At 43.4% G+C, this 144,179-nt stretch overlaps 4 protein-coding genes across 10 annotated transcripts; all 4 read right to left on the bottom strand.

The window, feature by feature from the left end:
- Positions 1 to 40,688: 40,688 nt before the first annotated feature.
- On the bottom strand, positions 40,689 to 41,456 carry LOC147635954 (uncharacterized). The gene is made up of 4 exons (XM_086801054.1): positions 41,358 to 41,456; positions 41,225 to 41,257; positions 41,054 to 41,092; positions 40,689 to 40,830 (listed from the first exon to the last, which is right to left on the bottom strand). The coding sequence occupies exons 1-4, from the start codon at positions 41,441 to 41,443 to the stop codon at positions 40,710 to 40,712; spliced, it is 279 nt and encodes a 92-aa protein (XP_086657180.1). The 5' UTR covers positions 41,444 to 41,456; the 3' UTR covers positions 40,689 to 40,709.
- Positions 41,457 to 52,925: 11,469 nt separating this feature from the next.
- On the bottom strand, positions 52,926 to 130,896 carry LOC147635951 (outer envelope protein 80, chloroplastic-like). Of its 7 annotated transcripts, none has more exons than XR_015266470.1 (17): positions 129,920 to 130,896; positions 70,615 to 70,708; positions 69,982 to 70,064; positions 69,796 to 69,893; positions 69,616 to 69,685; positions 56,329 to 56,425; positions 56,127 to 56,214; positions 56,001 to 56,036; positions 55,731 to 55,884; positions 55,490 to 55,645; positions 54,672 to 54,742; positions 54,478 to 54,556; positions 54,270 to 54,398; positions 54,027 to 54,174; positions 53,722 to 53,791; positions 53,483 to 53,637; positions 52,926 to 53,359 (listed from the first exon to the last, which is right to left on the bottom strand). XR_015266470.1 is itself a non-coding variant. In XM_086801366.1 (17 exons), exons 1-16 carry the CDS (start codon positions 130,595 to 130,597, stop codon positions 53,483 to 53,485), a joined length of 2,193 nt encoding a protein of 730 aa, XP_086657492.1. In that variant the 5' UTR covers positions 130,598 to 130,896; the 3' UTR covers positions 52,926 to 53,359. The 7 variants fall into 7 exon arrangements, 3 of the variants coding, with proteins under 3 accessions (XP_086657492.1, XP_086657493.1, XP_086657494.1); XM_086801366.1 differs by having other exon boundaries at positions 54,270 to 54,385; XM_086801367.1 differs by having other exon boundaries at positions 54,270 to 54,385; positions 56,127 to 56,211.
- On the bottom strand, positions 109,976 to 112,047 carry LOC147635953 (uncharacterized). The gene is made up of 2 exons (XM_086801364.1): positions 110,833 to 112,047; positions 109,976 to 110,711 (listed from the first exon to the last, which is right to left on the bottom strand). The coding sequence occupies exons 1-2, from the start codon at positions 111,865 to 111,867 to the stop codon at positions 110,283 to 110,285; spliced, it is 1,464 nt and encodes a 487-aa protein (XP_086657490.1). The 5' UTR covers positions 111,868 to 112,047; the 3' UTR covers positions 109,976 to 110,282.
- Positions 112,025 to 112,558, bottom strand: LOC147635952 (uncharacterized). The gene has a single exon (XM_086802021.1). The coding sequence runs from the start codon at positions 112,556 to 112,558 to the stop codon at positions 112,025 to 112,027; it is 534 nt and encodes a 177-aa protein (XP_086658147.1).
- Positions 130,897 to 144,179: the final 13,283 nt, after the last annotated feature.

Below are 144,179 nucleotides of genomic sequence, written 5' to 3'. Positions count from 1 at the left end.
CCTTGTTGGTTGTCATGATTTTAAGCATTTTTTGGCATTACTTTTGTAAGAGACATTGGCAACATTATGAGCCATGTCCTCTCCTTCTTGAGCCAAAGATGATAATCCTAATTTGTTTGAGTATTTACCTCAACCAATTACTCATTAAGCTTGTAACTTCAAACCCTAAAGGGTATCATTTAACTAACATGCATAAAAGCTATTGTAATTGTGGAGTAGACACTGCCCTTGACCAATGCATAAGGCAAGTGGTAAGACCCTCCCTTTCCCTTCCCCATTTAAATCTACCTCACTACCCATGGAGGAGATATGGTATTCAAGGAAGCATAAAGCATGTTGGAGGACCATCTAAAAGCAAACCATTTAAGCAAGGGTGGCAGCCTTGTCATGATCATTGTGTGAGAATGGTCAAGGTGGAAAGCATATGGTGGAAGCAATGGCATGTATCTCTTAAGCATGTCATCTACAAGAAGCCAAGCAAACACAAAGAGTGGGGTGCACCATCATTGAGGTGTACATCTTCATCGACAACAAATAAAGACTTAGATGGCATCAATGTAATAGCCTCTAAGGCTCTAGGAACACATTTGTAAATCCTAGATTACCACACCTATATTCCAAGCCTTGTACGCCTAATGTTATAAAGGCACCTTATGTCCAATACCACCTATTCCATCCTTCCATAGTTGGTATTGAGGGGGGGTATTAAGAGACTAAGGTTATGTAGAAGGGTGAGAGAAGGGTGTGAGTGTGAATGGACTTGAGGTCCACTTGTTTACCTATTTAAAGGTGAGGCCATGAGGCATTTTGCAAGAGAGCAAGGCCTAGTTGTATGTATAAGCAACTTAATAAGCAAGATATTATTCTTGTATTTTGTGAGTCCCTCTCCTCCACACACTTGATCTATCATGAGCACCACGTTTTCTTATCACACCATCCATGATGTTCTTTAGAATGGCCTTAGGTTCATTCTTTCAAGCACATTGTGCATGGTAGAGTGGCCTTATGGGTATTCTAAAGCACATTGTGCTTCCAAGAATGGCCCTAGGGCCATTCTCTAGTCTCTTGTGTCAACTGTGTTGGTGAATTTTAGAATGGTCTTACGTCCAATCTCTACATGTGTATGCATGAAACACCAACATTGTGAATGGTAGAATGGCATTAAGGCCATTCTTGTAAGCTGAATGTGCTATACAATGGCCCTAGGTCCATTCTACCTGCACGATGTGCTTGAAAGAATGGCCCTAGGATGATTCTACCATCCATGATGTGTTTAGAATGGCCCTAGAGCCATTCTTACCACATTGTGCTTGTAAGAATGGCCCTATGTTCATTCATTCTTGATATTTTATACATGCACATGTATAAAATGAACCTAAATCCATTCTAATATACACTAGCAGTTGGTCCAAGAATGGTCCTAGGGCTATTCTTGGAAGCACAATATGTTTTATAATGGCCCTAGGTCCATTCTACTATGTACAATGTGCTTGAAAGAATGGCCCTATGGCCATTCTACCATCCATGATGTGCTTTAGAATGACCCTGTGGGCCATTCCAAATCACATTGTGGATTGTGTAATGGTCTTAGGGATATTCTCTACCCTCTTGTGCTAAACAGCTGGTGAATTTTAGAATGGTCCTAGGGCCATTCTTACAAGAACAATGTGCTTTAGAATTACCCTAGGGCCATTCTACCATACACAATGTGCTTAAGAGAACGGCCCTAAGGCCATTCTACCATCCATGATGTTCATTAAAATGGCCCTAGGTTCATTCTTTCAAGGAAATTCTGCATGGTAGAGTGGTGTTAGGGCCAATCTAAAGCACATTGTTCTTCCAAGAATAGCTCTAGAGCCATTCTAAAGCACATTGTACTTTCAAGCTTAGCCCTAGGGCCATTCTATAGTCTCTTGTGCTTCCAAGAATAGCCATAGGGCCATTCTAAAGCACATTGTGCTTCCCAGAATGTCCCTAGGGCCATTCTAAAGCACATTGTGGTTTCAAGAATAGTCCTAGGACCATTCCCTAGTCTCTTGTGTCAACTATAGAATGGTCATAGGGCCAATCTCTACATGTGCATGCATAAAACATCAATATTATGAATTATAAAATGGTGTTAGGGCCATTCTTGTAAGCATAATGTGCTATATAATGGCCCTCCACCTACATAATGTGCTTGAAAGAATGAACCTAGGGCAATTCTACCATCCATTATAAGGTTAGAAAGTCCCTAGGACCATTCTTACCACATTGTGCTTGTAAGAGTGGCCCTAAAGCCATTCTAATATACATCAAAAGTTGGCATAAGAGGGTAGAGAATGGCCCTAGGGTGATTTTTGCAAGCACAAGTTATTTTAGAATGGCCCTAAGGCCATTCTACCATGCACGATGTGCTTGAAAGAATGGCCCTAGGGCCATTCTACCATCCATGATATGCTTTAGAATGGCCCTATGGGCCATTCAAAATCATATTGTGGATTGTAGAATGGCCTTAGGGAAATTCTCTACCCACTTGTGCCAATAGCTTGTGAATTTTAGAATGGTCCTAGGGCAATTCTTGCAACAAGAACAATGTTATTTAGAATGTGCTTAATTAAGAGATTGGCCCTAAGGCCATTCTACCATCCATGATGTTCTTTAGAATGGCCCTAAGTCCATTCTTTTAAGCACATTGTGCTATATAATGGCCCTAGGGCCATTCTACCATCCATGATGTGGTTAGAATGGCCCTAGGGCCATTCTTATCACATTGTGCTTGTAAGAATGGCCCTATGTCCATTTAATCTTGATATTTCATACATGCACATGTAGAGAATGGCCCTAAAATATACACTAATAGTTGGCATGAGAGGGTAGGTGAAATCCATTCTACCATGCATAATGTGCTTAAAAGAATGACCTTGGTCATTTTAAAGAACATCATGTGGCCCTAGGTTCATTCTTTTAAACACATTGTGCATTGTAGAATGAACCTAAGGCCATTTAAAATTACATTGTGCATTGCAGAATGATGATAGGGCCATTTTAACATGCATATTATTGATAAATTATGCATGCATGAGATTTAGAATGGCCATTGACCATTCTGCCATGCACATTCCACTTTAGAATGGCCCTAGGGCCATTCTACCATCCATAATGTGCTTTAGATTGGCCCTAAGGCCATTATTTCAATCACATTGTGCATGGTAGAATGATTGTGTGGCCATTCGAAAACACATTGTTTGCAAGGTTGACCATAAGGCCATTCTACCGTGCATAATCTTGATATATTATGCATGGACATGTAGAGGATGTCTTATGATTATGTTTTATGACAACCTTACATTAAAATGACAGGGATGGATGTTTAACCTAGAGTCAAGGTCAATATAATGCTAGCAAACAAATGTGTTGGTATTGGTTACTTGTCTAGATTAGATCCAACTTATTTTGGTAGCAGTAGAGAGATTGGGCAAGGGAATGTGTTTGTGTTTGTGGAGGAGTGCGTGAAGGATGCACCTCTTCCCTTCCTTACAATGGATACAAGTGAGCTAAGGGGTGCAATCTAGAGTATCGTCTAGTGGCCTAAGATGATGTTAAGGCCTTTTGGTGACTTTGTGAGTTTTGGAGGGCCTATTGTGAAAGTGAAGATGAACAAATGAATCTTATGGAACCTCCAATTGTAGATGCAATACCAGTAATATCTTTACTAAAAATTCAAGAATCTTGGAAGAACAAAAAGGTCCTTTTATAGGATGAGAGCAAGACTCAGATGATGTACAAGGGGTTGATCTTGTATGTGTTTCCAAACAATGTGTCAACTTTGAGAAACTTGGTGAGGATTATATGGGTGTGGCTATTGAAAGGGCACATGAAGGTACATCAAGCAGAACTATACCCGATGTGGATAGCATCAACTTAGTTAAGTGGCCCATTAAATAGACTACAATGCTAGATAATAGCCCATTACAATGCTATGTACTGAGGTCATGCCAGGTTGATGGAGAACATACCACTAGTGGTTAATGATGCCCCAACATTAACCACTAATGGTTGATGGAGAACATACCACTAATGAGATTCCAATAGTGGTTAATGATGCCCCAACATTAAAAAAAGGATATCAATTTTCATAAATATAATTCCAAAGGAGAGAGCACCACCAACTTGTAGTTTTTAGAATTAATGCAAAGGGTTTCCACTATTGATTGTTGTCAGATTAAATGTTGTTAGCTTGTGGACTGTGACATGGCAATGAGCATACGCCAAGAGTTTTGGGGGAGTCTCAACAAGAAACTTGTACAAACTATGTATATGATGTGCTCTCCGTATCTTGGATTCAAGACTCTAAAACTCAAAAGATTAAATATGAATTTAAGGTAAATGGGATGACTGTCCGTTGTCGAGCATGGTATGAAGTGCATGGATTCCCAAAGACATCCTTCTACCACTACAAAGAAAAGTTTGAGGTTGGTGTGCATTAATATGTGCATGGAAACACAGGAATAATGAGAAGAAACCTAGAGTATACTGGTATGGCTAGAGCACTAGTCCAAGACTTTGTGGACATGAACTCAGAGTGGATGCCTAATAAGAGGTGTTGGATGGTTCAAGGGAGACCTAGTTGAAGATACTGAAACATATAAGCAAGTGGACATATTAGATAATATCAACACAACACTTGATCAATTGGGATATAACAAAAAGGTATCCAAGTCTTCTTTTGGGAGAATTTAGAATAAAGGGTTCCCACATGTGGCCTTGACAAAGACAAGTGAGTTCTCCAAGTGCAGCTTGTGTAGTTCACTTACGGCTAGAATGGGAGCCAGCCAAGTCTACAAGAAAGAGCAAGGATTAGGGAGGAAAGGAACATTAACTTGAAGCAAAAATAAAGTTGTAGAAGCTTATACTACAAATGGTGTGATTTTTTAGAAATATAACCAAACAAATACTTGTGCATCATCCACGACAAGATGGACCAAAAGAAGACAACCATTCCTAGACTTCAACCAAAGGATATGGATTCGACATGGCAACTATAGGTGGCATTGATTGGTATGATCATGCATGGGCATGGGGAGGGTCATTATGGGAACTTTGCACTACATGTTTTATGGCCATCTGACCCCAATCTCACAGTTAGCTTCATTGCATTCTGTATACATAGCTTAGAGAGGATGGATAAGTACCCTCTTGGTGATCTAGTAACAAATGGGCTTCCGAGAAGTAATGTTTCACTTCTTGGTGCTTTGAACTCAAGGGAAACTTTAGATTACCACAATATCAAACGATGGTAAAGTGCCTATTATTTGTCAAGTGATAATGTGCATGCCACTTCCACAACTAGGAATCCCACACCACCTTTTGAAGCAACTACTACTTTGCCAGTAGCTCAAGCAAATTGTTATACTTCCAATGCAGGGCCCATAGCATCAAGAAAACCAACCACACCGTTGCATGTTCTAGCTGACCATCATTTGCAAATGAGGGTGCTAATGGGGATTCATCATTTCGTAAGTTGCCAGAGAACTTGCTCCTATAGCTAGATAACCGTGTAGGTGAAAACAAAAATTGATACTTGTTTTCATATTTGTCTCTTCTTATTTGCAAGGGGTGTTTTCAAGGTTGTCACACACATGAGGATATAGATGCAATGTTTAATAGGTTTTCTAAGAAATCAAGAGTTGGCCAGACCTTTACTTTACCACATTTTATGGATATCTTAAGGACTAGCTCAACTTTCTCTCCAATGCACTTCTTACTTACAAAAGTCCCCAACTTCAAGAGATATTGTGATGGCTACCTTTATGAGGAGAAAGAAGCACTTATAGGTCACTCAAACCCACTTCAATTTCGGTTCCTCTTGAAGGGGGACCCCCCCGTTATGCAATATAAAGTGCATCTAGCAACAGTTGATTGGAGACCTAGTGTTGGAGGTATTCCACTATGGAAGAAAGATAGTGAAGGTAAACTGATGCTACCACCGGGGAATCCAGCTCTATTGCCAATGGCATAGTATGTAAAGGGGCATGAAGATGTGATATCAGGAATAAAATCTTGCATAAAATTTTGGCAGAATCTTAGAAATGGTTCATGTGTGCCAAGATATTATAGGCTTGTGATAGATTATTGGAATAATGTAATCCAAGATCTTGAGAAACCAATAACATCAGAGGCTAGATTGTACACAAATTTTTGGCCAAAATCTATCCAACAACTGGATGATGTGGATGCTCAAATGGATGCTAAAATATTCTTAGGTTACAAAGAGCACAATGATCATTATTATGGGCATCAATGACAAAAACCAAGAGAAGAATTCAAGCCAATGTATGATGTTAAGCAAGGGGACTTTATATTGTTGCACCCAGATAATAGAGACATCTATCCCATTTGGCTTGCTATGGCTGAATTAGAGATTGAAATGGACAATACATTGACAATACATTGCCAAACTACAAGAAGCTTTTGATATAGTATTGGGGACCTAGTGCAAGGAAGAATGGTATGACAGATGTAGAGGCCTACACTGATTGTTTGGAAGGGGTTTTGGATGGAGAACAAGGCAGATCCATGAGTGTGGTAAATGGCTGATGTAATTGTTTGGCCATGGAGACTCAAAAAACCAGGGCCATCCATATACAAGAATCAAGATACCAATTAGGGAAGCCAAAAAAGCACAAGAAGGCTTCCGTCTCACTAACATGTACGAACCAGATAGGGATGAACTTGATGGTGCCCCATTGAGCAGTAGTAGAATCTTGACTCAATTTTGCGGTGCTATCGTTATGCTTTTTGTATCTTGACTCAATTTTGTGGTGCTATAGTTATGCTTTTTGTATCTTTCTCTGCACTTAATATGAACCATCTTTTGTGCCTATGATGTTCTTTTGTCTTGACAGTGTTGATATTTGTAAGTTTTACTTTTTTTCAATGTTGAATCTAATTGATGCAAGTATATGCAAGAGACAAACACCACCTCCTTGTTACGGTGTTTTTCAACACCACCTTCCTACATGCTTTATCAATCACCTTGCAAATATGGATCTCTATACCTATGTATGTTTTCCCACATTAATTGATATTCCCAAATTATACAAAACCTCTCAATTTAGAAATTCCCAAAATGTGAAATTTTCCCATATCATCTAATATGGTGTTCTAGCACTCCCCGAGGATGTTTGTAGAAACATTACAAAATGTGAACGAGCCTCGAAACATGCTCGAATCACCCCAAAATGTGCAAAGATGTTTGTTAACCTTGTTAACATTAAAGGGTATACCTTCTTGACTAATATGCTCGAGATGGTACATTGTTGTGAACATGGGTGTTATTTGGGAAAGTCATGATATAGTTACTTACAATGTAGAGGCCTCTCGCTACTATCAGGTAAGAGGTTTCATTGATGCTCATACAAATTTTATTTCAAGGTGGATAGTAGGAAGATTTGGGGTAGAAATGGAAGCTTTGTATTGTAAAATTCTTCATGACATATAATTTAAAAGATTGCCTTTAATTGGAAATATTATTACTTTTTGATAAAACTGTGTTAATAATGAAGTTTAAAGGTTAGGGTTTTTCAAATATAAATTGCTATAACTAATTATAACTTATTTTTTCATTTGCTTCATTTTTTCCCTATCTCTTGTGCTTTAGTCTTTTGCTTGTATGCATACATATATCTTACACATTACCATGGATGCTCATGATGTGAGTGGATTAGCAACACTCGTTGTGCTACAAGGATGACCACATATATCCTAGGTCTATGGCCTTTGTTGTGTACCCTAGAGGCTGACAAATGAGTTATAACTGCATTTTTCTCTATATGTGATAGCATCACATGCTATGTAGTTGACTTTACACTTATGTGGGTTCCCTTATATATTTTGTTTTCTATGTAGCCTATGAATAGCCATAAAAAGTTCATTGTTGCAAGTGAAGATTTCATTGAGTTTAAGGCCAAAGACATGGATATGAAAGAAGAGGAGCTTTACTGATACTTATCAGAGATGCAAGAAGACGCTCCAACATCTCTCAATGAAATCACTCGCTACCATTGTCAAAGTTGCTTTGGAGTATGATATTTCAGATGTAGATTTTGAGAAGCCCTTTGGTCCACCGATGGTTTGTAGACCCCCTGGGCTTGCACATATAAATTTCAGTAATATTCTAGAAAAAAAATATTTTTTTACTATGTGTGATTTTATGTTAGATGTAGATGTGATGTGGATGTCCTTGTACTAACCTTTTCTACCTACTTTGGCTATAGGGCATTATATACATTAATGAATTTTCCTCCATGCAAAATCATCATTGTGTACATTGATTATTTTGCATCCAAGGGTGGTGGTGATTGGGAAGAACACATGATGTTGCAGTGTGGTAGAGTATGTTGGGTTCATATGATGACATACAATGTGACCATATTCCCCCAATGGCTCTAAGAGCTTCATAAAGTTGAAGACACTCACAAAACTTGCCTCACTCAAGACATTTCTACCAAGTCCAAGCTTGAAGAAAGTTATTCATGTGAAGCGTGCATCAAGATGATTTACTTTGTTCTTAGATGAGCATGATAGCACATTGTAGGCTTTGGTGGTGGCCATTGGTAATAATGTAGGTGGGATTGCAGATACCCTATTCATCGAGAAAGAACTAAAGGGAGAACACATTTTGGTGTGTGATCTATTAAAGCCTCTACTATATCCTCTACTGGCAAGTCAAGAATGGCAAGTCAAGTAGCAAGAGGCCTAGGATTGTTGGAGTGGAGATCAAAGTAGCAACATACAAGTATATGTAGCAAGCAAGGAGAGTTAAATGAAAGCATAATACTTAAAATAGATTGATGAGAATGAGTGAAGTATAAGTGAAGTAAAATAATAAGGTCACTTACACACACACACACACACACACAAGAGTGTGTACATATGCTCAGGGGGAAAAGAATATCCTAAAGAGAGAAAACATGCCTCGACCCATTATTAGCCTAAAGAGTGCATACATATGCTTGAGGAAAAAAATCTCCTAAAGAGAGAAAAAGTGCCTCGACCCATTATTAGCATACATCCACACATCACTATCATATAAATGGCTACAAACCCCCTTATAGTGATGATTTGAACACATATAGGGATCCTCTGTTGGTTGATCAATCCCCAAGTTGCAATAAGCCTAAAGCTTTGTAAAATCTTCAAACTTCTTTGGTGTGAGAGAGCCTTTGTGAACATATCTGCCACATTATCGTGTGTAGATATATAAGCTAGGCTCTCTCCCTGACATAATAATAATGCACCTCAATGTGCTTTGTGCAAGCATGAACATTAGGTTCCTTGCAATAGCTAATGCATTCTAGCTATCAGTGAAGATGGAGGTGAGGGACTAAGATCTACCCAAAGGCATCTGAGCTATACATAGTCGCTAAAAGCGACCACTATTGGCACAACTGCTTCTTGCCATGCCATGATATACATGAATCACCAAGGTGAAAGCAAAATCTAATATTGGGCATTCTTATGCCATAACATCCAGCCCAATCAGAATCATTGAACACATACAATAGTTGAACATCACCCCTTTAGCACCAAGGGACTGATGAGTGCCTTGTAAATATCTAAATACTCACTTAGTAGCCTACCCAATGCTTAATTCTAGGATCATGCATAAACTTGCTTAATTCAGAGACCCTAGACTGAATATAAGTCCTTGTATATAATATAGATAGACATTAGGGAAACGTTGAGATACTCTAGGGGACCTTTAAGAGCACACATGATAAAAAAGAGGATTAGTAAGGATCTAATGGGAGAATGCCAACTTGGAAAAAATGTTGGGTGGTCCCTTACCTTAAAAAGGTGTGGTCAAAGATTTGGGTCCTATAAAATGTCACTTTTGAAAGCTACTAGTGTCACTTCTTAATACTAGGATGTCACTTTTGAAAGCAACTAAATATCACTATTACACATGTACTTTCCAAATTTGAAAATTCTCCTTTCTTGTACATCTCACTTTCCCTCTTGCATACGCGTAACTCACTTTTTCTTATTTTTAAGCACCTCATCCCTCCCTCCCTCCTCTTTCCTTCCTCCCTTTCAGCACCTCCCTCTCTACTCCCTCCCTCCCTCCCTCCTCTCTCCCTCTCTACTCCCTTTCTCTCTCCCTCCCCTCCCCTCCCCTCCCCTCCCCTCTCCCTCCTCCCTCCCTTTCTCCTCCGTCCCTTTCAGCACCTCCCTCTCTCCTCCCTCCCTCCCTCCCTCCTCTCTCCCTCCCTCCCTCCCTTTCAACACATCCCTCCCTCTTCCCTCATACCTCCTCCCATAGCTTCCCTCCCTACCTCTCCTTCTCTCCTTTACCCTTAGTCTCCTAAGCTCCACTCCACCTCTCCCAAGCTCCACTATCCACCTCTCCCAAGCTCCACTATCCAACTCCTCCCCTACTCACATGTGTTTTTCTCACAACAAGACCTCTGTTCTCTCAAGCTCCTCCCTTTCTCAAATGATCATCTCACAACATAACACCTCTATTCTCCCCATCTCCTCCCTTTCTCACACAGGTTCCTTTCTTGATAGACCACCTCCACTCTCTCCTTTGCTCCATTTCTCACCTCTCTAAGCTCTCTGTTACTTGTCATCTTCCACCTCTCTTTATCATCTTCCACCACCCACAGCTAAATTTTGGTTCAACCTTTTATATCACATCCTCGGCTCTCACCCTTCATCTACCCCTTCTAGAGCTGCACTACCCATATATTGTCATAGAAGCTTGTACAATGGCTCCTCCTATTATAGAAGAAGACCAAAAGCCATCATTGAGCCCATGAGCTCAAGCAATGTGCAGGACAATGGATTTGTACTCTATATATAATAGTAGGCTAATATGGGTCCTTGGGATTGGAGAAAGCTCGAGCATCAAATATTGTAAAAGCTATAAGTTTGCAATAAATCTCGAGCATCAAATATTGCAAAAGCTATAAGTTTACAATAAAAACAAAGTAATAAAGATAAATGGTAATAAGGATTAGGAACCATAGGGCATGCTATGTGGTGTGGTGGCATGACTCAATGTGGGAAATGGTGGGTAAAGATTTGAAGTTTTTTACATGAACTTATGTACTTTAGTTTAAGGTGTAATACAAGAAATTCATGAGTTTGTGCTCCTTCGTCATTCTCTTCAATCTAGAAGTCCACCTTTTCAACCTAATTTTTTTTCAATGGTATTGTAAGATTCCTCCCCAACCCCTCGAGATGTCCAGTTTCTTCCCCTATAATCAATCCCCTTTTTAGAATAATAAAAGATCTTGTTTCTACCTGTTTTAGCCTAGAGAGAGAAAATATTCTAGAGAGAGATAATTCAATTTTTAGATATCTTTGGATGGAAAAATATCCCTTCTCATTAAAATAAATATCCCTTCCCCCGAAACAGAAGTTTAAAAAGAAATTCCTAAGGTGCTTTAGAAATAAAATATAATGTGCACAAAAGACCTTAGCTTAAGCGTCCAGATTTTCTGAAAATTTTAGATTAAGGTTCTTATGGACCAATAAGATTAATTCAAATGTAGGGAGGAGATAAATTGAAGAATAAAAGAACCCCCCCCCCCCCCCAAAAATGAGTAAATTCTCACATAAGATGAAGAGTGGACTAAGGACCAAAGAAAAGAGTAAAAAAACTGAATTTTGATACCTCAGAGTGGGGATCTACCCTCATGAAGTAGGCACCTTTTTTCTCATCATTACTCCCAATTTTTAATCAATAAAATGAGATATTTCATCTCTCCTCTCTCCTATTTCAAAACTAGATCCAAAAAATAAGCTGAACTGACCCAAAAATGGTAAAAAATTGACCAAACTGATCTGGAAAATTCTAGAATTAGTTTGCTTGGTTAGAGGCTCACTTTTTCCTATAAATAGAAGCCTCCCCCTTTGTAAAAGCTTAATGGTGTTTATGCACTGTTACTCTACTCCTGTCTTAAGCCATGTACATTGAATTTCTTAATAATTCAATTGTTTCAAACAAGAGTAAAACCCTCAATCCCTCAAGCCAAAGGAGAGCTTACAAGCTTCATGTAAGCTAATTTTCTTACTTATTTACAAATTTTAACTCTATGGTTTTCTTGATTTTTATGTTTTAAAGTTGATTGAATTAAATTCAAATGCTATGCCTTTGAGGAAAAGGCCACCCCCTGGAATTTTTGAGTTATGACATCTGTAACCAATAACTGTTTGTCAATGGATTATTTTCTATGTTAAAGTTTTAAAGAGGAGTGTGTGCATATCTGTATTCGAAAGCAAAAGTTAAGAAAGGCATTCAATTATGGGTGGGTAAGTAATTCTCTGGTTCTACTGATTCCAGTGGGTGGTGGCTAACCCATGGGCCGCATGGGGTTAGGCTGGGATCAGTGGAGTTTTAATAATTAAATTGAAATAATAGGAATACGCTTAGAATTCGAGTAGTTAAATAAAAACCTGAAGAATTTCTCAAATGAGTAGATCAACGGTTGTGCCTGATTTTGGTTAGGAAAAAAGCGTTAATTCCTCAAATGATTAGATCAACGGCTGTGCCTGATTTCGGTTAGGAAAAAGCGTTGATTTCTTCAAATTAAGTGAGTGATAGTTTTCCTTCTATCTGGTTTAATCAGGTGAAGGATAGTTTAGTCTCTTGACCCCGTTAGAAAATTCGTTAAGAAAATAAAAAAGGTAGAATCGTCCCCATTTTTCAGGCAAGGAAAATTTTCCCGATTTCGGTTTCGGAATGACCACCAGATTAGTCTCGTGTCCGGACATTCGAGGGCGAAGCCCCGAGTGGGAAACCCTGCCCCATGCAAGAGGAAGCTACTTCCGTTGCTAGCTACTAGGAATCCGGTGCACGGAGGGGGCAGAGGGTTCTCACAGGTATACACACTTTGACTTTGCAAATATATAGGAAGGGATTAAAAAGCTACACCGTAGGTCACCACGCATGAAATCCAACCCTTTAACAAACACGTCCCAATGTGAATGCCCTAGTGTGAAAGTATCTTAATTTGGGCAGCCATCTATAAATACCCTATAGGTAGTCCATTAGCTTATAAGCTTGGCATGCAACAAATAGTTTGCAAGTGATCCATGGGATAACCACCCCCATTAAGTAAGTAAGTAAGCTCAGGAACCTATGTAGCTCAACATGATTTAACTCTAGTAAAATCATGCCCATGCCCACAAGGGGGAACACCACCGATGAGTTTACATAACATTCTAGGCAGGAGGGGTATCAATGGGCTTCAAAAATGAGGAGACTCAACCCAAAGCATTAGAGCACACTAACCAACATGGCGCCTTGGGAGGGACATCGCTTTCTAGAACATGTCAATGTGGCAGGAAAAAACTTACACCGGCCATGGGCGCTCTTCCAACTGCAGATGAACTTGCAAGTGGGGGTGGCACAAATCATTAGGAAGGTAGTGATGAAAAGCACGATTTCAATCACGTGGTGGAATAGATTTTGTACAGTTACTCCATGTAAATCTGCATGCAAGGGCTAGTTGGAACTTCTAGACCTTCAAGAAGAAGCATTCCTTATAAGGGATATTCAAGGACACAAATCTCTGTGCAATCCATGTTAAGAGGGTAACCATAAAAACTAAAGACATTCAAATTGCATGTAGGCTTCAACGTGATGACCACAATGATTTTGTAACACTTTTCATTTGGTTGTGAGTTGCTTCTGGTGGTGATGTATTGCTTTTAAATATAGACTATTGTTATATATCTGTAACGCCACTACTACGGGTGTTACCACGAGAGGGGACGGCCTTTGGCTCACCACCCAGCCATCGAGGAAGAATGAGGATTGCCCCTCATCCCCCAGGCTATATAGTGTGTGGCCTGCTGTCCACACTAGCCTGGCCGCCCATGACTCCGCATGGGCGTCCTCTCCCACTGAACCTCAGACATGGCCATCCGGTCTATCGTCGGTCACAAGCATTACAGCCTACGTGACATTACCCCCCCTTAAGAAGAGTTTTCGTCCTCGAAAACAAACTGGGGAAACCTTTTGGAAATTGCACTACGGCGTTCCCAGGTTGACACCTCCTCATCCCTATTTGTCCATTTAACAAGTACCTCCTGGTACACTTTATGTCGGGTTTGTCTATCACAATACTCTAGAATCTTTTCAGGTTCATGTGGTATCTTTGGTGGCTCTATCAAGTCCACCAAAATCTCTGGAGAAACTCTCTAACCCGTGAACTGATTTCTTCAGTTTACTGACATGGAAGACAGGATGGACTTGAGAACTCTCCGGTAACTCAAGTTTATATGCTACGTCCACAATCTTCTTAAGTTTATCACACTTTCCCGTTTTCATGGTTTTTGACTGCGCAGGAACCTTGAGGAATACAAAGTCACCTTCTGCAAAGGTCACCTTTCTTCGTCCTTTATCCGCAAAAGTTTTAGCGCTATCCTGAGTGCTACGAATGCTCTCACGTGCGGCTCTGAGCATATGATTCATATCTTCAAGGAAATCCTTGACAGATTGAATCTTCTCCTTTTCTAGGCCTACAGCCATCGGAGATCTCGGCTGGAATCCATACATTAACATGAATGGTGTAAATCTAGTCGCTGAGTGTTTGGAGCTGTTATAGACAAACTCCAATAAGGGCAAGTACTCTTCCCAATTAGATTGCTTCTTAACTAACATAAGAACGCAACATATCCTCTAGAATTTGGTTAACTCTTTCAGTTTGACCATCAGACTCCAGATGATCTGCCGTACTCATACTCAGAGTAGTATCCAACTTTTTGAAGATTTCCCTCCAAAAATGACTGTTGAAATTTCTATCTCTATCCGACACTATATCTGCGGGCAGGCCATATAGCTTGTAGAGATGTTCAATAAAGAGTTTTGCCAACTCTGGCATTTTTACAATTTTCTTCGTGGCGATAAACTTTGCCATTTTAGTTAACCTGTCCACTACCACCCACACCGAGTCATTCCCTCGACTCGTCTTAGGTAAACTGGTAATGAAATCCATGGAAATGCTTTCCCATTTCCCTTGAGGAATCTCCAATGGATGGAGTAGTCCTCCAACCTTAAGACGTTCATGTTTATTGACCTGGCACTTACTGCATTTCAGCACATAAGCCTGGACGTCCTTAAACAAACTAGGCCAATAAAACTGTCTTTTTACTAGTGCATAGGTCTTCTAAATCCCAGGATGACCCGCACTTGGACTATCATGACTTTCTTTAAGAATTTGGGCCTGAAAGTCACCAATAGTTGGTACACATATTCTACCCTTGTAGAGTAAGTACCCGTCGTCACAATGGAGTCATTAGCATATTTCTCCCCCTGACGAAGTTTATCACTCCCCTTTGAAGCCGTGGCAGTCAAAGGTGATGAAGGGCCTATGTCAGAACTCTCCGGCTCCAAACTATACCTAGAAGACACGGCTAGTCTCTCCGGACTAACTCTCGCTTCCCTTCCCGTTGCACCTTCGGCCAGTCTCTCCGGACTAGCAATACGTGCCAATGAGGGAAGTGGTCACGTCTGTGAAGAAGTGCGTACGCGTACAGCGCGCTAGACCTCTGTAAAAGATGGATCGTGCTCACATAAACCACGTAAGGACTCCAAGAAATCATTCTTGAAGACTGTGAAGCTAAGTTCATTAATCTGTGGCATACGACTAAGTGCATCTGCCACCACGTTATACTTACCTTTCTGGTAACGTATCTGAAGGTCAAACTCCTGTAGAATCTCCGCTTAGCTTTTCTACCCTTCAGTTCATTTTGACTTGAAAGCCATTTCAGACTTTCATGGTCCGTCCGGACCTCAAAAGTAGCACCATATAAATAGTGTCTCCACTTTTTTAGTACATGAACTATCGCTAGTAACTCTCGCTCGTAAGCCGAGTAGTTACGCTACGCACGATCCAACTTTTTACTCTCAAATGCAAGTGGGCGTCCCCTTTGCATTAGTACGGCCCCAATGGCCTCATTACTAGCGTCTGTTTCCAAAACAAACGGCTCATTTGGATCCACAATAGTCAAAACAGGTGCAGCTGCTACGGTCACCTTGAGCTTATCAAAGCTCTTCTGTTGGGTGTCCCCCCAACTAATGTTTTTAGTTTTTGACCGTAATTGGTCAGTCAACGGGACTGTGATCTTCACGTAGTCCTTCACATACTGTCGGTAGAACCCTGACATGCCAAGAAAAATCTGTAGTTCCTCGAGATTCTTTGGCGCTGGCCATTTAAGAATAGCCTCTACTTTTTCTGGCTCCATCCGCGTACCATCGGCGGATATAATATGGCCAAGGTAGTGAATTTCTGTTTGAAAAAATTCACATTTGCTCTTCTTCGCAAATAGTTTGTGCTCTCGCAACAACTCGAACACTAGACGCAAATGCTCTATGTGTTCTTTCTGTGTCTTACTCTACACAAGAATATCATCTAGGAAAACTACTACGAATTTTCCTAGATATGGACGTAAAATACTATCCATCAGCGTCATAAACGTCGCTGGAGCATTGGCTAGCCCAAATGGCATAACCAAAAACTCAAAATGCCCGAAACGAGTCCTAAATGCTATCTTCGCAACATCTTCTTGTTTAATTCTAACCTGATGATATCCTGATCTCAGGTCTATTTTTGTAAAGTATCTCGATCCATAGAGTTGATCAAACAACTCATCCATGCATGGCATCGGATACTTGTTCTTAATCGTTATCTGATTAAGAGCCCTATAGTCTATGCACATCCGCATAGATCCGTCTTTCTTCTTTACCAGAAGAATAGGCGATGCCCACGGACTTGAACTAGGCCGAATAAAGCCTTTGTTCAAATATTCCGTTAATTGTTTTTCCACCTCTTGTGCCTCGGAGTGGCTTAATCTATAAGCAGGTTTGCTTATAGGTTTTGATCCTGGCATAACTTCGATGCCATGGTCTACTTCTCTAGATGGTGGTAAACCATCTGGTAAATCATCAGGAAAAACATCTTGAAATTCCTCTAATAAATTCATTAAAGTATCTACGTACTTTTTCTTTAATGTCTCATCAAACAGGGTTTTCAAACAGTGGGTCTCGTCCAAGGTTATTTTGTTTTTCTTGTTTGTCTACACAAACATCATTTATCATTTCATCTACGGAAACAGAATTCAAAAGAGGGTAACAACCATAGTCGCCTTGCAGGGTGATGACTCTACCTTCGTGCTCAAAACATAGCATATTATGTAAGTAATTCCGGGCTAGACTAGGGCCCAAGCCATACAGCCACTCCCTGCCTAGATATACGTCTGCTCTGGCTAAGCGCATGACCTGAAAGTCAAGCGGAGCCTCATAGTCCTGCATAGATAATGGGACCCCCAATACTACGGTATTCCATACCGTTTTGTCATATCCATTGGCTAGGCCAACAGTATACTCATGATCACTCCGGGTCTCAGTCAACCCCAACTTCTTGACTAACGAGTAGTTCAAGAAGTTGTGGCTAGCTCCATCATCAATAAAAACTGTGACTCTACGGCCACCTATGGTGCCATACATGTGCACCATGTCATGCGGACCTACAGTAGGCTGCCACATCGCTGGTGTCACTGAACAAGCGTGATGCTCATCACAGTGACACACTGTCACCTCTTTGAACTCTGCGGAACTGAGAGGTAGTCTCTGCACTGTATGCAACTGCCTAGAAGATTTACCATCTTTTTTGGGCTCGTTGGCCACTCGTGCTGGCTTTAGGCTTTGGACACTCAGCCTTCGTGTGCCCTACTTCATTGCAATTAAAGTAGCGATTTTCCTTTCGCGCTTTAATATACTGCTCTTTCTTTTGGATTTCGGTGTCTCTTTTCTTCCTGGGATGGTCGCAGTTTTTTAGACCAATGACCACCCTGTCCTTCCTGGTCCGTCCTATCCCCTTGTTTCTCACTGCGGAACCCTTTACTTTTAAGACCTGACCTCCTTTTTTCACTACCCTCAGCCCTACTAGAACCACCACGTGCACTACGGCGCTTGATGTCATCAAATATCTGTGCATATTAAATTGCCTTTGCTAAGTCTTTAGGCTGTAAGGGCTCTACATACTCAAGGTAATCATCTTTGAGGCCTCTCTTAAAGCCTCGCAATGTCTGGAATGCATCGATTCCCTTTAGCTTGAGTACTATCTCCCTGTAGTTTGAGATGTACTGAGTTAAGGATTTGTTCTCCATCGAGCACTTGTCCCATAACTCCCAGCTTCTCTCCGCCTCATTAACGGGCAAAAATTCTTTTCGAAACATCGTTTCAAATTCCGTCCAAGTGGCAGGGCGAGTTGTCAAACTCATCCACCACTTGTACGCTTTGTTGGTTAATAAGAGGCTAGCCTCTACGGGCTGTATACGGCTAGGCTGTTGTCGCAGCGCGTGCAAATCTGACCACTTCGCTAGAAACATATTGATTGAGTCCTTGTTTCTCTCCTTTTCCTCGCCACCAAAACTAGGCGGCTTTAAGTCTTTTAATAACGACGAAGCTGTCGCTATGGACGGCCCCGCAGGCGCCTGTACTCCTGCAACCACTGGCGAGGCTACGCTCACCCGTGTTGTAGGAGCTTGGCTACCTCGAGGAGTCGGAGTACTAGCTGAGGCGGCTGTCAGTGCATCTAACCATGTGGAGATGCTCTGTAGCATCGTGACTAAATCAGCCTGGACTTTACCCATAGTATTCAATTTGGCATTAAGATATTTAAACAGTCCACTAGAGAGCTCCGTCTCTGTCAGGACATCAGCAGGGTCCAATAGGTCATAGTCGTCGTTGTCATAATTCAAGAGGTCCTCCTCGGTCCCCTCGACGACATCAGTGAACATGTCCTCTGGCTCATCGGCCAAAAAGGGGTCATCAGCCAATGCGGCCGCTGCTGCGGGCTCGCTGGGTCCTAAGGCGGGGTCAATAGACGAGGAGGGCGCTGGCGGATCACGCGTGATCGACGAGCGCACTCCGGACCGAACAACGGTCGGGCGTGTACGGCCTGACAATTCGGTCGGGGTCAAACCCGCGACCGAGGACAAGAGACTGGAAAAACCTAGAGAAGTAGAAGGCGGTGGGGACACACTACGCCTAGCAGACATCTTTAATTCTTGCAAAAAACAATGTGAGAACTCCGAGGAAGAATGAGGATTGCCCCTCATCCCCCAGGCTATATAGTGTGTGGCCTGCCGTCCACACTAGCCTGGCCGCCCATGACTCCGCATGGGCGTCCTCTCCCACTGAACCCCAGACATGGCCATCCGGTCTGCCGCCGTCGGTCACTCACAGGCATTACAGCCTACGTGACAACTATGCTTGTATTTTTTATATAGACGATGTCCTATTTATTGGTTGCCACACTAGCATTGCCCTTTAATGATCTTGATAGTGTCTCTTCATTAGCGTTGTCTTATGTAAGGAATAATCATAATCATAATCTTGTTACCCTATAATGCACTTGACATTGTCTTTTTATCTGGAGGTACCGTGTGTATATTGTATGATTTGGTGTTGTCTTGTGTTGTGCAAGGCATAATGTCGTAAAACATCTAGAATGGCAATATTTACTCTCATCTTGTGATGTGCAAGGCATAATGTTATAAAACATCTAGAACGATAAGGTTTACTCGAAGAAGCTTGGTTCCATAGCTCAATCTTGGTTATTTTTTGTGGATTTGATGTTAGGGGGCCAATTTCTTTTATGTTTCTACAAGATCCTTGATGCTCCCACCTATGCATCATGGTTAGTGGAGCTTGCAATTGGCAATCATTGTTGGCAGTCATGACCTATGGAGCCAACACAATGGCATATTTTTACCATAATTATGACATAATTCCATGCTTTTGCCTTGATCCTAATAATGATGCCATGCCATAGGCTAGAAGGGAATTCTTTATGAGGGCCGCAACAAGGGCACAAAAAAATGCAAAACACTTTATTTTACAAATTTTTGGGCCCTTTGCGGCCGTGCTATTCCAGGCATAAACAAAAGCCCCTTCTAGCCTATGGCATGGTATCATTATAGAAATCAAGGCCATAATTTGTTGATTGCAAGGCACATTTTACATCAATATATTTACACTCTTAAATAGAATTGTTCTGAGTGTTAAGACTTCATGTTTATTTTTAGGCTCCCATAGGCTTATACATTTTGCATGTTGTCATTTAGGGTTCATGAGAGACACGTAAGAGAGAGAGAGAGCAGTGATTATTCAACATCATTTTCCCAATGAAACCCAAAACAGAGTATTAACTATTCACTTAATGAAACCAAAAAGAGACAACAATAGCTAAATCAAACCTCACTTATATTATTAGGTCAAAAAAGATTAGAATACTTTGGAACCTCACACTATCATGTGAAAAAAGAAGGTTTTTATAGTTCGTGATTTCATCAAGCACACATAGCTAGCTATGTTGAGGGCTTCAATCTCTATATTTTTTCCTTCATGCACTTGCACCTCTTCTTTGTGCCAAGAAGGGTGTCAGCAACCATAAGAAATCGCCTTTGGATTCTTCTCACTCTGTTATATTGGCAATAGTTGTGAAAGCTAATAGGTTCACCCATATGCACTACCAAATATAGTGAAAACTAAGGCTTCCTGATAACGATCACTCGATCTACTATTTGGGGGAGGATGGACAAGCACAAAACCTTAGATAGAGCATTGAGAGCAAGCACCTAGAAGTTTCCTTTAGTGTACATCTTGTGTACAATCACAAGGTTATTAACATTTATATGCCCGATAAAATGAGAAATCGCCCACGTATTTGCCAAATGAATCTTTGTGTCTACCACTCCGACTTCCCTAATCTAAGACATGTTTAAAGCACAATGAGAATCAATTATTAGAGAATTAAATTACATGTATTTTATATTATTTGCATGATGAAAGAGTCAAGTATTATCCCTTTCTTATCATCAATAGTTTTTTGTAATTCATTATCCAAATTCATCGCATCGATGATTTATCCTCATCAAGGGTAGGTTGGTGACTTGTAGACACACCAACACCTGGGGTAACTGTAGAAGCATATGAGTGTAAACTCATCCTCTGAGAGAGACTGCGGCCTGCTCACTCTCTTCAATAAAATTGTGCATAATCCTTACTGAATCCTCCAATAGGAACAAGCTGCATCCGTAGTAGGTAATCATAATTGGAATTATCAAGGGGGAACTTAGAGGTAGTGCTTAAATGGGAAAGGGCTTCATCTTCCCTTAGATGGAAGAGCTTCTCCACATCATGGAGAAAGAGAAACTCATCTCCCTCAACAACTATTGCACTTAAGTTCATTAATTATAGCTCAGGCATAATTTGCTATAAGGCCACTATATCATTTGCTTGTTCCTCTGGTTCCTTTTAGGACGTTGATGTCTTACTTGGTCCCTTGTAGGTAGTAGGTCGTGCACTCACTCTGCAAGTGCAAGCACCATCTTTGCTCTTGTGTCTTTGGTCTCATGGAGGATCTACATCACTCTCTTAGATAAGTCCTCCAAGGAACACACCTCCACTTCATCATCCTCTTTGGATTCATTGAGAAAAAAGATGAAAGTGGATATCTCGGATAAAAGTTATATTCCTACATTTCCCTTGTTTCGACCCGCAAGATTCCGTCATGTGATTTTCATGAAATGATTGTCACTAACTCCAGGAATCTCCATAAGCTTTATCTTTTCATGAATGCTTTATCTTTGCCCGTGATATAGCAAAAAAGGAGAGAGCAAGACACCCAATCCACATCACTTGGTGGCAGCTTCACAACAATGAGCGACCAAATGAACTCCTCCATGTACTGAGTCATCACCTAAAAATCTATTTGTTGTAATAATATGGTGGTGGAAATATCTACATTGCAATTAAAGGCAATGAAAAGCACATTTCTTCCTTTAAACTTAGTTTTTGCTAAAAAGCCACCAACAAAAACAATCAAAGAGTGTGTGTTCCATTGTCTAGAAGCTTGAGCATCGCTACAAATAGAGTGTAGGGAGAAAAGGGCACTAGAAGTATTTTTAGATAAAATTGGGGTGTTTATAACATGCCCTAGGTTTTACAAAAAACCCTAGATCTATTAACATAGTTTAGCACTTAGGGCATTCAAACTCTTTTGACACAAGAAAAAAGCTCTACTAATTGTTCAAATTACTTTCTGTTATTGGTGAAATGAATATATCTCAAAAAGTATCATTACATAGATGGACCCAAAGGATTACAAAAACACCAAAGCATTTGGTAAATAGTAAGCTCTTTGCCTTACTTCTACAAAACACCAAGGCTATTAGTGTGTAAGGAGGTTGTTGATTTCTCCTACAAACCTTCTCCTTTAAGTAATTCAACATGATCTTCTATCCATGTTAAATTAAGCATAATAGAATTCTCCATATGTCTTCCAATCTACAAGGAAAATTATATAAAATTAAGATAGAAATATGAGGCAACAACTCAAGGTAATTTAGTTAATGTGTAGACAAGAAGCAACTAACCTTTTGTCCTAAAATCTTAAAACTTATGTCTCTTGCATCTTCTATACCCATGATGATCAAGTGATCTCAAACATCAGCTAAGCTCCAACACATGTTTACAAGTAAAATTTCAATAGAACTATCTACTAACAATTTTACCTTTAACTCTAAAGGAGTATCAACCACTTCACTTGATTGAAGTGGGATCCACTCTCCTTTCTTCTTCATCCACAAGGCTTGTACTGAAAGAAAATATATAAACATGAGCGTGATTTAAAAAAATCAAATGTAACACTAACAACCTTGTAAGAATATTGACCCCCCTTCTGCACTCCCTCCTTTATGCCCCAACCATCTCCCCCAATAGATGCTGCATTTGCTCATATTTAAAAAAAAATTAGGAGCTTGTTGGAGTAAAAAACCACAGAACAAGTGCACAAAGATGAGTAGGTAAAAACCAATTGAGCCCCATAGACCTAGATGACTTAAAAAACTAATTGAGCCCCATCATATACCTAGATGGCTTTGAAAACTTTAAGGATGCTTGAATGCCATTGGTCATCTTTAACTTCAAAGCATCCACACACCATAGACCTAGATGGCTTTGAAAACTTTAAGGATGCTTGAATGTCATTGGTCATCTTTAACTTAAAGCAACCACCCACCATCTATCCTGGTGCTAGCCATTATACACTTCCTAGTGGAGGTATAGGGAGTTGCTTAATCCTACCATATTTGTTGTCTCTAGATGGCACTATATAGATGTGTGTGAAGAAAAAATAGGTTTAAGTGTGAAAGTGGACTCTGAAATGAACAATGCATCACCTATAGTGGCATGAAAGACTTCAAATGTGCCAGCTAAGCTCTTAATTGGCTTCTCCTCACTAAGTTTAATGGAAAAATAACTGCACATAAAATTTACAATCTTTCAAATATTAGAAGTACAAAATTAAAAGTTAGTGCATTAGTTATCAAAATCAAGGGTGTGAAACCTTATAATTCATAGGAAACCTGTTTCTTTGAGTTTGTGGATGAAGGCACATGTCATGGTACATGTAAACATGCTCAACTCTTGCCACTACCACATCATGATCTTTGGTATTCTTAGAACCAAGCACCTTACCCTTCCAATGAAGGTCTACATTACCGCTTTCATGAACTTTGTGAGGACCTCTATAGCTTAGTTTCATAAACATCCAAGCATTCTTCTTCAAAATCTATCTAATCCACTCAACATTATTATCATTGGTGTTATACAAGCTAAGCTCTATAATGGAGTCTTTTTCTTTCTTCCTTGAGGCTATGCTAATATGAAAACTATCTTTTATAAGAGAGTAGAGATGCATGTTAATGTAAAGAAAATGGGAGAGAATTTTAAAGATATACGGAGGATATGAAAGTTGAAAAATACCTATGAGAGCTTTATAAATGTAGAGAATGATAGTGTAGCTACTTTTCAAGCTGGGGAGGAGAGAAGAAAGTGGAAGAAATGATTTTTTGATAATAGGTTAGCATAGGAGAGGCTTTGGAAAGAAAAAAACACCTATTTGGGAGGGATTGTTAAAAAAATAGGGTTAGTTTTTGGTCATAAAATATTGTGGTAAGTGCTAAAAAATGGACGTTGGAGGTAGATAGAGGATAGAAAGAGAAGGGAAACAACTATGAAGAACTAGGGAGAAAAGGTCATTTAAAAAGTATTGGAGAACGGACTAGTTTATGGATGGCTGCCTTGACATAGGGAGACAAACCTATAAATAACTATCATGACTCCTATAAAATATAAGTAAGAGGATCACACCAAGTGGATAAAATGTGCACTCCACACCCTTCCCATTTGTCCACCTCAAATATCCCTCAAATCTCCTTTTCTTAGAAAGGAAATTAAAAGTTAATTAAAATGGTCCTTTTTGAGTCCAAATTTTCCCTAATGAACCAAAAAACATGAGGCAAATCTTGGCCTTTAACCATGAAACATGCCATCTTCATGAGATATTTGTTCTTCCTCTCAGAGCCACACCATTTTGTTGAGGTGTATAAGGCACTGTACATTGATGTTTTATGCCTCTTTCAGCCATATATGCATGAAACTCCTTTGACATATAATTCCCTCCTCAATCTGTAAGAAGAGTGTAAATTTCACATCATGTAGACACATTTTTATCCATAGAAACAAAGTGTTTGAAGCATGTAAAAACCTTTTGACTTTGCTTTTAACAAATATACCCAAGTGTGCCTGGAGTAGACATCAATAAAAGTCACAAAGTAGAGATATCTCTTGATTGATGGTCCTCATAGGATTGCATACATCACTATGTATGAGCTATAATTTTGGACATCCGTGACTAATCCACCTTTCGAGAATGATGCCCCATTACATCTTGCGCAAAATATACCCCCTCACATACATGTTTGACAAGGGCCTTAATCTTTGGAAATTCTAACACCGTCTCTTGCCTTTTAAGATGTAACAAACTACAAAAATTCAAGTGACCAAAGTGGGCATGACATAGATCTATTTCACTCATAGCACCTGTGGTAATTAAGTGAACAAACATTATGTGACAATCTCTCATATATGTTTAACCTGTAAAGCCCATGGATTAGAGTATCATATAGCATAGTGATGTCAGACTTCCACAATGAGTTCCTTTTTTGTGCTTGACACAAACAAGAATTTTGAGAAAGTGATTGTCTAATCATTTGTAGTAGTGAGAACAATGGCAAAGACTACCACAATAAATTCTTTTTTATGCCTGGCATAAACAAGACTTTTGAGAAAGTGATTTTCCAACCATTTGTAGTAGTGAGAAAAATCTTACCAACTCCTTTTACTGCATATGAGGAGTTGTTTGCATATGTGATTTTTTCTCCTTGAGGAGTAGACTTAAGGGAAGAAAAACAATCACGTTGAGAAGTAATGTGCTTGCTATAGCAGCACTATCAAAGTACCAAACATGCTGATCTATCACTTATACACATATATCATGGATAAAAGAGTCACAAAATGCAATACACAATGAATTACTAATTATCATGTGCATAGTTACCCAATAACTCCTTTTTTAATAGCACTTGGTGTGCTGATACATCAGCCACCACCACCAACATGCATGACTTTTTCTTCTTCTTCTTCTCTAACCTTTTTAATATTCATTGATATAATAGCCTAGCTTCCAGAAATAGTTGTATTTTTCTTTCTTTGTAGGCTTATCACCCCCTTTCTTGGCATCCTTTCCAAAATACTAGGCTGATTCTACCTTTGTCTTATAGTAGCCACCTTAAGAAAAGGATTTACCTTTACCTTTTTGAATGGCAATATGACCAATCTCCCACACACACATACTAGTTTGGTTTTGGTGTGATTTCTCTTCTTGTAAGAGATCTGCAACTAACTCATCAAAAGTAAGGGCATTAGGGTTACCCTTCATCATCACATGAGCTGTAGTGTAGATGCAAAACCCTAGTATGAATCCGATAGAGCTGTGTGAGAACATAGTAGACACAAAAGAGCTATCTAGATATGCCTCATCCGACACATGCAAGTTTCTCCCTAAGATCTTTAATCCTTGTGAAGAACTCATCCATTAAATCTCCCTCATTCATATGCTCGGATTCGAACTATTTGCCACTCGTGCCTCATTATGCGCTTGGTAAAGTGTAGCAGGTGTATCCCAAGCATGCTTCACAATCTTAATAAATGAACGAATATAAAGGATAATGCTCCTTTTGATTGAAAGTTCCACTAATGCATGTGCATGTGCATGTGCATCCCTGCCATCTCACCTAGCTTATTCCAGAGGCAAATATCACAATTATATCAAAACTCCTTTCACCATCCAAAGTACTTGCTACTCTACTGGTGGCAAGAGAGAGTATGCCTCAATTACAATAACAACATCCCACAATAGGTAGTTGGTTCGGAAAGCATCCAAAATATATCCCTGTCTGCCATTTTAGCCTGTAGTAATAACTAACCTTTGACACATAATACAAATATACCCAACTACCTGCATAGGCACTATCAATGCCCACACTTAATGCAACTGATTTGGCTACCAGTAGGTCATTGATGTAACAAAGGAAACATGCAAAGCATATAATATTTGCACATAAAAAATTTAAGGTAAAATCTCAAATCTCACAAAACATTTAATATACAAATCACTTTACCATATCTTAGATACTTTTTTTTCAAGGAGATAAAGACAAACTCGTTGGGTGTGATCCCCCCCTCTGTCATTGTGTGTGGCTTGACACCCCACACTCGGTATCATATTCATAAAGGCATGATTGAGAATCATGGGCATGATTCTACAGACTACAAAATCATGGCAATGTGATAGGCATTCTTTACAAAAATAACCTTTGTCTAATGTTCTAATGTATCAACAAAAATAATAACCTTTGCCCAATCATTATGTATACATGGGCCTAGCCATAGTAATAATAATAATATTAATAAACTTAGTTCAAAAATAATAACCTTTGTCTAACAATTATGTACACATGGGCCTAGCCATCATAAATCAACTTGTGCATACGTGCACATTACATAATGTCGGGCTATGCAAAAAGCATATCAACTAAATAATCCAATTTGCATGGTCACAAAATTTTGTGTTTGATATCTAGATATTAGTCTTTACAACACTGCTCAGTCCATCATCCATGCAACAACTCAATCGACACCATCCCCACTTCATAACCTAAAACTAAAAAATGTAACCCATGTCTGTTATAAAACAATCAAGAAACTCACATCAATCAATCCCAATGAGATCATGGGAAATAGACACATCGTAATAAAAATACGATACCAAACAACCAAAATATTAGCATAGACACATGAAAGTCCATCCACCCCATTGACATCTGACATTTAGCTGGTATCAAAATAATATACGTGCCCATTGGCATAGTTCACAAGTTCTTTCCCATCAAGAACTAAAAATGTGATTTCCCCAAATAAATACACGGAGAGACAATTCGTAACATTCCTTCTCTTGCTTGGGTTGCAACTGTCCCCCAATAAATACATGGATGGAGAATTCGTAACATTCCCTCTTGCTTGGGTCGCAACTATTCCCCAATAAATACATGGATGGACAATTTATAACATTCCCTCTTGCTTAGATTGCAACTGTCCTTAGTTGCATATTTGTATGAGCGAATAAATTCATGTTGAATGTGGAAGAAGCAATCTTGAATTTCAAAAGATAGGTATTCTCAAAACCCAATCAAGTAATTGCATGTGAAAAATGTCTAAGTGTTCTATTCTATAAAGGCATATTCCACATATAAACACTTATTGGTACAAGGGACATAAATATGTCTAGTGTATTCACATGAATCAATCTAAGTGTCCCATACTGGTGCGATTAACTCCATATAAAAGACTCATTATAAGAACATAAGTTTGAGGCAGAAGGGCCAGTTCCCCCTAAAATTACGTCCTAACACAATTTTTCCTTATCTTTAACTAATGACAATTAAAAAATTTATGTTTGTTACTAAGAAATTTTTCAACCAAACTCAACGATAGTGGAAATAAATGTAATCAAAATTTACTAATATTGAGGAATCTTGTCAAAAACATGGATTAATACATATTTTCTAAAACTTCCTTTTTTTTGTCAATGATTGTAAATGTTCTTGTAAAAGTTGAGATGGTTTCTAACTCAAATTAAATTGTTCTTTGGATGTCTTGAGATAAATGTCAGTACTTGAATTCCAAAAGTATAATTTCTCTTTGAGTATTTATAACTCTTTAATTTCTAAAATTTAACTATTTTTGTAAAATTAAGAGTCTGTGGGCTTTGCGAGATGACTCCATCAGTTAGTTTCATGATTAATCTAGTGTCATCCATAGAATGTTTTTCCCATTTTTCCCAGCATTGTTTGGTAACAATGCTTACTCTTGCCTTACCATCTAGGATGGCGGTGACTTGAAGGTCATCAAAAGTTAATGGCAAAGTTGTGTTAAGTTCATCTCCTTCAAAATATTGCCCCAACTTGTTCACTTAGATCGTAGGAACACTGGTAATTCCGTCTGGTTCTATGAGTCCTTCACATCCTTCCCATGGGCTCGAGCTACCTTGGAGTAATGTGCCGATGGGAATCTGGATTTGTGGAGATAGAAAGGAGGAAAGACATGCAATATCTCTCGGAATGGGTGTGGGTTCATGAATCTAGTTATCCTTATTCATGCTTAGTCTTTTTAGGGTGTAGGGTATAAGGATATGAACTTCTGTGTCAGTTCTTCTTGGGTGGTTGTCCCTCACATTCTTGAGATATGCACCACAATAGGGTCTACTTGGTGCGGGAATGGCGTGGCTTTTGGGTCTATATCCTAAGGGAGATTCTTAAGGAGTGCTTCGTGGTAGGGATCTCCATTCAACTCTTGGGTTTCCTCAGTAGGTTTTAAGTTAGGCACAAAGGAACTTCCCATGGCTTGAACTACTTGAGGTCTATCCTCCAATTGAGCTTGACGGTCCTTGACCAACTCCTGAGAGCGGGGCCTTTAGCCTTCTCTTCTCCTTAATTGGGTTTGGATATTCAACTAACTTCCTAGGCAGCAAATTGGGGACTATTTTCTCTCTTGCTTGAAGGGCAGATGGTATTATCTTTTCTTCATCAGATGAGGAAGATGATACGTTGGTAGTTGTCCCCTCATTGGACCCACTTTTTATAACCATACGACTATCTCTCTTGCCAATCTTTGTGGCCCTTTTCTTTCGAGAGCGCATAGTTTCACGTTCTTGTTTAGGAACCTCCTTAAAAGATAAGATCATTGCCTATCCTAGGGTTTCTTGCTCCTGCGAAGTAGTCACTTCTTCAGCCGAAACATGAGCTGCGGCTCTCCTTCTACCTTGCATTTGAGTGATTGCATTCGGAGAGGCACTATGTGAATGAAGCCATCTCATATACTCAGTAAGTTAATGCTGGTACTAGGTTTAGTTTTATTTCCCTTCCCCATTGTACCCATTCTTAATGGACAATCCTTATACATATGGTCTATCCCACAGGCTGTGCATAAAGGAGTTAAGGTGGGAGTACTCACAGGAGTACTAGCCATCCCTTTCTTGACTGGGCATTAGCTATTTGATGAGGTTCAACACAGTGATAGCACTACATAGGCGGTCGTTTAGACATGTTCAAGTCTCATCCTCGTGGTGTTGTGCGGCTAGGTACATGACGTACATGTGCTCACCCTCCATCACGTGGTGACTTAGGCTTTGTGGGGTTGGTTGCTTGGCTCTATGGGCTAAAATATGGTGTTGTTCATAGCTTCCCCCTCCTCACCTTCTTCAAAGATTTTGGTCAAGGTCAACTGTGAATAGGAATTGGAGGTGGTAAGGATACTTCGGGTACCCTAAAGATTCCTCGCGTGGCCCCTTCATGGCGAGGTTGAGGTGTATTGTGTTGTGCTGGGGGGCTGGCAAGGCTAGCAATTATCTTGGGCTAGGTGGCAAGGCATGTGGTAGAGCCCTTGCTTAAGAAACTCTTTGGTGGTAGCAGTTAGAGGTTTCGTGACTGCCCCACCTTTGGCAGTAAGTAGAGAGTGGGTTGGGGTCTCAAATGCTTTGTACTAGTGTGGTTTGCTTGATAAATTGGACACCATACTAGTTCTCTCTTGGAGTAAAGATGGGGTTGCCCAACTTGGTCACAACCTTCGCCTACTCTCCATTGTTGGGTCATTTGCTACATTGCTAGCTACTCCACTTATTATCCTGAAGAGGACGCTTTTCCCTTTCCTTCAAATTTTGTCCTTGTGGTTTTGAAGGAAGCTTTAGAAGTTCCCTCGTGCAATTCTTAGGAATGAGTTCCCTTGAAATTGTCCTTGAAATCCATGGCACTTCTGCAACATTACTCAAAGGAAGTATGGGCTAGAGCATACATGGAGTTATGCAAGGCTACATCTTTGAGGCCCTCTAGGAATCGCCTAATCATTCTTTCGTTAGAGAACTTGTCTCTATCATTACAGCGAGAGTGAAGATATCTCACCTAGTTGATATAGTCTTAGATGGATTCTCCATCTATTTGTTTTAACATTGTACAACTACTCGATTGGACTCCATTGAGTTCCTTATCTTGAATACCCTACTTTGAACGCCTCTTTCAAGGCATCAAAGGTATCCTTATCTTCTACTTTCAGTGGATCGAAACCACTGCCCAGCTTTTCCATCAAGGGTGAGGCTGAAGGCACTCACCTTAACTTGATCGTCAAACACCTCACAAATCTGATTAAACATCTCCAAATGAGGTATGGGGTTTCAGACCCTTCAAACTTAGTGATAAGTTTGGAGATGTGGGTTGGTTTTTATTCCTCTCCAGTCTTGGCCATTGCATCAGCTGTGCAGGTGCCGGTGGTGCAATTCCTGAAGCTACCCCTCCCTATTTCCATGGCTATCTTCAACATTTTTGGTGTCAGTCGCACCTTGGTTAGGGTTGTGCACCACCGGATGTGCAAGTGCAGGTGGTGCAATTCCTGAAGCTACCCCTTCCCTACTTCCATGGCTATCCTCAACATTTTCGGTGTCAATCCTACCATGATTAGGGCTGATGTAGGTTGGGGCATGATAGGTAGGGGAGCTAAGCCTGGAGGATAGTATCCCATTTGTGGACCATGCCTCAGTGGTGGGCCGATGTGGGCTTTATAATGATCCATATGGTATCCGGGATACACTCCGCAAGGTGGGTAGTGGTTGTACATTTGTGTCGTGTGTTGCTAAAATGCTCTAGGTGGGCTCTTTCTCTTTAGTAAGAGGTCTTTGGACCTTGGTGAGCTGGCTCTTGACCTAGGCTTAGTGCTGGCCTACGATCCTAGTATGAATCTACCATTGCCACAGTTGACATGGCTCCCTAGACTATCGGATCAGTCTGGATTGGGTTACTTAGGCCCTGCCCCCCACTTGCGGTCTAGGATTTAGCGGAGGTGTGACAGTTTTCTCTGGATGATGGTCCATGCATGTGTCCCTGGAATGAGGCTCTTCCAATTGCATGTTTCCCAAAATAAAGTTTCTTAGTCTCGAGGCAAGACTCCTTTGTGAAGGGTCTTGCTCGTAAGTCCATGGTTTGCATGCACTGGGTGACAAATCCTCTTGTCTCTAGGTCAAGGACTAGCACCACGTTGTTTTGCCCAAGGGGTTTGATCTCAGAAGTGATTGTGCATAGGATGGTTAAGAGTTGTAAAAAAAGAGAGGATTTTTTCGCACCAATTTCCCTGAGCATAGGCGCATGAATGTGTGAAGTGACAGTGTGAAATCACACATTGGACAGGGAAGTTTTTTCCCTCTGAGAAGTGAATGGACATTCATTCATAGAGGAACAGCTGTTCTCTCGTGAAGGTATGGGCGTGGCTTAGTGAAAGTTACGGTCGTACATTGATGTAGGTACTGTCAAGGAAAATAGGAATGGGTGTTCGCTTGTGCAGGAACAAGCGTTTGTGAGTCAGAAGGGTATGATCATGGAAAGACAGAGGAACATGCGTTGCTTGATGGAGGAATGGTCATTCTCTTGGGAGGAAAAGTGTGGCTGTGACTTGTGTCAAAAAAAGATTTTCTAGCGGGGGCGGGAATAGGCGTTCACTTGGGAAAGTACGGGCGTTCACTTGTTGTTGGGAAAGTATGGGCAGCATTCACTTGTCAGGGAATGTATATATGTCTGTGAAGGTATAGATGTATGCTTGCAGACTGGCAGGTATCTTTAACTACGCCAAAATGACATATCTTCTGATAGCTACCTTTAAATATTTCCCTGACAGTTCAACTGTACTTCGCTTACAAACTGGAAGGTATCTTTCACTACGCCAAAACGGCATATCTTCTGATAGTTACATTCAAATATTCCCCTGGCAGCTCAACTATACTTCTTTTATACCCTTTTTAATGCACTTTATGCTCTCTTTAATGCACATTACTCACATATTGATGAGGTAGATATGGCAAGATTCTGCACAGGGAGTGAATGGGCGTGTCTTAAGAGCATACGGTTGTGTCTCTGTAAAGTGAACAACCGTTCACTTCTCAAAGAAAAGCAAGTCGAGACTAACTGCGTGCCCAATCTTTTCTTTGGTTTTTCACTAATTTAAGCCCCTCAATGATGAATTTTATGTTTTCTTTTTGTGGATGGCTTGGGCTAGTCCCAAGCTATCCAATGATGCATAGAATGCTGAATTAATCCTAATATCTTAAGATTAATTGAGAGATTAGTCTAATATGTAGTTTTTAACTAATTGAAGGGAAAAACCAAAATGAATGGAATTAAGAGCAAGATTAGGGCACTTATTTGTAGCTCTCGCTTTCAAGCACTCCATTGTATGAAGAAAAATAAAATCAAACAAATTAAACATGCATCTCATAACCTACTCCTACCTGTGGATTTGCATTCCATCCGGCAAATCAAGGCTCTAGCTAAGGAATAGAAGGTGGAGGATCCTAAGCTAAGTGCAATCCCCGGCAGTGCCCAAGATGTTCACCTAAATGAGCATATACTTCCTTGCATGAGAGAAGAAGAGACAATGCAAGGGTTGGTTCGGGAATATGCACTTATGAGGGTTAACTCCTTGATGTGAAGCCGCCAAGAGAGAAGAAGAGACAATGCAAGGGTTGGTTCGGGAAAATGCACTTAGACAACCTTAATGAGGGTTAACTCCTTGATGTGAAGCCGCCAAGGGATCACTCTATCACCACTTCTATCACCCAATTGGAGTTTTCCTCAAGCTAGGTGGGGAGCAATGAGAGAAGGAGCTATGGAGAGCTCCACTCGTACTCAATGCCTTTGTGTGTGAAAGAGTGGAAGAGAGTGAGAGAGCAAGAAGGAGAAGAAGAGGCAAGCAAAGGAAGCATCGCCTACATGCACACACATATGACCAAGCAAGCAAGCATGCATACACACAAGCTCACCACCATAGCCACAAGAGAGAGAGAGAGAGAGAGAGAGAGAGAGAGAGAGCAAAATTCAATTGTAATAATGGGATTATGTTCTTTTTCATATTTCATAAGTCACTTATATACATGAGCTCTCTTTTTACAATGGCCGGCCGCCCATTTAATAATTGGGGGCCCAAAATTGGTGTTTCTAGCTGTATGTACACCTAGGCTTATGCTCATGGCTGGCATTACACATGTCATTAGCTCAATTATCCTTTTTTTTTTACATGAAGCACTTAGCGCAGTTTACATAAAAATGAGTTACATTAAGTGTAATCACGCTTTAAAATAATGTTGACCATTGTGGTTAATACTTTCACACTTCCTTTTTTGGTATTCTATGGCATATGTATGTACATTGATTCTCCAATGAGCCACATTGTATCATCGCCCCCATATTAAATTACATTTGCATAGCTAGTTTCATTGCTCTTCTAAAACTTAATTTTAATAGTGATACCATTTAATTCCATATATAAATGGATTTCCTCGACTAACGTACATATGAGGCTTTGATTTATCAAAGATATTTCATAAATAGTGCTAGTGGAATTCCCATGATCGAGAGCTGCTCTCTTGATGTGTCCTTTTCTCATTGTTTTCTTCCCATGTTCAGTTCTTTCCACATCATTCGCATGTGTATTCTACCCTTTTTTGTCAAACTTGCAAGCATATTTAGGCATCAAAATGGCATCCAAAAGAGATGGGTCATCCAAACCATTGAAACCTACACCTTTGGTTATTCATTTGCTCCATTGTGCTACATGGTCACTTGTTTTTACGAATTCCCTTTGGTTCTCCCTTGTCTTCTTGACAATCGGAGTCTCTTTTTGCCACTCTCTAAAACTAAATTTGCATGTATTCATTGTTGGTCACCTTGACGTTTGGATACAAGATATAGGGTTGAAACTTCAAGTGCTTGCTTCTGACATCTAACGTGCCATCTCCGTGGGATTTTAATCTCTTTTCTTACACATTGATATTGATACATAGATTGAGTTTGGCTTCTTTATGCACCAAGATCATGCCAAAATTTTACCAAAATATGATCAAAATTCCATGATTGGATGCTAATTGGGATACCACATGATGCTTTGGGTATGCCAAAATGCATTTGTGCAAGGGTATGCAATGGGGATACTTGTAGTTGACATTTGGGCATAATCTGCAGATTTTGCAAAAGTGCAATTCAGTTCGAGGGATTTTGGGCTTACCCAAATTGGACACCTACACTTCATTCCCCATTCCAACACCTTCCAAACAAGCCAAACGACATACCATTTGGAGCTATTGGTGAACGGTTACACCCGTTTTCATGGGGCATCCCTGTTTTGGCAGTTTGTATACCAAAAGTGATCTTAGAGACTAAACTTGATGGGTGTGTGGTACTCCTAAAAAGGCTCCTAACAAGCTAAAGATTGCCCAAATTGTACTCTTGAGTAGGGAGTTATGGCCCATTTTTGGTGAAGGCCTATTTCATAAAAACCCAAAACAGAGAGTATTAGGGCCCGAGTTGAACTTAAACTAATCACATAGACTTATTCCTCGTCTCATTACCTTTCATTACCTTTACATAGAGCTTGAGTTTGTTCAAATCAAATAACCCTAGCTCCGCTTTTTGAAAGTTCTCTCAAAACGGTCCATTATGGCCGGCAAGCTAAAAGGTCGGCCCCGGAAGGTATCACTGGTCACATAAGACATGAAAGGGGAGGAGTTAATAGAGCATGGCATGCAATCAAGAAATGGCATAACTATCTTTATGGTGCACATTTCAAGGTGAGAAGTGATCATAGGGTGCTGAAATTTTTCCTCTCCTATCCCAATCTTTCTTCCCAAACAAAAGATATGGTTAGCTACTCTTCAAGGATATGATTTTGAGATATCCTACACACCTGGGAAGGAAAATGTAGTTACGGATGCATTGTCAAGAATGTGCGGGGCTTGCACTATGACATCAATTATGGAAGTATATAGTGAACGGATCAAAGGGATTCAAGAGGAATATCTTATTAATGAAGGTGCTACACATATTTATAGGAAATTATAGCAAGGAGATGATAGAGAATTCCCTCATTATTACAAGCTTCGTAATGGTCTCCTATGGCACAAGGATAAGGTGCACTTGGTTCCTACCTCATCTTACATTCCCAAGGTGATTTATGAGATGCATTATTCACCACTTTTGGGCCATCTTGGTGTGCTTAAAACTTTTGACAAAGTGAGCAAGAGCTTTTATTGGAAAGGCATGTGGAGAGGTGTCAAGAAGTTTGTGTTGAAATGTGTGTCTTGCCCAAAAGAATAAGGATAGCCATCAACTTCCAAGTGGATTGCTTCATCCTTTGCCTATTACGGATGGAAAATGGACTCACATTTCTATGGACTTCATTACGGGTCTACCAAGGACAAAGCATGGATGGGATCAAAAATTTACGGTGGTGGATAGACTCACCAAATCAGCCCATTTCATTGCTTCAAAGATCACTTATGGGACCTCTCACATTACCAAGCAATTCATGGAACATGTATTCAAGATACATGGTTTGCCACTTAACATAGTTTGTGATAGGGACACCAACTTCATGGGTACTTTTTGGAAGACATTATATGAGAACATGGGAACCCAAATCACTCCATCTATAGCCTATCATCCTCAAACGAGGGGCAAACGGAGTGCACAAACAAATGGCTTGAAGTGTATTTGAGACACTATTGTCATGATATACAAACGTCTTGGAATGAGTGGCTCTATCTTGTTGAATTTTGTCACAATTTAAGCAAGCACTTGAGTATCAGAATGTCATAAGGCTCTTTATGGGTATCAAGTGCAACCTATCATCCTCAAACGAATGGGCAAACGGAGTGCACAAACAAATGGCTTGAAGTGTATTTGAGACACTATTGTCATGATATACAAACGTCTTGGAATGAGTGGCTCTATCTTGTTGAATTTTGTCACAATTTAAGCAAGCACTTGAGTATCGGGATGTCACAAGGCTCTTTATCAAGTGCATGTGCCCATCTATTGCTTTTCATGAGGACAAAATGGTTAATCCTTTGGCCAAGGAAGAGTTGGAAAGGATGAGACAGCTTCTTCAACTTTGCAAGGACAACATGAAGAAGTCTCAAGAGGTCATGAAGGCAAATGTGGATGAGCATAGGTGTAAGATGGAGTTTGAAGAAGGTGACTATGGGATATTAAAGCTTCCTAAGAGCTGTCATAACATCCTCAAAGAATATTCCAATCCAAAATTGGCTTAGAGATATTATGGTCCATACATGATAGTCAAGAAGGTGGGTGACTTGGCTTACAAGCTTGATTTGCCTCCTTCTACAAGAATTCATGATGTGTTTCATGTGTCCAACCTAAAGAGGTTTGTGGACAATCTTCCATAAGAGATTGAAGAGCTACCACCCATGGATGAAGAGGGGAGATCATATGAGCCGGAAAGGATTGTGGACAAGAAGACAAGGGAGTTGAGAAATAGGAACATTGAAGAATTCGTTGTTAGGTGGAAGAGCAATTGCCCATGGATGAGGCTTCTTGAAAATCTTTGAAGTATGTGAAACAACATGGCCTACTTAGGAAGATGTTTCTTGACTAAGTGGCATGATTTGTATGGAGAAAATGGTCAATACTTGGGATTATATGCATGCTGTAATTTCTAGACAGTTTTGGTAAGGTCCATTGTTGGAGTCGATGCTTTACTCCAAAAAGCTTTTCATTGGTCATCACAATGGAAGAATATCATTTTCAACCTATTCCATGGAGTCATGAAGAATCTTTCAAAAGATTTCATCTACAACAAGGGCTTTCATAACAATCCCACACATATGCATTGGAGATAGAGAGCATATTTGGGCCTTCACCACTTCCCATTGATTTCATTTGAGGCTATGATGAATTGTAGATATCTTGTATGATTTTGAGGACAAAATATTTGGAAAGGGATGGTTTGTAATGAAGCAAAACTAAGGTCCAAAATATGTAAATAATGGGTCATGGGCAAGGCTACTATAAACAGGGCCTTGCGTTTATTGTAGGGATCTTCAGTCATTCATATCTTAGACACTTACATGTACTCATGGCAAGCTTGATACCCATCCTCATAGTGAGAGGTTAAATCACTTAGGCCTTATGCACATACCTTCTACATGTGCATGTGGACTTCTCTTTTCATCATAATCACATGGATTTCTTATATGTGTTTGATGCTCTGGATGCTAGATTTGGAAATGTGTTGATTTCTTGATCTTTGGTCTAGATCCATTTCAAAAGCCAATTAGGGAATAAAAAATTTAGTTTGATCATATCTCTTCCTCACTTTAATCATGTTTGGGCCATTTCAAATAGCCCATAGCCCATGGTTTGTGTACTAGTACAATTACTTCACTAGCATGAAACACTTGTTTACATGAGTTCCCATTCCATTAAAATTTTCTAGTTTCACTCAACTTAGCATCTCCCACCTAATTGAGTTTTAATAAAGAGTAATGAAATTAACCGTGATCTACTTCTAAGATGTAGTTTCTATGCTAACCTTTCCATGGCTCTCTAGTTTAGGATTGTTTCATCTTTGGTTTCTTATTCAGCATCAAAATATCACCACTACTAGATTGTTCCAATCTTTGGTTTCTTATTGAGCATCAAAATATCACCACTACTAGTTTAATGAACCAAGTATACGGGGTAATCCTTATGGCTTGACTTTGAATCATAGAACAATTATTGAGCTCGACTCTTTGAATCATAGAACAATTATTGAGCTCCATATTAGCATGGAAAACAAACTAGAACTTAAGTTTAAAATGTGAAAAATAATTATTGAGCTCCATACTAGCATGGAAACAAAAGTTTAGCCTTTTGAAATGAACATTGAGTTGCATAAATAGCATGGAAAACATCCTAAATGAACAAACTCACCGTTCAATTTGAGATTAATTATTGAGCTCCATACATGGAAACAAAAGTTTAGCCTTTTGAAATGAACATTGAGCTGCATAAATAGCATGGAAAACAAAATAAAACTTAGAGAAGTTACCAGCCTAAATTAACAAACTCACCATTCAATTTGAGATTAGCAAGTGTTACACTTAAGATTCTAGCATCTGAAATGAACTCACTCAAACTCACTATTGAGGTTAGCATTTGAAATGATCAAAACTCTAGTCACATTCAAAGAATAATCTTAATGATTTCCCATATTGAAAGGAGAACATTTCTATACAACAAAAAACATTATTGAATCCAAACTTAAGTTTAGCATGTGAAAAGATTTAAAAAAAACATATATATATACGTATACATATACATATACATATACATATACATATACACACATACACACACATACACACATACACACACATACACATACATACACATACATACATACACAGGTAAGCATCTAAACTCACTATTAAGGTTAGCATTTACGCTTGAGGTTATATTATATCTAACTCTTTCATTATATCCAACTCACTATTTCATTTCAGATGCTAAGATCCTAACCTAAATAGTAAATGCTTTTCAAACTCACTCACTATTTATGTTAGCATTTGATATGAACAAAACTAAAAAACAAAACTCTAACTCTCTATAGTCAATATTCAAAGAATATTCTTAATGATTGCCCATATTGAAATCAAAGGAGAAAGTATGTCTTTACAATGAGAAACTTTGTAAAATCTCTTTAAAATAAGAGAAGAAATCTTTACAACAATGAGAAACATGGGTGGGCTTGGGTTTTGAGGTTATATTATATCTAACTTTCATTTCAGATGCTAAGATGAAAACCTAAATAGTAAATGCTTCTCAAACTCACTATTCATGTTAGCATTTGATATGAACAAAACTAAAAAACAAAACTCTTAACTCTCTAGTCAATATTCAAAGAATATTCTTAATGATTGCCCATATTGAAATCAAAGGAGAAGGTATGTCTTTACAATGAGAAACTTTGTAAAATCTCTTTAAAATAAGAGGACAATCTTTACAATGAGAAACATGGGTGGGCTTGGGTTTTGTTATACATAAATTGTATATTTACAAGAACAACTTTTGGTTGCATGGGCTTTGTTATATATATATTAACAATAAACATGCCTAAGAATTGTTGGGTGATAGGGCTTTTTGAGATGTACAAAGGCATAGTACATTTTTGTATGCATGCGCATATATCATCCAAGAATTATGCAATGCTCTTAAATCTTATTATTGCCAAGACATGCATATATCATCCAAGAACTATGCACTGCTCTTAAATCTTGTTGCCAAGAGATGCTCCTCTCTTTAATTTTGTTGTCCTAAGACATGCTCAACCTTTTAAGGCCACATCAAGGGCTCAACAAAAATGACATTTCAACGTATTTTTACCAGGTTGAAATTTGGAAGACCGGCTAGAAATATCGAGCCCTATTATTTTTACCGATTAAAATTTGGAAATTTTGGTTGAGTTTTTTCATTTTTAGTTAATATATTAATTTTTAGTTAAAATACTAATATGCAAATTTAGCCTAGAAAACCCGTTGGTTTATAAGCATGTCCTTATTTTGATCAATTAAAAAAAAACTTTTTATGGAGCCCTAGAGGCCATTCCACCCTAAGCCCTTTGAAAATTCAAATAAAGATCCCACTTTGTAGGTAACGCGACCCACCAACCCTAAAACAAAAACCACCTTGTAAATGGCTTATTCTTAATTTATATAGCTTGGTTCACATTTAATTCTAACATCCTTGTAGGATTTAGGATTTTGTCTTTACCCATTCTTTACTCATTTAAATTTAACTTGCTCCATTTAATTTGAAACATGACCAAAATGTGTCCCCAAAAGGTTTCGCGACGTGTCCCAAAATTGTGCGCCAAAAATGTGTCCCTTGGGAGAGACTTGCCCAATCTCGTGTTCATTTAATTTGACATGAGCAAAAACCGAACAACGCAACGACATTGACCAACATCTTTAAACAAGAATCGAGGTAATATCTCTATAAATTTGTCCAAAAACCTTTGATACCAATATTAAAACGATCATTGAAAAATGAGAGCTCATATAGACTAGTTGAAAATGAGAGCTCATATAGACTAGTTGAAAATGAGGGATAAAATGGTGAGCATATATCTTCAAAAGCCTTAACAATGAAGGGAGGAAGATAAATGGATAGAGCCACTTGTTTATTAGCAAGTTATTGAACGATAGCTAGATAGAGCTATAAAACAGATGTGTATACATGAAAGTCAAAGCAACATGCAAAAACTATGGAGAGGCTTATGTTATCAAACATATGACACTCACCGAGGCCACACAAGGCCATCGTTATTCTTCTCTCTATATATATATTATATTATATATTATAATGGAGACTCACATCGTGGTAGTGGCAGTGCCCGATCTTTTCGTGCCGCACGTGCTGCACGTTGTGCACGTGCTCCCACTGCACGTGCATGCAAAGTCGCCGCTGATTGGCTGACGGACACAATCGCATCAGTGTTCGAAAAAAACCCGGGTATAGTGTAATTTGCACTTGCAAATTTTTAAAATTACTTTCAAATTTGAAACTTAAGGGTACAAAAACCTGCAGATTTTGAGGGGTTGTAGAACAAAAACCTTCAAAATTTGAAAATTTTCTTTATAAATAATTTCACAATTTTTAGATGAAGGTTTTGTACTTTTTGGGAAAATAGTTTTTTTCGAACACTGAATCGCATACCGCCCCGCAGGGGCAATTGTTACCACGTGCGCCACCCCTGCCATCCGTTTTTTTTTTTAAAGTTATTTCTTCTTAATTGTAAAGGGCAGAAATTAGGCGAACCTTAAGTACTTACTAATCTCAACTGCATTAAGCTAAATACGCTCACAAATGCAGGCTTAGTATTTACCCGGCAGCCGTTGCGGCGGAGGTCGCTCCACATCTGCGATTAATATAATTATACGCCAGATGAGCCATCAAGAAAAAAATAAATAAATAAAAAACTCACACGTTTCATGTAATTAAGTGCAGAGAATTGTTGCCTGCAACCAGCTCCGCACGCGCAACCGCCAGAGCAGCAACCGCAAGGGCTGCCTATGCCGCACGTGTTATCGCAGGTACACACCATATTTTGCCTTGCAGGGGTGATAACGAGAAAGAGAGGAGAGCAAACGAACCAACCGTGTAAGAACGCAAGCTTGTTAAATAGCGTGCTGGTTTCTGCTGCTGCTTCAAAAAGAAAAGGCATGGGCTTCTTTTTTAAGAAAGTTTCCGCCATGACCAACACGTTGCATAGATTAGCCCAAAAAGTGGCACACATCCTCCTCGATTCCAATTAATTAATTTTAGAGGACCTTTTGACTAAAGCCACCACCCGGTTACCGCTTATGATTCTTAAAAGTTCGTCGTGGGTGCTTATGATTCTATTTTCACTCTACTATTCACTCTACTATTCTGATAAAATCATAACTCTACTTTTAAAAAGAGGACGACAAAAAGAAAACCATAGATATTTTTTATTTTTAATGACAAAAATTCTTATGGATTCACATTTGAAAAAACCATAATAAAAATGTCATTTATTGATATTTCAAGCGATTACAATACCCCGCAAAGATCGCATCGAGCCCAACCGCCGAGCCCACCGCCAATCCAGCTAACTCTCCAATCTAGCGCAAAGAAACATAATTAATTAATCGTGTACATCACCGTAATCTCATTCATTAGCATGATTAATCTCCATCCGGTATTGTGTGACGCAATGGCATTGCAAAGTCCATCTAATTTCAAATAGCATACTTCATCATGTTTATCAGCATAATTATCTCTATCAAAGAAGCAATGCGATCCACACCCTAACCATCCCTTCATAAACACAACGCAGCTTTATCAAAATTGAACCAATACCAGATGTGTATTTCAAGAAAAGCCTAAAACAAGTACTCTGCATATGGAAAAAAACTGCAAATGGTATAGCCAAAATATGAATTAAATCCCAACATTTCTTTCTATATTCTTCCAGTCGCAAAACCAGAATCACCAAATTTTCGCTGAAACAGAGAAACATTAATCCTAATTTTTTAAACTTTGTGAACATAAAAAGAGAAATCCCAAACCTAAGAGGAAAGTATGTCACGGAAACCCTAACAGGAAATTATGGTCAGAAAAACCCTAACAGAGAGGTCTTAAACTGTGATTAAGAGCTAGCGATATGTTGCAACGGAACATTGAACCTACCTTGCCCTGCCATCCGTTGCTTTCCCATTCTTGAGGCGATGGTTCACCATAGTCCCCGTAGCTTGCCATCGTTTCTCAGGCCAGCCTCGCGTTGTGACTTTCTGAAACGGTTGGCTCAGAGGGGAGCAAGGGCGCAACGATCCTCAACGACTTCCATGATTGTAGCGTTTAATTTTAAAAAAAAAACTCTTAACAAAGGTTATCAGAACTTTCTCGTATTAATTAATAGATTTTGAATTTTCACTCATTGTAGGCCCCTATTCCGGTGCATTAAATAATTAATGCTCCAACGGTACCCACACCTTAGGTGAGCCTAAGGTTACGAACCTTAGGAAAACTCCCCAATGCCACGTCTTCTCCTCCAAAACAAGGCAGATCCCAACGGAGGGGGGCATGCGTCCTCGGGTGGCCTATTCACACTTTTTCCTGTGGCCTAATTCTTTCTGCATCTTTCCCTAGGTAGACCTCACCTCGCCCACCTCCTTCGTGCATATCTGCTACGCTCACCCCCCTCTGCCATTCTATGCACACCTCACTTCGGCCACCTCATTCTATGCGCACCTCACTTCGGCCACCTCCCTATAATGCATGTCTTTTCGTGTCCAGTTCCTTCCTCCCTCGCGGAAAAAGCCCCTCCTACCACCCTCAGTCTTCCCTCCCTCCTGGGCAAGACACACAACTACAACTACAGTGTGCAGGCGGGTTGAGAGAGAGAGAAAAGACAATTTGATCGTAATCAAAATCGAGAGAGAGAGAGAGAGAGAGAGAGAGAGAGAGAGAGAAGCTTCTGCGCATGACACCCAAAAAAAAAAAAACACCAGAAAAGAAATATGTGCAAAAGACCACATAGCATCAATGAGCGCATGCAGGATTCCATACTAAATATGGCGCCAAAAAGTACATGCTATCAAAACGTTGAAAAAACTTTAAACTATGGTTTTGCCAATCAAAAGAATAGGGGCCTGCAATGAGCAAAATCGATTAATTAATACGGGAAAGTTCTGATAACCTTTGTCAAGAGTTTTTTTTTAATTAAACGCTGCAATCATGGAAGCCCTTGAGGATGTTGGAAACTTGTTTTTCGTCTTCTTGATTCCTTGCCGTTTCTTCTAGTAGTTGCCCGGCTTCCATGTTATCCTCCTCTAACCAGAGCGGCCTTCTTTCCCACTCAACAATATGAGCAGTGAGCACTATGCAAGAGCCTCATAGTGATGTCCAAGGCGCCATCACCCATTGTAAGCAATACATCTGTGCGAACTGCAACATTGCAAGGACCTGGCTGTACCAAAGCTTTTATTGATGGGTTCTTATTCTATTATAAGAGAAATGGTCCCTGCCTTCCTCGAAAATGTTCGCCATCCGTTAGACAAAGAGGGAGAGGAAGATCAAGATAGATAAGATGGACAGAGTCAGATAAGTGCAAATGCAGGGTGTACGTAGGTTGTATAAGAAATTTCTTTTCCATAGGAAATTTTGTCTTGTTTAAAAAAATATGTATATGGAATTAAATCTTTGAACATTGCAGTCGTTTGAGAAATTTGAATTTTTGAAGAAAGCTAAGGCATTAGATTATGGTTTTGTGGCCCAACTATTTATTTAATATATAAAAAGTATTTTGGTGCCTTATTTCTTAAAAGTTTTGGCTGGAATTTGACACAACAACACACACTCCTCCCTACATGCCACCACTCTCAAGAACCACCTTAACCACTGAATACTTTTTACGTGTATACCATAGTTAATTCTTTTCTTAAAGGTTAATGTGGCTTCTTCTTCTTTTTTTTTAAAGCAACAAAATCGTCTACCATAGGGTGGTTCTGTCTCTCTCTCACTTCTTCTTCTCTTTCTCTCTCTCTCTCTCTCTCCCTCCCTCCAAGAAAAAAACCATATGCACACACACACACACACACACACACACAGAGATTTGGCTACCACAACTACCAACGTGAAACATCCCTACCCCCAAGCTCATTGCACTACAACATTTCCAATGGAGGGCGGAGCTAGCCCCAGTTGTTGTTGCTACCACTAGCTCTCTGCAAGATAAGAGAAAAGCAAACATCCACGAGGAAGCCAAGGACATGCCACCCCTACCCACTGTCTCCACCAGTGACATCCCCTCAACCTCGGCTTCCCCACTTGCCCTTATCATATGACTCCCCCAATTCACAATGGAGAGGCAAGAGGTTGAGTAGGGGTGTATTGGCCATGACTCCTTAAGCCATGGCCGTTCCTTTGTATGGGCCTGGGGTAGATAGAGCTCTACGAATTTCCCACCCTACAGCCATGGGGACCCGACCTTCTTAATTGTCTCTACTTTATTGAGACATCCAATGCCAACTAGGCTACAAGGCAGGACTTTGGACAACGAAGGTGCTTCCCATCAGTCTCAACCTTGTCCACCACAATGTGCTCCATCTCCCCCAAGTCAAGCAGTCATACATACGTTACAGCAATGTCATGCACCATGTGTGTGATATCCATATCAAAGACGATGTGGAATGGCAAAACATTACATGACAGGAGCTAATCATGCCCGCCCACGCTCTTTCCTTTCTCCTCATGACACGTTGCACAGACCATTGCAACATGTCGACTCTCACCCACATCATCCAAGGCATCACCATCAACTAAGCAGAGTCTCTGCAGAAGGAGCTACACGCAATCTGCTCCAACCCCCAAGGCAAGTGGCGTCCTCCTCCTTACTCACCAAAGTGCTCTACCACACAGCCTATTTGCCTCCAAGACAGCACCTCCATCACTCCCCCTATTCTTGAACCCCGACCTTCACCAACCACGCCCCCCTCCAAGCGCCACCATCCCGATCCCTAGGCAGGGACCGCAAAGTAGCAGAAGAAGAGGAACTTCGACGCATAGCCCAATTCCTCGAAGAGAACCTCCTTCAAACACCCAGCACCGGCAGCCAATCCCTTCCTTCCCCATCCCTAACTCATCCCCGACGAAGGGCCGCTGGCATCACCCTCTACCTCACAATGCCATAGCATGGACATCCTCTGCTGGGGGTGTTTCTAATCCCAATAGGTGTACTCCAAAGGCATCAAGTCCTTCCACGACACCCTCCCTTACTTCCCTCAAGGATTCTCTAACCTCACCAGGGAGCTCCTCACGTCCATGATGGATCCGCTATACGTAGAGGCAGCATGAGCAGGTAACCGCCACCTAACAGGCCATGCTCCTAGCCAATCTAACCAACTCTAAACCCAACAAGGCCTCCAAGCAGCCCTCCTCGCCAACACCCAACTGACAAACATACCTGGAGGACCGCAAGTGCACCCTCGCCGATGCCCTGGCCGCCGTCACCCAACTCCAGCAGTTCCAGGCGGCCCAGGAGAACGGTCAAACTACAAACCACGCCTGCTCCCTCGCCCAAAAGGAAGCTTAGGACATGTGCCGCCAAGCCCAGACCGCTAAGGACCCTTGCCTCCTTCGACTCCTATAAACAAGTCGCAGACATTGCAGCCAAAAGATGCCCAGTTACGTGTAGAGCAGAGAAGCGTGCCCTCCAATCCCAGCCAACGTCCAGCACCATGGAGCGCAAAGTCAATGCCTTAATGGACACTGCCACCGAGTTGCCCAGCCTCTCCACCCTACCCCCCCAAAACCCTTCCCAACTTCTTAAACTCCATTACCATGCTTTTCAGCTCAACCTTCTTCAACACAACCTTTTCCTTTTGACGACCCCCTCACTGCCTCCACCCTCTCCTACCTCATCACCAAAATCCCTCACCCCTCCATTAACTTCCTCGTCACCCTCTTCTTCTAAAACCAAATTTCCTTCGCCAACCCCACTATCCTCTTCAAACTTTCCTTTAACGCTCTAGCTACCAACCTCATCAACTGAGGTATGCTCCTCAAGTACGGACAAGCCACAGACACCAATGCCTCCATCGAGCTTTTTATCCCCCATGGCCTGTATCCGTACTCGTACCCCGCTTTGAACGCCATTGCCACCCTCACCTTTCTTGAATGAAGCGATTGGATCACCCTCTACTACGCCTCGGCGGAGGGCCTACAAGGCCCTCTGCGCGTCGGGACCTGCCCCCCCCTTGCTCCACTTTTGGCCTCCTCGTCCTCTACCACCGTATCTATTGCCAAGTGGAGGTTGTCTCTGCCACCGCCATTATCCGATTCGACGACTCTCATATCACCTTCCCCTTTGACATCACCCCCCCCCCCCCCGAAAAGGCCCACAAGGTGAAGTCTTTCTTCTTCTCCAAATGCTTGGCGTGCAACCCTGAGGCCAACAACAATGATGATGGTGACAAAGGCCATGATCCCCCCGCCACCACTCCTACGAACCCCCCACCATCCACGCCAAGCACCAACTTCCCTCCTTCCATCTCTTCACCCGCCACCCTAACCCTCTTTCCCTCAACTCATACAACCCCTCCTCAAGTTCCCTCGTCACACCACCATCACCCCCTTGCTCCCTCCATCTTGGATCGCACCTGCCCATGATCCCAACAGATGTTCCCTCTACATCGGCATGCCCACTGCCTCTCCTTATAACACCTTACTCGGCACCGCCCCCTCTTCCTCCAAAACCCCTCCACCTTAACAACCTCAACCCACTAACCTCCCTTCACCCACCCCCCTGGAGGAGGAAAAAAAACCCCCCAAACAACACAAGAGCACAAGGAGGTGGATCCCTCCATCAATCCCCTAAACTGGCGCGATCCCCTGGACCGTGCTGACTTCAAGAAGCAATAAGAATCTTGCTAAGCCGGCAACTCCAACAAGTACCACTCACCAGGATAATGGACCACATTGACATTCATGTCCTCCGTCTCGACGCCAAGCATGATGCATGGAACCGCCCGCATCCGCACAAACAATGTAGCGGCTACTCGGCCCCACTCTGATGCTCAACCCCTCACATTCGATCTTAAGGGTGAGCAGTCGGTTTGGCGGCGACCTTTCCTACTCAAGCCACATATTTGGGCTGAATACTGAAAAGCCCTCTCTGCAACGCCTGCATCAACGTGGCTTACCTCCCCATTCGCAGTTTATTGGGCCTGGGACCTGTTCCACACCAAACAAAAAGAGAACCCGAAGCTCCAATTCAACTTCCATGGTCCCCCCCTCCTACATCTCGGAACCCATGCACGGAGGACAGCATGCTCGCTCAAATACATGTTTTCATAATCAAATATGATCAAGTGCCGGATCCCTCCATCGTTGCCACAATCCACTTCTTTGACCTCATCATTACCCTATTGGCAGAGTTCCCCCAGTGGCACCATTACCATGAAGGAGCCCCCAAGGCCTCTACTTCAACCTCAATAAAGCCCCAACCCTCAACAAGATTTTTGGCTATTCCAAGTGTATCTAGTGGATGCATAGCGTCTCCAAACCTTCGAAGACATGATGGAGACCGCATTCTGGACTAACTACAAGGCCTTTCATCAATCCCACCAGTACCCCAAGTCGCAGTACGATTTTGTCCGCACATACTCCCCCGAGGATGGGCTTGAATTAAGAGGGGTCATGTTAACCACAATGATTAACATTATTTTAAAGCATGGTTATGCTTCATGTAACTCATTTTTATGTAAACCGTGCTAAGCGCTTCATGTAAAAGATATATGGGATGACCGAGCTTACGACGTATGTAATGCCGGCCATCGAAAGGGATACAATACCATTATAGGTTGCATACTGAGCCTCTAGCAATAGTGCTCCATCCATCACACCCCCCCACTAGCTCAGTAGTTTCATAGTTTATTTCATGTTCATTTTGTCCTTTTTTTTTCTGGACATCCAAAATACATTGACAGTTGTACAGCCTCTAGTAGACATTAATACAACTCTCTCTCTCTCTCTCTCTCTCTCTCTCTCTCTCTCGTGGCTATGGTGGTGAGCTTGTGTGTATGCATGCTTGCTTGCTTGGTTGTATGTGTGCATGTAGGTGATGCTTCCTTTGCTTGCCTCTCCTTCTCCTTCTTTCTCTAACACTCTCTTCCACTCTTGTACACATGAAGACATTAAGTAGGAGTGGAGCTCTCCATAGCTCCTTCTCTCATTGCTCCCCACCAAGCTTGAGAAAGCTCTACTTGGTGATGGAGTGACCCCCTAGCAGCTTCACATCGAGGAGTTAACCCTCATTAGGGTTGGCTAAGCAAACTGACCCTTGCATTATCTCTTCTCTCTTCTCTTCTTCTCTCGTGCAAGGAAGTATGCTCATTTAGGTGAATAGAAAGCTTGTAAAAGAACCTATAAAGGAGATGTGATGAATCCAAAGGTGCTCACCCTCCCTCCCCCCCTCCCCATCCAAAAGGCGCCTTTAATGAGTGAAATATAAATTTGAATTAATTACTTAGTTGATAGACATCAATACCAAAACCTTAGAGGGCTAAAGATGATGTTAGGTTTTTTCAACCTTATTAATCAAGAATTTTCCAATTGATTTTCCCAATTGTCATCTCACGAGCCTAAAAACAGAGACAAATAGTTATGCATTGGAGATCTGCACACATGGAGAGGGTTGATCTATGGATAGATATAGATCAGGATATATGTGTACACGAGATATAGATCAGGATATATGTGTACATGGAGAGGGTTGATCTATGGATAGATATAGATCAGGATATATGTGTACACGAGATAGACGGATGGAAATCCTTCCTCCTCTTCATTGCCCCCTGTGTGTGTGTGTGTGTGTGTGTGTGTGTGTGTGTGTGTGTGTGTGTTTGAGAGAGAGAGAGAGGGAGGGAGGGAGGGAGGGAGAGAGAGAGAGAGATGGGCCAAGAGAGGGGGGCTATGTACTTCAATTCCCTAACCCACATAGTCATGTACACAAGAAAGAGATATAAACTTTGAGAGAGAGAGAGAGAGAGTTAAAGTACCTGCATACATGCCACGCGAAGGACATGCGTAACATGGAGGAAGGTCAACACGCAACAAGGCATGGTGCAACTAAAAAATACCAATGGAGAGAGATTCCTAAGCATTGTAGTCTAGTAGAAACTATGACTTTTCTACACACAGTAGAGGCATCATGATGCTCTTACATGAAGAGGTAATAGGCATAGTAATGGGGAGAAATATGCTAGAATGCATGATGCCAATGGAGCCACAAGGCCAAAGAAATTTTCTAAGGCTAATCATGTCTAATGCAAGCCCAAAGATGGTAAACAAACAGGGGATGCATGTGGCAATAGTGAAGTCCCATACTGCAAAAGAAGCATGTGGCAATAGTGAAGTCCCATACTGCAAAAGAAGCGGCTACTCACCTCAACAAAAGAAGTCAAGTTCAAACAACCAACCCTTAACAACAAGTTTCCCATGCAAGTGGAACATAAGACATAGATAAGGAACTAGAAATTCCCTCCAATAAGGATCAAGAACAGTAGACTCCATGGGAGCCATCTAAGATGCAAGGCCATTACATGTAAGAAGGGAAGGGGGCTATGTGAATGAAGATGTTGAAGGCTAAAGGGGCACAATGAAACAAAAGAGTCCTAACAGGTTGGGAGGATCAAGCAAAGATAAAGAAGAAGACACTCACGATTTCAAGTCATGGGTTGACAAGGAGGATGCAAACTTCGTGGACAAATTACTATCCCCAAGTTCTAGGACTCACAAGTAGAAGAAGCTTATTGAGTTGGAAGCTCAAGATGTGAGCAAGAGGATAAGGGGATTTACAACCTAATGGAAGATGATGACTTATTTATCACCAATGCCCAAAGGAAGCATGACGACTTCAACAAAGCACACAAGATAGACACCAAAGAGTAAAAATTTGGTTGAATTCCCTCTCAACAAGGAAGAAGAAGAGGAATGGCTAGCTAAAGCAAAATGATAAAGAGCTTCCATGCATCAAAGTGGAGGTTTGCTATGAGATGCGGTCAAGAAAAGGGCGCGGCAATTTTTAGCAAAAGGATCATAAGCCCATGGACATGGCAAATTGGATGTTCAAAGTAAGCACATGAAGTTGCAACCCTATATTTTGTATCCAAATGCCAAGGTGGCCAACAATGAATGCATGCAAATGAAGTTTTAGAGATAATAGCAACAAAGGACTTAGCATACCATCATAGAGAGAGGGAAATCTCTATGATATTGCACACTCAATAAAATCATTAACTGTAATCCCTCTGAGCAGCACTACACACTCAACACTTGCCATCTCTAAGGGTCAAGACTTGGGATGATGTCTATGGAAGGCCATGTCAACACAGAACATAGTGTGCAACACCTTCCATGTCTTTGAGTCATGGCGTGTGATAATGTCAATGGAAGGCCATGTCAACAAGGGACATAAAGTAACCTTGACTCACACTTGACTTCAAGAGTATATTGCACCTTCTTTTCATGAGGTTCACTAAAAAAGCCTCTGAAACCTCTTAAGTAAAACCAAGGTTGCTTTTTGATAGGCGTCATGCCTGTTTTTGGACATTTTGGCCATAATATACAGCCACTTATTTTGAGTGACCATCTAAAAATAAAGTAAATTGTGAAAAAACATTATTTTGACTAAACCCGTCATATTTTGAAGGGTGACAGCCCATCAAAAATTATCCTTGTGCAAAACCACGGACCTTGAACTCCTAGCTAGTAAGTGCCTCACTACCGTTGTACGGCAAGCTTGAGTGGCACTGGACACTTACTAAAATATCTGTAAAGGATGAAGCTCTATAATGCTTTCTTTAAAAGATTGAAGCCAACATAAGTAGCAGCCACAGTACCAGTGCCACCCACCAAGAATGAGGTTATTCTCTGCTCTTACAAAAGCCATGTTGACTTGCTTGGCTACAAAAGCAACCCTTTGATTGATCCGGATGCACCTTTGGCCACAATTCACACATTTAACGCTATACATCTTGTTTTCAGCCCTCCAACCACCTAGAACACCTTGTTTCGACATTGCAACATATTATAGACATTTATTTTTGTTAACCTTACCAAAAGGACCACAGTTATAATCTGTGTAGGATTCACCCATCCATGTCCCAAGTAACAAAAGATGACCCTAAAAAGTGATCCTGCTGATTCAAGCAGCAACACATCAACAGTAGTAGCAGAAGCCAAGAGCCAGCGGTGAGGGACAGGCTGGGCAGGTCTACTGCTACCCACAAATACCATATGCGCAAAGACACAAGGGAAATATCATCAACAAACTTTGGCGGTTTATTGTTGCTATCCTAATGCATGTGTAGGCTGGCTGCCAACTTTGGCTTGCAAAGTTCTGTAATATGGTTTCTTAGAAGGTAACGTGGGTAGGTAGTCAACTTGCCAAAATGCTTTGTGCAGGTCTAATAATGGCACTTGGCTTTGGGAATGCTGTGTGTGCAAGTCTACCTGAGTTATAGGGTTGTCATGTCCGAGCTTGAAGATCGCATGGACTAGCTATAACATGAGCTACAGATGCATGCAGATCACAATAGGGATGTAACTATGCATTGCTATTGATAATTTGTAGGAAGAAAGGAGAAAAGGGGAAGCTCATGCGCTTGAGAAGGTTGATATGTGGGGCTTATCGGACAAAGATCCTGCTGTGCTGGAGGATTGAACTTGCGATGCTCGGACGGCTTGGAGTTCTGTCTAAGACACAAGTCACTTTGAGACCCGGGAGACAACCGAAGCTATATGACGGGTTGGGAATTCTGTCTAAAGACACAAGTCACTTTGAGACCCGAGAGAAAGCCGAAGCTATGACAGAGAGAATGATTTCATCCTTGCAACGATATAGGCCAAGTGAGAGGAATGTTAAAGCATCTCTCTCTCTCTCTCTCTCTCTCTCTCTCTCCAAGTTGCTCTAAGACTTGCAAGAACCTGATATTGAAATCCATCATAGTTCATTTCTACACTCCATACATTGCACCGCCAACTGCTGTTACTCCTAATGGTGGGCTGTAGGCCAAACTTGGAGGAAGGTTGTAGGCCAAACCTGGAGGGCCTTCTAGCATCGGCACCATAGCCAGCCAAGGATTTGCCTATGTTTCTAAGGCTGGTTCTTACCTTCTTTACTGGGTTCTGAGCCCAAATTGACATCACTATGGAGGGGTGCATTGCTTCATCATGAGACTCTAATGTAAGGGTTAGGGTAACAATTAAGGTGACGGTTGGAAGCTTTCTACTCTCAGGATTTTCCTGCACTGCCACCGTCAGCAGATGATTCTACTGTGAGGAAAAGCATGATAGTTCCAAATGGAGGATTTGTTGTTTTGTTGTGATATTTTTATGAAAATTTTATAACTACGTGGAAAGACATGGTGCTGAGTTTTCTGTAAAAAAATCTAGTGTGTAATGCTTGAAAGCATGTACACATACTTTTATCAAACCTTACATAGAACGGCATTGATGTATAAATTTTTGACTTTACGGTTATGTTCCTTAGGTACAAAACAAAGCTAAATATAGATACCTAAATTCATATTGGAAAAGGATAATTTTAAACCCAACAAACCACTAGGAGGCAAGCTTTTGTAAGCACTGTACAACCCAACAAAAAAGTACCAAGCTTTCCTTAGTTTGGAGCAATTTGTTTCTTTTAATTTGGCTTAAAATATCGTACTTCTGGCTCTTTGAGCCCTTGGAGCAAATTTGGTATGGCAGGCTGCTTTATGATAAAAATTACTCATTTAAAACACAACGTAGCTTATATCACCATTGAAAATCTCTTAAAGAAATCACTGTTTTTCAAGGCACAAGATTGTGCATGTGGGAAGCATCACATCCCAATCTCTCAAAATGTTGCGATGTTGGTCTGCTTTCTAGACACACAGCAACTCATGTCACCGGCAAAATAAATTCGCATTCTTCAAGGCACATGGTTGCACATCTGCAAAGCATCCACATTCATTGTGTGATGATGTCATTGTGATCAGCAAGCACTACCCTGAGTGGTTGGCTTTGCAACTACTAAAATTGGACCAAATGAAAAGGTCACTGCGCAAGGCAGTACCTAGTTCCTGTATCCGATCCCGAAATGAAATCTCCGCTGATTGATATCATTTAATGCATACTCAAGGCGCAACGGACCAAGAGGGGAGTCCACTCGAATGCCAGCCCCGTATCCATATCCAGTTCCAGGCTTACCACGGGCACCAGCAGGGTCCCCTGCATATAAACAATGCAGAGTTTCAAGCAGCTTTCTAGATACCTGGGTCTGCTTTCATAGCATCACCACATGCATACACGCACCTGGAACAGTCTGGCCAGATCCGAGATCTGTGCCATAATCAGCAAAAACAGCACCTTCCACTGGTCCAAACTGAATCCAAGACGCAACCATAATTTAAAAAACACTGAAATACCTTACAAAGGAAAATGCACCCTTCTACAGCACATGCAAAGCACCCACACGCACCCATGCATGCCCGCCAGGTTGCACGCGCTTGCATTATGTTCGCATGTACATGCACATAATAGCTTTTCCAAGTTTATATGCACGATACTACATTCACTACAATGGTAGCAACCGTCTAGCTGATCGGAGAAGCAAATACCATTGGAACTGATATTTCACCACTTGCCACTATGCACGATCGACCTGAGCCCACTGCTCCCTCCTCGTATCCACGAACACTATTTGTACCTCCAATGGGAAAGGCTTCATGGGGAGCCAGATCTCCAATTACTGTACCTCCCGAGAAGCTGCATAATTTAAGAGCAATCATGCGACACTGCTTTAGTTCTCTCTAAAAGATACAATGCCATATCAGATGACCAACAAATGCGCACGGTACCACCTGGCAATGCAACGTGCAGGACCTATTTGAACTCCTTGTCTGGCACGAAGGTTTAACCGGTTGAAAAACAACCAGTCTTGTGCAATGGGCATGCCTTGCTCCACATTGAAAACAAACTGATGGTACATACTTCAGAATCAAAATATGGGGCAATGAGTCAATTTCACACCTGAATGTAAGAAGCTTTTACATAGATTAAGCCCTTTACCTGAGAAGAGCCATGATCTCCAGAGTCCGTGTAAACTGTTTCAAGCTTAGCAACAAGCATGTCATCATACACCTTGCCACTGTGCACAAACGGGCCCTTTTCAAACCAAACGACCCTCAAGACACTACAAATCCCCAAGAATAAAAAAAGATTTGTAAACCATTACAAGATTGAAATAATCAGCAGATAATCACCTAAAAGTCAAGGGACCACCATACATATCCACAACTTTGGGGCATCCATTATCATCTCGGGCTCCTGCACGCTGAGAAAATAATTCCATGTGAGAATACTGCATTTAGAACTAAACGTCTCTTTACTTACTCTTTCACCTTTGACCATGCATTGGGGAGACTTAACTTTTTGTAGACTAAGCAGGTAATGTGGCATGATGATATGGCGTCATGACATGGCATGCTGACAGGTTGTGTTGGGTGTCAACACGAAGCCCTTGACGAGCTTTATGATTACACAAGAAGGCTTAAGAATAAGTTATGAATAATTAGGCATTGTATCCAGCACCACTCTTTAATAGACCTAGTACCGTAAGTACAAGAGCATGAGCCGCCAATTTATAGCTTTTGTTGAGGTGAAGCCTCTATGACTTAGCATTGTAACACTGCCTTTTTCATTTTAGTCTTTGTTCCCCTGCATTAAAGCCACTAAGACCTTTGAACATGCATTTGGGACACTTAACCTTCTTATAAGCATTTGATGTGGCATGATCATTGTGCATTTTGGGTAGTGGCACCGAGCTCACAACAAGCTCAACCCGTAGACAATGCATTATACATGACAAGACTGTGCATAGTTAAAAATGATCAAGCATTTTATCCAACAAGATGCCCTCTTTGTTTTTTAGCAAAAACTACATTAAGTTATATCAACAAATCTTTCCTAGGCCTCTAGAAGCTCTCTCTCCATTTCTTTGTATTGGTCTATCAACAGCTGGGCATTCTTCATCCTTTCATCTGTAAGTTCCTCCTCAACTTTCTTTGTACAAAGCTCTTACCTGGAAAGATATACCAGCAGTACCACTCCACTTCGGTCTCAAAGGACGGCTGTAGTCCACCCCTGCCGTTAGCCTGCCAATGGTGACCCCCCCATGTAGGGGGCCCGTTGATCCTCTTCTGATACCGTGGACTATGGTCCCAGGAGTCCGAGAATTCTGTCATAGAGGTAATTAATGAGAAAAGTGAGCAATATATTCTACATGTGAAAGCTGGCGGTGCAGACATGGACAGAACCCTTACCTGCACAGTAATAGAGCGTGATGTACGTTTATCATCTCCTTCAATCCAAGGGTCAGTATAATTGATTCTAAACATCGAATCAACTTGACCCCGCTCCAACGATATGTTTAACTTCTGATTTTTCCCCATGACATTTCTATGGGAGTATGCAAAACTGCGAAGAACAGAAAACCTCTGTAGTCTGGATCATTGATTGTGTCCAGCCACAGCATCACTACCAGACAGATGACCTAGAAACAAGTACTATTTCAATGTTGAGACGAGGCAAACCTTCCGATAAGACCTGAAAGAGGACCACTTGTAATGCTGCAAGGGGAGAAAAATAATCAAAAGATACCTTTATATATCACGGACAGTTTATGCAAGACATGACGATAAAGAACAACCACCCCCTACCCACTGCCTGATAAACCACCCCCCGCAGAGAATCCTCCAGGAACACGCTCGACTACATTCATGGTCAAATCCACCATACCAGTGTCTGCTTGAGAAGAAGAAAGCAAGAATCAGTTGACACTTGGAATCACTAAGCCTGTGGCTACCTCATGCTTGTAGAGGAAATCAGGCTGTGTATTGAACCGAGTACAAAGGGAGTTACCACCAGCAGCAGCCTGAGGAACTATGTTCACATCCTCCATGATGCCCATGGTTAAAACTGTCTCCACATCCCGCCTGCCTTGCTGCAAACTGTAAACCTGAAATGTACAACATATGTAAACAAACGAAGAAGTCAAAGAAGGCATGCCTTCAATGTACATCAACATATGTAAACAAATGAAGAATTCACCGATGAACGCATGCTGTCTACAACGATTTTCTCAATCAATTCTAACAAACTAATTGAGAACCTTAGCTAGTGTAATATTGTAATGTTAAAGCTGTCTCGTTGTTAAAGTCTCGATTGGTTTTTAAAAATCCAGAAAGCAGGAAGCCAAACAAAAACAACACAAGCTTTATGTTTAGTAGCTTAGTGGCATAGAGCATAAGCTTCACTATAGCGTTGAGAGTTCAAACCTTTTTCACCCCTCTTTTATTAGGAGGGTGGGTACCTTTGTATGGCACCTTAACTAAGGTATATAGCAACTTGACTAAGGTATACCATTAGATATTGCTTGCATTAAATAATTAGTAGAATTTTTTAAAAGTCCAATAGTAGACAGCATCCACGGATCATTTTGCATGTTTAAACTAAATTGAAGTGAATTTGAGTGTCCACATTATAGATGTCCAATTATAATCTATATGATAGTGTGAAAGGATACCATATCTACATGATGTCGGTTAAGATGTAACTTCACTAAAGTCAACTTTTCTGTTTATATAAAAAGGGAAACCTAAGCAAGGATAGCTCGAAACCCTGTTGGTGTTAATGAAGAGGCCATGCAGGGTGGCCAAATGGGCGCCCAGGCCTGCCCATAGGTGGCCAAACCCTAGCATACAGGGCACCTAGACAAGCAAGCAGGGGCCTGGACAGGATGCACAAGGACTGGACACGGCACACAGGAGCTGGACAGCGCATACAGGAGGGCTGGACAGCACGGGTTGACTGGACAGATCACGCAGAGCTGGTCTGGACAGCGAGCAGAGAATCTGACACAGAAGTACAGGATGATTGCACACACACAATTGTGTGGGCCAGGTGGAGAAGGAACGCTTAAAGAGGTGTGAATGATAAAAAGGGAAAAGCACGAGTTAAAAAAAGCATACGTGAGCTTTCTTTTTGTGCTAAAGCAGAAGGGAGCTAAGTTTTAAGGCCCAGCTTTTTGAAAAGCACAAAACTAGAGCAAAGGTGCTTTTTTCAAACTCAATGTCCCTATAAATTCAGCCCCACCCTTCTTGTTGGCTCATACATACAATTTGTGCAAGATCTTTATAGGCCATCTCCAAGTTATTGGTCTCCGAAAGCTGCACACTTCGTCTCAGCCCTCTCATCCACCCTAAAAGCTTTTCTTCTAACCTTTTACTTCTTTCCAGCCCATAACCCGTCACCATTCTGTCACTGTTTTTCTCGAAGTTAGCACGCATATTTCGTGTGCACCGGAGATATATGGAGTCAGTGGGCATTTAGTAAAGTCATCCAACTGTAACAATGTGGAGTCAGTTGGCTGACTTTGAGAAGTGATGCCACCGGGATGGCTAGGATTTTACTCGCCACTAGCAATTAAGGCTAGAAGGTAGACAAGAGCGCGATATCCACAACCCATGTGGGGGAGGATGTCAAGCCCAAGGTTGATCATGCCTTCGCCAACCGATGACCATGCGGTTGTCAAGTGGTATCAAGAGACTTTTGCTAAGTGGGATATTCACACATTGGAGCATCTAGGAATGGCTCAATAGTCTTGAGTTCAAAGGCCCTAGGTTGTGGCACTGATTTTCAAGTACTTTTTAAATTTTTTGTTGTAAAACCCCTAATTAATAATCTTTAATTTTTTGAGCTCTTTGCCGAAATGAGATGGAATCTAATTTGTCGCATGCTCTTACTCTTCCACATGAGAGGATAGTACTTTTCCAAACGGTGAAGAGATCATACCTAGTCTTACCACATGAACCCTTCATGTTATCCGGATAGCCACTAGATGACAGATAACAAGCACTATTGGCAGAAGTTGGCATAACCTAGGAAAGGGTGCCGAGCTAGGCAGTCTTGTGGTAATGGTCATAATCCAAGATGCCTAGGAGGCAGAGGTTTCACAGTGGCTTATAGACAACCGATAGAGTTGACTACCGAAGCCAAGGAGAAGGATTCAGGTGCGGTAGTGTGTGTGTGTGTGTGTGTGTCTGCGTGTGAACCACCTCTATTGGGATAAGTCGGAGCTTATACGTGTGTAACGCTGTGTGCATTAAGGGTCAAATGGTTTGGTGTGAGAAAGGCCTATATAACAAGGGCTTGTACTTCATTTTATATATCTATAATTCACATCATTTGTACGTGCAATATCCTCTCTCTACAAAGCCATCAGTCCCACATGAGATCATTCGAGCATAGATGGCTGCTGCACCACTCGTAGTAGAGGCTCTTACCAGGTCAATATCTTTCCTCCAGAGTTTATGGGAGCTCCCTCTACATAGGTATGCTAGGCTTGCTTTGGAGTCATCACAACAGCTTGCAAAAAGGGGAGATGAGACATGCTGGTATGCACAGATGACTACATGGTTTGCTCTACATGGATCTGAAGCCTGGCTGAACTGTACACGGCTGTAGAAACACCTCAATGAACTGATCTCAAGCCTACGCACTCTTCCCAAGGGCATGAGGAGGGGCTGCACACCTGAGGCTAAGAAAAGAAGACGGTGGACTGTTCTAAGCTATGTTAGAATGCTGTAAATGCTTATGAACGCTGTGTTACCTTCACCAAAGGGCTGTAGCCATGTATCGATGATGCATATAGGCGGAGGAACTGCTGTAGAACTGCTGTAGGACTGAAAACACAAGGTAGGACTGCTGTGGAACTGTAAACGCAGGGCTGTACTGATGCTGGACAGAAAACGCAGGACTGTTTGCTGTTTTGGGGACTGTGGAGGACTGAACTGCAGGCGGTTGTGTACTATGCAGACAACGCAGAGATGCCTACTGAATTGGGGCCTGAAAAGGTGCTGAAAACAGGCACCTATGTCCTGAATGGCTGCTCCTAGCTCTGCAAGGACTGTAGTATGCTTGGACTGCTGAAGATGCTAATAGGAAGCAAAACGCAAGACCTCCTGGCTGGAGAAGCAAACGCGGAAGCTCCAACAGGGCTGGATTAGTCTAGGACTGAAGGCGGGGATGCTCCTAAGGCTGAGGATGAAAGTGCCTAGCTCACTCAAGACTGAATGGGAAACTAAGCCCTATGCAAGCCTATTTATACTAACTAGAGGCTGGTCAACTTGGCTGGTCATTTATTTAATAAAGCTTATATTTATAAATGACAATAAATGCTAAATAAATACTTGAAAATATGGAAAAAATACTAGATAAATCCTAGTAAATTCCGTAAGGCTTCTGGGATGTTCTAAATGATGCACATGCATATGAATGCATATTATGCAGTATGCAAAGTGCTTTCTGATGCAAACCCTAAGGCTTCTATTGACTCTACATGCATGAATGATTCTCTCCAAGTGGGTTAAGGGACTTGACTCACTGCCTGACCCGCCAAGGCTGAGGAATGACCTACGTAGCTCGTGCCTGACTTATCATGGACTGAGGATGTACAATGGGGTCACGGTGTACGACAAATATCATCCTACTGGTGGGTTCTAATACTGTACAAATGTTGCACTGCTGATGATGAGCCAGTTTGTCACCATGCACTGAGTGCAGAGTGCATGTGACATTCCCTCCTACTTAGCTTGGCGGCAGGTTCATGGCTCCCAAGTAATCCGCCAACAACTGGGGGTACTCCTAGAAGAACTCCTCGTCGAGCCATATGGCTTTGTGGGCACCTCGATCTCGGAATTTCATATAGAACTGACATATCCGTCGACCGGAACCATGCTTCCATCGATAAAGAAGGATCTGCTCGGGCTCAATAGCTGCTGCTTCATCTACCACGTTTGGCTGCTGTTCATCTGAAACATCAAACACTTCTCGACCAACATATGGTTTTAGCCAAGAAACATGGAAAACATCATGCATTGTCCAACTGGTAGGCAACTTTAACTTCATGGAGACATCACTTAACTTCTTAACTATTGGAAAAGGACCAAAACTACAGAATGAAAGCTTGGGACAATGTTTGCCCACTTGTTTCAATCTCTGTTTTATGATACGCAAATAGACCCAATCCCCTTCCTTGAAGTGGACATCTCGTCTAGACTTATTTGCATATCTACTATATGCTTCCTGAGCTTTGGTCAAGCGGTCCTTGACTGACTCAATGATCTCGGAAAATGCTTCCGTGGTTTTATTAGCCTCTAGAGATGGAGACACCGTTCTCGTCAAAAGAGAAGAAAAACGGCGACCAAAGGCTCCTTCATATGGAGTCCGTCCGACACTGGATGAATGAGTGTCGTTCAAGATAGCTTGGACCAATGGAAGATAATGTTCCCATTTGGAATGCTGCTCATGACAGTATGACTTGAGAACATCAAAGGCCAACTGGTTATAAATTTCTGTTTGGCCATCTGTCTGCGGATGGAATGCACTAGACAACTGCAACTTAGTTCCGAAGTTTTTAAATAATGCCCTCCAAAAATGTGAGGTAAACTTGGAATCTCTGCAGAAAACGCAGAGATGCCTGCTGAATTGGGGCCTAAAAAGGTGCTAAAAACAGGTGCCTATGTCCTGAATGGCTGCGCCTAGCACTGCAAGGACTGTAGTATGCTTGGACTGCTGTAGATGCTGATTGGAAGCAAAACGCAAGACCTCCTTGCTGGAGAAGCAAACGCAAAAGCTCCAATAGGACTGGATTAGTCTAGGACTGAAGGCGGGGATGCTCCTAAGGCTGAGGATGAAAGTGCCTAGCTCACTGAAGACTAAATTACCATGCACAAGTGCGACCTCCTCTATGAGAGCCTTAGCCATTGCCACCCATGGCTCTTGAGATACACACATATCTTGCAATAAAGGCCATCTCCTCCTAATGACCATATGTAATCTGACATCTAATAGGGCTACCCCTCCACTCCTCTTCGGAGTGGTAATATATTCCCAAGTAATTCACGTCTGTCCTTGCTTATTTCCTACTCTTTTCCATAGCATAAAACTAATTGCCAGTTGTATTTGATGCAAAGCTTTGCCCATCCATGGTAATAAAGGCAAGAAAAAGATATTATGCTACTCATAATGGATTGTGCTACTTTGAGCCAAACATGCATAGGCCAACCCTGAGATTTCCAATACACAGACTTATCATTTATCCTTGCAAAAATCCATGCCAACAAGACCTGTGAATCAACATCAACTCCAATCGATAACCCAAGTGGTGTGTGATGCATCTCCTTTGTATGACCTGTCCATTCTATCCCAAACTAAGAAAATCGCTCTCAATACAGTTTATCAGAGCAGATTTCTGCATATTAATGTATAACCACAAAGCAAGACCAAAAGTATCGCAAACAGCCATAGCCTTCTGAACATTATCTCTTTGAGCCTTAAAGAACATGAAAGAATCATCTCCCAATGCCTGGCCCACCATCTGCTCTCCGCTTGTTAGCAAGCATTAGAAGTAGCTTCATCTTTCAAAAAATTTCTTAAAACCATAAAAAAACCCTTGAATTTGACTAATTTCTCTTAATGGACCGAACATTCTCAACCAACTCCCAAGTCGAATCCTCTATTTCTCTATCTTTCCATAAAAATTTATTAACCTTAGGGATTAGTCGACTACAAAGTTTCCTTTCCCTGAATTCAAGTACCTTTTCAGGTTCGTGTAGAACATAAGATAAATCTTCGACTTCAACGAGTTCTTGAGGAGTAACTGTGTTATCCTCACCTCCCAGCTTCTCTTTTAACCTACTGACATGAAAGACTGGATAAACTCTAACATGTGGAGGCAGTTTTAGTTCATACACAATCGTACCAATTCGACGTATAACTCGAAATGGACCACAATATCTAGGAAATAATTTCGAGCATTTTCCCGTTGATAAAGTCTGAGAGTCTTTAGGAACATTTAAATAAACCAACGCTCCTAGTTCAAAAGACCGAGATGAGTGTCCTCTATCAGCATAAAACCGTGCTCTATCCTGAGCACTCCTGATAGAATCCCGAGCTTCAATCAACATTTCCTGCACATCACGCAAGAAATCCCTCAATGCATCAAGCTTAATGTCGTTTATCGTTACCTTTGCTCGATAACAAGAGCTTTAGAACTTGACATATGAGAATTGAGTCTTCTAATACCTTCTCTTACGATTGAAATCATCCAATCATCCCCAAGCTTTATCTTCTCTTACTCGTACTGTGACTTTTCTCTTTCGAAGATCTATGGTAAAATAGCCTTCTCTTACAGGGCTACGCCATACTATTCTTTCTTTAAAAGAAAAGCTATGGAGTTTTGATCTCTTCCTCCGAAAGACCATAGCAATCTAACCTTCTTTTCTAAGATACTAGAAAAGAATGAAGGAATATATACATCTCAAGCTCTAGGATTATCTTAAGGCTACTTGCTGTCTTCTTCCAGTTTTCCCTGTATAGAGACCCTGACAGAATCAGCAAATTGTTTCGGCCATAACTCTCTGATAAAAACTCAGAATATGGTCGTATAACAAGTCAAAAGAACCGAAAGGCGTCTAGTCTACAAGCCATCGCGGGTAGAATAGGCAAAAACGTATGTATATAGCCGCAAACGTGTCATCTTTAGAAACGCATTGCTTTTCCACATTTTTAGTATGCATGGACTCTAAATATGTAAAAGTACTCTAAATATGACCTCTTATCACCTAAATTCGAATTTCTATTTTTGGAGATACTTATCTCTTAATAGAACTATTCTTGTCTTCTTATTTCTTTTAGGATTTTTAGAGCTAATATTTTTATTCTAACACTTTCCTAATGTTTCTAGCCTTATTGTCTCACTCTTCTCTAAGTACACTCTCTTTCCTTATTGAAATCTATATTAAAAGAGACACATACATGGCTTGGGAGGGACCTTACAAAAGAGATCCATGTCCTTGGACAAAAGGCTGACGGTCCCGAGAATAAGCACCACCCTGACGTGAAGTAGCCCGGCGACCATAAGTAATAGGAGGATCATGCAAATTCCGGATTTCCCCTTGGTCAAATGACTAATTCATCTTTTTGCCTTTACGGCTAACCACATCTTTCCAAGGAGCCTCCTCCTGAACTACTTGTTTTCCTCTATCCTCAACCTGGTGTACATCAACATGTTGTACATCAAAAGTATTGCATGTGTGCTCCACAACCATGTAAGAAGTATCCTTGCCCACCTGAGACTCCACCTCAATAGGCACCCCCTGATCTTTGTCATTGAGCTTGCACTCAGCCATGAAATGCCCTAATTGATAACATTGAAAACAGTGTCCATCAAAAGCTCCCCAATGGAGCTTGAAATGCATACACCTCATTCCTGGTGACTTAAGACACAACCATGGAGGACGGGGACGAGCGGTATTCCATAACATACATAATCTATTCCAATTGTTGGACCTAGAATGGACGGAACCAAGACTTTTCCCAAAGATTGCATTGCATCATGCAGTAGAGGCCAATACATAGCAAGGCAATTCTCCACCTCCACCCAAATGGGACATTCTTGCTTAAGAATTTCTTGAAACTCAGCCAAGGGTCTCCATGGAACGGCATGCACCAACTGGCCCTCAAAAAACAAAGGCACTTTCTGAAGCACCAACTGCCAAGCTTCAGGCGTTTTAAACATAATTTCAAAAAATTCCTTGGGTCCATCAAAAATTTCATCTACCACATCTGACTACAAAAGGGACGTCAACCACTGACGGATCATATGCATTGGCGGCAAGCGCCCTGTGAAAAAGAAAATTGCAGCCTTCTTGTGGAAGGCTGCCAAGACCTGTAAAACATGGGGCGTGACTTCCAAAACATCCTCTTCAGGGATATCCACTACCTTTGATTCATTATGTTCCACATATTTCTGAAGAAGGGAATTTAAGAAATCCAACAAGAGATCCCAATCCACCTATGCATCATTACAAACATTGTTCGACCCATCACCCACCAACAAGGACATATTTGTCTCCGAGGTTAGTGCCACAACCATAACATCATCTTCATTGTCACCGCCAGAACATTTAGGCCTCTTAGAAAAGCCTAGCTCACGAAGTTCATCCTCTGTCTCGCCTTTGTCAATGTCAAGACCCAATGTAGCCATTGTTTGTTAATGAAATCTTCATTGAGAATCGACATCTCTCCCACTTTCTCCTCTCTCCCTCTCTCTCTCTTTGTGCTGAAAGCCTAAAACAGCAAAATACAACTGTACAAAACCCTAAAACAGCAACCCCAAACCCTAAAACAGCAGATTGAAACCCTAAAAACAGCAACCTGAAACCCTAAAACAGCAGTTCAAAACCCTAAAACAGCAGCCAAAAACCCTAAAACACTAGATTGAAACCCTAAAACAACAAAAAACAGCAATTTAAAAACCTAAAACTACAGTAAGAGAGCAACTCAGAACCCTAAAACAACAGAAAAAAGCAATTCGAAACCCTAAAACAACAGCAGACAGCAATTCGAAACCCTAAAATAGTAGTAAGAGAGCAATTCAAAACCCTAAAACAGCAGAAAACAGCAATTTGAAACCCTAAAAGAGCAGCAAGCAGCAATTCGAAACCGCTTCTCTTCACACAGATGTTCCTCTCTCCCCCCAAACTCTCTCTCTCTCTCTCTCTCTCTCTCTCTCTCTCTCTCTCTCTCACACACACACACACACAAGATGCACAGCTTTCCTTCCTGATGTTGAAACTTGAAACACAAGATAAGCTACAGCAACCTTCAGTGGCAAGATTCTCTCTCTCTCTCTCTCTCTCTCTCTCTCTCTCTCATTGAGTCATTGCTCAAAAGTCAAGAGTTAGCTTTCTAGCCTCTCTTTCCCACATCCATCTATGGTCTCTCTAAAGCTCTCAAGTCTCAAGCCCTCCATCTATGATCTCTCTAAAGCTCTCTCTCTCTCTCTCTCTCTCTCTCTCTCTCTCCAAGGCTCCATAATCCATTGCCCAAGCGTTAAGTTCCACCCTCCTCCCCCTCTCTATACTCCTCTCTCTCAAGCCGCTCCTCTCTTCATCAATCACAATGACAAGAGACATGAATGAAGCTTTCATATTGCATGCTATCCATGTCTCGCAAGCCACCGGAAAATCAAAATGCTATAGGTGGACTTGCAAATATTGTGGCGAGCCTTACGTGAGCGGCCACACTAGGCTCCAAGAGCACATTGCAAAGGTGAGGGGGCAAGTGGCCCCATGCAAGGAAGTGCCTCAAAACAAAGTCGATGAGATATTTAGAGCCATTAGGGATGTCAACCGCCCAAGTAGGAACTCAAGTGCTCGTAATGAGGTCATTTCCCCACCACCAAATACTTCATGTCCCGCCGCCTCCGTAGCCGCCTCTGCCTCCTCAAAGAGGCCAATGTCCGACCAAGGTACAAGGCAACCTACTTTAGCCGAAGCTACTGGGGATTCCATGGCTCCCCTATCACATCTTTGAGAGCATCAACGTCAAGCGGAGATAGAAATTGCACGCACCGTTATTGAGTGCAATCTCTCCTTTAATGTGCTCAAGGTGGAGCAATGGAAGACATTGGTGAAAGCCGTTGCAAATGTGGGCCCGATACACAATGCATGGACCGACGTCTCATACCACGACATGCACACACAACGATTTGACGAAAAGAGGGAGAGAATTAATAATTTTCTAGTGCACGTGCAAGCGAGCAAGATGGGCCAAGTATGGGTGTAGCATCCTCTCTGATGGGTGGAGTGATAGAAAGAAGAGGAGAATCATCAACATACTTGTGTCTTCCCCTCTAGGCACATACTTTGTACGAGTGGTGGATTCCGGGAAGAAGGGGAGGAAGACAATGGGCAACTTCATATATCGTCGTATTAAGCAAGCCATCATTGAGGTGAGGACCGTGAGGTATGCCTTGCTTTATGCTCTTGAAAGTTGAGTCTCAATCATTTGAGGCATGGAAGATTAAGTTACTTAGAAAATGTTTTGGCATGTATGTAGGTTGGTCAGAAAATGTGGAGCAAGTCATCACCGACAATGCATCGAATTGCCGACAGATGAGTCGCTTATTGGAGAGGGATTATTCCTCCACCGTGTGGACACCATGTGCGTCTCATTGTGTAGACTTGCTCATGGAGGACATGGGCAAATTGGAGTGGATGAAGACGATCATGCAGCAAGCCACCTCCATCGTCACCTTTTTAACCTCAAAGGTGAAGGTGCTTGCTATGTTCCGCGCACATAGCATCCTCGAGCCAAATAAGCCTTCCATCACACGCTTCACATACATGTGGCTTCTCGTGGAGAGACTATATGATGTGAAGACACCCCTCGCCAAACAGTGGTCAGCCCGGAGTGGATGGATTGGGATGAGAGAGGGACGAGTGACACAAAGAACAGGCAAAAATTGTGCTTGCATGATGATTTTTGGACCAAGGTGCAGAGCATTGTTATTGCCATAACCCCTTCTATAGTGTTTTGCGCATAACCGACATAGAGGGTGCTACATTGGGCCTCTTGGTCCACTTCATGCGAGAGGCCACCACCGAGTTGCATGCTTATTCTTCCCTCGACGAGGACAAGAGCGAAGATCTTTTTGCGCATTGTGGATAGGAGATGGAGGTGGATGCGACGACCTATCCATGGTCTTGGCACCTTCCTACATTTGACCTACAGATCACCCGCCCTCTTCACTGACATTGAGTTGCTAGAGGACCGCGATGCCTTCTTGCCTAAGGCATTTGCCACCTTGATACATTTGGCCTACAAATCACCCGCCCTCTTCACCGACATTGAGTTGCTAGAGGACCGTGATGCCTTCTTGCCTAATGCATTTGCCACCTTGATACATTTGGCCTACAAATCACCCGCCCTCTTCACCGACATTGAGTTGCTGGAGGACCGCGATGCCTTCTTGCCTAAGACATTGCCAGAGGAGTTCCATGGGAAATTCCTGGAGGAGCTCATTAGCTACAATGACCAGAGGGACGAGCTGCACTTTCATCACCACATACTTGAAAAAGGGAGTATCTTGTGAAACCCCTTTTTTGGTGGGAGACATTTGGCTACACGCTCAACCGCCTCCAAAAGGTGGCTTTGAGACTCTTGGCTCAAGATTGCGCTTTGGGTGCATGTGAGAAGAATTGAAGCACCTACTCTCTCATACACACGAAGCTCCACAATCGCTTGAGCACACGACAGTTAGAGAAGCTACTGCCACACTAACTTGCACATGTTGCATGCCATGCACGAGATGGACTCAGCTAGACAGGTATAAGTTACAACTATACTTATAGAGTATAGTAACTAGTTCCCCACAAATGCTTTTTGAGTTTTATTTGATAATAACTATGTGTCAATGTACATTATCACTTGTAGGTCAATGTGGACGAGTTCAAGGTCACAAGCGACTCTCTCAAGAGTGTCCACAAGGAGGTAGATAAGGAGGAGAGATTGTATGCAAAGCTCGAGGAGATTGATCGATGAGTTTCTCGAACTCGTCGTGGGCGCGCAACAAGCAGTGCGAGTAGACACTGCTCTGCTACTAGGCACTCGTGGATGCACCTTTCGTCCCGGCTCCAGTAGCACAATGCAAGCCCACACACGACGAGGTTCCCGTAGTTCTTCCTTCCACTCTTGCAATTGAGAGCCCGAATTTGATGACGAGGGCAACATCCTTAGCGAAGGTGACTTCAGCGAGCGCTCCAATGGGCACTCTCCCATTGGAGATGATCCTAGCGAGAGCTCTAATTTTGATAGTGATCACTTCTCCATCTAGCCGCCTCCATCTAGATTCTAGCCCCGACCCTCTAGCCTCTCTTTTTTGTACACTTCTTCTTGTACTACCTGCGCCTAGAGCGCCTCGCATTGTATGACTTAGCCTATGTATGTTTTCAACTTGGTTTTAATAGAATTTTGGTTTGTAACAACTTGTCTTTTCTTTGAAATTGAAAATGCCTTAAGTTTGTAAGTATTTTTTAAATAGTTTTATCGTGAGATAAGAGAAAAAAAAATTATATTTCCCGTACGGTGTCCCAGATCCCTGGTAACGGCATCAGGACAGTGCATCCCATACATGTTGGGTCCTCACACACATGGCATCATCAGACACAAGGCACAGTCCCTCCAAAAAGCCAAACAGCCCCGCTCCCACAAATCCAAGCCATCTTCTCAACAGCTTCGGTTTATAGATATACCCCAGCACCCTAGAGCAGCACTGCCACTCAGGGTGGAGTGTGGACATTGACATTATGTACCATCAGGCTAGGGAGGAGGATGACACATGATGAGGATTCCTTATTCATTGTACATGCAGAGCCCGTGTAGTACACGGACCTGTCTCGTTTGTTAGATCGGTCTTTTCTTGAATCTATGTTTTATGAGCTTCGCGCACTCTGATATCTCTGGAGGATTTGTCATATCTGAAGCTGTCAGGTGGAGCATCTCCTCGGACCAGTGGGTCTTGGCCGTCTAGGTCGCTGCACCTAGATCGCTGTCTCTGTCTAGGGAAACGTCCGGGAGGCGGGGTGGCACATGTGGCACATGGGCTGTCAGTATGCCCTGCTTGATCCATCGAGTAGGGTAATCTGGATCAGAGCTCTTTTCTGGTTGTCAGTGGAGGCCTCCATCCTGGGTCGCATGAAAGAAACTCGTGATGGGGACCTAAGAGGTACCTAGGGTGTGCATCTGTGCCTCTTTGCATAGCTGATCTAAGTGGCGACACAGCTCCAGCAGATAAGAGTCCCGTGCATCATTGGCCTAGGAAATTAATGACTCCAGACAGTGGGCCAAATCCCTCCCTAAAGGGGCAATATCAAACCCCCTGTGTTTCTCATAGTACACTGGGCATCTGATAAGATAGTGCTCCTCCGTCTCCACATCTAGTGCACAGAGTTGGCAAATCCTGTTCTCCCTGGCAATGCCCTCTACATGCCCATCTCCATGCGTAGGCGATGTGATGAGACTCTTATCTGGCAGATCACAATTCTCATGGCATGTGGCGTGTCTGTGAAGTTAAGAATAATTTTTAGAATGTGTTTTCTTGAAAGTTTGGGGAGAGAGAGAGAGAGAGAGAGAGAGAGAGAGAGAGAGAGAGAGGAACTTAAAGGAAAATATGATTTTTTCCTGCATTGATCTTTACTAAGCAAATAAAACATATCGGCCTATTGCAAAAGAGCAAGCCAAACACAAGCCAGTATCTAGAATTGCTTGAACTTGATTAAAACGAGTTCAATCCACACATGCCTGTCCTTTTTTGGTAGTCAACTGCCTAAGAAGAGTCTCTGGCCGTGTCTTTCCACTAGTCGGCTCTCCACTGCTAGTACAAGGAATGTGATGAGTAATTAAAGCATAGAGCCCCATTACTCCATGACATCATAGCTAAAAATTGAATGGTAAAACACAAGTGATAGGGGAAACACATACGTCTTCCTGTCAAGAAAGCGGATATTGATACTGTTAACCACTGCCTCCGACACTTGGACTCGTATGATGCCACCGGATAAAAGCTCAATATCTGTAACCTACAAAAGATGCATGCAGTGATAATGGCAAATTGCGTAACCACCTTTTGAGAACATAAACAAAACATTAGGGGGCTGATTAGATTACTTGTGCGAATAGACCACGTTCCATGTACCACCCATTCAACGTGTCCAGCACCTTACTCAGTCGCTGGATATTTACAATTTTTCCTGTCAAGTTTTGCATGGGCATAGTCAGGCTTATGCAAACCAGCAGCCTATTTGTGATTGAAGCCACAAAGATAAAGCCCATACATTAAGACAAACTGTGCATAGGCACCTGTCCTATAATTACATGAGTCCCCTAGCAGACAGCACCTAATTAAAGAATCTAGAGGGCTTAGGCCAGTGGGTGAGATTGCGAATGTGAGGAGGAGAGAGGCTCTTAGCATTAATCTATATGAAGAATGATTTTGGGCCCTTCACCTTTGAACGTATATCCTAGGGCCTCTCCCTTGGCAATTCCTCTTCACATCGTCCACCGGACCTAAGCCCTCTAGATTCCCTAGGTGCTGGCTGCCAGGGGACTCCTGTACAGCATAAATATAGGGACGTGTAACACAACCCTAGGGGAATACGAAACATAAAACACCTTGAGTGGGTAAACTTCCTACTACAAACTAAAACATTATGCATGCAGGCCCTGCAGGGTCAATACATCCATTGGATCATGGAGATATATGAAGCCTTGAATGTTCAAAGTTCACAGACGACAACCTACCAAATTCATCTTTAAAGGCATCTTCTATGATCCTCGTTGGAAGAACATTTGCACCATCACAGACCAGTCCTTTCAGCTCATGATTTGGCTCCACCTTCAGCACACACTTGTTGTGTTAGACTAATAGCACACAGTAGTAATGTCCATAAACATTCTATAGAGCTGCGGCAATGCATGCAAAAATGTGTCCTTTGATCAGGATAAGAGTACTTTAATCCAAATAAACAAGTCAGTCTTGACTCCACCATGTCTTCTGTAGAGACATGTCCAGTGGTGCCTTGTCAGCAAAAACTCCAAATCTAGAACAAAACGTGACATTCCCTCCAGCTCAAAAGATGTCCACCGTTGCTGGAATGGGAGGTGCAAGGGAGAAGTACTTTCACAGCACAGATTTTAGATATCCATGGTTTGCAGTCTAGACCTGTTATAGTAAAGACTGTCGACCCATGATGTAACAAGTGCCCTCTATTAAAGGTCATGTCGACTCAAAACCTTCACAATGGTATTCAAGAAAAAAATATAGGAATGCAAGGTACAGAGAATGCAACTGAACATCCCAGAGCAGCAGTTCAAGTAAATTAACATAATTTTTGTGAACTTACCTCTAAAAAGGAAAAGGTGCAATACAGTGCCAAAAATCATCAACCAGCTCCGGAAATCTTGGTAACCATGTCACAGCCGAGGACACCACCAAATTATCCATGAGCTGGGTTCATCTTCCACGTCCATTTCGGAGACAAACTTTAAGTGCTTATGTCTACAATCAAATGGATACCTTGCATCCACAATCAAATGGGGACACAAAAAATGTCCAATCTAGTTGATATTTCAAGCCCTGGAGTGCTATGCCCATGATCACCAGCACTCCTAGTGAAGCCTTTGGCACACACTACTTTCAACAACTCTACGTCCATTTTTTCCTCAGGAGGCAGCCTATAAGAGATTTTTCAAATCTTTAACCACCTAGAAAAAGGGAGGCTGTGACAAAAAAAATAATATCAGGCAATGTCAGCTGGTATTTGTCCTGGATCGCCCTCATCTCCAAGCGATTATACCTGAGAATTGAACAGGAGATCACCATTGGCAGCCATTAAAAGCATCAAGCCAATAACAGAAGTAAAATGAACTAAGGAAGTACAACACATGGAGTTGGTTTTGCAAGGATGGTCAAAGAAACCCATGCACCGTGTCACCAGCTGGACATTACTCTGACAAAATCTTTGGCATGGATGGGCCAGAGAATTGGGAACCCAAGGTCTAGGATGAGCCCCGGATGGCTTGGATGAGCCAAGGATGCTTGGGTCTAGGGTGTGTTCATGCCTAGAACCCTCGACCACGCAGATACATGTCTTTGAGAATGAGAGATTTGACCAAATACATACGATGCATGTGCAACAGCTGGACACTACTCCAACAAAACCTTTGGCCTGGATGGGCCACGCAGTTAGGTATGGATGAGCCCCGGATTTCTTGGGTCTGGAGTGTGTGTTCACACCTAGAACCCTTGAGCATGCAGATACATGTTATTGAGAATGAGAGATTTGACCAAATATTTTTGAAGCATGTGCAACATGCATTCATGGCTGCCTGGAACAATGAATTTTGAATGCAATATTTTGCTTGCCTGCTTGATGTGTGTGTCAATCCTAGGGGGCCGGAGATGCCCAGAACTACATCCCGTAAGGCCATGCACGTGAACTTGTCTATTAACATTGTTTGTGGGCTTTTACAAGTGGTAAGTTTTTTCTCCATAAAACTCTTGCAACACTAATATTTTTACTTGTTGCATTTGTTCTAACTATGGTGGCAGGTTCAACCTTCATTAAAATGGGATCGTCATTACTGCTGTGCGGGCATCACCATCGTTGTCAAAAAAGGGCATTGGTCATTAAGTCTGCAAAAGGATATGTGGGCTTAACATTTCACTCTCTTGTGAATTCTAGGCCATTGGTGGTGCCTACCCTATTGAAGGCCTACCCTGTTGAAGAAGAAGCAGCTTTTGGAGGACGCATTTCGCGTTTCATGAAACCTTGAAACGCCATTTCTGAAACACCGTTTCGCGTTCTCAATTTCAAGTCTCTCTCTCTCTCTCTCTCTCTCTCTCTCTCTCTCTCTCTCTCAGAGACGTGCTTGGGCATGTACTTGATGGAGCTCAAACGACACAGGGATGTAGTGTTGAGGCAACATGCTGAGAGACAGCCCCGGCTCCGCAGGACACCTCACAGCAGAGAGCCATCACAAATTTCTTTGTGGTACATACATCCACATCAAAATCTACTGCCCACAACAGTTCCTCTACTACGACATCAGTTCCTCCACCCACGCCCCAAAGGAGTTCTTAGTAGTGAGAGAGCTCGATCCATTCTGCGAGCCAGACGTCCCCAACCCAGAGCATCACGACCCTCTACCACATAGAGACGGATTCGTGAGGTTCTCCGCCGACATGTCACGCTCCCATCACAGAGGCCTGACATTCACTCCACTATCAGATCGGTTCTGGCAGAGGCAGGTATCGACATTAGCTGATCATAGCATATCTCACTCTACAAAGGATCATCTGTTGATCACATGTACTGTCAGATGTTTTCATTTTACTTTTTCTTTCAGTTTTCCATGGCTCAGTATATCCATGGTACCATTGTATTACTTTTGGTCTCATAGGCCCTTGGGGTCTTCCGTAGACGTTAACTCTCTCTCTCTCTCTCTCTCTAGTGTACCTTCCAGTTCCAGTTTCATTTTCTAGGTGCCAGTAGTATCATCTTTATTTTTCATTTTCTGGGTTTTTTTATCCAGACATTGTATCAGATCCACCATGATGTAACTTTTGGTCTCATAGGTCGTTATGGCCTTTTGAAGACGTTAATATAACATTTCATTTCATTTCATTTCTCTCTCTCTCTCTCACACGTGCACACCAGTCAGGTGTACAGTGACATGGCATCATTTTATGGCATCATTTAGCATCATGTAGCAGGGTATGGCACCAGTAGGAGCATTAAAAGGTCATCTCAAGTACATCAGTAGCACCATCAGCATGAAGGGACAGCATGTGCAGCATGTAGACATCATTAGCAACATTGAAGCGTGGACAGCCAGCCTTGAGGAAAGCCTAACCATGCAGTCGGTTTGCTATAGCAGCCACCCGACCAGCTCATAAGCATGAAAACGCACAGCATATATGTGATTATTCAGCAGTCGTGGCTTTAGTACAGATCCGACCAGCAGGAGTAGGCCGACCAGCAGCTTCAGGTCACTATATATACATGGGCTTGGCCATTCATCTCATCATTGGGGAGTCATCTCAACATTGGGAAACAGCTCACCTTCAGGAGATCAAGCAGTTCATCATCAAGTATTCAAGGCAGTCAAGTATTCAGCGTTTCAGCCCCTCATCTCAGCAGATAGATCAACGCATCAAGCATTCAGTAACGCATCATCCTCAGCACTCGTCCTCAGCAAACGCATCATCATCAGCCCATCAGATCTGCGTTTCATCATCAGGACAGCATTCAGCATCTGTTCCAAAGCCTCCCTTCAGCGTTTCCTTCCCAGGAAACAAGGGAAAGAGTGGACAGCAGTTCATCCCGCATATTCAGCATATAGGCAGCATATTCAGCAGTACAGATCCATTTGGATCTCATTGTAACCGCATTCTTCATATAATATAGCTGCATTGCATTGACACATATCTGTCTATCTCTTGAACATCATTAAGTGCAGTTTAGTCAAACTAAGGTTGTGATTACTACGGTCTTAACCTCTCACATGTCACATTGGTATCAGAGCGTCACAGGGTAACCAGCCTTAGAGCATGTTCAGTTCATCAGTCATTCAGTCAGTCATCATTTTTATCGCTTCCAAGCGAGATGGCTGCCACATTGGCGGCAATAGGAGGTTCATATGTTTTTCAGCTCCATTTGGTGCATATAACTTTGACATGTGCCGTCCTCTTGTAGTGAGAAGACCACCTCAAGCACCACGTGACACCTGGTACTGCCATGTGGCAGCGATGATGTGGCGATGGGGATGTGACATTGATGACATGGCAGTCACGTACAGGTGGCCAACAACAATACTTTTGGCCAGCTAGGAGCATTGGTGCATATATATACATGGGTAACCAAATCGTCATGTTCATATGCTTTCCTCAATGCTGGACTTCACAAAGTGTTTCTCTATAGGCGGAGTGGCCAAGAGTGTAAAGTAGGTCACGGGGATGTGATTTGATGTCTCCATTCTCACCCACATCTTGTACTTGAATTTCATTTGTATTACTTCTTTCTTGAATTTCATTCAAGAAAGAAGTAGCACAGCTGAAATTCAGGAAAGAAGTAGTACAAATGATCTCAGCTCTTTATCCCTTTGTTCCTCTACATCTCATATTTGTGTGTGGCTTCCTCTTATCCCTTTGTTTCTCCGCACGTCTCAGTTCTTTTTCTTCTTCTACTTTTCCTTTTGCTTCTTGATCTTTTCTTCTTTGTTCTTCACGTCAATCTTCGTCTTTTCTTCTTTGTTCCTCCATATGGAGAAGGACCTCTGCCAAATCTGAGATGCCTTCTTTGGGCTTCTCTTTTTCGGCGGCAAGCTACATCTTCAAAGAATTTATTTGCTCCATCATTATTCTCAGGAGCTCTTCTGTGCTTGGCAGAAGCGTTTTTCCTGTTTGGAAGCTTTGTGCCTCCACCTCTTCTTGTTGGCTTTCTTCTTGATGTGATGTCTCTCCCAACATGGTGGAGGCCTCGGTGTTTTTTCCAAACCGCAATTTTACCATCCACCTGATGCTCTCGCTTCTTTAGGTAGCCAAGTTGGGTTACCAGCCTGATGCTTTGATACCAATGTTACATGCACTGAGCTTGATCGTGATAACACACAACATGGCCTTCTTTATACCTTTATGTGATGAGAATCTTTAGCATCCAATTCAGAGAATAAGAGAGAGAGAGAGAGAGAAATGAAATGTTATATTAACGTCTTCAAAAGGCCATAATGACCTATGAGACCAAAAGTTACATCATGGTGGATCTGATACAATGTCTGGATAAAAAAACCCAGAAAATGAAAAATAAAGATGATACTACTGGCACCTAGAAAATGAAACTGGAACTGGAAGGTACACTATGGAGGTACCTCCATCTCATAATATGTGCCGCATCGGACACTGGCGGATCTCCTCAATATCCTCTGTGGTCAGCACCCTGACTGGGTGTCCCGCATGCCTCGCAAGAATAATCCGAATCTGCCGCTGCAACCTCCGTCTATGCTGGGATGCCCTCCTCCGTAGTCGTGGGCGTCTGGACCACCCAAGCTCAATCGCACGATCAATCAGTGTACCCCTGGTGTGGGCGGTATCCATGTCCTGCTGCTGCTGTGGTCCATCTGGCGCAGTGATGGCTGGACTAAAGAAGTCTGTAATGTGCCTCTGAGTCTGGCTCTCTGTGCGCCTAAGCAGGCTATCTCTATGTCTCCGCAGCTCAAGCAAGAACAATCCCAAACACCTCTGGTCCTGGTACCCCATGACTCTGGAAAGTGGTCCAAAACCCTCTCTGAATAAACAGTGGAAACGACCACGTATCTCATAGTATGCAGTACAACGGCATATATAATGCAGCTCTGTCTCTGGCTCCCTATGGCATACTCGGCATATCCTGGCCTCAGCTGGTATACCTCTATATCGGCCAATCTCAATCTCAAGCTGGTGTGAGGATGTGCGAATCTGACCAATAGCACATCGTACTACATGAGACAAGTGTACATCCATGTAACTGGGTCTGATCACAAAACCATCTGCTGTGAGCTGAAGAAAATGCTCTCGGTAGAAAGCCATCTTCGTGCCCAGCTCCTCAGTCGGCTGTATCCATGTCCTCCTAATGTCCAGCTGAACTAAATCCTGACGGATGAGTCTGGTAATCTCTGTCCTTGTAAGAGTGAGAGAGGGTGCCTCCAGAGAATACTGAAAGGGAGGCAATCTGTCCATGCTAAAACCATGTGCCTGGAACCAAGATGTCATCTGTCCATACCAACAAGCCGTGTCTCCCTGTAAAGCTAACTGTCGGGAGGACTCCAGGGCGAGGCGTGCACATCTGTCTCGGGGGAGATCCCACAAGCCATGTATGTAGGAGACTGATCTCGTAAGAGCCTCAATCACCAGAGGGGCAGCCGCCAGCTCTGCTCGAATAATCTCATGAGGTACCACAGCCTTGGCTCTAATAAGCCTAGCAATCATAGATACCAAAGGCCTCTCCATACCTCTCCACCCGCCTGCGCTGTGATGGCCCACTGAAGGTCCCCATATCTGCACTCCATAAAGCATAGCTGATGTCACTAGAGTGTCAAAAAGCCAGAGTTTCGTTCGAGGTTCCTGAAACTGAACCTGCGAACACATCCTCTCCAAACCACCCAGGGCTGCATGTGCTCTAGTCAATCTAGTCTCTGCTGCTCTCCTCATCGAAAACACTGGCCCACTGAATACTACCCCAAGATATGTATATGCATCTGTATACTCCACAATCTCCTGCCCATATGTAAATGTGGAAGCTGATCGCCTAACCCACTGTGGCGTGGTGTTAAACACCATAACCTTGGTTTTGCCAAGGTTGACAGACAATCCACTATCATGTGCAAACTCATGTAAAGCATCCAGATGACGCTGCATACCCTCAGGGGAGTCAGAGATCAACACAATATCATCAGCATATAACAATAGTGGGATCCATGTACCTGCTACCTGGGCTCCTCTGTCCCCCAATCTCTCAATGTAGTCAGAAGCCTCATCCACATACATACCAAACAGTGAAGGAGATAACGGGCAACCTTGCTTCACTCCTATAGTGGAGTGAACCAAAGTAGAGACCCCTTCTGGGGTGCGTACCTGTCCTGCAACTGATCTGTATAAAGCCATAATTCCCCATATGAGCTCTGTGGGTACCCCCATCTCCTGTAATCGCCTCATCAATCTGGCTCTAGGCACTGTATCAAATGCTTTGCGGAAGTCCACAAAGCTACAATAAATCCGTCGCCCATGCGACCTGCCCTCCTCAATAATGGCCCGCAAAGTCAAGATGTGGTCAAGAGTAGAGAAACCTCTCCTGAACCCTGCCTGTCCCTCTGCTCGAATGCCAACTCTCTCTGCCCATCTACTCAACTGCTGCTCAGGAATGGATGCATACAATCGTGCTAGTGTGTGACCAATCATAATAGTGCGATAATTCCCTGGCTGCATAGGGTCCCCTGACTTGAAGATAGGCACGATGGTGGACCTACTCCAAGTCTCGGGTAAGCCTTCGCACATAGCACGATTGAACATCACTGCTAGAAGCTCTGCCAGCATGTCTCTCGCATGAATAAAGTGCTCAGCAACCAATCCATCGTGATCATATGCTCTCCCAATCTTCATCCTATCAATGGCCTTCCTTACCATCTCTGCGGTAAAGAAAGTACATGTCTGTGGGCATGGTGCTGGCGGGTCAGGAAAAGGTGTCTGTCCAGGAACTGTATATAGAGATGCTGCATAACTACCCCAGACCTCTGTAGAAGTGATGGCCAAAGCAGGGGAGGACTCATGAAACAGACGCCAAGCCTCCCTCGAATCCTGGCTCAAGAACAGCTGGTATAATTCCTGCTCTAGCTAAGCAAGGAAGGCCCGCTTCTTCCTTCGCACAAGGCGTCGGAAGGCAATACGTGACTGTCGGTGAGTAGTGACTCCCAAAGCAACCTCCCGCTGCAGTCGGGCTCTGGTCTCTCTGCACTCCTCATCATACCAGCTGTTCTGGGGCATACATCTAGAATGTTGTCTCTGTCCAGGCTGAGTATGTGGATATGCCTCTCTCGCTGCATCATGTAAAGTCTCTGTCAGTATATGGGTCAACTCCTCCAAAGGTCTCCCTGGCTCCTCTGTGTACAGACGTCTATAAATCCCATCTGTGTAGACAGCATCAGTCTCTGAGGTAAAAGTATATCGAGTGTGATCTGCCCCTCGTGTCCTCTGAGCTGTGGTAAAGTGAAAAGAGATAGTCAATGTCAACAATGCATGATCCACTACTACCCCAATGGGCCGAGATCCAACTGTGAAGTCCTCAATGCATGAAACAAAGCTGGGCATAGCCATAACATAATCCACTGTGCTAGCACCATGTCTATGTGGAAAGCAAGTAAATCCAGCTGCTGACGGAAACCTCTGCAAGCCATTAAGTATGGCCAACCCATGCGCAGTCCCCATATCTACCAAATATCTCCCATACTCTGTGCACTCCACATCCTGTGAGCGTCTGTCTAATCCCATATCCAGAGTGTCCAACTCTCTCATCATCTCCTCCGAGGTATCATAAAAGGCTGTCTGGCGGTTGCCCGTCCGGGCATTAAAGTCCCCTAACAGGATGATGTCTCCATCCCTAGAGAGAGAGAGAGAGAGAGAGAAGAGAATTAGAATGTAGATGTCATGACCCTGTGAATTTGTGCAGCATAAGTGAGAGCATGGTGGTCGGTGAGCAAGATATATGTTTAAGGTTCATACTTGGGGAAAAAGGGCTTACCTAAATAACCCCATGTGTGGAGGAGACAAAGGTATTTAAACAATCCCATGTGTGGAGGGGACAAAAGGGAACAAAGGTTTAAAATCTTTAAAAAAAATAAAAGAATACCACTCATAGAGCATCGTGGCCCCTAGGCTATTTTGGGGCCTACGCTCCTTTTGGAGAGAGTCGGGCCAGTAGTTTGTCTCTATTGCTTTTTGGGGGAGAGGTTGGCGGGCTGCGTAGTAGCACACACACGCTTTTGGAAAAGAAGCTGGCAAGCAGTCTCCAGGTGGCACACAGGGGCTGAACAGCAGGTTTTTCCCTTTTTGCAACAGGCCGGCGCACAGGGACTGGACTGTCTCCCTCTCTCTTGTGCAAACAGACGGACTAGATTGCGCCTCTCCCTCTCTCTCTCTCTCTTGCGAACCTGCGGGCTGGACTGCGCTTTTTCTCTCTCTCTCTCTCTCTCTCTCTCTCTCTTTGGTGGAAGGCAGCGTAGGACTGTTGGCAACAACTGCAGGAGGCGGGCAGTTTGCTGGTGGCCATAGAAGTGCACAGCTGACTCAAGGACTGTAAGTTTCTCTCTCTCTCTTTGCGAGCAGGTGGGACTCCAAGAAGTGCCTAACCGAGTCTCTCTTTTCACTGGCTCGTGACTGTTTCGGAGTTGTTTCTCTAGCCCTTGGTGAGAGGAGGGGTTTGGCAGTTTGGAGGGTGGAAACATGACTGGAAGAGTTTATGGACTGTTTTATGGCTGAGCTTGAGGCTATGTGCATGGACCAATTAGATGCATATTCAAGGCCTCACAGATGCACTGTCTTGGCTGATTAGAGGAGATAAAAGTGTGGTGTTTTTGGGGCACAACTTCGCACAAGGATGTGTGTAACCTCTATGCTAAGAGGTCCAGAGGATTGGCAGATTGGACATGCAAACATACAAGCCATGAATGGCCATGATGTACTCATTTAAACTCTTCCATTTAATTTGAATAAAGAAATACCGAAAAAGGCGCCAAGCTTTGGGGCCAACAGGTGTCCTTCTTTTCGTGTTGGAGCACTCTAGCTCCCATATATTTGTTTTACTTGTTGGATTACAACTGGTTGGTGACTGCTAGTCTACCGCACTTTGGTTTCTACCAGAGGTTGGTTTCAGTAGAAGACGACACGGTATTGGGTCCCAATACCCACTGAAGAGCCCCCCCAGCAAAGCAGGAGTATTTGCTTATATTATTCTTTGGAGACGTGTGGAGGCAACTGAGTTCTCGGAGATGGTGGCTCCCCTGCAAGTCTACATGGTGGAGCCTTGGGTGTTTTTTCCGGACCGTAGTTTTACCATCCACCTAATGCTCTCACTTCTTTAGGTAGCCGAGTTGGGTTACCAGCCTAATGCTCTGATACCAATGTTACATGCACTAAGCTTGATCGTGATAACGCACAATATGGCCTTCTTTATACCTTTGTGGTGAGAATCTTTAGGATTCAATTTAGAGAATAGAGAGAGAGAGAGAGAGAGAAAGAGAAAGAAAGAAAGAAAGAAAGATTTTATTAACGTCTTCCAAAAGACCGAACTCACGGCCTATGAGACAAATCGGAGTACCTGTATGGGGTATCCTCTGTCATCCCAACAAAATGAAAAAGTACTGAACTAAAAAGCTGAATTTGGGTGTGCAATAAGTACAATGAGTGGTGAAGAGGATGGAGCTCTACTACTAGGAGAATGCAAAGCTATATGCATGGAGTATACAATCATGATATGCAACCTAGCTAGCTCCATCGTGTACCATACTGGGGGTATAAAATGGTATACATCAATGAAGGGGGTGTCCACAGCTCCCTGAAGAACATGCCTGGGTGTGCTCTGAAGCGAGCCAGTCGCTCCGCACCCTCTCTGTAAAACTAAGCTCTGATCTCTATCATCTCTCTCTGGTATAGGCGTGGTGTCCGAAAGCCAGGTGTCCTTTGTCTCCTGCGGGCTCTAAGTGTCTCTACTCTCTGGAGAGTAATTCCCTGCCGTGTAGGGGCTGGGAGGGGGATGGATCTCTGAAAAAATGTAGTAATCTGTGTCTATCGTCCCCCCTCTGGAGCTGTCTAAGCCTGTAATGATGTCTCTCTGTGGTGCTGTATGTCTAGAATGAATCTCCCCAGTATGCGCTGGTCTGCTCCCTCAAAGATCTGGCGTAGGGAATGTGGCTCTCTGAATAAAATGGGATATCTCTCTCTGATGGCTGTATATGCTCTGCATCTGCATACATAATGCTCCTCACTCTCCACCTCCTCTCTGCACAATCTGCATACCCTCTCCTCTCGGGGGATCCGTGCTGCTCTACCAGTCTCAATCTCCAATCGGTGTGATGAAACTCTAAGCTGACCAATAGCCACTCGGGAGCCGTGTGGTAAAAAGCCCTCCATGTATCTAGGCCTCTCTATAAATCCATCATCAGTGATACTCATGAAGTGATCTCTGTAGTATAGCATCTTCGGTGGAAGAGGCTGTGTAGGCGATATCCATGTCTCTCGTGTATAGAGCTGCCATAGATCCTGTCTCAATACTCTGTTCCTCTCACTATGAGAGAGACGGATATGTGGTGCATCCCTGTCATACTGGAATGGTGGTAGATGATCCATGTCTAGACCATGCTGTGAGAACCAAGGTGTGACCTGTGCATACCATGATCCTCTGTCTCCTGCCTCAGCCAGCTGTCTAGATGCCTCAAAAGCTCTGTATGACAATCTGTCCTGTGGCATCTCTCTGAATCTGTCTAGCAGGCATATAGTCTGAAATATGGCCTCTACCATCATAGGAGGCGCAGCAAACTCTGCTCGGATAATGTCATGAGGTACTGACGGTTTGCTGCCATCATCATGAGGGCCTGTGGTCTCTCTATCTGTGTCCACCAATGGGTAGCAAGGCCTGGTGCCCATACCGCTGCTCCATACATCAATGCCGGTGTGACTAATGTGTCAAATAGCCACCCCTTCGTCCGGGGCTCCTGAAAATCCGCCTAGTGGCACTGTCTCTCTAGCATAGCCAATGCTGCATATCCCCGTGTCAATCTAGCTCCGGCTGCTGAACCCATGGTGAAGCGTGTGGCTGCTGCAGAGAAGGTAACCCCTAGGTACACGTATGATGTCACCACCTCCACCTGGCGTCCTGCGAGAGTGAATGTCAGCTGACTCCTGCCCTGTCTCGATGTATGAAAGACCATAACCTTGGTTTTCCTAAGGTTCACAGTAAGACCCCTCTATGTGCAGAAATCATCAAGTGCATGTAGATGCTGTTGTAGACCACCTGGAGACTCAAACACTAATACAATATCATCAGCATAGAGCATAATATGTACTGAGGTACCTGCTAAATCAACTCCATCTCCGCCTCCCCGTGTAATGAAGTCAGCCACCTCATCAATGTATAACCCAAATAGCGTGGGGGAAAGTGGGCATCCTTGCTTCACACCAATGGTGCTAGCAATAGTCTCGGACATACCTCCTGGACATCTGACTCCCCCAAAAACCTGCTCATATAATGCATAGATGCCCCATGTCATATCTGCTGGTATGCCAAGAGACTGCAGGCGCTGAAAGAGCCTCTCTTGTGGTACTGTGTCAAATGCCTTGCGGAAATCCACAAAGCAGCAATAGAGCTTTCTCTTCCTCACTCTGGCCTGATCAATCATACATCTCAAAGTGAATACATGGTCAGTGGTAGAGAAAGCTCTCCTGAAGCCTGCCCGCCCTGATGAGCGTAAACCTGCTCGCTCAGCATATAAGCTAAGCTCTTGCTCCAGCACTGCACCATAGAGTTTGGCCAGCACGTGGCCAACCATAACCGTCCTGTAGTTGCTCGGATCGAGCATATCCCCTGTTTTGTGAATCGGCACAATGGTGTGCATCGTCCACTCCGCAGGCAAACCCTCTGCTAGTGCCCTGTTAAACAGGTGTGCAAGAAAAGGAGCCAAAGAATCTACTGCATATATGAGATGCTCACCCTGCAGGCCCATATGGTCGGCGGCCCGTCCATGCTGTAGGCGGCGGATAGCTTCCTGTACCATCGAGTGGGTAAAGAAGCTAGCTGTGGTAGGTCGAGGCTCCTGTGACTGAGGTATAGGTGGCCGCTGTGGGGTGTGGTATAGGCCCTCTGCATATGTGTGCCATGTCTGTGGGTCTGCAATAGGTGTCGGTGTCCGGGGCTCTCTGAAGTGCCGCCATGAGACAGGGCTATCTCTACTCATGAAGAAATGAAAGATCTCTAGCTCCTGTATCTCTTTGAAGGCCCGCCTTTTGCGGCGAGTAAGTCTCCTCATCTCTCTCCTCGACTCCTGCTCTGTAATGGCTCCCAAGGCTCTCTGTATGCGGAGCCGTGAGTATAGGGCTCTGCACTCGTCATCATACCATCTATTCTGGGGCATAGTCCCAGATCTCGTAGGCTCTCCTGAGTGGACACGATGTGGGAAGCTCTGTAATGCAGCCGTGTGTAGGAGTGATGCTAGCTAGGCTGTAATGGTATCCATAGGTGCCAGGGGATCCATGAGTAGGAGCCCATCCTCTACTCTGCCAGTGTATATGTCTGCCATGTCATGTGTGAAGTAGATGGTAGTGTGTGGCGTCGGTACGTGGGGGGCTGGTGATACTGGTGATCCAGCTAGTGAAAATGACAAGTATGTATGATCTGCCCCAATAGGACGAGGTGGAATGGAGAATGTGGTGACAAGCTGTGATGCCTCCAAAGACCCCATAATGTAGTCTACCACCGTGCCTCCGGTCCGTGTATGACCCCCATGTGGGGAGCATGTCAGCCCTCCTGATCCCGGCCATTGTAGCATCCCGTTATAAATAACGAGACGATGCCTGGCTCCCAACTCTAGTAAGTGGTTCCCATAATGTCCTCTGTCTGGTCCACTGTCCTCTGATGCCCGACTAGCCCCTATCTCCTCTGGATCCACAGGGTGGAGGATCTCCATGTCATCATAGTCATACACCTCACACTGTCTGCTCTGTGTGTGGGCATTGAAGTCGCCCGTAAGAAATACTTCCCCTAGTGTAGAATAATGCATAATCTCCTCTGACAGACAAGTGTATGGCGAGGCTCCTGTCTCCTCCTCCTGTGGCATGTCCTCTGTAATGACATAGGAGGATCCTGATGGAGAAAAGTAACATAGAGCTATGTATATAACCCTGTCCTGTGAGAGCTGTAAGCTGATCCACATGTATCTGGCCTCTGGATCCTGTGCTACCACTCTCAATCTCCCCTGTAGCTCCCGTCTGAATAGAACTGCTACCCCCCCCGACCCTCTCGAGGTACCCTAGCGTGTGGTCCTCCTGTATGCTGACTCCCACTGGAATCCCTCTACTCGAGGTAGCCCTCTCTCTGGGCTCTGATGTGTCTCTGTCAGCAATATGATGTCTCTCCCCACCATAACATGCTCCAGTCGTCCAGGCTACACCCATAGTGAACCATTACAGTTCCATACTGCCATGAGTATCTCTGTCACAGTGGCCTGGTCTGTGTCCCATAGGCCCCAAACCGCTAATCCATGGGCCGGCCATCAATGATGACCCGACCATCTCGATAGAAGGCCTTCTTGCCTTCTCTCCTCGCGTGTGAGAGAGAGAGAGAGAGAGAGAGAGAGAGAGAGAGAGAGTTATGTTGCTGCCTTGGGGGCCTGAGCAAGGGTGGGTGGGGAAAGGGGGGGAAAGGGGGCAGAGACTGAGGCAAAGTGCGAAATGGGAAAGGGGGGCAAAGTGCGAAATGGGTGGGTGGGGAAAGGGGGGCAAAGTGCGAAATGGGAAAGGGGGGCAAAGTGCGAAATGGGTGGGTGGGGAAAGGGGGGCAAAGTGCAAAATGGGAAAGGGGGGCAAAGGCGGTGAACAGAGACGGACGGCAAGTGCGAAATGGGAAAGGGGGGCAAAGTGCGAAATGGGAAAGGGGGGCAAAGGCGGCGAACAGATATGGACGGCAAGTGTGAAATGGGAAAGGGGGGGAAAGGGGTAGAGACTGAGTCAAAGTGCGAAATGGGAAAGAGAGAGAGAGGGAGGCGCAATCCAGTCAGTCTGTTTGTACAAGAGAGAGGGAGACAGTCCAGCCCCTATGCGCCGGCCTATTGCAAAAAGGGGAAAACTTGCTGTTCAGCCCCTGTGCGCCGCCTGGAGACTGCTGGCTAGCTTCTTTTCCAAAAGCGTGTGTGTCGTCTTCTACAGTCTAATTCTTCTCTCTCTCTCTCTCTCTTGCAAACCCGCAGGCTGGACTGCGCTTTCTCTCTCTCTCTCTCTCTCTCTCTCTCTCTCTCTCTCTTTGGCGGAAGGCAGTGCAGGACTGTTGGCAACAACTGCAGGAGGCTGGCAGTTTGCTGGTGGCCATAGAACTGCACAGCTAACACAAGGACTGTAAGTTTCTCCCTCTCTCTTTGCGAGCAGGTGGGACTGCAGGAAGTGCCTAGCCGAGTCTCTCTTTTCACTGGCTCGTGATTGTTTCGGAGTTGTTTCTCTAGCCCTTTGTGAGGGGAGGGGTTTGGCACTTTGGAGGGTGGAAAGAGTTTATGGACTGTTTTATGGCTGAGCTTGAGGCTATGTGCATGGACCAATTAGATGCATATTCAAGGCCTCACTGATGCACTGTCTTGGCTGATTAGAGGAGATAACAATGTGGTGTTTTTGGGGCACAACTTCGCACAAGGCTGTGTGTAACCTCTATGCTAAGAGGTCCAGAGGATGGCAGATTGGACATACAAACATACAAGCCATGAATGGCCATGATGTACTCATTTAAACTCTTCCATTTAATTTGAATAAAGAAATACCGAAAAGGGCGCCAAGCTTTGGGGCCAACAGGTGTCCTTCTTCTTTTCATGTTGGAGCACTCTAGCTCCCATATATTTGTTTTATTTGTTGGATTACAACTGGTTTGGGTGACTGCTAGTCTAACGCACTTTGGTTTCTACCAGAGGCCGGTTTTCGTAGAAGACGACACGGTATTGGGTCCCAATACCCACTGAAGAGCCCCCCCTGCAAGCAGGAGTATTTGCTTATATTATTCTTTGAAGACGTGTGGAGGCAACTGAGTTATCAGAGATGGTGGCTCCCTTGCAAGTCTACATGGTGGAGGCTTGGGTGTTTTTTCCGAACCGCAATTTTACCATCCAACTGATGCTCTCACTTCTTTAGGTAGCCGAGTTGGGTTACCAGCCTGATGCTCTGATACCAATGTGATAACGCACAATATGGCCTTCTTTATACCTTCATGTGGTGAGAATCTTTAGGATCCAATTCAAAGAAGAGAGAGAAAGAAAGAAAGAAAGAAAGATATATTAACGTCTACGAGAGGCCAAAGTCGGCCTATGAGACAAAAAATAATACAACTGTGTTCTTTCGGTCATCGGAAGAAAAGAAACAAAAGAAAAAGTGTGCATGTGTCTGGATACAACTGTGAATCATCATGGATCGGTGGAGCCCATATACAAACAATATAAGGGGGGTGGGGATGTGGATGGAGTGCTAAGGCAAGATGCATCTCTATATGCTGAAGGGGTAGTTCAAGCATGCTATGCAGATCTATGTCTAACTCCATCCAGTGCCATAAGAGGGATATAAGATATCATACATCACCGATGCTAAGGCTGTGAATGGCATGAACATGTACCCTGAGTCTGAATGAAAGCGAGCTAGCCTCTCCTGTGTCTCCATCTGGTGTCTCATTCGGATAGCTGCTATCTCTCGGTGACGGAGTCGGGGTGCTCTATGTCCAGTCTATCTAGGTCTCCTCCTGGCTCTCAATTCCTCTGCTCTCTATGCGGTCACCCCACGTGGTACATCAGCTGCTGGCACTGGCATAGCTCTCTGGAAGAAATCTGTGAGCTGGGACTGTCTCCCACCCCTAATGGGAGCGGGTGTCTGGAGGAGTCTCTCTCGAGAACTATGAAGCTCTAGTAGTAGTCTGCCAAGCTGTCGCTGGTCCGAGGCCTCCATCAACTGATGTAGTGAAGAGTGCTCCTCAAACAATCCTGCATATCTATCTCTGACCCCCTGGTGGGCTCTACATCTACATACAAAGTGATCCTCAGTCTCCACCTCCTCGCCGCACAATCTGCATATCCGCTCAGCTCTGGGAACCCGTGCCGCTCTCCCAGCCTCTATCTCTAGCTGATGTGATGAGACTCGTAGCTGTCCAATAGCAACGCGAGAGCTGTGTGGCATGTATACATCCATGTACCGCGGTCGATGTATAAACCCATTCCCTGAGATGCTCATAAAGTAGTCTCTGTAATACAGCATCTTCGATGGTAGTGGGCTCTCTGGTGCTGTCCATGTCTCCTGTATGTAGTGCTGCCATATGTCCTGTCTCATCACTCTGTTCCTCTCATTGAGAGAGAGGTAACCCCGTGGAGCAGACTGATCATACTGAAAAGGTGGCAACCGCTCAATGTCTATCCCATGATGTGAGAACCACTGTAGCATCTGTGCATACCAAGATCCAGTGTGTCCAGCCTCGGCCAGCTGTCTGGATGCCTCAAAAGCTCGGCGGGTTAATCTCTCCGTGGGCATCTCCCTCATCTTGTATATAAAGGAGATCGTCTCGAACAATGCCTCCACTGCCATAGGTGGTGCAGCAAACTCAGCTCGAACAATATCGTGCGGGACAGATGGTTTGCTGCGTATCATCCTCGAGAGCATCAAGATCTGTGGTCTCTCCAGCTGTACCCATGTGGAGGCTGCAAGCCCTGGTGCCCAAACCGCTGCTGCATACATCAAGGCTGGTGTCACTAATGTATCAAAGAGCCACCCCTTCGTGCGGGGTTCCTGAAAATAAGCCTGATGACACTGACGCTCAAGGCCAGCAAGAGCTGCATACCCCCGGGTCACTCTATCTCGGACTGCCTGAGCCATGGAGAAGCATCCAGCTGAGCTAGTAAATGTGATGCCAAGGTAAACATAAGAGCTCACCACCTCGACCCGCCCTCCTGCTAATGTGAGAGTAGTGTGGCTCCTGACTGCGGGTGAAGTGTGGAAGATCATAACCTTGGTTTTCCCAAGGTTCACTATGAGCCCCTGCTGTGCGCAGAAGTCATCAAGAGCCACAAGATGTCTTTGAAGCCCAACCTGCGTGTCGGATACCAAGACGATGTCATCAGCATAAAGCATAACATGGACAGTAATACCTGATAGCTCAACCCCAGAGCCTCCTCCCTGTGTGATGTAATCGACCACCTCATCAATATAGAGCCCAAAGAGCGTGGGGGAGAGCGGGCACCCCTGCTTCACACCAATGGTGCTAGCAAATGTGTCGAACAAGCCTCCTGGGCATCGGACTCTCCCAAAGACTTGCTCATATAGCCTGTATATGCCCCACATCATGTCTGAAGGTATGCCTAGTGTCTGTAGTCGCCGAAAGAGGCGCTCTCTGGGCACAGTATCAAATGCCTTGCGAAAATCCACAAAGCAACAATAGAGCCGTTGCCTCCGTGCCTTGGCCTAATCAATCAGGCACCTCAATGTAAAAATGTGGTCGATGGTCGAGAAGGCTCGACGGAAGCCTGCCTGGCCTGCTGCTCTCAATCCCCCAACCTTTGCATGAGTGCTCAGCTCTGCCTCCAAAACTGCCCCGTATAGTTTGGCCAATATATGGCCAATCATGATGGTCCTGTAGTTCCCAGGGTCTAATACATCTCCCGCTTTATGGATCGGCACAATAGTGTGCATCGTCCACTCAGCCGGAAACCCCTCTGACAGAGCTCTGTTGAAGAGATGAGCAAGAAATGGTGCCAATGTATCAATAGCATAGATGAGATGCTCTCCCTGTAATCCTGTATGATCTGTCGCCCGTCCATGTTGAAGTCGGCATATGGCCCTCCTAACCATAGGTGGGGTGAAGAAGGTGGAGACTGTGGAGCATGGCTCTGTGGGCTGTGGTATAGGGGGTTGTGCAGGCACATCATAAAGTCTCTCTGCATATGTCTGCCAGGTCTGAGGATCGGCAATAGGTGTGGGAGGACGGGGCTCTCTGAGTCTCCTCCAAGCAGCAGCAACATCTCTGCTCATGAGCATGTGATGTGTCCCAGTATTGAGCCTCCTCCTACATTGGATCTATGACAATCATTGTAATTACTCATTCATTCGGTAATATATAGTAGAAGTAAGTTAGATAAAGAGTCTCTCTTCTCCTTCTCTCTACTTCTCTGTGTCATGAGCATGTGATTCACGTTAATCTTTATTGCTTTGCATTAATCATCATTAAGCACGCTTCCACATAGTAGTCATGCTACATTGGTATCAAAGCATGTCTAGGTTGTTCCTAGGAAATGTTTTTCATCAATGTTAGGGTTTAAATGTAAATCAAAAAAACTAGGGTTTGCGTTTTAGGGTTTGCATTTTTGCATCAAATCAGTCTTTTTGCATCAGCTTTTTGCTCATTGTCAGCATAGTATAGTAATAGAAAGTCTAGATTTCAATCTAGCATGGTTCTAGCCTCTAGGGTGTCTAGGATGCATGTAGAAGCCTAGGTTTAGGGTTTTGGGGCTGATCATAGCTCCCAAAAAAAAAAAAGTAACCGTTTCTTCATGGCAATCATAGAGGATATTTTCGCTTTGATGAAAAGGCAAAGTGAAGCTAGTTGGGCAATGTTCGAACCGCAATCCCAAGAAAGGGAAAAGATTTACCAACAAGCATATGAAGACCAAGATCGCTACACGAAACAACGTGAAGAAGAAGCAAGGCAAAGAAGGGAACAACGTAAAGAAGAATCAAGGCAAAGAAGAAAAGACGATGAAGGACGCGAAGAAGAGTGTTGGAAAGAAATAAAGAAGCTTTTCGCCATGATGAGTCAGAGTACTCCAGTGGAAGCAAGTGTGGTGAAGACCAAGGAAGAGGACAAGAGTACCACAATAGAAGACCAAGGACAAAGGGATACCAAAGAGACTAGAAACCGTGTCGGATCCGCAGGTCGAGGTCAACCAAGAGGTACAATTATTCGAGCATTCAGAGCCACAAACAATTCCAGATTCCATACAAGTTTCCGAGATCATCATAGCCATCAAGAAGGTGATAATTCGTGAGGTTCCCACAATTATCTCTGAATCCATCGACGAGGAGGAGAAGATAAGTACTTCAGTTTCTGAGGTGTTCATAGAGTCTACCATGCCAATAGAGCTTCCAAAGGCAAAGGGGAAACTTCCATTGCCAGCAATTCCCGAGGAGATAGTAGTGGAGACACCTATGGGAGATTCAATCCGCGATCAAATCGACAGCATGGAGCAAAGGCGCATCACATGCCCCCAACTCCAAGTTTAGCAGGAGGGAATGTCACGTGCACACCTTAAGCTGGTGCCACGTAGACATGATTATTCCTTACAACCGCCTTAAGGGCAAAGTTAGAGGTCCTATATGGGCAGTTTGGAGCTAATTTCATATCCCTATAGGTGCCCAGACGTGCCCAGGACATGCACCAATGGTTGGGAGATATTGTGGACACAATATGAACACATTTTATGACATTTTTTATGACTTTTTATGGCCTGAAAAGTGAAACCGGCCTGATTACGACTTGCTATCAAATCCCTATATAAAGGCAAGTCATGGTCATTCATAATCATTCATAGACAGAGATCGTAGAGCCAAAGTCCTAGGGCATGCAGTCTAACAGTTTGGATTAGCCAAGTACATCTCCAAATCAGCGGTTTCTATTAACACACAGTGGAGGACAGTCAGCCCGTTTCGGCGATACTGCCGCCGCTGTCCACCACTCTCTGCCCGCTAGCCTGGGCAGCACAAGTGCACAGAGTCCGCACATTCGAGCGACGCGGCCTGTTTCCACCACAGACGCCAGCACCCACCGACTCCTTGCGGTGGCCAAGCCTTGTTTGTTGCCGCCGCCTCCGCCTAGTGGCCAGCGCTACAACCGCTCAGCGCCTAGTGGCCATCGCTACAACCACTCGCATCCAGCTGCACACCTCGCAACCATCCAGTCGCTTCATCATGTCAACCTGGTCCTCTGCGCCACAAGGTAACAGAGGGTAAAGTCGCGAGGTACCGCCCACCTGCATCCGTACCTGCACAGCAGCAGCAAATTCGACCCCTCCCCTTTCTGCAACAGAAATCAAAAATTGTCTGAGGTATTTGCTTCAATTTTGGGATTTGAATGTCCATTATCATCAATTGAGCAGGTACAGGTCCAAATGGCTCAGATTTTGAGCAAAATTGGCAACATTGGGTGACATTGGTCACATTCCGGGTCAATTTGCAAGAAATTGGGTGTCAACATTTGGGGCTTTTGATGTAATTGTGCCATTGGGCATTCATACATGCTGTATGATGTGAGCAATCTCACATTCGGGCCAAAAGTGCAGGAAATTGCAGTGCAAATCAAAGGGCTTTTGTGTCAATTGGATTGATTTGCATGCAGGCACTGGCATTTGATGTTTTGAGCAATGTGTTGATGCCTGTCAAGCACTCAATGTGCCAGTAAATCAAGGGTGTATATGTGGCCAGGAGGAAGCATTGTGAAGACTCAAGATGCCTTCATGTGCATTAATGTACCATTCATGATCAGAAATTGATCTTGAATCAAGGGGCTTTTCAAGATTCTGTGCTTGTTGAGCTTAGCAAAGCAGCAAGGAAGACTTTTATGCCTTGAACCCTCAATAATCCACTTGCAGTCAGGGGGCTTTTGCTCAATTTCTGTCCAGGACTATTGTATGCAGTGGTGGGGACTGTCAAGGTCTGATTTTCACTCATTTGGACAGCCAGGAGAGCATTTATTGCTACTGTACTTGCTGGTACAGATTTGGTACAACTTTGTACAAGTTTTGGCATGGTTGTACATTGATTTGAGTGAGGAAAAGGCTCATTTACAGCTGCTGTACTTGCCGGTACAGATTTGGTACATCATTGGTGAGCACTTAGTACTGTTGTACAGTACTTTGGAAGGGGAACAGAGCACATCTAAGGTGCTGTCATAAATCTGCAGCAACCAGATTTTGGTGATTTTATCACATTCAGTGGGAGGAGAGTTGTATTCGTGCTTCCGCAGTGGGAGATAAACTTTGGGAGAACAACTGTGAGCATTTTGTGTGCTTTTGGTGCAGTGTTTGCACATCTTGCAAGGAGTCAGGCATTGACTGTGTCAAAGATTGCATATTGCTATGGCAACCACAGGTGAGAGCTCTTCATTGCTTCACATCAAGAAGCTTGAAGGCTCACATAATTATGACATTTGGCAAACCCAGTGCTCTAATGTGTTGCTCCAGAAGAAGCAGCACAAGCCCATCAAAGAAAGGGGTGTAATGCCCGCTTCTCTTACTGCTAAAGAATGGGAAGATATGGATGCGCTGGCAAGATCCACCATCATGTTGTCCGTGTCACTCTTTACTTTTCAGCATACGTGAAGAGAAGACAGCTTGGGGAATGTGGCAAAGATTGCAGGACTTGTATGCCCAGCAAAGTGCCTCAAGCAAAGTGTATTGGTTGAAGAAACTCATAGGCCTTCAAATGAAGGAAGGGGCGTCTATGACAGCCCATCTAAATGAGTTTAATGGTGTTGTCAGCCAGGTCATCAATCAAAAGTTGGCAATGGACGATGAGTTCAAAGGCACCTTTCTCTTATGCACTTTGCAAGAGAGTTGGGACACATTCACGACAGCCACTAGCAATTCAAATGCTATGCTGTCATATGCAGATGTGGAGGGTGCTCTCCTTCAAGAGGAGATGAACAAGAAGAACAACTCTGTTGGAAAGTCCAATGCAATGAATGCACGTGGGAGATCCCAGCAAAGGGGTAAAAGCCAAGAACGGGGAAGGAGCAAGTCCCGCTCCAAAAAGGACTTGGAATGCCATTATTGTGGCAAGAAGGGACATTTCAAAAAGCAATGCTACAAATGGAAGAATGATCAAAAGGAAAAGGGCAAAGGAAAAGACAAAGACAAAGATGAAGCCAAAGATGCAAAGCCAAAGGGCAAAAGTGGAATCAAGATTGAAGAAGTCAATGTGTCACATGCAGGTGATAGTGAGGATGAAGTCCTATTCACGTCTTCACTTGATGCCCATTCACTCCTTACAGGAGATGGTCATGGTATGCACTCGTGGATCATTGACTCAGGTGCCTCCTTTCATGTCACAGGTTGCAGAGACTTGTTTGTCAGGTATACTACTGGCAATGAAGGAGTAGTTTATTTGGGTGACAACCATGCATGCCAGATTCTTGGCAGAGGTGATGTGAGGCTTGTGTTTTTCAGATGGCTCACAACTTATGCTCCATGATGTCAGGCATATGCCTGAGATCAAGAAGAACCTGCTTTCTACTGGACAGCTTGATGATGCTCATTATGTTACCACATTTGGTGGTGGAAAGTGGAAGATTAGTAAGGGCTCACTGGTTGTTGCCAGAGGCTCTAAGGTGGACACTCTTTACTTCATGCATGCTGGTGCTTGTCACCATGTTAATGTAAATGCAACCGAGCTGCCGGAAATCTCTATGTGGCATAGCCGGTTGGGACACATGAGTGTCAAAGGAATGGAGCAATTGTCTCGTTTTGGTTACTTGCCTCTCTAAAGTTCTCAAGTTTTAAGTTTTGTGAGCATTGTATATATGGCAGGCAACTCCAGTGCCCCCAGAAGAAAGCTCTTGGACAGAAAGATGCTCAGTTAAAGCTTGTGCATACAGATGTATGTGAGATGCCTCAGCTTTCTTTGGGAGGGGCAAAATATTTTGTGTCTTTTATTGATGATGCCACACGCAAGGTGTGGGTTTATCCTCTTCGTTTGAAGAGTGATACATTCTCAGTGTTTGAGAAGTTTGTTGCTCATGTTGAAAATCAAACTGGCAAAACACTGAAGGCTTTGCGTTCCGACAATGGTGGAGAGTATATGTCCAAACAGTTTCAGGACTTTTGTGATGCTAAAGGCATCAAGAGGGAGCTCTCTACTCCTTATGATCCTCCACAAAATGGGACAGCAGAGAGGATGAACAGGACCATTCAGGAGAAGGTCCCTTCTATGTTGTCACATGCTGCGTTACCTCATGGTTTTTGGACTGAAGCTGTTATGACAGCCATTCATCTTATAAACAGGTCACCTAACACGAGGCTTGGTGGGAAAGTGCCAGAGGAAGTATGGACAGGGAAGCCTCCGTCCTACAAGCACTTGAAAGTGTTTGGTTGTGTTGCGTACGTGCACATACGCAGGGAAATACGCACCAAACTTGATCCTAAGTCTCACAAATGCATATTCCTAGGATCTGGTGACAGAGGTGAAATGGGGTATAGACTTTGGGATCCAATGAATAGAAAGATTATACGCAACAATGATGTCATTTTTGATGAAACATGCATGTATAAGGAGCTTGCAAGGCAACAGGAGCCTGGCAAAGTCATCTTTGATGATGATGGACATCATGGACAACAACCAAGGGCTGTAAATCAGCCATTACAGCAACAAAACCAGCCCTTAAATGGTGCTGAAAATGGTCCAAATGGACAGCCAGAGATGGCAGAAGATATCCCTATGGATATCACAGTTAGAGGACATACCGGGCATGATCTTTCAACCTTATGGCATGGAACAGGAGCCACCAATAGGTGATATGCAGGCTGGACAGCAACCTGCAAATGATGGTCATTGGGTACGGAGGTCCACAAGACCTTCCAGACCCCCTGACAGGTTTGTTCCAAGGGTTGACTACTTGATGCTCACTGACTGTGGGGAGCCCTCATGTTATAAGGAGGCTTTACAGAGGGCAGACAAGGCTCTTTGGGAGCGTGCTATGAAGTCAGAGATGGATTCTCTGCACAAAAATGGAACATGGAAGTTGGTGCATTTGCCTACAAGCAAGAAGGTTTTGCCATGCAAGTGGGTTTACAGGCTCAAAGTTGCACCTAATGCAAAGCCAAGATACAAAGCCAGGTTAGTGGCTAAGGGCTTCAAGTAGGAATATGGTGTGGACTTTGATGAGATCTTCTCTCCAGTGGTCAAAATGACCACACTTAGAGCTGTATTAGCTTTGGTTGCTCATGATGATCTGGATTTGATTCAGATGGATGTGAAGACTGCTTTTCTTCACGGTGATCTCCATGGGGAGATATATATGCAACAGCCAGAGGGTTATGCAGTAAATGGAAAGGAGAAGCTTGTATGCAAGCTGAAAAAGAGTCTTTATGGGCTCAAACAGGCACCAAGGGAATGGTATCATAAATTTGATACATTCATGAAATCCCAGGATTTCAGGAGGAGTGACATAGATCACTGCTTATACACCAAGAAAGCTTTGGATGGCAGTCTATTGATCCTCATCTTGTATGTTGATTGCCGGGAAATCTCGTAAAGAGATGGATGCCTTGAAGAAGAGGCTGCATAAAACCTTTGATATGAAGGATTTGGGTGATGCAAATCACATTTTGGGTATGCGGATACTTCGGGACAGAAATCAGCATGTGTTGTATTTGTCTCAGAAGGAATACATTGGCAAAAAAACAGGATGCATTAGTGCATGGTTACACGGATTATTATGCCGGTCATCATCCAGATAACCGGAAGTCTACTACCGGTTATGTGTTTACATTCACAGGAGGTGCTGTGTCATGGATATCCTGGATGCAGAAGTGCACTGCCTTATCTACTACAGAGGCATATTGCAGCCACAGAGGCTTGCAAGGAGGCATTATGGCTATCTCGGTTAGTGGTTGATTTGGATTATACAGGGGATATTCCATCGTTGCATTGTGACAATCAGAGTGCCATCCAGTTGGCAAAGAATCCTGTCTTTCATGCAAAGACGAAGCATGTGGATGTGAAGTATCACTTCATCAGAGAGGTGATAGAGAACAAGCTGATTCAGCTTGTCAAGATTCATACGGATGACAACCCAGCTGATCTGTTGACAAAGAGTTTGCCTCCAAAGCGGTTTGCTCATTGCAGACACTTAATGGGCATTGGATGAGGCCAGTTTCAGCCTTGATATGGCCTTGTATACTATCATGTACATGCTGATTTTTTCTTTTCCTTTACTTAAGGGCACTTTGCCTTTAAGTGGGAGGTTGTTGGGGTAAAGGCATTATGCCCACCCTTGTAGTGTGTACTAGCCCATAAGTTTTATAGTACATAGTACACTTCGTACTTTTAATGTACGAAGTGCACTATGTGTACTAGAGCAAATATACATGTGTGATAGGGGAGTCACACACTCATACTGTGAGTTGACTTATCCCCACATATCTCTCTCTCTCTCCCTTCTTCTCTGTGTATGTCTCCCACATGAAACCCTAACTCTCTCCCTTCAGGAGTAGGTTAGGTAAAGAGTCTCTCTTCTCCTTCTCTCTACTTCTTTGTGTCATGAGCATGTGATTAGCATTAATCTTTATTCCATTGCGTTAATCATCATTAAGCACACTTCCGCATAGCAGTCATGTTGAGAGATGGTGACACCTGTTGCAACCGCTCCCCACAAGAGACTGACCACAATCGGAAAACAAATGCACAAACTTAGATCACTTAACCTTGGCAATTATGAACAACATAAGCATCCACAAATCTGAAAATGACTAAATACAACTTGACACTACCATTGGGGCCGGAAAGGACACCCCTCCCCCCTCCCCCCCTCAATACAAATTGTATTTCTTGGAGAGTTTGATGATTACAAGTTTCACAGGCTTATGAGCCAGATTTGCTCCATACAAGGAGTGAATACAAATGGATCAAATACCATAGATGTTGTCGGTGACAAAACCATTTGTTGATGAAGACCGTGTCACAGGCAGTCTCCCACCTTCACTGGGCTAAGCACCCGGGTCCCGCACTACACTGGTCTTCCGGGACCGTGCACCAACAGGCACGCCCATACTAACACCTGGCAAGGTGATTCACCACGGAGGGAGAAAAACCTGGTACTCCAAATGAAGCTTTGCTCCCAAATTCCCAGGCCCACTGACCTTCACTGGCTCTCAAAACTTGAGAGCACGGTCAGGACAATCACAAGGACACAGGATCTCATAGAATTCCTTCAGTCGCCTGGAAGAGAGAGAAGGAATTGGGTGCTTCAGTCCACCTTCCTTCAGTCGGCTAGAAGAGCGTTTCAGCACGCCGACCACCACGAGGGAGAGCGTCCAGGCTTTGCTTCAACACGTCCACGGCAGAGGGAGAGCATCGGGCTTTGCTTCAGCACATCAGCAGTAGAGGAAGAGCGTCGGACTAGCCAAGGCTCTTGCCTCCACATCTTCACCTTATGTGGCCCCCATCCAGCCTATATGTGTGTGTTCTTTATGGTACATACACGGCTTTCTTCAAATGAGTTTTGGGCACCCACATTTATTATTACCCATAGCCAATAATTTTAATGAGTGTGAATACATAGCCTTATAAATACAAAGGTTAGAATAACACATTAAAATAAATGAATACACTATACTTACCATCTGTTCACATGCAACAAAACATGTCAAAAGATAGGGCACGTTTCACAGCTCATTGGCAGGCGTCCCCGCTCAGTAAGTGGCACTTCATTGCAGGCAAATACACAAATACAAGTCACACGAAACAGTTTCAGACAAGCAAAGATGGATGCACGTGCACATGTAATGGACAAAATCTCCCTTTCATGAAACTTCTATAAAACATTCTAGTTGGAAACGAATCTGGCGCAGCAGAATGTGAAACCCTGGCCCTCTTATGGAGTCATAGGCAAGACGTAGTACAAACACGGGTCCTTCCATGGAGTGGCAGTCCCATGGACAAGACACCGTCCTGGCCATACACGAGTGGCACGATACAAGCTCCCGTCCATATGACACGGTCCTGGTCACACGCGAGTGGCACGAGACTGGCTCTCGTCCATGTGACACAAAGTAACTGGCCCTTTCACATGAGACACTAACCTGGCCTCATGTGAACATGGCACAAATCTGGCCGCTCTTTGGAGTGACAGTCCCATAGAAGTGGCACCAGAAATGAAGATGGACCAAATGGGCGACGAAATGGTGACATCCCCCCCCCGGCTTCTAAATAGTTGACCTCAACTAAAAAGCCTCAAGATACACCTGCAAAAGTTGCGGGTAATCAACAAAGTAATCCTCATCTACCCACTTTGAATCAATGGGTAAATAATTTTTACACTTCACAAGGTATCTCCTAGAAAGAAGTGAGCTTGCTTGCTAAACCTGTCCACAATGGTCCAAATAGCATCATTGCCTTGCGGGGATTTAGGCAAGTCCATAATGAAGTCCATAGTAATGCTTTCCCATGGCTGCGAGGGAATAGGCAAAGGCTGAAGCAAACTTGGAAGCTTTTGCCTATCAAATTTCACCTTCTAGTAAGTAATACATGCGTGTACATAAGCCTCAATACATGCGTGTACATAAGCCTCAATGTCTTTACGCATGCTTGGCCAAAATAAATCTCTCTCTATCATGGGTATCATAGGTAAAATACCTCTATGACCAACATAAGGTGGAGCGTGACATTCCTCCATAACCTTTGGACGCATATCCTTCACCACACATAAGCAATTATCCTTCATGAGATAACCCTCTTTGATCACATAAGAGGCATGTGTGTGACCAGCCATCAAATCAGCCCAAATATGGCAAAAATCAGCATCCAAATGGTACAAATCACACATGGCAGTCAAATCCCCATGTGAGTCTACTGAAACGGCAGCCACATATGGCCTCCTGAACAAAGCATCTGCCACTACATTCTTCTTTCCCAGAGTATGTATAATCTGAAAATGGAACATAGAAAGGAAATTTGCAATTCTCATTTGTTTCTCCGAGAGTTTTGTTTGAGATAAAAAGTACCTCAAACTTTGGTGATCGGTTTTGACTATAAATTCAGCCCCAAGAAGATAATGCTTTCATATTTTCAAGGCATGAATTACAGCCAAGAGCTCTTTTTCATAAATATCCATATGGGTCTTTGCATCATGCAATCTACGACTTTCGAAGGCTACTACATGACCCTCTTGATTTAGGACAACCCCTATGCAATTCCCACAAGAATCACATTCCACCGTGAATGGTTTTTGCAAGTCCGGAATGATCAATATAGGCCCACATATGATAACATCCTTGAGTTGGTAGAAGGCATCCTGCTCGTCCTGGGTCCATTTAAAAGTGGCTTTTTTCTTTGTAAGCTCATGTAATGGCGAGGCAATCTTAGTAAAATGCCTTATGAACCTCTTGTAATGAGCATTTATGAAGAGTTTATGCTTTCGCAACTCGTCAAACACTATTGCCAAGTGAATCCTATGCTCTTGCTCATTCTTGGAGAAAACCAAGATGTCATCAAAGAATACACCTCTGAATTTACGATGGGCTCTAAAGTTACTGTCCATCATATGGTTAAATGTTGCCGGGGCATTGGTAAGGCCAAAAGATATCACTAAAAACTCATACAATCCAAAAGCTGTCCTGAATGCGGTCTTATGGACATCCTGGGATACCACACGAATCTGGTGATAACCACTCTTCAAATCGATGCGGCTAAAACAAGCTGAACCATCAAGTTTATCCAAGATGTCATCTATGCGCGGAATCAAAAACCGATTCTTGATGGTGAGCTTGTTTAGAGCTCGGTAATCCACGCACATACGGAATGATCCATCTTTCTTTTGCACAAGAAGCACGGGAGAGCAAAAAAGTGAGGATCTTAGCTAAACCAAACCCTTCTCCAAAAGCTCATTAACCTGCTTCATGATTTCCTCTTGTTGTGCAGCACTCACAGAGTCTGCAGGTTTGTTAGGTGGGAAACTTCCTAGCACAAGATCTATGCGATGATCCTGTTGGAGATGCAATCCACACTCCTAGAGAGAACCAGCTCACGTGGTGAGACTGGGTTTGAATCTTGGCAAGTTGAGGTTTCTACAAATTGGATTACCGGAGGTCACCTAACACCTTAAGGTTTTGGGGTCTGGATGGCTAGACCAATTTGTGGAACACCTCAGTTAAGCGCGCTTACGTAGGAACACACTTGGGATGAGTGACCTCCCGGGAAGTGGGAGGATCCATGTTTCCAACATGGTATCAGAGCGCAGGTTGTGATGTTCGAAGCTAAGACCTCAACCAAAGTGTGGCTTGAGGAGGGGTGTTGGAGATGCAATCCACACTTCTAGAGAGAACCAGCTCACGTGGTGAGATTGGGTCTGAATCTTGGCAAGTTGAGGTTTCTACAAATTGGATTACCGGAGGTCACCTAACACCTTAAGGTTTTGGGGTCTGGATGGCTAGACTAATTTGTGGAACACCTCAGTTAAGCGCGCTTGCGTAGGAACACACCTGGGATGAGTGACCTCCCGGGAAGTGGGAGGATCCATGTTTCCAACAGATCCTCAGGCCTCTCAAGAGGTAGTTCTCCTAGCAATGCATCAACAAAACAATCTCTATATGCATTAAGAAAATTCAGCCTATCTTGAGTCAATACATCCACATTCACATTACTTTGTTCAATCTTATCACGAACAAAAACCGAGTATGCGAAAAGACTCTTTTTCATTGCCTTATTAATCTGGATGTGTGATACAACTAGGATGGAATCCCCTTCTTTGCCATCATCAGTGATATGCATGCGGCCTTTATGCATAAAAGTGATCATGTTTGTTTTGTACTCTTCGTGGGACGCTCAAGCCTATGATGCCAAGGCTTACCAAGCAATACATCACATCCATTTAGAGGAGCAATGAAGAAGTGCTCATAATCCAGATAACCCTATATGTGTATGCGCAACTTCCCAATAAGAGGAGTGACCTACACCTCTTTGCCCACAAAAGCAACCTCTGCCTCAATCCGGGGTCCCATGTCCCCAATCTCTATGCCCAAGGCGACTGCCATCTGTGTAGAGATGAAGTTATCCATCGCATAATCATCAAACATAAACAGGGCAACCACCCTCTCTTTGCCATCATGCTCAATCGTACCTTGCACATCGGGAATGGCATGCACATTAACCTTAGGTTGCTTGTCCTCTTGCTTTTGCTTGCGGTTTGGGAATTGCCTAAACATGTGCTCTTTGCTACCACAAGAAAAGCATTTCCCCTCTTTCGCATATTGCTCCCTTTGCTCGGGAGTCAAGCCAAACTTGTTCTTCTTTCACCCATTGTCCTTAGATGAGGTATTTTCTACTTTACCTCCCTTTTGGGCTTCCCGAAAGTTCTTTTTAGGTGGCTGTCCACCTTTTTGCAAGTTTGGGACAGCCCTCTCTTTGCCCTTGGAACCCCAATTATCTTGCTTAATTTTAAGTACCAATTGCTCCATAGCAAGAGCAGATGCTATGAGCTGCTCAAGGGTGTGTTTCGGATGGTGCGTTTCGGGTGCAATTTGATGCCCAAACAGTAGGCTAGTTGCAACCCGAAGTGAAACTTCCTGTTCTTCTCATCTTCGGAAAGATGCATAAAGGGAGTAACCTCAAGCAAGACCTTCCAAAACTTGTTAACATATTGTTACACACTCTCATTGTCTTTCTGCTCAAGTCTATCCCACTTCTGTGTGAGAGTCTGCTCCGCATTTGGAGGCAAAAACTAGGCATAAAATCTGTCCTTGAACTCTTTCCAAGTACAAAATGGAATCTTTGGTGGCCTTTTCGATGATCCACCAATGTGCGGCTGTCCCCTTCAAGAACATGCTTGCATTGCAAACTTTAGACTTCCCGGTAAAGTCCTCATCACTGTAAGCAATGTTAAATTGTGCCACAAATGCTAGCACTTTAGATGCATCATATTCTCCATGAAAGGCATCAAACTTGACAGACTTATCGCCTGCCTTAAACTCCTTGAGCTTTTTGGCATGTGACTCATGTTCTTCCCTCTTCCCTATATCCAACGGAACAGCCCTCTCTGCATGAGCTTCATAAGCAACCAAAGGTTTTTCACGAGGCACGGTGGCATGTGCTCTATGAATCTGTGGCCCAGATGCATGTGACCTCCCTGAATGATGCAATGTCTCACCACGAGACAACTCAATGGGTAAAGTTTTTCAGCTAGCATGCCGACCACTCTCACCATGAAATACATGCTTCGAATCCACTTGACCACCATGCCTTCCGTTGGCACCAACATGCACATACCTGTTTCCTCTTGTCCCATGCGGAGTAGATGCATGGCGAGAAGTGACTTAACACCTCTTCCCTGTGTACATAAGATCTCAACCGTTGAGATGCTGGGTCACCAGGCTTCAAACGAGGTGGATTCTTGAACATTAACTCCCCATCCTCTCCCTCTTTGAGGTCACCCTTTCGGATGAGATAGGAGAGTGCCGATTCCCTTCGCTTCTTGCCCACTTAATGAACCATGGACTCAAAGGTCATATCCACCATACCATCAACTTTCTTTGCTTCAATGACACTTTGCATATGTGGATCTTCATGCAAAAAATTCAGCTCTTGCTCCTTTGCCTGCAAAAGCTTCTTCATGTGTTCCAATTCAGCCCTCAATGCATCAGGCTCATCCTCATGCATAAACTCTTTTCCACGGGATGGTTGTCCCATCAAAGCACTGCCATAAACCCTCTCAAGGGGCTTGTGCCTTCCATGCAATGCATCAGAATCTCGAGCGGCACTTGATTGACCCCTTGAATTTGGCACTTCCAAAGGATTGCCTTGGCTGTCCATTGAGTCAAGTGTCTATGTGATTGCTTCCAATTTCAAAACACCATGTCCCCTCTTGAGAAAAAGAGACAACCGGGCTCTGATACCAATGCAATTGCTCCACACATGAGGCCGACCACAATCGGAAAACAAATGCACACACTTAGATCACTTAACCTTGGCAATTATGAACAACATAAGCATCCACAAATCTGAAAATGACTAAATACAAATTGACACCACCACTAGGGCCAGAAAGGGCCGACCCCCCCTCCCCCTCAATACAAATTGTATTTCTTGGAGTATTTGATGATTACAAGTTTCACGGGCTTATGAGCCAGATTTCCTCCATACAAGGAGTGAATACAAATGGATCAAATACCATAGATGTTATCGGTGACGAAACCATTTGTTGATGAAGACCGTGTCACAAGCAGTCTCCCACCTTCACTGGGCTAAGCACCCGCACTACACTGGTCTTTTGGGACCGTGCACTAACAGGCACGCCCGTACTAACACCTGGCAGGGTGATTCACCGTGGAGGGAGGAAAACCTGGAACTCCAAATGAAGCTTTGCTCCCAAATTCCGAGGCCCACTGACCTTCACTAGCTCTCAAAACTTAAGAGCACAGTCAGGGCAAGCACATGGACACAGGATCTCACAGAATTCCCAGAGAGAGAGAGAGAGAGAGAGAGAAAAGAAACATTTGCAAAAGAAGCTCTGCAAAACATAGTAGAGAGATTTAATTTGCACCAAAAATCTTGCTAGATAAGAGTAGAAAAACCTGTTTCTACGGTGTGAACTATTGCCATCCCACGTGGAGTAGTATCCTGCATCCTACAGGCTGGTACAAATCAAGTACAATCAGCTTCGGGCAGGTACATGCTGTACGGAGCAGTAACCCTGTTGCACAAGGACTAAGAGAGAAATGAAATGAAATGAAATGAAATGTTATATTAACGTCTTCAAAAGGCCATAATGACCTATGAGACCAAAAGTTACATCATGGTGGATCTGATACAATGTCTGGATAAAAAAAAACCCAGAAAAATGAAAAATAAAGATGATACTACTGGCACCTAGAAAATGAAACTGGAACTGGAAGGTACACTATGGAGGTACCTCCATCTCATAATATGTGCCGCATCGGACACTGGCGGATCTCCTCAATATCCTCTGTGGTCAGCACCCTGACTGGGTGTCTCGCATGCCTCGCAAGAATAATCCGAATCTGCCGCTGCAACCTCCGTCTATGCTGGGATGCCCTCCTCCGTAGTCGTGGGCGTCTGGACCGCCCAAGCTCAATCGCACGATCAATCAGTGTACCCCTGGTGTGGGCGGTATCCATGTCCTGCTGCTGCTGTGGTCCATCTGGCGCAGTGATGGCCGGACTAAAGAAGTCCGTAATGTGCCTCTGAGTCTGGCTCTCTGTGCGCCTAAGCAGGCTATCTCTATGTCTCCGCAGCTCAAGCAAGAACAATCCCAAACACCTCTGGTCCTGGTACCTCATGACTCTGGAAAGTGGTCCAAAACCCTCTCTGAATAAACAGTGGAAACGACCACGTATCTCATAGTATGCAGTACAATGGCATATATAATGCAGCTCTGTCTCTAGCTCCCCATGGCATACTCGGCATATCCTGGCCTCAGCTGGTATACCTCTATATCAATCTCAAGCTGGTGTGAGGATGTGCGAATCTGACCAATAGCACATCGTACTGCATGAGACAAGTGTACATCCATGTAACTGGGTCTGATCACAAAACCATCTGTTGTGAGCTGAAGAAAATGCTCTCTGTAGAAAGCCATCTTCGTGCCCAGCTCCTCAGTCGGCTGTATCCATGTCCTCCTAATGTCCAGCTGAACTAAATCCTGACGGATGAGTCTGGTAATCTCTGTCCGTGTAAGAGTGAGAGAGGGTGCCTCCAGAGAATACTGGAAGGGAGGCAATCTGTCCATGCTAAAACCATGTGCCTGGAACCAAGATGTCATCTGTCCATACCAACAAGCCGTGTCTCCCTGTAAAGCTAACTGTCGAGAGGACTCCAGGGCGAGGCGTGCATATCTGTCTCGGGGGAGATCCCACAAGCCATGTATGTAGGAGACTGATCTCGTAAGAGCCTCAATCACCAGAGGGGCAACCGCCAGCTCTGCTCGAATAACCTCATGAGGTACCACAGCCTTGGCTCTAATAAGCCTAGCAATCATAGATACCAAAGGCCTCTCCATACCTCTCCACCCGCCTGCGCTGTGAAGGCCCACTGAAGGTCCCCATATCTGCACTCCATAAAGCATAGCTGATGTCACTAGAGTGTCAAAAAGCCAGAGTTTCGTTCGAGGTTCCTGAAACTGAACCTGCGAACACATCCTCTCCAAACCACCCAGGGCTGCATGTGCTCTAGTCAATCTAGTCTCTGCTGCTCTCCTCATCGAAAACACTGGCCCACTGAATACTACCCCAAGATATGTATATGCATCTGTATACTCCACAATCTCCTGCCCATATGTAAATGTGGAAGCTGATCGCCTAACCCACTGTGGCGTGGTGTTAAACACCATAACCTTGGTTTTGCCAAGGTTGACAGACAATCCACTATCATGTGCAAACTCATGTAAAGCATCCAGATGACGCTGCATACCCTCAGGGGAGTCAGAGATCAACACAATATCATCAGCATATAACAATAGTGGGATCCATGTACCTGCTACCTGGGCTCCTCTGTCCCCCAATCTCTCAATGTAGTCAGAAGCCTCATCCACATACATACCAAACAGTGAAGGAGATAACGGGCAACCTTGCTTCACTCCTATAGTGGAGTGAACCAAAGTAGAGACCCCTTCTGGGGTGCGTACCTGTCCTGCAACTGATCTGTATAAAGCCATAATTCCCCATATGAGCTCTGTGGGTACCCCCATCTCCTGTAATCGCCTCATCAATCTGGCTCTAGGCACTGTATCAAATGCTTTGCGGAAGTCCACAAAGCTACAATAAATCCGTCGCCCATGCGACCTGCCCTCCTCAATAATGGCCCGCAAAGTCAAGATGTGGTCAAGAGTAGAGAAACCTCTCCTGAACCCTGCCTGTCCCTCTGCTCGAATGCCAACTCTCTCTGCCCATCTACTCAACTGCTGCTCAGGAATGGATGCATACAATCGTGCTAGTGTGTGACCAATCATAATAGTGCGATAATTCCCTGGCTGCATAGGGTCCCCTGACTTGAAGATAGGCACGATGGTGGACCTACTCCAAGTCTCGGGTAAGCCTTCGCACATAGCACGATTGAACATCACTGCTAGAAGCTCTGCCAGCATGTCTCTCGCATGAATAAAGTGCTCAGCAACCAATCCATCGTGATCATATGCTCTCCCAATCTTCATCCTATCAATGGCCTTCCTTACCATCTCTGCGGTAAAGAAAGTACATGTCTGTGGGCATGGTGCTGGCGGGTCAGGAAAAGGTGTCTGTCCAGGAACTGTATATAGAGATGCTGCATAACTACCCCAGACCTCTGTAGAAGTGATGGCCAAAGCAGGGGAGGACTCATGAAACAGACGCCAAGCCTCCCTCGAATCCTGGCTCAAGAACAGCTGGTATAATTCCTGCTCTAGCTGAGAAAGGAAGGCCCGCTTCTTCCTTCGCACAAGGCGTCGGAAGGCAATACGTGACTGTCGGTGAGTAGTGACTCCCAAAGCAACCTCCCGCTGCAGTCGGGCTCTGGTCTCTCTGCACTCCTCATCATACCAGCTGTTCTGGGGCATACATCTAGAATGCTGTCTCTGTCCAGGCTGAGTATGTGGATATGCCTCTCTCGCTGCATCATGTAAAGTCTCTGTCAGTATATGGGTCAACTCCTCCAAAGGTCTCCCTGGCTCCTCTGTGTACAGACGTCTATAAATCCCATCTGTGTAGACAGCATCAGTCTCTGAGGTAAAAGTATATCGAGTGTGATCTGCCCCTCGTGTCCTCTGAGCTGTGGTAAAGTGAAAAGAGATGGTCAATGTCAACAATGCATGATCCACTACTACCCCAATGGGCCGAGATCCAACTGTGAAGTCCTCAATGCATGAAACAAAGCTGGGCATAGCCATAACATAATCCACTGTGCTAGCACCATGTCTATGTGGAAAGCAAGTAAATCCAGCTGCTGACGGAAACCTCTGCAAGCCATTAAGTATGGCCAACCCATGCGCAGTCCCCATATCTACCAAATATCTCCCATACTCTGTGCACTCCACATCCTGTGAGCGTCTGTCTAATCCCATATCCAGAGTGTCCAACTCTCTCAGCATCTCCTCCGAGGTATCATAAAAGGCTGTCTGGCGGTTGCCCGTCCGGGCATTAAAGTCCCCTAACAGGATGATGTCTCCATCCCTAGAGAACTCCCATATGTCATCATCTAGCACAGAGAAAGGAGACTGCCCTCTAGGTGCTGCATATGTCGATGTACTAGGAGCAAAATAGCATATGGCAATATACAGGAATCTGCCTGTGTCGGCCCTCAGTCTCACCCACATATATCTGGCCTGATCATCTCTCCGAACTATGTGTAGAAGCGGTTGCAGCTCCTCCCTGAAAAGAACTGCCACCCCTCCTGATCCTCTACTACTGTGTACCGATCTCGTCCCTACTCTGCAAGCTGTCTCCCATCTGTATCCTGTCACCTGTGGCATCATCTGACCAGGGGCCTGGTGAGTCTCCGAGTAGAAGACTATATCTCTATCTCTAAAGCTGTCCTCAAAGGCACCTACATCAAGTCTGAGGGATCCATAGCAGTTCCAGGCTGCCAGCTTTAATTTGGTCCCATAGGTCTCGCACCGTCATGTAGAGCGTCGCTCCACGATGACCACCCTGCCACCGTCATGTAGAGAGAGAGAGAGAGAGAGAGCAAGTTGAATGCTGCAGTCCACTGGATGAAGAGGGAATCGGGTACCTTCCTTCAGTCGGCTGGAAGAGAGAGAAGGAATCGGGTGCTTCAGTCGGTTGGAAGAGAGAGAAGGAATCGGGTGCCAGTCCACCTTCCTTCAATCGGCTAGAAGAGAGTGATAGTGTACAGGTTCCATTTCAGCACGCCGACCACGAGGGAGAGCGTCTGGGGTTTGCTTCAGCACGTCGGCAACAGAGGGAGAGCGTCACGCTTCGCTTCAACACGTCGGCAACAAAGGGAGAGCATCAGGCTGGCCAAGGCTCTTGCCTCCACGTTTTCACCTTACATGGCCCCTGTCCAGCCTAATATGTGTTGTTCTTTATGGTACATACACGACTTTCTTCAAATGGGTTTTGGGCACCCACATTTATTATTGCCCATGGCCAATAATTTTAATGAGTGTGAATACATAGCCTTATAAATACAAAGGTTAGAATAACACATTAAAATAAATGAATACACTATACTTACCACTTGTTCACATGCAACAAAACATGTCAGAAGATAGAGCAAGTTTCACAACTCACTAGCAGGCGTCCCCGCTGAGTAAGTGGCACTTCATTGCAGGCAAATACACAAATACAAGTCACGCGAAAACAGTTTCGAACAAGCAAAGATGAATGCACGTGCACATGTAATGGACAAAATCTCCCTTTCATGAAACTTGTACAAAACATTCCAGTCGAACACGAATTTGGCGCGACAAAATGTGAAACCCTAGCCTTCCTATGAAGTGACAATCCCATAGTCAAGACGCGGTACAAACATGGGTCCTTCCATGGAGTGACAGGACCATGGACAAGACACCGTCCTGGCCATACACGGGTGGCACGATACAAGCTCCCGTCCATATAACACGATCCTGGTCACACGGGTGGCACCAGAATGGGTCCCGTCCATGTGACAAGTAACTAGCCCTTTCACATGAGACACCGACCTAGCCTCATGTGAACATGGCACAAATTTGGCCGCTCTATGGAGTGACAGTCCCATAGAAGTGGCACCAGAAATGAAGATGGACCAAATGGGCAGCCAAATGGTGACACCTGTCTCGTCAAAAGAGATGAGAACCGGCGACTAAATGCTGTCTCGTACAACGTCCAAGTATCGTTTAGAATTGCTTGAACAAAAGGAAGATACTGTTCCCATTTCGACTACTGGTCATGGCAGTATGATTTGAGAACGTCAAAGGCCAATTGATTGTATATTTCTGTTTGGCCATCTGTTTGAGGATGGAATGTGCTAGACAACTGCAACTTAGTCCCAAAATTGTCAAACAATGCTCTCCAAAAATGGGACATAAATTTTGCATCTCTATCTGATGTGATAGTACGTGGCAAACCACCAATGGCGTACCAAAACCGTATGAACAAGCGAGCTATGTCCTCGGTTGTAGGGTTGTCTGCTTGCATGGAATGAGCATGCAAAACTTGATGTCGTGAAAGGATCCCTCAGGAATAGGCAAAGGCTAAAGTAACCCTGCTTGTTTGGTATGAGGAACTTTCACTTTTTGACATATCTAGCATGATTCGACATGTTGGTAGACATGCCGTCACATCTTAGGCCAATAGAATGACCTCTCTAACTTCTCTGAGGTACTATTGATACCCCTATGACCCCCAACAAGAGAATCATGGACATCGTAGAGAAGGACATGGCACTTTTCTTTGAGTACACAAAGACGGTTCTGGAAAAAGAACCAACCATCCCGTATACTATAGTGGCCTAGTTTTGAATTGAGGACCAATTGATATTGAGTCTCGAACTCTTCCGAATCCAAAAATTGTGCCTTCAAGTCTTTGCCTTGAATCTCTAGCACAGCGGACTCCTGCAATGTCTGAATAGTGCCCTTCCGACTAAGACCATCGGCAATCGGACATATAGTAACGCACTCTACTCCTTTTCAGATGGCTCGTTGGGCCTAAATGTGGGAAATGGGATGCCAGGAATGCTCCGATCCCCACGAATCATGAGAGGCTCAGGAAAACCTTCATCGATAGTGGAAGTGTCCTACCTCCAATCAGGAACGGGTGTATACTATCTAAACCACTGGATCCCGAGGATCATGTCACACTCTAAAAGAGAGGAGACAATGAAATCCTGCTAGAATGTGGCCCGCTGAACCTAAAACTCAAATTGCTAAGCTTTATGAGTGGTGTGTGTACGTAGACCAAGGGTAAACCCGTCCACATCTAGATGATAAGGAAACAAGGTACAGCTCATCTTGGTAGCCAATTGCAGAGAGATGGCATCCTCAGAGCTGCCCATGTCAAAGAGGACAATGAACTACTGTCCCTTTGCAGTGCCATAGGCACGAATGAGAGCCTTTGTCTTTCCCTCGGCCTCACCCTCCTGCTTATAATCAAATACCACTGGCATAGTTGTCACGGTACGAAAATACGATACCGTACGGTACGATACCGTACGGGAATATTCGGTACGATATGAAATTTTGGGATACGGTACGATAAAATACGGTTTTTTAAATTAAAGAACACCTACAAACATAGACATTTTCAATTTGGAAGGGTAGAGTCTAGAGAAGTTGTTTCAAACCAAAATATCATTAAAAACAACTAAACAAGTTTGAAGTGACAAACAAAAGTACATAAGTATAGAGGTGCGATGCGATCATGCGCGCTAGGCGCGAGTACAAAAAGAGAGGCTAGAGCCAAGGCCCAAGGAGAGACTAGACAAAGGCATCACTATCAGAGCTCTCGCTGAAATCATCCTCATGAGAAGAGGACACATCAGTGGCCTCGCCGAAGTCGCCATCGCTAAGAAGGTTGCCCTCATCATCGAACTCGGGCTCTCTAAGCTCATGTGAGAAGCCAAAGGGAGCATCCTCATCTGCAAGAGCGAGTGTGGAGCTACCCGATCCACGCCGCACATAGGTATGCACTATGTCCCTGGGAGCACCACGAACCGTGCATCCACGGCTTCCTACTTGCACTCCTCTGCCACTACCTCCACGCCCACGACAAGTGCGAGTAGGTCGTCGATCAAATGACTCGAGCTCTCGATAGATCTCTGCATAGATCCTCTCCTCCTCCTCATCCTGCACTTTGTTTACACTCTGAAGAGTGTCCCCTGTGAGCTTGAATGTATCCACATTCACCTACATTGTACAATGATCAAGTGACAAGCAATGTATTAGAATTTGGTTCCAAATTTCAATAAACATTGAAGTTTGAAATTTGAATGCTTATAACTTATAACTTATAAGTTGTAACTTATACCTGTCTCGCTGATTCCATCTTTTGCATTGCGCGCAGCATGCGCAAGTTAGCGCGGCAATACACTAGCCGCTCTAACTGTTGCGTGCTCAAGCGATTACGTAACTTCGTGTGTACAAGTGAGTAGGAACTCCAGTTCCTCTCACATGCACCCGAAGAGCAATCCTGAGCTAGGATTCTCAAAGCCACCTTTTGGAGGCTTGAGAGCGCATACCCAAATGTCTCCCACCAAAAGAGGGGCTTCACAAGGGATTCCCTCTTCCAACAGGTAGTAGATGCAAACGCGGCTCCTCCCCTTTGGTCATTGTAGCTTATGAGCTCCTCAAGGAACTTCCCATGGCGATCCTCCGGCAATGCTTTGGGCAAGTAAGCATCTCGGGCTTCAAGTAGCTCCACGTTGGTGAAGAGGGCGGGTGATTTGTAAGCCGGATGCAATAAAGCGGCAAGACCATGGATAGGCCTTCGCATCCACTTCCATCTCTTCTCCACAATGGCCAACATACCATCGCGCTTCTCCTCGTCGATGGAAGGAGAAACGCGTAACTCTGCTATGGCCTCTCCCATGAAGTGAACAAGAAGGCCCATGGTGGCTCCCTCCATGTCGGTCATCCGCAATACCCTATAGAAGGGCGTGACCGCAATGACAATAGTGCGGACCGACTGCCAAAACTCCTCCTTTAGGCAAAGCCGTTGCATGGCTTTGGCCTCCGCCGATTCTCGCTCATCCCACTCATTCCACATTGTGGAGACCACTGTTTGGCGAAGGGAGGATTTCACATCGTGGAGGCGCTCCAAGACGAGCCACATGTAGGCGAAGCGTGTAGATGAAGGCTTCTTCAATTCCAACTTGCTATGTTCGCGGAACATGGCAAGCACCTTCACCTTTGTGGTGAAGAAGGTAACAATAGAGATAGCTTCGGTCATTACTTCCTTCATCCACACTAACTTGCCCATATCCTCCATGAGCAAGTCAATGCAATGGGAGGCACAAGGCGTCCATACTATGGAGGGATAGTCCTTCTCGAGCAACTTCCCCATCCGACGGCAATTTGAAGCGTTGTCGGTGATGACTTGCACCACGTTCTTCGATCCAACCTACATGTCACAATGCACATGAATGGATGCAATGAGCGTATGCCGTATGAGACTTGAGTCATGACTCATGATATAGCCACATATGATCATATGATTCATATCACATATACCAAAGCCTAAACTTTAAAGACTTAAGTGCAATTTGAAAGTTGGAACTTACCTCCATGATGGCTTGCTTGATATGGCGATATATGAATGCACCCGATGTTTTCCTCCCCGCCTTTCCGGAATCCACGCCCCGCACAAAGTATGTGCCAAGAGGGCAAGAGACAAGTATATTGATGATGCCTCTCTTCTTCCGGTCACTCCATCCGTCGGAGAGGATGCTACACCCATACTTGGACCATGCCGCCCGCACCGGATTGAGAGATCTATCGATTCTTTCCCTCTCGTCCACAAGCCTCTTCGTGCGCATGTCATGATAGGAGACGCCAGTCCATCCTTCACATGGGCCCACATTTGCAATGGCTTTCACCATTGACTTCCATTGATCTACCTTGAGCACATGGAATGAGAGATTGCACTCAATAATGGTGCGTGCAATCTCTATATCCGCTAGCCGTTGCCGTTCTCGGAGATGTGATAGAGAAGAAGAGAACCCCCCGGTGGCTTGGGCTAGAGTGGCTTGCCTCATGGGAGACTCAAGCCTTTGTCTCTTTGAGGAGGCGGAGGCGGAGGTGGCACCGATGGAGGCGGCGGGGGAGGATGTATCACAAGGCGGGGAAATGACCTCATCATCCGCCCTTGAGCTTCTACCACTATCATAGTGAGCACCCAATCCACCCTTGATCTTGTTGAAGATCTCATCGGATATAGCAAGGGGGACTTCCTTGCATGGCGCAACTTGCCCCCCCACCTTTCCAACATGTTGGAGAAGCCTAGTAACTCCACTTGTGTATTGTTTGCCACAATACTTACAAGTCCACCTATATGACTTGGACTTTCCATCGGCTTTCTCTACATGGATAGCATGCACATTGAAGGCTTCATTCTTCTCCCTTGTCATTGTAATAGAGAGAGAGAAGTTAGAAGATTCAAGAGATGGATAGGCTTGAGAGAGAGAGAGAGAGAGAGAGAGAGGCTTGAGAAAATGAGAGTGAGGCTTGAGTCTTGACTCTTGAGAGAGAGAAAGCCTAAAGGCTTGAGAGAGAGAGAGAGGCTTGAGAGAGGGCCTATGGGGGAGAGAGTGGCTTGAAAGTTGAGAGTTGAGAGAGAGAGAGAGAGAGGGGGGGGCTTGATGGTCACTTGAGCAAGACTCAAGAGAGGGGGGGGCTTGATGGCTTGAGTAATGAGCATTGAGAGGCTAGAGCTTTGAGAGAGGCTTAGGGGGTGGGCATTTTATAAGGGCCAAGGCCATGTAGCATGGGCCATGGCCAATGGGCACATGGGCCACAAAGCATGTGCCATGCCCAAAACGGCCAGCAAACGGCTACAAAACAGCCACGAAAACGCGCAGTCGGCGGCGGCGCAACGGACAGAAACGGCCACGAAAATGCGCAGTCGGCGGCGGCGCAACGGACAGAAACGGGCAAATCTGGCATATCGTACCGTACGATATCGTACGATATCGTACGGTATCGTACCGTACGAATCGTACGTACGAATCGAGTCGTACGCGTACGAGAAACAACCCTGACCACTGGTGGCGCTAAATTCAAAGAGGGTAAAAGCTGAACGGCATTTGAGGCTGATGGCCGAGGTGTGGATGAGGATGCTACGGTTGCTACCGTGGAAGTGGATGCCTTAGCATACTTTTCAGCCTGGAACTTAATGCAATCTTTCTTCCCATGTCCCACAATGTGACAGAAGAAACAATGGTTCTCTGTCCTGTACCATGTCTGTTCATCTGGCTGGAGATAACCTCCAGTGATGCCCTCCTTAGCTTTTTCCTCATGAGTCTTCTTGGGTATAGAATCTTTTTTATTGCCCGATTGACCAAGAGAATTTTTCGTTTGGTCCTTCTGGTCTTTGTTGTTCTGAGCCCCCTTACCTTGGGGAGATGATTGCTAGGTAGATGACTGTTGTTGGGGCTTTGGGGAGGACTATACCTGCTTGGGCTTACCTCCGTTCAGCATCAGCTCTTGGTTCTAAGCGAGAGTCAGTGCTCGTGCATAAGTTCTGAGGCTCAAAATTCCTCACTAGGTACCTAATGGTAGTGTCTAAACCTCGAATGAACTGCTTGAGCTTATCTTCTTCCGATATGCCCAACTGTTGGGCCATTGTAATGACCTTGTTGGAATAGGTCAAAACATAAGAACCACCCGGAGTGAGTTTGTAAAACTCATCCTCAAGATCGGGCATGTACTGTGGTCGAAGAAAACAGGCTTTGAGGTAGCCACGAAGGTGTTCCAATGAAAATGGAATTGCCTATGATGGGGTCTGTGTGAAGTTGTGACCAATGCTGCCACCAAGTAACACCTTCCCCACTGAGTTGGGGTGCTACTACATGGACTTTATCTTGTGGATCTGTATAAGCATTTATCCAAGCATTAATCCATTTATCCAGGGCATTTACAGCATATAGCATAGCATGAGCATGTGTTTGGGGCTTTTACAGCTCCCACATCAGCACCTAAGACAACAAGAGCATTAAGGCAAGTAAACATCAGGTCATGTGCATGTATGGCAGCCAACAGCTGTATTCAGCAGCCGACAGCAGGTTTTTGGGCATTTTATGTAGTCGTGGAGTCTCCTACACCTGGCCGACTGCTGTACTGTACCCAACCAGCAGCAAAGCATATCATATAAATAGAAGTGCATCATTCAGTCCATCCCATCTCCATCATCTCTTCATCATTAGTGGAGTTCAGCATACAGTCAGCATCTTATGTTCTCTTCTTCGCGTTTCGTTCCTAAGAAGCAAAGGGAAGACAGCAGATCAGCAGTTCATCATCAGCATACTAAGCAGCTCCTACCTCCTACATAGAGGATGTGAGGGCAAAAGAGACCAAAGGACCAAATATACGAGAGATCAGATTAAATCACACAACATGCAATGGGTGTATATATATATATGATAAAATCCAGTACAGGAGCTTTGTGTGAGACTCCGAAGGAGTAGAGAGGGCTGCTGTCCCGTGATAATGCATAGGGTGAAGGCCACGATCCGAGGCAAATGGTAGGCTGCTGTCCTGAAGAAGTGAGCAGAGAGGGCTTCCGTCCTGATGTCGAGGTCAAAGGAGCAGAGAGGGCTGCTGTCCCATAAAACGCAGATAACAGTGCTGAAGTGAACGTGATGAAAGCGCCGATATAAGCCTGATGTAAGGCTTATGTGAGCCTGAAGATAAACGCTGATGTCAGCCAGATGTAAGCGCTGAAGACAGGCTGAAGCAAGGCTGATGTCAGCCCAGATGTAAACGCTGAAGACACCCCTGGTGTAGGCAATGAAGCTGGCCCTGAAGTAGCCGATGTAAACTGGCCCTGATGTAGGCAATGTAAACTGCTGAAGACAGCCCTGGTGTAGGCAGCCAGTCCAGCAGCAAAAAAACGCAGAGGTTGCACCTAATGTAGGCGGCCAGTCCAGCAGTAGAAAACGCAGAGGTTGCACCTGATGTAGGCGGCCTGCACCAGCAGCAGCAACACTTGATATATATGATTGAAGAAAACGTTGGAGTCGTTTGTATGAGTGAAGGGCTGCTGGTCGGTCAGGGTGAAGTGGCGGCCAGCAGCACAAGACAAATAAAAGCCAAAAATATCCAAAAGTGCCCTTTTTGGGCTGGATAAAATGGCATATTTCCACACAGAGGAAAGCCGGTATCGAAGGTTGGACCTCAGTAGTGGACCAAGGAACAGTCATCCATCATCAGCATTCAGAATATCACTCTCCCTGATTTAGATCTTCATCTAGGACAACATAGATCTATTCATAGATAACCCATTCATTTAATATAGCTGCACTGCATTGCATTGCATTGACAACTTTGTCTTATCTCTTAAGCATCATTAAGTGAAGTTTTAGTTAGTCTAAGGTTGTGATTACTACGATCTATCCCCACATGCACATTGGTATCAGAGCTTTACAGGGGTAAGCAACCTTAGTTCATGTTCATTCCAAAAGTCATTCAATAAGTCAGCATGTTAGTCGCCTCCACTCAGTTAAATCCAGTTCTCAAGATCTTGGAGGCCATCCTTAGGGTTTTCCCCTTAAGCATTCATAAGTAATCCACCCATCTGCATTCTTGCACAGCATATAGGGTTGCACATGGCTTGCATCAGCATAGTAGTCATCCTAGCAGTCAGTCTAGCATTTTGCATCTACAAGGCATACATGTTTTACCCATGAGTTCTCTGGGGAAGAATGACATCCACCATCAAAGGAGTAAATGGAGTTTTGGGCTTCAACCGGCAGGGGGTTCTCTTTCACAGAAGAAAGCGGAAGTTTGCTCCAACATCGTCTCAGGAGGTTCAGAGGTTCAGGAACGACGGAGCTCGTGTGTGAAAGGATTCCGCAGACAGGTCAAGGGTGACTCAGGTATTTGGACCTCAGTAGTGGAGCAAGGAACAATCATCCATCATCAGCATTCAGCATATCTCACTCTCCCCAAGTTAGATCTTCATCTAGGACAACATAGATCTATTCATAGATCTTCATTGTAACCCATTCATTTAATATAGCTACATTGCATTGCATTGACAACTTTGTCTTATCTCTTAAGCATCACTAAGTGAAGTTTTAGTTAGCCTAAGGTTGTGATTACTACGATCTATCCCCACATGTCACACTCACACAATTACCTCTGACCTCAAATGAGGAGAGACTCTTCCAAACGTTGATTTGGAGCACCCTCTTCAAGATGCCTAGCGGTCACCCCTTGCGTGGGGGCCCTCAGCAGTGCATCCTGCTCAATCTTTGGCATAGTGGACCAAATTCAGGAGCCCGCCCGCCCCTGCCCCAACGAGAGTGGTTAAGCCCTTTCACGCGCCATGATTTCCCTCTAGCAGTCCTTGGTTCAGGCCCGCACTCATTTTCTCAGTTGGTCCCCGGTGTTAGAATATGCAGCGGAGATGAAGACAAGATCTGCAAACACTAGAGCAAGTGCACAGCAGAAAAACACAGAAATGAGAGAGAGAGAGAGAGAGAGAGAGAGAGAGAGAGAGAGAAGCATATAACTCTGCTATATACACAAGAAAATCCCAGATACAAGATATGAAGTGTGGGGGGGCAAGGGGCCATTTTATATGGCCCCAGATGACCAGTCGGCCAGCTGAAAAACAACCAACCACCACCAGAAGTGCTCACGACTTGCTCTCCTCCAGTCGGCCAGCAAAAACTCCTGTCAACCAGCAGTAGTCAGTCGGCCAGCTACACGGGACAGCCTCGGGGCAATAGAGTCCAGTCGGCCAGCATCTAGAACAGCAGACAAGCACAGGACAGCCTCCCACACCAAGAAAAAATAGGGAAAAATATGGAGAGTGGGGAAAAATGAGAAAACACCTAAATCGGGCGGGCACACCCACAACAGAGGCCCTAGTGTAAATATAAAGACAGGAGATGACTGCTAACACCCCCTCTCAACTCCTGGATGTGGAACCAACCCCAGTGAGCTAGAGTGCTGCCGAAGCATAGCCTGAGATAGAGACTTCGTGAAGAGGTCCACCGCACTATCCTCCATTGAACAGATCTCTAGCAAGATGTCATCAGCAACAATCTTTTCACGAACAAAACCCCTCTTGATGACCGCGGGTTCCACCAATGGAAACCCAATCCTGCCAAGTAACCTCTACAACCTCACCACCTCGCAAGCAGCCCCACAAACAGCTCCTAAGCCGAGGGAAAAACTGTAGCCTGATGTCAAGTTCCTCGTGTCTAGCTCTCCTCCCCAAACTGAGTCACTCCAACTTCGGAGTCTGACTCCATCCATCAATCCCCCTCCTGTATAAAAGAGTCCAAGATCCTTCACATGCTGCAGAAACCACAAGATACGTAATCCTACCTCCCAGAGAGTCCTCTGCAAACATGAGCTCAACAGCCTCATCAGGAAGCTCCCGTCCAATCTAGTATGCATCAACCAAGACAATGAACCATTCTGCTTCCGACTCAAGGAGGCGTCATACTGCTCACGAGAATCAACAACCGTTATGGTGGGATGCCAAGTCCTGGAAACCTGCTGAAGACCACTCAAGGCCTTCGAAAACCTGTAAACCACCCCCTCTGAGTCCGGAACCACAAAGCCTGGAGATTGTGCAACATCAACCTCCTCCTGCAAGTAATCAACTGCCACCTACCTGGCCTTCCAATAGGTCCCCGCGGAAAGAGCTTCCTCAACTACAGGAGTTTCTTTGTCCCGAATGCTACGAGACATCAGAGCATAGGTTACCTGTAAAGTTTCCTCTAACTGACGAACACAAGAACTACCAACATCTATACTGGAAAGTTCATGCCGACTGCTGCCATCATCTGGCAAGCCATCCACCATCTGCTCGGGAAAGCCTGCACCTGCAGCGTATCCACACTTAAGTGGCCATTATGAGATTGCCACTCTTCACAAAACTGAGGACCTGGGAGAGAGAGTGTTGAAAGTTTGTAAACTCCATTCTCCACTCCGCCTTCCCAAACTACCTGGCCTGTTGCTTTGTCCTGGAGAGCAACAAATGCTCATCAAACCCCACCAGTATGCCAGCCTTGCAAACCTGATGCACTGACAACAGATGAAAACCAAGTGATGGAACATACAACACTTGGGAGGAATGCTACCCCCCTCTACCATCGGGAACTATCTCCAACCTGCCCTCACTATGAATTGGGATAGTGGATGTATCCCCAATAAGGATGTGACCAGAATACCTGCAAAGATCCTGTAAAGCCGTGCGAGAAGGAGTCATGTGCCTAGAAGCACCATTGTCTAGAATCCACTCCCGAGTATCCATAGCGGAGAGTCCTCCAACCTCCTTCCTGCACGAAGAAGATGAAACACCGGTGTCCATAACCTCCAGGTGCACAAAAGCTGGAGTCTTCACGGTTGCTGCTGAGAATTCTGCACCCTTCTCAGTGCTCCGCTTAGGACACTTCCTCCAATAGTGGCCTTTCTCGCCACAATCATTACAGGTCCTCTCGGCCTTCAGTTTCTCTCGGTCTGAGTCGGGCTTCTTCTTAGAAGACTTCTCCGATGAAGCCTTCCCTTTGCCCTTGTTGTTGTTATTACGGCCTTTGGACCAATGGCCAGTTAAGGCCTCGAAACCTCCGGCCTGTGGAGGGTTCGTGAATCTTTCCTCATGGTCTAAGACCATGGGCACAAGCTCCTCCCATGTGATGGTGCTGAGCCTGCCCCACTGGTAATCAACGAAGAGTAAAAAGTAGAGTACTGAGAGGGCAAATGTGACAGCAACGTTATGGCCATATCCTCCGATGATATCTCTTTCCCAGCCTAGAGAACTTCTGCTGAAGAGCCTGCAGCTTGTTAATGTGCTCCCGCATCGTCGACGACTTTGCAGGATTCATCACCCACATCCGAAACTTCCAAGGAGATCCTCTTCATGGGCGATACCCTGTTGTAGAGAGAAGCCAAATGCTGCCAAATGCCTCTAGCCAGCGTCATATGCTTTATGTGGTTGATCACCTATGGTGTAAAATTGAGGAAGATAAAAGAATGGACTTTGGCATTGACATGATCCCATAACTGTGCCTCTGCCTGTGCCTCTCGTTCCTTCCAAATAGAGGGTAACTCCCCTTCCTCTAACTCTGGCCGTGGAACCCCGACAACAATGAAATCAGCAAGGTCATAAGACTCCAAAATAGATTCCATCATTACCTTCCATATGCCATAGTTGTTCCCGTCCAACTGACGGTCCACCGGGGAAAATGAAAAGGGAGGGTGGGTGGGAAAAAATGAAGAACTAAACCTGCAAGTGAATGTCTAGCAACAAGGCCCGCCTTTCGCTTTGTCACCAGCCTGGACATTTCCCAGTATGAAAGGGGTCTAGTGGACTGCAGGATGTCTAAATATTTGGAAAGTACAAGCTTTGGAAATGGGGGATTTACCTAGAATACAAAGGACCACTCTCCTAAAATTTAGGAGAGTTGTTATTTTTGGTCCGACTCCGATGGAAATTCTGTTCGCGTCATTACATCTCGAGGTGTGCAGATACCAAGAGTTAGCAGAATGTCTACCAGTTGGGATATTTTTAGAGGTAAAGATTATGGAAGGACCCATCTCTTAGATTGGAACATGTGGCAAGAAAGTGGACCAAAGTGAGACAAGTGGCCTGACACTTGTTAGAAAGTGGATCAAAGTGAGACAAGTGGCCTGACACTTGTTAGAAAGTGGATCAAAGTGAGACAAGTGGCCTCACACTTGTCACTTCAGCTATTGTGTGGCTCTCCACTTGTCATTGTAGCCTTCTCTTGCCATTTTAGCTCATGGGAGGCCCAAATCTATAAATTGGAGCCCTCTCTCTTCATTAATAGAGGCTCTCTTGCTGCACACTAGCCTCTACCACCGTTACAGGTTGCCCTAATGATGGCTACTCTCTTTCTCTCTCTCTCTCGAAGGCTGCCCATGAAGAATATCGGCTGCTGGGTATTTAATCATTTATTAAGATTTCTAGTCATTGTACTTGTTGTACCAACCTTTGTACCTGCTGCTGCTGTACCAACATTTATACTTGTTGTACCTGCTGTACCAACCACCGTACCGGCTGTATCAGCCAATGTACCGGCTGTACCAGACATTGTACCAACTGTACCAACTGAATGGAGGGGTGTACTTGCTGTACCAGCTCTATCGCATAAAGACCCGTGGTTTTTGGGAAAGAATCAGTACCCACACGGAGCTATATGGATTATATTGTTGGCTCGGCATTTCTACAGCCTATGTTCCGGCTTGGTAACCTCGTGTTGGGCTGTGTTATGGCATTTGTATATGGATAATCTGGCATCTCCCGTGGGGAGAGTAAGGCCCTCAAAGCTTGTACATGAAATTATTCTCCTTGGGTAATAAAATACTCCAAGGGGGGGGTCGGCCCATTCCGGCCTCTACCCATTCCGGCCTCTATGTGGTGTCACGTGTGCAAGCTCCATTTTCAGCATTTGTGGATGTTTTATCGCTTTTATGTTTTATGCAAAGTGATAATGGATATGTGTTAAGGCTGTGGCTATGTTTAAATGTTTTAATATGCATTGATGGTATCAACAATATATGGATTATATTGTTGGCTCGGCATTTCTACAGCCTATGTTCCGGCTTGGTAGCCTCGTGTTGGGCTGTGTTATGACATTTGTATATGGATAATCTGGCATCTCCCGTGGGGAGAGTAAGGCCCTCAAAGCTTGTACATGAAATTATTCTCCTTGGGTAATAAAATACTCCAAGGGGGGGATCGGCCCATTCCGGCCTCTATGTGGTGTCACGTGTGCAAGCTCCATTTTTTGCATTTGTGGATGTTTTATCGCTTTTATGTTTTATGCAAAGTGATGATGGATATGTGTTAAGGCTGTGGCTATGTTTAAATGTTTTAATATGCATTGATGGTACCAACAAGTGTGTCAAAGACCCTAGTCCCCCGGGCACCCTCCGCGAGTCTCATTGTTTGGTATCAAAGCATAGGCTTTCTTGGAAGCGGAGGCTTCCTTCTATCAATAAGTAAGAGAAAAGATCTCAAGTGGGGACCACACTTACCATCATTGCTATTAAGCATGGCCAGCCACTTCAGAGCCTATGAAGCAAGAGCATGAGCAATAGACAGCTTGGTCTAAGGATTTATGAATTCACAAAATTTATTTTGGAAGTATGGAGTTGGCTTTATGTGCACACATTTAGCACTCTTTCCATATGGATATTGCTTACAGGCAAGCTATATGGAGATATATCTCAGGATATCTTAAGGATATGGTGATGAGATATTTCTTTTGGCTTCATGATCAACCTGGCAAAGAAAAGCTAAGGAAACATTGTTTATGGCTCCCTTTAATGGGATGAATTCTTTTCATGGCTCCCTTTATTGGGATGGATTATATCTATGGAGATTTCTTTCTTGGACAAGATTATGGACGAATCTGTCCCAGTTTATAGAGAAGAAATCTATGGATATCTCATGGATATGATGCTTTTATAGATAAAAGTCCACCTCTACTCCAAGGTGTGGTTAGCACGTGGTAAGAGTTATGTTATTAAAGTCTATGGATTTTTGGACTTCTTTTCTAGGGATTTGGATCTATCCTCAGGTTTATGGATTATTCTTTTTGGCTCCCTTTATTTGGGATGCATTGGACTTATGAAACTCATGGCTCACATACCCTGTGTAGTGTTCTCTTGTCCTACGTGCTCTCTTGAAGATTGTTTCTACCATGTGTGGGTGGAACAATAGAGAGCAGATGGAAGGGAACATGGACACTTCAGAGGGTAGTGTCGAGCACAACATACCGTGTGTAGTGTTCTCTTGTCCTACGTGCTCTCTTGAAGATTGTTTCTACCATGTGTGGGTGGAACAATAGAGAGTAGATGGAAGGGAACATGGGCACTTCAGAGGGTAGTGTCAAGCACAACATGCTGTGTGTAGTGTTCTCTTGTCCTACGTGCTCTCTTGAAGATTGTTTCTACCATATCTAGGTGGAACAATAGAGAACAATAGAGAGCAGATGGAGGGTAGTGTGAGTTGGTGGCCGAAATGCCTACAAACTATTGGTGGCCGAAATGCCTATAAACTATGTGCAGCAGAAATGCTTATGGAACACTAGGCTATTTATGACTACGAGTGATTGTTTTATCTTCTTACTTGAGCCCACCTCTCGTACAAGGTGTGTGGTCGGAGTACCAACACGGAGTACAAGTGGTAAAGTGGACATGATACCTGGTTGGCAAGGGACTTATGTGTACACCAAGGGTCATGTGGATTGGCACATGTTTGTGTGCTTTGAGCTTGGATTATGATATCTGGACTTATGGGACTAATTTGTCTCGCCCATTTACTTGGGACATGATTATGATATCTGGACTTATGGGACTGTTTTTGTCTCGCCCATTTATCTTGAGACATGATTTTGATATTAATATTATGGAGACTTATTTAGCCTCACCCATTTCTTTGGGACATGGATTCTTCAGTTATATTGGATTTTTGAGACTGTCTCGTCTCGCCCACTCGATGGAACATGATTATATCTTGAATATATGGCTTGAAGCTTAAAGTTGCGGACAACTTTTAAGAAGTTGGGGAGGATGTCACCAGCCTGGACATTTCCCAGTATAAAAGGGGTCTGGTGGACTCCAAGATGTCTAAATATTTGGAAAGTACAAGCTTTGGGAATGGGGAATTATCCTAGAATACAAAGGACCACACTCCTAAAATTTAGGAGAGTTGCTATTTTTGGCCCGACTCCGATGGAAATTCTGTTCGCGTCATTACATCTGGAATTGAGCAGATACCAAGAGTTGGCAAAGTGCCTATGACAGAATGTCTACCAATTGGGATATTTTTAGTGGTAAAGATTATGGAAGAACCCATCTCTTAGATTGGGACATGTGGCAAGAAAGTGGACCAAAGTGAGACAAGTGGCCTGACACTTGTTAGAAAGTGGATCAAAGTGAGACAAGTGGCCTCACACTTGTCACTTCAGCTATTGTGTGGCTCTCCACTTGTCATCGTAGCCTTCTCTTGCCATTTTAGCTCATGGAAGGCCCAAATCTATAAATTGGAGCCCTCTCTCTTCATTAATAGACTCTCTCTTGCTGCACACTAGCCTCTGTTAGAAGTCATCTCCTGTCTAGATTTATACACCAGGGCCTTTGTTGTGGGTGTGCCCGCCCTTATGAGGTGTTTTATCATTTTTCCCCACTCTCCGTATTTTTCCCCTATTTTTTCCCATTTTTCTGAGGCTTGGGAGGGCTGCCAGGTGATGCCAGGAGCACTCTGAAGCTGGCCGACTGCATCTGTAGCAGTCGTGGGCTGTCTGAGTGCTGGCCGACTTGTTCTGTGCAGACATGGGGCACCAGATGCTGGCCGACTGCTGTTTTTCAGCAGTCGTGGGTTTTGTCCAGTCGTGGGCCTCTTCCAGTGCTGGCCGACTGCCCTCTAGGGGAGTATATATAGCTCCTCAGCCCCCATGCCTTATTTGTATCATATCTCGGGATCTTCTTGTGTATATAGAGCAGAGTTACACGCCTACATCTCTCTCTTTTTGTGCTGTTTTTTTTGCCTGCGTTTTTGCTCTTGTGTTCCCAGATTCGGTCATCATCTCCGCTGCATATTCTGACATGGTATCAAAGCCTAGGCTCTAGATAGGTCTTGGGATTTGTGTGAGCAAGAGGGGGCTGTTTTGTGGCTGATTGGTGGACTGTTTTGGACTGTTCGGGAAGAGGAGAAGCAAGAGGAAGGCGGGCTGATTTGCTGGACAGCCACTTGTAGGTATCAGTTCTTCTTTGTTCCCACCCACCCACCCTTTTTCAGAGTACATCCCCGCTATGGCAGATCTGTTTGAGATGGCCGAGAGACATGTGAAGATCCCGACACTCCCCACGTTTCCGGTGGACCGTCAGTTGGACGGGAGCAACTACGGCATATGGAAGGTGATGATGGAATCCGTTCTGGAGTCCTACGATCTCGCCGATTTCGTCGTTGTTGGTGTTCCACGGCCGGAAGTAGAGGAAGGGGAGCTACCGTCAACCCGAAAGGACCGGGAGGCCCAGACGCAGATGTGGGATCGCGTCAACGCCAGGGTCCGTTCGTTTATTTTCCTCAACTGCACACCACAGGTAATCAATCATGTAAAGCACATGACGCTGGCCAGAGGTATATGGCAGCATTTGGCTTCTCTGTACAACAGGGTATCACCCATGAAGAGGATTTCCTTGGAAGTACAGATGCGGGTTATGAGCCCTGCAAAGTCGTCGACGATGCGGGAGCATATTAACAAGCTGCAGGCTCTTCAGCAGGAAGTTCTCCACGCTGGGAAGGAGATATCGTCAGAGGACATGGCCATCACGTTGCTGTCACATTTGCCCTCTTCATACTCAGCATTCTACTCGTCGTTGATTACCAGTGGCAGGCTCAGCACCATCACGTGGGAGGAGCTTGTGCCCATGGTCTTGGACCAGGAGGAACGATTCACGAACCCTCCTCAGGGTGGAGGTTCGGAGGCCTTTACTGGCCAACGGTCGAAAGGCCGTAACTCGGGCAAGGGGAAGGCTTCATCGGAGAAGTCTTCTGAGAAGATGTCCGACGCTGACCGCGAGAAACTGAAGGCAGAGAGGACCTGTAATGATTGTGGCGAGAAAGGCCACTACTGGAGGCAGTGTCCCAAGCGGAAGACCGAGAAGGGTGAAGACTCCTCAGCAATCACGAAGACTCCGGCTTTTGTGCACCTGGAGGTGATGGACACAGATGCTTCATTTTCTTCAGGCAGGGAGGAGATTGGAGGACTCTCCGCAACGGATACTCGGGAGTGGATTCTCGATAGTGGTGCTTCCAGGCACATGACTCCTTCCCGTTCCGGTTTACAGGATCTCTGCAGGTGTTCTGGTCATATTCTTACTGGGGATACGTCCACTATCCCAGTTCACAGTGAGGGCAGGATGGAGATAGTTCCCGATGGCAGAGGGGGGAAGCATTCCTCCCAGGTGTTGTATGTTCCGGCACTCGGTTTTCATCTGTTGTCAGTGCATCAGGTTTGCAAGACTGGCGTATGGGTGGAGTTTGATGAGCATTTTGTTGCTCTCCGGGACAAAGCAACAGGCCAAGTGGTTTGGGAAGGTGGAGTGGAGAATGGAGTCTACAGGCTTTCAGCACTCTCTCTCCCAGGTCCTCAAGATTGTGATGAGTGGCAGTGTGGTAATAGCTACTCAGGTGTGGATACGCTGCAGGTGCGGGCTTTCCGAGACCAGATGGTGGATAGCTTACCAGTAGATGGCAGCAGTTGGCAGGAACTTTCCAGTACTGAGGTTGGTAGTTCTTGTGTTCGTGAGTCAGAGGAAGCTGAACAGGTCACTTATGCTCTGATGTCTCGTCGTGTTCGGGACATAGAACTTCCAGTGGTTGAGGATGTTCTTTCCACGGGGACCTTTCGGAAAGCCAGGCAGGTGACAGGTGCTTACTTGCAGAAGGAGGTGGTTTCTCCAGGCTTTGTGGTTCCGGATTCAGAGGGGGTTGTTGACAGGTTTCATCAGGTTTCCAGGACTTGCTTGTGCACCGTAACAGGTGTTGATCCTTGTGAGCAGTGTGATGTCTCTGTGACTCAGAAGCTGTATGGTTCATTGATCTGGTTGATGGACACCGGATTGGACGGGAGCTTCCTGATGAGGCGGTTGAGCTCTTGGTTGCAGATGTCTCTTTGGGAGGCAGGATTGCGTTTCCTGTGGTTTCTGCGGCCTGCGAAGGATCATGGACTCTTGTACACAGGAGGGGGATTGTTGGATGGAGTTCGACTCCGCGGTTGGAGTGACTCGGTTTGGGGAGGAGATTCGGACACGAGGGGATCTACTTATGGCCCAGGAGCAGTTTTACGGAGCAGGAGGAGGTTACATTGCAGGTTTGGGCTTCCACTGGAGGAACCCATGGTCATCCAGAGGCACTTTGTTCGTGAACAGATTGTTGCTGATGACATCTTGCTGGAGTTCTGTTCGACGGAGGATAGTACGATGGACCTCTTCACGAAGTCGCTCTCAGGATTTGCTCAGGCGGCACCCCAGCTCCCAGTGGTTGGTCACACAGCCAGGAGCTGAGAGGGGGTGTTAGAAGTCATCTCCTATCTAGATTTATACACCAGGGCCTTTGTTGTGGGTGTGCCCGCCCTTATGAGGTGTTTTATCATTTTTCCCCACTCTCCGTATTTTTCCCCTATTTTTGCCCATTTTTCTGAGGCTTGGGAGGGCTGCCAGGTGATGCCAGGAGCACTCTGAAGCTGGCCGACTGCATCTGTAGCAGTCGTGGGCTGTCTGAGTGCTGGCCGACTTGTTCTGTGCAGACATGGGGCACCAGATGCTGGCCGACTGCTGTTTTTCAGCAGTCGTGGGTTTTGTCCAGTCGTGGGCCTCTTCCAGTGCTGGCCGACTGCCCTCTAGGGGAGTATATATAGCTCCTCAGCCCCCATGCCTTATTTGTATCATATCTCGGGATCTTCTTGTGTATATAGAGCAGAGTTACACGCCTACATCTCTCTCTTTTTGTGCTGTTTTTTTTGCCTGCGTTTTTGCTCTTGTGTTCCCAGATTTGGTCATCATCTCCGCTGCATATTCTGACAGCCTCTACCACCGTTTACAGGTTGCCCTAATGATGGCTACTCTCTTTCTCTCTCTCTCTCTTGAAGGCTGCCCATGAAGAATACCGGCTGTTGGGGACTCTTTTGGAGGCTTCCATCGCGAAGAAATAATGAAGGCAAGGGTATTTAATCATTTATTATGATTTTTATACTTGTTGTACCAACCACCGTACCGACTGTACCAACCACTGTACCTGCTGTACCAACCATTATACTGGCTAAATGGAGAGTTGTACTTACTGTACCAGCTCTATTACATGAAGACCCGTGGTTTTTGGGGAAGAATCAGTACCCACACGGAGCTATATGGATTATATTGTTGACTCGGCATTTCTACAACCTATGTTCCGGCTTAGTAGCCTTGTGTTGGGCTGTGTTGTTATGGCATTTGTATATGGATAATCTGGCATCTCCCGTGGGGAGAGTAAGGCCCTCAAAGCTTGTACATGAAATTATTCTCCTTGGGTGATAAAATACTCCAAGGGGGGGTCGGCCCATTCCGGCCTCTATGTGGTGTCACGTGTGCAAGCTCCATTTTCAACATTTGTGGATGTTTTCTCGCTTTTATGTTCTATGCAAAGTGATGATGGATATGTGTTAAGGCTGTGGGTATGTTTAAATGTTTTAATATGCATTGATGGTATCAACAATATATGGATTATATTATTGGCTCGGCATTTCTACAGCCTATGTTCTAGCTTGGTAGCCTCGTGTTGTTGGGCTGTGTTATGGCATTTGTATATGGATAATCCGGCATCTCCCGTGGGGAGAGTAAGGCCCTCAAAGCTTGTACATGAAATTATTCTCCTTGGGTAATAAAATACTCCAAGGGGGGGGGAGGGGGGGGTCGGCCCATTCCGGCCTCTATGTGGTGTCACGTGTGCAAGCTCCATTTTCAGCATTTGTGGATGTTTTATCACTGTTATGTTTTATGCAAAGTGATGATGGATATGTGTTAAGGCTGTGGCTATGTTTAAATCTTTTAATATGCATTGATGGTATCAACAAGTGTGTCAAAGGCCCTAGTCCCCCGGGATACCAATGAAACTCGCGACGGGTGCCCGGGTAAAGTCAGCCCATTTTGTTGGCATTTTTCATTTGTCACGAGCAAGACTAACGATTATTGAGGTAGAGCTAGAGTGAAGGTAGCTTGTTCATAAGTTTAGTCTCATAGTTAGTGGAGTTAAATCCTCGACGCATTGGTAGCTACAGGGGCAGTAGCTATTGGGGAGGGGAGGGGAGGGGAGGGGAGGAAAGCTGTAGAGGAAGCAAGGATATGCTCTTCACAAAAGCAGAAAATGAAACCTCCTTGTCACTTGATCTGTCAAAAATATAGGGAAGACACACTTTATTATGAAGATAGCCTATGACCCTCTCTTCTCACAAGATTATGCTATTATCTTGGGGGTTCTAACACCCTTTCTTCTCACAAGATTATGCTATTATCTTGGGGATTCTAAGATGAAGGCAACAAAAAATCTTATAACTAGAAAAAACTATGTCCTTATTAACCACGCAATCAAAGGTAGGATGGAACGAGTGTTGAAGCAAGCAAAGGCGGGACACATCTCTTATGAACTAGTGTTGAAGTTACCTATTTGGAAAAAACTATACCCCTATTAATCAAGCAAGCAAAGGCAGGATGCAACTCTTACGAACTAGTGTCGAAGTTGCCTATTTGCTTGGAAGGGGACATATAGACAACTCAGCCACGGAACCCATCCACCCCTCTACCAAAAGAGTAAGCCGAGGCGCATAACAAGGAAGAATGAAAGACTCAAAGCATGTTGCGAAAGAAAGCAATGGAATAAAAGGGGCGATGGAGGTTTTTTTATATAAGAACAAAAGAAGAAGGTGGGAATCTAATGAGCCTAAACAAGATCAACAACTGTGGCCCTTGTCAAACTTTTCAACGATTGTCGATAATGCTTTATTTAGTCAATAATCATTATTTGTCATTGATTTAAGCAACTCCACTACTAGCAAAAGCTTGTGTAATGAAGCAATTATATATGCACATTCACATGTATGGGTTTGGACCTAGGCAGCTTAGATCTTGATGTTTTGATTAGGGAGTGATTAATACTTAATTATTTTTTAGATTAGTGGTTTTAGGCAATTTTCAAAATTTTTTTAAATTTTATTTTGAGTGGATTAGCAATGGGATTAATGGTAATCATTTTCGAGTATATGCTAATCACAAACTTCAAAAACCCTAATTCCTGCACAAATTTAAAAGAATCTATTCATAAACCTTGGCTTCCTTCTATATTTATCTAGTTTCTAGGGAATCCTCTTGGCAGCTTTAGAGGATGTTAAAGGTCGTTGTGTATATATTGGTGCAATTTTCATCAAGAAGTGTGCATCTTAAAGATTCTATGCAGATTTCAGAGTTACCAGTTCTGTAGCAGTCTTGAACAGTCCAGTGCACAGATTGCAGTCCTATCGAGGAATTTTATGCAGATTACTGTGCAGTTTTGTAGTTCAAGTGCAGTTTTATACAAAGCTTACTCTGCATAACCAAATCGCGTTCCCGGATATATATATATATATAAAGAGGTAAGTATTCTGTGCAGTTCTTGCTTTCGGTTTCCTCTTGAAAAAAATATGGAACTGTAGGAGTGAAAGGGCACCTCAGTATGGTGGATCAATATCAAGCAAAATGTGCAAACGTGGCATAGCATTGACATAGACTTGCATGTATGCTCTTGAATGAAGCATCACCGTCTCATTTCTAGTAAAAATTATGTATGGTACACAGAAAATCAATGAACTGTTTAAGAACACAATGAAAAAGATTTTAAGAACCTGGTAAATGAGGCGAATGCCATCCCTGGTATCTTCTGCAATGGGCATGCAAGCAGAAAAGTAGCCAGTTTCAATGATCCGGTGGACATCCTCCTGTACCTCCTTCACTGTGAGTGCTGAGTTGGGTTTGGAAGCTTTCAACGCAGAGCTGGCGGTACTGAAGAGCTCCTTGTTCTCCAACTCCTCTCCATCCTTGTTCTGGATGAGGACCTCGCTGATGAGGACGCGCTCCTGCTCCACACTGGACTCCCGCTGCGAGCTCGGGGGACCCCTGCGGTGAGACCTCTGGTTAGGGCTAGAGTTAGAGTTAGAGTTAGAGTTAGGGATAGGTTTAGGGTTAGCGCTTGCAGCGGGAACAAGGGCGAGGTCTTTGGAAGGAGGAAGATGACCCTCCTGCAAAGGTTTGCTGCTAGCATTATTGCCATTTGCAGAGAGGGAGGTGCAGAAGAATAGGGGTGAGGGTTTTGATACGAGGAAGCGGTCGTGGATAAAGGTCTGCAACAGGTGCTGAAATTGCAGCAGGCAAGGGCGGAGCTTGGCTACAGCGAGACGAGGAAGGCCATCTAGAGAGTGAGAAGGGGAAGATGAACTGGGAGGGGGTGATGTGGGTAGCTTGATGGGGGCAAACGAAATCCGAGCTTGAGCGTATGTTGTGCCCCCCTTGGCAGACGCCACCATGCCTGCTACCCCCGTGCTGCTTCAACAATCGCTCCATCGTCATGCATAAGCCCTTTGCTAATGTGGCTCTTGCCATGTGTGTGACGTGGGCCCATTTTTCTTTTCACAAGAAGCAACTCAACGATTAGCTGAGGTAGAGCTAGAGTGAAGGAGCCAATGGAGACACAACCTAGCCGTTAGATGTTGAAGTCCCATGCATGAGGTGCTGGATTCAAAACCTGCTGGCTGTTTTGACGGTGGCCTGAAAAATCACACACGTACACGAGCACAAGATCCCAAAAAAAAAAGAGAGCTAGAGTGAAGGTATGAGGTGGCACTTGTTCATAAGTTTAGTCTCGTTATTAGTGGAGTTAAAAAGCCTCGACCCGTTGGGAGCTACAGGGGCAATAGCTATTGGGGAGGGGAGGGGAGGGGAGGGGAGAGGAGAGGAAGGGAGGGGGGGTGCTGTAGAGGAAGCAAGGATATGCTCTTCACAAAAGCAGAAAATGAAACCTCCTTGATCTGTCAAAAATATAGGGGAGACACACTTTATTATGAAGATAGCCTATGACCGTCTCTTCTCACAGGATTATGTTGTTATCTTGGGGATTCTAACACCCTTTCTTCTCACAAGATTATGCTATTATCTTGGGGGTTCTAAGATAAAGGCAATAAAAAATCTTATAACTAGAAAAAAACTATGAATTATTCCCCTCTCTGAAATAGGAGAAAGATCTTGTTTTACCCTGTTTTGGCCTAGAGAGAGGTAATCCAAAATTGAGATATCTTTGGATATAAAAATCTTCCTAGTGTCTAAAATAGTTTCCCCTGATCAAAATGAACTTTCCAATGTGCATTAGGAATCAATTAAAAATGATATAAGGGACCTTAGCCTAAGAGTCTAGATTTTCAAAAATTCCTAGATTATGGTCCAATTAAGGTTCCTATGGGCAAATAGGATTAATCCAAGTGTTGGGATGAGATAAATCCAAAGAATAAAAGAAAATACCCAAAAATGAGTAAATGCTCACATAAGATGAAGAGTTGAGTGAGTACAAGGTTTATTAGTTAAAAAATTAAGAGATATCACTAAAAAAATGAGATATTTTGGAGAAATGATGAATTTTTAACACCTTGGTAAGGAGAGGGGGACTTTTGAGGTAGGCGCCTCCTTCACATGTGTGGGAAGGTTTTTTAATTCAAAAAAATTATAATATTTTTATCTCTCCTCTCTCCTGGATCAAAATGGAAACTGGATCAAAATGGGAGCCAAACTGATCCAAATCTTGTCCAAATTGAGTCAAGCTGAACCTGAAAATTTCTAGAACCCAGTTGGACTTGGTTAGTGGCCTCCCTCACCTATAAATAGATCCTTAGTCTTTTGTAAAAAAATTTGTGAACTATACCATGCCAGTATTACATTAAAATAATGATATTTTCTATTATCCCTTAAAAATCCTCTACTTTTGGAGAGATTGGAGCTTCTCTCTCTCTTCAACAATCCTTTGGACTTTCTTCTCAACATACTAAACCAATTGATTGGTTGGGGGCTTCCTTCTAAGATAAAGAAGCAAGCCAAATCTAGAGGTAAGAAGTAATTTCATGGTTTTCATTAATATTCTCAAAAGATTTCACTTCTCAACCCCTCTCGAGCTTTAGAAGTTTCAAATTAATTGTTTTCAATGCAAATCAAGCTTTCTATAAGAATTCTAATATTGATCACAAAAAAAGTTAATTTTTATGCTTAATTAGAATATTTTTTATGCGGCTCTGTCTCCGTCTCCCAAAAGAATAGTCATTCCTATAACTAATTCTTTAGCAAATGAATGCTTCTCATTGATAAATTCTTAATTCAAAATAATCTCTAAGTTTTTATGCTTTTATGTTAATAAAATTATGATAAATTTATGATTTAATTCCATAATTTGGATTTAAGATTAAGGATAGTTCTTCTATCCTAATTGTATTACAAAGTCTTAATCTTTTTAGAAAAAATAAAAATTATCAGTAATAGCAGCGAAGCTATGGTAATTTTTTTAGAAAATAATACATATCTTATTTTTATGCATAATGCTAAAAGAGGACTTCCTACCATATTCTAGGATTGGTCATCCTATGCTAAAAGAATGATTTTCATCACATTCATGGAAAACTAATTTTTAGTATTTATGCATAAGTAATTAATTAAAGAAAAGAGAAATTTTTGGTAATTTTATTTTTATGCAAAAACAAGAATTCCCATGATAGTGGAGATCCATGTAATTAAATGGAAAAAGAGAAATTTTGGTATATTAAAATAATAAATATTTTTATTTAAAGAAGAATTTTAGATAAATTTATTTTATGTATGAGAAAATTTAAATGATAAAAGAGGAATTCCCATGACATTTGGAATTCAATCATTTAAATGGTAAAAGTGAAATTCTTGGCATATTTGAAATAATGGATATTTTTATTTAAATTTAAAGAGAAATTTTAGATAAATTTATTTTATGCATGAGAAATTTTTAAATGATAAAAGAGGAATTTTCATGACATTTGAAATTCAATCATGTAAATGGTAAAAGTGGAATTCTTGACATATTTGAAATAATGGATATATTTATTTAAAAAATGAGAAATTTTAGATAAATTTATTTTATGATAAAAGAGGAATTCCCATGACATTTGGATTTCAAGCAATTAAATGCAAAAAGAGGAATTCCCATGATATTTGAGATCCAAGAAATTAAATGAAAAAAGATGAATTTTTAGCATAATTCAAATTATGAGTATTTATCAAAAGTGGAATTTTGAGCATTATTAATTTTATTGGGAAATATGGGTAGAATTGATTTTTGTAAATCCCATGAATCTTTTACTCAAAAGAAGAATATTGAATATATTTCACTTGAGAAATTTGAGAAAGAATATAAAAATATCCGTCGAGAAAAGTACCTTTAACTAAGCCAAGCAATTGGCAGAAATTTAGAAAAAGTCCCATCACATCGGTATCGAAGTAGAAAAAGCTACTAAATGTGATTACAATGTGAATACGATATGAATAAGATGTGAATGCGATGTGATAGGATGTGAGTGGATGTGATGATAAGATGTGAATGGATGTGATAAGATGTGAGTGAATGTGGATGTGATGTAAATAGATGTGAATGGATGAGATGTGATGCGAAATGATGTGATGTAAATAGATGTGAATGGATGACATGTGATGTAAATAGATGTGAATGGATGACATGTGATGTGATGAGATGTGGATGGGATGTGATGTGATGTAAATGGATGTGGATGTGAAGAGATGTGGATGGGATGTGATGTGATGTAAATGGATGTGGATGTGAATGTGTGATGAGATGAGATTGAGATGTGATGCTATGCGAAAGGATGTGATGTAATGTAAATGGATGAGAATGAGATGTGGACGTGATGTAATATGGATGGGATGTAGGTGATGTGGATGTGGATGTAATGAATGAGATGGATAATATGAATGGATGCGATGAGATGTGAATGGATGACATGTGATGTAATGTAAATAGATGTGAATGTGATGTGATGTAAATAGATGTGAATGGATGAGATGTGATGTGAATGGGTGTGATGTGATGTGAAATGGATGTGATGTGATGTGATGCAGATCGGGATAGATGCGAATGGATGAGATGCAATGTGAATGGATATGATGTGATGTGATATGGATATGGATAGATGTGAATGGATGTGAATGGATGAGATATGATGTGAATGGATGAGATATGGATATGGATAGATGTGAATGGATGAGATATGATATGAATGGATGTGATGTGATGTGAAATGGATGTGATGTGATGTGATGTGAATCGAGATAGATGTGAATGAATGAGATGTGATGTGATGTGAATCGAGATAGATGTGAATGAATGAGATGTGATGTGATGTGAATCAAGATAGATGTAAATGGATGAGATGTGATGTGAAATGGACGTGATGTGATGTGATGTGAATCGGGGTAGATGTGAATGGATGAGATGCAATATGAATGGATGTTATGTGATGTGATGTGGATATGGGTAGATGTGAATGGATGAGATGTGATGAGATGTAATATGATGTGACTAGATGAGAATGGATAAAGGACGATGGGAATACATACGATTGGTGTGGATTAAGCAATGTAAATTGGTGTAGAAGAATGTAGAATAACGAGAAATGATGTGAAACAATGTGGAAAGATGAGAGTTCATTAGAAACTGTATTTATGACCTGTTTTTAAATGACTGGTTTATGTCAAGAATACTAGGAAAGCATTTTGACCATCTTATGAATGAGGTCGTGCAGACCTAAGTGACAAAGTTGCAATAGCTGAATGAAAGTCAACGAAGGACGTCTCGCGTAGCAAGGTTGGTCGAGGTCTTGACCAACCTCGGTTCGATTTAAATGGTGAGCTTCCGGTACGGTGGATGAGGGACTAAGGAAGCGGCCTATGAGTGAAGCGCTAGGTGACCTACGAAAGAGCCTAGAGGGTGCTGACCACACGGTGCTCGGGCTCTGGGTCGCCGAAGATACCCACACGTGCGCTGAAGATACCCACACGTGCGTCGAGGAAGAAAATGGAACAAGGAGTTAGAGTTGTTTTCTGAACTCGGGCATGGATCAAGTTGATTGTCCTTGCTAGTCCTCAACGGATGAGTCCATGGCTCTTTTATATGGATCTGTGTGTTGGTTGATCTTGCTGATCTTCAATGGAGAGTCCATCTGTGTGTTGGTTGATCTTGCTGATCTTCAATGGAGAGTCCATCTGGATTTTTATACGTGAATATATTTTCGGGTACTATGAGCTAAGAACTATTGAAAAGGCCCCTGAGTGAACAAGTGGTGAGCGTTCTTGCCAATGATGCCATAGGTACACCGATGAAAGAATAATTGGAAATCAGAATTTAACCTATAAAAGATTGTTTTAAAGACAGCTGAATTCGTGAAACAGACTATTTTATATTGAGTGTGTAAATGGTGTGACTATCTTGAAGTTTGCTTGAAGCGCCGACTAGGGGGCCTAGGAACTCTTTTCCCTGGTACCCGGGACAAAACATAACCAAAGTCCTAAATGGATCCTATCACTATAGTGGTTGACTAACCCATGGGACTAGATGGGGTTAGGCTGGACTGATGGATCCCTAAAATGAGACTCAATTCGGTTATGGTACGATAGATGAAGTAAATCCCGGATCGTCTTGTTCTATGAAGGAAAAGAATCAACGGTTGTGCCTCTCGATGAGGAAAAAAGCATTGGTCTCTATGATCCGAGTGCAAGTTTCTTCCTTGATCTAACCATGTGACTTACGCAGTTTGGTTAGTTAAGGCTCTTGACTACGTTAGAATAAAAATATCTTGGAGGAATCACCCGTGCTTTCTGGGCGAGTGAAGTTTTTTTCAGGTTCTGTTTTGGAAGAACCGAGGGATTAGTCTCTTGTCCAGATATCCGTGGCGAGGCCCCGAGTGAGAGGCTCTGCCCTGCGCAAGAAGTGCTACTTCCGCTGCTAGCACCCCCAATTTCATTGCACGGAGGGGGCAAGGATCTTTCAAGAACAAAAGAAGAAGGTGGGAATCTAATAAGCCTAAACAAGCTCAACTGTGGCCCTTAGCAAACACTTATTTACTTTGCTCAACCATTATCGATAATGCTTTGTTTAGTCATTAATCATTATTTGTCCTTGATTTAAGCAAGTCCATTATCGGTAATGCTTTATTTAGTCATTAATCATTATTTATCCTTGATTTAAGCAACTCCACTAACAGCAAAAGCTTGTGTAATGAAGCAATTATATATGCGCATGCACATGTATGGGTTTGGACCTAGGCACATGGAACTTGGGCCCCTTGAGCATGGGCATATTGTTAGCCAGTGTGAAATGGCCAAGCACTATATAAGTGACCTTGGTCTAGGCTATTGTACCCTTTTTTATATCTTGATATGATAAATAAACATCTTATCTTCTTAGAGCTTATGCCCAAGCTTTCATGATCGATTCATGGCAGTCTTTCCATGTCTAGATGCTACTCCCTATTATGAGTAGGGAATGTGTTAATATAGTGCGATCCCCTGGGTCCCTTCATTACATTCGTATCAAAGCCATGGATTCTCTTCATTGCATTAGTATCAAAGCTCTTGGCTTAGATCTTGATGTTTTGATTAGGGAGTGATTAGTACTTAATCATTTTTTAGATTAGTGGCTTAGATCTTGATGTTTTGATTAGGGAGAGATTAGTACTTAATCATTTTTAAACAGTTTTCAGATTTTCTTTTGATTTTATTTTGAGTGGATTAGCAATGAGATTAATGGTAATCATTTTTTAGTATATGCTAATCACAAGCTTCAAACTAATTCTTGCACAAATTTGAGAGAATCTTGATTTTTGGATTAAGGTTTCCAACCATTTTCAGAGTGATTTTCTTGGAACTTTCTTGTTAAATCTTCTTGATGAGTGTTTTCTTTCATCAAATCTATTCATAAACCTTAGTTTCATTTTATATTTGTCTAGTTTTAGGAATCTTGGCAGCTTTGGAGAATGTTGAAGGTCATTGTGTATATATTGGCGCAATTTTCATCAAGAAGTGTGCATATTATAGATTCTATGCAGATTTCAAAGTTAACAGTTATGTAGCGGTCTTGAATAGTCTAGTGCGCAGATTGCAGTCCTATTGAGGAATTTTATGCAAATTACTGTGCAATTCAAGTGCAGATTTATACAAAGCTTACTCTACATAACCAAATTTCAAGAATCTTGCTGCAGAATTTTCAAAGTTTGTAAAAAATATTATGCAGAATCAAATCTTGGTGACAATGAGTGATTATTGATCAACTTTTCATTAATCTTGGCTATTTCTTGCAAGATTCTGGTTTCTTTAAGAGAAATTGTTACAAGGTTCAAGAAAATAGTGGATATTGTTGAAAGTCTTTACAAGAAAGTGAGATTATTGAATCTTAATGACAACAGCGCAAGTTTATGCCAACAGTTTGTTGGTTAAATGCCATTAAGATGATTTTCTTGATCTCAAGAACGTGACTAGCAATAAAGATTAATATTAATCTTGTGTTAGTAAGTAATCTTGATGAAGCTTGACAAATCAAAAGTAGTTTGGACAACTTATTAATCAAGAAAGTGATTAAGGATGAATCTTACAAAGCCTTCATGAAAAATTGCTAAAAATTGAAGGGAAAGCAAAATACAAATAGTTTACAAAGCTTTTATCAACCATTTTAGTGTACAGCCCTCCTGTTGGGAATTGAACCCAATCCACTGGTGTGAGCAAGTGTGCTTCATACACCATAGGGTCTCCTAACCTACATATAAGGCTTTATGTGTGGAAAGATCTCTTGTAAGAAATTCAACAAATGGATTGGCAACAAGGACCAACTTGGACTACATTGTACACATGGCAGTTTGAGCAATGAGACAACTAATTGAAATATGTGTCTACAAGGGTGCAAAGTTTTGTTGATACAAGATAAATCGGTAAGGCAACAAACATTCAAAGACACTGGTAGATCAAGGGTGTAGCCAGTATGCAAGCAAGCTCAACCAATAGACACTCTAGGTGAAAGCAGACCTTTAATGTTTTTATGTTCTGCGACTCTAGGTGAAAGCAGACCTTTAATGTTGTTATGTTCTGTGACTCTAGGTGAAAGCAAATCTTTGATGTTGTTATGTTCTGTGACTCTTGAGATCATCTCACACGTTGCTCACGTATGGTAGTGTAGAACTCTGGTGGAGCAAGGCTTTTGTCAAAAAAAACATCATCAACAAGTACTATTTTTCTAGAGACAGGCGACAAAGGTTTCATGTTGCCCACTTGTGAGCACATGATGCTTAATCTAGAAGGCTCTTGTTGCTTGATCATAAGCAAGGGCAACTTCTTTGGAAGCTTCTTGGTTTATTGAGGATCAAGCTTACCATTTGGAATAAACCAAATCATAAGTTTTAGACAAGACAAGATCCAAGCTGCATCCGTAACACCTAAGGCAACAACTATTTTTGCCAGACGAAGAGCAACATCTCTAATTTGCAAACGGGTAACTTTGTGAAGTTGATTGAGAGTTAAAGGCTTCCATGACTACACAGTTGCATCAGTAGGCATTTGCTCTTCCATGACTACACAGTTGCATCAGTAGGCATTTGACTACACAGTTGCATAGTTAAAGACTACCATGACTACACACTCCTTGCCCTTTTTGTCGATCGTGTCTATCATCAAAATTTAGACGATCTTGCATCTCTTCATCTTCTTGCATGGAGCTCATTGCTCTAGGGTTTGAAGGACTCTTCAACTGATCTTCTAGGGTTTGATAGACTAAGTATGAAGCTAAGTTCACTGCAAGTTATGATTCTCTTTCAGAATAGACAACGAGGTGATGTTAAGCGGCAGAAGGACATAGAAGGATGAGCAATTTACAATCTCTAGCGTTTTTCACCTACACAAGCTAGGAAAAGGAAGTGAAAAAGCATAGGAAGCTTTGTTTGATACTTGAAAATCGAAGCATGTGTGTGTGTGTGTGTGTGTGTGTGTGTGTGTGTGCGCGCACGCGCGCACGTTTTTTCTGTTGTTATCGCCATGGGGATCTCTCCCTTTCTGTTGAAGTGCACAACCATGGTGGTAAGGTGCGCGCCATGATTACCAAGCCTATGCCTAATTCTTGCTGGATCAACCTTCTTGTGGACGCATGCTTTCGCGTTGAGATTTGCACTGAAAAATAATACCATTCTCAGCATTGAATACATTAAGCGCTTGATGGGGAGGAGATCAATATAAACTTCATCACTCTTTCTTTAGGGGCTAAGCTCGACACAGTTTGCTCAACTCAACGTAGTTTTAAACCCCCCAAAAAAAATCTTCATCGCATTTTTTTAAAACTTAAGGCTCGGTACACAGCATGACAACAGAGAGTACGAAAAAAAGAAGAAGAAGCACCATTAAGCCCTTTACTTCCAGCTTTGTGTTGCCATTGCCAGTGTGAGGAGAAGAGAGAATTATTGAGCTCATTAGCAAGCTGGCCGCCAATGAGAAGAAGGAGACATGAGGAGAAGGGAAAAACATTTTTGAGAACCCAGTTGGTACCATACCAGTTGTCAAAGTGTGGTAAAAAAAGGAGGATATTTTGGAGCAACAATCACCAAAAGGATGCACTTCAAAGGTCTCGATTATTGAAGCCTGTATCTAGCTGGGATATCAAATCTCATGGGTAAATTCCTTTTTGTATTTGAAGATGAGAGATGGACTTTGATTTGTAATTTGTTGAATGGGTTTGAAGGATGTTAAGTTAGGGATAAAGATGTAAAAGCTTTTTGGTATATGAATATATATATATATATATATATATATATATATATATATATATATATATATATATATATATATATATATATATTGGTCCCAATATAAAAAAATTAGCTTTTAAAAAACAAGGAAGTCGCCTACTTCGTTCAAACCTTAGGGTGTTTTTTAAAGCCTTCACACTTCCTATTTCCACACCTATCCCTAATCAAGTGTCAGGTCCACACTCTATTCTTCCCTTTACCTTTTCACATCTGCTTTGGTCTTAGGGACATTTCACACGCAAACGTGCACTCTTGGGTTGTTGGTGGTTTGTACACATATGAGCACCCTTGGAGTATTTGTGAGGATTGTTCATGTGCTTTATATTTTTTAGAGATTATTCACACGCGACCATTTCTTGGTGACATTTTACATGCATTGGCACATTTGGGAGCTTGATCGTGCACATTGGTGCATTATTTGGGCTTGTTCACATGTTGTGGTTCACACTCCTTATATGCTTTGTTTTTTTGTGAGGAGTGTTCGCATGCTTCACGATGGCTTATTCTTACTATTTTTACTCCTTATTCGATTAACACTCTACACCCCATCATTGTCCTCGACATCATTATGTTACTATTTTTTATCCTGATCTTAGGAGGATTGCCCATGCATTGTCTTCATGGCCATGTGCATGTTATCTCACAAGCTACCATTTTTTGTCATGGATCATATTTCTTTCATAGCATTCACACATACTTTTGGCACTTCAAGGTTTAGCCTTTTAGACCCTCATTCGTTGACATCATGCTCTGATGAGGTAGCCTATTCACGCCACGAGTGGTTTTTCAAGCTTGAGGGATTGATGCTTAGTCACTTGAGGCATTTGTTTGATGAGGTGGATGTATGTGCCAGATGATCCACACACAGGGATTTCATTGTTTCATTGTTTGACATATGGTTCAACATTGTTTACATGGGATGAATCTTCCTAGGGCATCTTACATGAGTGTCCTACACTCTTGAGTCATTATGATTATGTCCCTGAGGACGTAGACTACACCGATACAGATTCAGATGATGACGATAATGTATCACACCCACATACCTATGATGATGTATCACACCTACATACCTATGATGATGTATCTTATACACATACACATGACGATGTACCGCATATACACACTTATGATGATATTAATACACGTGCACGTGATGATACACATGCACATGATGCTATTGCCACATATTTACATGATGACGATGTATGTGATAGCGATGTGTGTGCATTGGATCATTTGGGCATGATCTCGAGGGCAGAGATGGTAGCAACCACACCGAGCATTGATACTTCTATGCCTATCTTCCTTCCTACTACGGATCATGTGGATACATTAGTTGATCGTGGGAGCATTTTAGAGGATAGTATGCATTCGATTAGTGATACATTCATTATAGCACACGAGTAGTGATACTTCACATGTGGGTTCTTGGGATACTTATGGGCATAGGCATGAGTTCCTTATGTTAGATAGGATAGGATATTCTTCTAGGACTTTTACATGTATCATCTCGACGAGAGCCCCTTATCCTTTCCATTTGACCCCGGGGTCATACGACTCATATGTTGGTCTTCCATGACATTGACATTCAGTTTTGGATTTGATTTTTGGATTTTATATATAGCCTTTGTATGTGTCTTTTGTGCATGACCACCCCTTTTATTTCGAGGACGAAATCATTACAGGAGGGGATGGTTTGTAATGAATAAATTATATATGCACATGCACATGTATATGGGTTTGGGCCTAGGCACATGGACCTTGGGTCCCTTGGGCATAGAGTTGGGGCATGGACACATTATTAGCTAGTGTGAAATGGCCAGACACTATATAAGTGACCTTGGTCTAGGCTATTGTACCCTTTTTTATATCTTCTTGATCATTTGATATGATAGATATCTTGTCTTCTTGGAGCTTGTACTCAAGTTTTCATGACTGATTCATAGGAGCCTTTCCATGTCTAAGTACTACTCCCTATTATGAGTGGGACATGTGTGTACTCCATGCTAATGAGTGTAATCCCCTAGGTCCCTTCATTGCATTGGTATCATAGCCATGGATTCTCTTCATTGTAGCTTGTATTGCTTACTTGTTTACAAGCACCTTTGTCATTTGAGAAATTGACTTTTACCTTTGTGCTTATACAAGCTTGGTCGTGAGTCCATTACTTTCTCATTAATAGTTTTCAAATCCTATCCTCTTTTGAAGCTTTTTAAAGATTCTTCATGGCCTTACAAAAGTTATGGATCAAGACTTGTCTTGGAGGACCATATGGAAGTTCATAGGGTCCACTATTTGGCTCTCATTGATGGGGGGTTGGCATGAAACACAAATTGAGCTTCTTGGAACGAGATTTAGAGGGAGATTTTTTTGACAACCAATATATCTCTATACCCTCTATTACCCTTATCTTCTCTTTCTTCTCCCCCCTCGTCCTCTTTCCTCCCAGCCCTGCCCTACCCAACCACCCAACCTAGCCTCCTACCCCCCCTCCTTCCCATGCCACGACATCTCTCTCTCTCTCTCTCTCTCTCTCTCTCTCTCTCTCTCTCTCTCTCTCTCGTGCACTAGGAATGCCTAGTGTGTCATTGAATTTAGCTCAGTATTATGCTCTCTCTCTCTCTCTCTCTCTCTCTCTCTCTCTCTCTCTCTCTCTCTCTCTCTCTCTCTCTTCTCTCTCTCTCTCTCTCTCTCTCGTGACGTGTGCTCTCTCTATGGTGCACTAGGAATGCCTAGTGTGTCATTGCATTTAGCTCAGTATCATGGTTGATTCTATTAATACTTGAAGTTGAATATATGCTTGCATGGATTTATGTTGCTATATTTGTGATTTTTTCTACACAAACCCCCGTGCTCGAATTCTCCCTTGAATTTGACCAAGTTGTGATACCACTCTCAAAGGATCTTGTACATGGTGATTTGCCTTTCCCATATTAACCAAATAAATAAAAAAATTGAAAGATTAGGAATAAAACATCAAACCTTACATCAAGCATAAACACTTAGAACAAACACATAAGATAAACTTCAAATACACGAGATCAGGTGCAATCCTCCCCTGGCGCAACGTGTGTGGCTCCTCCTCCTCCCACATGTGATATTTTAATCATATACCCAAAAATAGCCCTTGGAGCCATTAATATAGTACTTTTCCAAGATTGGGCTTTTCTTTTAAAAAAAGTATCCTTTGTCTAATATCTAAGGTATCAAAATAACTTAATTTTTTCCTAATAATTATGTATAATGGGCCTAATCATAATAAATTAAAAAGGTTCACACAAGTGCATATAATCTAGGTACCTATGGAGGTTTTCACATCTAGTGCCCATCATCGTCATCCTTGTACTCATGGCCTATACTCATACAATCCACAATGTTAGGTCACAATTAAATTGGAATTACTCAACAAAATAATATACACATGTGGTAAATAATTGGATTTACCTAACAAATTACTATCATATAAATACAAATTTATTTGGACTCGCTCAACAAATCAACTCTCATACATATGGTACAAGCACAAACATAATAACATCATACGTATGGTACAAGCATATATTCAACACATCAAGTATTAAATAGAATCACCCATGATACTGAGCTAAATATAGTGACACAATAGGTGTCCCTAATGCACCATAGACAGAGAGAGTACATGTCACATGAACTCTCTCTCTCTCTCTCTCTCTCTCTCTCTCTCTCTCTCTCTCTCTCTCTCTCGCACACGCATTTATTAATACATATATTGAGTCACACAAATGTCATTACATTTGTAGTGATTTAAAATATATGTAGTAATGAATCTCATTTATTACGATACAATAGTTCAGTCAACGCTTCTAGTCATTTTTTCATGTCACCCTATTTCCAAGCATCTATTGAAGGATGGTTTCTTTGCTAGGTACATAGCCATATGCACACCAAGTTCTTAAATGTCTCCTTCTTTAAACGTCCCTTCTCAATTGATTTTATCCAACAACAACTACGCTTCTAGAGTTTTCTTCATTAACGATCCAAGATTTCTCGATCATTCCATTTCTGGACTTTCATCTACATCTTCATCTTAGATAAAACCATGGATATGGCATGTTTGAGGGTTGACACGCTACTACTAAAGCTAGACATGATGGTTATGGGTTCGAGAAAAGGATTGGGGTTATATTATTGTAGAGAGAGAGAGAGAGAGAGAGAGAGAGAGAGAGAGAGAGAGAGAGAGAGAGAGAGAGAGAGAGAGAGAGAGAGA

The sequence above is a fragment of the Cibotium barometz genome, chromosome 8, assembly GCF_041138505.1.
Source record: "Cibotium barometz isolate CiBa-2024 chromosome 8, ASM4113850v1, whole genome shotgun sequence".
Lineage (NCBI taxonomy): Eukaryota > Viridiplantae > Streptophyta > Polypodiopsida > Cyatheales > Cibotiaceae > Cibotium > Cibotium barometz.
Note: the sequence above shows the minus strand (reverse complement) of the source record. Positions and strands in the feature narration are given on the sequence as shown.

What these genes read in the sequence shown, in the direction of transcription:
- LOC147635954 (XM_086801054.1), bottom strand. Translation starts at nt 41,443, where the DNA reads ATGGTGTGTACCTGCGATAACACGTGCGGCATAGGCAGCCCTTGCGGT. An exon ending in TCCGCCGCAACGGCTGCCGG is followed by an intron (nt 41,093 to 41,224) that starts GTAAATACTAAG and finishes AACGGATGGCAG; the next exon opens with GGGTGGCGCACGTGGTAACA. An exon ending in AATTGCCCCTGCGGGGCGGT is followed by an intron (nt 40,831 to 41,053) that starts ATGCGATTCAGT and finishes TTTCGAACACTG; the next exon opens with ATGCGATTGTGTCCGTCAGC.
- LOC147635953 (XM_086801364.1), bottom strand. Translation starts at nt 111,867, where the DNA reads ATGGGGAAGTTGCTCGAGAAGGACTATCCCTCCATAGTATGGACGCCT. An exon ending in AGATGGAATCAGCGAGACAG is followed by an intron (nt 110,712 to 110,832) that starts GTATAAGTTACA and finishes TGTACAATGTAG; the next exon opens with GTGAATGTGGATACATTCAA.
- LOC147635952 (XM_086802021.1), bottom strand. Translation starts at nt 112,558, where the DNA reads ATGAGGCAAGCCACTCTAGCCCAAGCCACCGGGGGGTTCTCTTCTTCT.
- LOC147635951 (XM_086801366.1), bottom strand. Translation starts at nt 130,597, where the DNA reads ATGGTGGCGTCTGCCAAGGGGGGCACAACATACGCTCAAGCTCGGATT. An exon ending in GGTGGTTTATCAGGCAGTGG is followed by an intron (nt 56,037 to 56,126) that starts GTAGGGGGTGGT and finishes CTCCCCTTGCAG; the next exon opens with CATTACAAGTGGTCCTCTTT. An exon ending in CCTGCACGTTGCATTGCCAG is followed by an intron (nt 54,175 to 54,269) that starts GTGGTACCGTGC and finishes TAAATTATGCAG; the next exon opens with CTTCTCGGGAGGTACAGTAA.